Source organism: Micromys minutus, assembly GCF_963924665.1.
Source record: "Micromys minutus genome assembly, chromosome: 10".
In the NCBI taxonomy this organism is placed as follows: Eukaryota; Metazoa; Chordata; class Mammalia; order Rodentia; family Muridae; genus Micromys; species Micromys minutus.
This window is the reverse complement of record NC_137979.1, coordinates 34360926-34505104: the sequence shown is the minus strand read 5'-3', so window position 1 is coordinate 34505104 and position 144179 is coordinate 34360926. Positions and strand designations below refer to the sequence as shown.

The window sequence follows — 144179 nt, the reverse complement described above, 5'->3', positions numbered from 1 at the left end:
AATGGTCATGTTCATCATGACTATGAAACTGACTACATTATTAGTGTTAAGGAAATACCAAAATGGTTCCTACCATTGCTCAGCTACAGAACGTAGAATGGTGTCTCCCTTTCTATTTCCTTGCACCAAATAATCACTAGCAACCATATATATATTTCCATTAATAATTAACTTTTTCTCAAACAAGTCCCTGGTCACTATTACAAAAGCATAGAATAGTGCCTCCCCTTCTTTTTCCTTGCACCAAATAATCACTAACAACCATACATATATTTCCATTAATAATTAACTTCTTCTCAAACAAGTCCCTGGTCACTATTACAAAAGGTAGAGTACAGGAATGGGGTGGTAATATAATTAAGAAATTTAAGCAGAGCCAGCTGTGCTGCATAAAATTCTTAACCTGACCATTCAGTATTTTAACCACATTATTTTAAGGTTCTGAATACAAAATTGAGATGTAGTTTCAAATATAAACATGAAGTAAGTTTAAGACTCTCAATACCCTAAGAGGTTAAAGACCAAAATGTGGGGAATACCTTACTTATAACTGGACTTTGGCCAGGAATTCGGTATACTAGCTGGAAAAACTGTTTACAATCTGTTTGACTAATAGCAGGGATCAACATCATGTGGTTTGTTTTAAGTACAGAACAATGTGACCTTAAGTGGCATCAGAGAAACTACCAAAACTAAAACAAATAAGACAACTCTATTAGATGCCACCAAATCACATACTAGTTACCAAATTAAGACATACACACTTTGTCTTTTAACAGTCTTTCTTAATTAATTAATTCTGCTCAATTAATTTTTTAAAGATTTATTTATTTTATTTATGAGTACCCTATTGCTGTCTTCAGACACACCAGAAGAGGGCATTAGAGCTCATTACAGATGGTTGTGAGCCACCATGTGGTTGCTGGGATTTGAACTCAGGACCTCTGGAAGAGCAGTCAGTGCTCTTAACCACTGAGCCATCTCTCCAGCCCCTGCTCAATTAATTAATGGCTTTCAGAGATATATCAACATAACTATAGCTGATAAGCCCAGGTTGATCTTACCTAACAATTAAAAAGCCTTAACAATTTTTCAGTGAAACTTGCCTGGTCCCATCAAGTCCTATTTCTTAAGTTCTTGTTTTCAAATACTTGAATGATAAAGCTTTTGGTGACTCTAGAAAAGCATGATGCTTGTCTTCTCCGTCCCTAGAAAAGACTCCTTTCTATTCCAGCTCATACATCAGACCACTAAAATATTTATTTAGCATCTGAAATGAAGCTCACAGCCAGTTTTCAACTTTGTTTCAGAGGCCTCTAGTTAACACTCGTGAAGAATGGGCCAGTCTCCTTAACCTCTATCAAGGGTAAAAGATCAGGCTATTCATTCTATAAGTTGCTACTAAACTCAACCAGTTTCTACTTAGCATTCTAAGAGTGAAAACAGTGCCTGAATCATTCACTGCCTTCATTTTTCTGAGAGGAAATGAGTTCAAGGAAAAATTATGGATTGCCAATGATGCTATACAATTTAATTAGCTACAGATATCATTGAAGTCTTCTCATCAAAGAAAGAATTTAAATTACTCCCAAAAACATGAACATATCCACAGATAAAATGGATCGAGAAAGAAACCTTGTTCTATTTGGAACACTAGCTAAGAAGTCAGTGGAAACTGGCCTCTGCCCAGGCTGCTGATCACACTCCTGCCCACGAGCAACCAACATGAGAGTTGTGGCAACAATAAGGCATCCAAGACATTCTCAGGCAGTCATGCCACTGGCCACACAGCCTCTGCCTGACAGCCATGGACCTTGGGAATGGCTTGGCACCTACACATTGCCTCAGCATATCATCAGCTGAGTTTCCTGTAATAGCATTCATTGCATCATTGCCAAACTCAATGTCCTAATTCAACAACTGAACACTATGTTTCACAAAAAATTAAGTTAGACAAATGTCTCAAAGAGCAGTATGACTTCAAAGATTTAGCATGAAACTAGTCTTTCTCAATAGAGGACTCTGACATTCTGAGACTTATCCTTAGTTGTATGGGATGATATATTACATTACAAAAGTAGTCTTGGTAGTGGTGTTGAGACAGGGTCTCCCAATATAGCACTGTATGTCCTGAAACTCACTATGTAGATGAGGCTGGCCGCAAACTCACAGAGCTCTGCCTACTGGCCTTTGCCTCCCAGGTGCTGGGATTAAAGGCATGAGTACTACCACATTCAGACCTACTGCAAAACTTTTAGTAACTCTGTCCTCCAAATGTGATTGGTCTCAGCAGTTCACAACTTCCACACACTTCAAATGACTGATGGGAAGATGTCACCAGTCCTCACCTAAGGGTCAACCTAAGTTAGTCATAAAGCAGCAAAACATGTTTACATAGTCTTAATGTGTAGTCCCTGATGCTAATGCTTCCTTTTGACCCCAGGTTAGATATAATACTTTGTTCATTCACTCTAGAAAGCTAAATTATCAGAAACAGTTACAAAGGTTTAAAAAAAAAAAAAAAAGAAGAGAGAGGGAGGGAGGGAGGGAGGGAGGGAGGAAGGAAGGAAGGAAGGAAGGAAGGAAAGAAAGAAAGAAAAAGAAAGAAAGAAAGAAAAAGAAGAAAGGAGAGAAGAGAAAAGAAAGGTTGTAAGGTCAGGCAATCAGAGTAAAACAATTACAAAATTCAACTGGAACATCTGAGTTTCAATTCTCAACCTTAACCAAGTTATTTTCCCTCATCAGACATCAGCTTTCTTAACTACAAAAACAAAAGCATTTGGCTCATCAAGCAAGGTAGTCTGTGCCTATAATCCCAGTGATCAAGATGCTAAGCCAGGACAAACCCAAGATAAGTAAGCCTAAGGAATAAGAGATCCAGTACTTAAATATGGCACTAAAACTTTAGGTAAGGTATCTGCTTCATTCCGAGTCCCAGGAACCATGATATAAAACATAACTAAGTTGCTTTACTCTTCTCACTTCCACGTAGCTTAAATGAGTGTGATTATTAATATACACTAACTGCTTCATTTTTAGAAGCTATGATTCCAAGCCCCACAGATAACAAAGAATTACCAGAATGGAATTTTACTATAAATCAATATCTTCAGTATATAAAAAAGCCTAATTATTTTATGACCCATTAATAACAGACTATCAAGATAATAACAGTAGCAGCACCTACCCTAATTTGTGTTTATCTATGTTAGAACTACAGCATTTGCCCTCCATGTACATTAAAATTATCTGGATAATATTTTGTTTGTTTTATTGTATATTTCTATGTCTCTGTGTGTTCAAATTTCTAGGGATGAGGATAATTTCCTAAAGCTTACTCACGAAATATTTGATTCAAAATCTTTAAACCTAAGAACGGAAAAGCAAATGACTGAACTAGTTATCTGATCAACCATCAATCAAAGGGTGGGGCTTATACCAGTAACCAGCCGTCCATCAATGCTAGCCCTCCCAAGACCAGCATGGGCTGGGCTACATAGTGAGTTTGAGGCCAGCCTGAGTTACATGAGGCCCTGTCTAGAACAAAACAAAAAACATCACTTTAACATGAGTGAGGTGGCTCACACCTCTAATACCAGCACTAAGAAGGTGGAGTCAGGAGAATCAAGAATTCAGGAGTTTGAAGCGACATCAGATCCAGTTTCAAAAACAAAATGTCCACAGTCCCAGCTGTGTATAGTCCCAGCATTAAGGAAGCAAAAGCAGGAAGGTCTCAACAAGCTCCAGGTCAGCCTGTTCTATATACGAAGTTTCAGTCCAACTGGGAGTAATAAAACCTTGACTCAAAACAAAAACAGCAAAACCACATGGGATAAGAATGAAGGCCAGTGGTTAAGCGTTCACCTAGCATGTATAAGGCCCTGGGTTCAATTGCTAGCACTGATGTGGGAGGTGGGGGGGAATACAAACTTGGCCATGTCTGCAAAATTCCTATCAATCAATGAGAGTTAATATATCATTAATCAAAGTACTACAAAAGCTGAAATTCTTCAACCTAACTCTTTTTCACTGGGTCACATTGAAGGACCATGTATAAAGCATATATATAACAGGTATAAAAAATGGAAAAAATTGAGGAGAAAATGTAGGAAAAGATAATCCCCAAGCCTGAAAAGTACACCATTTCCTAGTCATAGAAGATGGGACAGGGAGGGTGACTGGGAGAGGAAGCACCTTCATGGAAGCGAGTGGAGTGGGAGGGGGGATGTGAGCAAGGTGGGGGATAACATCTAAAATGTAAATACAGAGAATATCCAATAACATAATAAAAAAATGGTCCAGGTGAATGGAGATAAAATTAATATAGTCTTATTCCTTTCAGAACATAAGCAGTGAAAATAACAAGACAGATCAAACACATTAACCATGAAGCAACTGTTCTCACCTCATGTGAAAGGCCAAACCATCCTGTAAGCCAGAGATCCCCAAATCAGAAAGTGTATCTGAGCTGACAGAGGCTGGTGACAAGGAGCCCTCCTTCTCTTCTAGGTCCAGCTTCACCAGGTTACTGATCTCATCTTCTGAGTTGTCTTCAGACACAGACCCAATTATGAATCGGGAGTGCTGGTTCAGCTCCAGAGTTTTGGCCAATGGAGATGGTTCATCCATTATTCTTTCAAAATAAGCTCTCAGAGCTATGGGGAAAATGAAGAGAAAAGCAGGCCATGAGGACACGCAAGACAGTAAGGCATGGACCACAAGTGGCTGGGAAAGAAATCTAAGTCTGAGAACTGGCTTCCTTAGCTATTCTTTTTTATTTTTATTTTTTTAAATGGGGTTTGTTTGTGTAACAGCCTTGACTGTCCAGGAACTCATTCTGTAGACCAGGCTTGCCTTAAACTCACAGAGAGCCACCTACCTTTGCCTCCTGAGTGCTCGGATTAAAGGCTGGCTTCCATATGGCTAGTCTATTCCAGTATGTTTGTTTCCTCCAAGGGAGGAAAAGAAGGTCACAGTAACTATGCTTACAAATGAAAAGTTTTAGAAATATTTCTCACACTCTATAAGCATTACCCATCTCTTCACTAATTCAGTGATCCTAAAGGGATAATTCTATCAATGGAATCCCTTTACAGTAAGCAAAAGCTCTTGTGAGACTGGTTCAGCTCCAGCATCGTAGGTAATGAATCCTGAGAGTTTAGCAAGAGTGGCAATTGCTTGATACTGGGTGGTTAAACTACATAATGATCACCTGGTTCCAAACACCATACTATAAAAAGCTATGAATTTTACTAAGCATACATATTTAAAGTAAGACAACAAACAAAAAAACATGTTTTTTATTCAAATGATTATTTAAAAAATCTACCCCCAAGTGTCTATTTTTGTTGTTCAATTCTGTACACAGAATTGGTAGAGAGTGAATCTACCACCAAATTTTAAATCCGTACTCAAAGTGGTTGATGTGCCATCTTAAACTCCATTTTTCTAGATATAGGAACTTACTAGACAAGATTAGCTATCATCAACAGCTAATGAATAAACTTAACCAAAGTTACCAGTCCAAAGTTCCATAACAAAAACAAAACAAAAACCCAAACACCAAGCTAAGTTAAAAGTATTTTTTTCCCTTCAAAATACTTATTGTAAAAACTTTAAATCATGGTATGGTGGCACATGCCTTTAATCTCAGCACCCAAGAGACAGAGGCAAGTGGATCTCTATGAGTTCCAGGACAGCCAGGACTATAAATCTATATGGCAACTCCGTACTAAACAATGTGTGGCTTAACCAATCATTTTAATTCAGAAAATGGTTCCCAATCCTAATTTTAAGGTATTCTAAGGTATGGTACTATTAGAAAACAATTTATTGATAATTTTATATGCTATAACCGACTATCAAATATAGATGTGTGTGGAGCAGTGTTTGACCATATCAGACAAGAAAACATCAATGTTTTGGTAGAGCATGTAATGGTTCTGGAAGGCAGGTGCTCTATCATTGGGCAATACCCTCTGTCCTCTTCTTCCTTTGTTTGTTTGTTTGTTTTGTTAGAGTCACACCAAATTGCTCAGGCTGACCTTGAACTTGCTCTGTGGACCAGGCTGGCTTTGAAAGGTGATCCACCTGACCAGCCTCCTCAGTTAAATGCTGGGATGGCAGTGAGTATGTTAAAATTACACACTCATTCTTTTGGTGTGATTTGTAAGTCAGAGTTTATCTGTTTAGAGACAGTATAATATTTTCAAATGCTAGAACAGTAAGGTTTCCAAAATGGAGCTGCTACTAGGAAATTTGTAGAGTGACTTCTTGGACCTACCTTAAATCAACTATTTCTGAAGCTCTAAACTGGAATATAATAATGTGCTTTCAAACAGACACAAAGCTTAAAAACTCCTGTGCTTCGAGAGAAAACAACAATAACAAACTACCAGGAACACAAAATGTACAGATGAAAAAAAATCTGTGAGCATTCTGGAACAGTGCTGAAGAATACGTATGCTAACTTCTATTTTTAAAAGTAGCATAAATAAATACAGAAGTGAGACAATGGTGAGGAAGAGGTCTAAAGGGAGGAGCAGAGGGAGCAAGACAGGATAACACGAGGGAAGGAAGACAAAATATCACTTTTTCTGCTAGGTAGAATATAGACTTAACCTTATCACTATGAGTATACATGAACATATGTGTGGCATGTAAATAGAAAATGAATATTAAGGTGAGGAAGGGGACCAGTAAGGGTGGGGAGAGGGGGCAGTGCAAGGGTGAATGAGAAAAGAACAAAACAAACACACTTAAAGTGGCACTTGCCTAGCATACAGGAGGCCCTATTTCAATACCCAGCAAGGGAAAAATTGTCTATATTTACTATACCCTTGTACTGCAATATTGTGTTTCCTTTTTTTTTCGTAAGTCTCCAAATTGTATGGAGTTCAGTCTAAAAGACAACTAAATCATTAGAAGAAAAAGGGAGTTAGGGAACAACAGAAAATGAAAAAGGGACAGTCCAAGACATTGGCCACTTTAAGACATAGTAAAAGATACAGCAACTAAAAAGAATAAAAAATAAAGGCTGGTCAAGTTTTTGGAGAGGCAAGGAAAAGACAGCGCCTCACAGCCAGGCTAACCCCAAATTTCTATATCAGAGGTTGACTTGCCTCTACCTCCCAAGAGCTGGGCTGACAGGAGTACACCTCCACACATGGCTTACAGCTGCTGCGTATACAAGGGAACTAAGACACACACATGTGTGCATTCTAACTTATAATCGAACTGAAATCTGATGGTCACAAAAATAAAATTCATGAGAAAGTAATGATTCTTGGAGATCGTGGAAGTAAATAAGGTCAGCGTTAGTAGAATGCAGTCCCTGGGCTCAGCACAGCCAGCTTCACTCTGTCCTCTCCTAGGGGCAGGTACCCAGGCGGCCTTTTCTAAGAGCTGCATAGACTGGAAGCAGCTGTGTCTAATGCCTGCCCAGCGGCAAGCACCTGTACAGAACACTGCTCCCCTGCCCAGGCATGCACGCCACCAGCAAGGGAGGTCATGCCTGGAAAATCACTGAGTAGCCATCCAGACACTCTAGAAGCTACCACAGCCTGTCCCATTTCCATTGATTCCAGTCCTAAATTAGAGAGAAGGTAGTGGGTCACCACCATTGTCATTGTCAGCCTCCTTGTTCACTTGGGTCACTCAATCTACGCCTGCCAATATTCTTTGTGGAAGACAACAGAAACTCACAGTTTAACATCTTAGCACATGAAAACTTTTATTACATTGTAAACATAAAAGAGTATTATTTGAAACTGACCTCTTAAAATTCTTATTGTCTCAGCAGATATCCGCCTCCAAAAAGAACTAAACAAAGAGAAAAACGAAGATTTGAAGGTTGTTTTATCTGTTTGTTTGGTTTGTTTTTAATCCCACTTTCTTCTCAATTCTAGTTCTACTCAATGTAGTACAAAAATAGTAAAATTGAAAATATTATGTTTTCTGGTGTTACTTAACTTCAAGCATAAAGTTCAGTAGTTTATTACATAATGATAAAAACAAAAACATTTCATAGTCAAAAACTTTACTATTTCTAAGCATACTAAACAATGATTCAACTTTATTTCATAGAATAGTTTTTCTGAAAAAAAACTATATTTGAAATAAATGCATTACAACACATTACTTTTAACATTTCATTAAAAATAAGGCAACAAAGAGAAAATAACTTCGTTTTTTTAGAACTCAGATTGAGTATGTTTACAAATGGTTATAAGCATTACAAAGACTAGAAGCCAGGGAGAGGCCAACATTCCCATTATCCTAAGTCCTTAAACTTTAAAGAGCCAAAAAAAGTATACTCTCAAATCCTAGGTTTGCCTGAAGACCTGAGTTTGATCCCTGGAACCACATGGTAGAAGGACTCCTGAAAGTTGACTCTCCTCCCCCTCTCTCCCTCTTCCTCTCTCTCCCTTTCACCTCCTTGCCGTGTGTCTGTGTCTCTCTGTCTTATCTCTGTCTCTCTGTCAAACACACACACAAACAGAGAGAGAGAGAGAGAGAGAGAGAGAGAGAGCTGGTGCCCATAACACAGATATTAGTACACTAAATAAATAAATGCATAAAAAAGTAAGAAATTTAGTTTTTGATTAAATGTATACGGTCACTCAGATATTGGCAGGAAAAGTACTAAGTAACTAAGTAAACCCACAAAGCTAAAAATCACAACAAAATCTCTAAAACATTTCACCTATGCACATGAAAGACCTAAGTGTGAAGAACTGCCTGATGTTCTGTTTTAGGAGCTTAGTTCATTCCATTTTCCTGAATCCGGTGAGGCCAGAGACCAACCTGATAAAAGGCTAAAAGTCTAGTTCTCCAGAAAGGGTTAGTTTCTAGACTGGAGAATGCCAACAAGAGTAAAAGGTACCCCCAACCACATTAAGATTGGATACATTAAATAAGCATATTAAGACCTCACAAGATCTTTTGTAGAATCTGAACAGCTGAAGCACTGGGGTGGGGTAGGGTGGATGTGTTAGTTCAGGGACCTTAAGCTACTAACACTGAAGTACCTAAGTTTCCCACCAGATTGTCCTTCAATGCAGCAAACAGTCAGACCCCACTCAAACAGTCACAACTCTCATCACCTCTTCCACCCTCCTTCTAAAATATAAGCAGGCAATTAAGAATTACTAGATGTCTGAAAAGGTATCCAAATGAAAGAGTCAAGAACAACACATAACCACAGATTATGACAAACAAAATATAACTATGGGGGTAAAATAAAAAGATAGAAGAGCTCAGTTCCTTTTCTGTGGTCACTCCCTCCAGTCACAAAACCCTAGACAATCCATGAAAAAATACTAGACCAATCTGAATTGAGGGAGAGCCTATAATATAAATGTTGACCAGGCTTCAAACTTGAAAGTCATTGGGAAAGGCTAAAAACCTTCACAAAGAAAGTACATAACCACCAAATGCAATGCAGTATCATGATAAACTCTGTGTGGGTAGGAGGGGTAAAATCTGAAAAATGTCTGCAGCAAACAATACTCTAGAATTTCTACTGCTTTGTGTGTGTGTGTGTGTGTGTGTGTGTGTGTGTGTGTGTGTGTGTGTGTTGGGGATGAACAACCCAGAGCTACCAAAGGCTGGGCAAATGTCCTGTCAGTAAGTACACCCAGTCTCCAATGTTAACTTCTTAGGTTTGAAAAAGGTACTGTGACCACGTGAGATGTTTGTACTGAGTGAAGCTTCGTCAAAAATGTGCAGAGCTCTCTGTAGAATATTTGCATCCAACTTTTAAGTCTAAAATTACTACCTAAACAAAGTCAAAATCTAAAGAGCTATTATTATTATTATTATTATTATTCTAAAACATCTAAAAGAAAAATATTACATATGCAAAACACAAATGGCATACATTTTAAACAAGAAATATACACGGTATATACTACAATATCTGGTTGTTACCCAGGCTGATCTCAATTTTGTGGCTCAAGTAAATAATCTCATATTTAAGTTTACATTAAAAAAATGAATATTATTTGTTACAGTGTATTCATTTATTAGTGCCCATAAATGAATGTGTGTGTGTGTGTGTGTGTGTGTGTGTGTGTGTGTGTTAAAGGACAACCTGAAGAAGACAGTTCCTCCTTTCCACTACTTGGATCCTGGGGCTGAAACTCAAGCCCTCAGGTTGGCCAACAAGTACCCTTACCCATTACTAAGCCATCTCACTGGCCCAGAAATAATTCTTAAAACTTAAAAATTGAAAATAAATAATAAGCAAATTTTTAAGTTAAAAAAAAAAGTCTGTGGATCACACCATTCCCCAACAAATATTTTTTAAATTTGAAGTTAAAAATATAATCTCAGCAATAAAAAGGCTTACTATAAAAAGATACAAAATACAACTACAGAGATATATTCATGAATCAGAAAATGTTAAGGACATAAACAATAAGAAAGAAAGTTAAAGAGCCTACTAAAAAGGTTCAATTATGAAAAACAGCTCCCATAAGAACAAAATCAAGGGCATATATATATATATATATATATATATATATACATACATACATACATACATACATATATATATATATATATATATATATATAGATACAAATTCAATTAAAAACTTCCCAGTATGAGAGGACATGTCTTTTAATTTAAGAAGGGCTGCTAATAAGCTGATGTGTAGTTCCATGGTGGAGCCCTTGCCTAGTATCCATGAAGCCTTGGGTTCAATCCCCAAATAGGAAAGAGAGAGAGACTGGGAGAAAGAGACAGAGAGAGACACCAAGACACACCACATAGCACCTATCACAAAAAAAAAAAAAAAAAAAAAAAAAAAAAACCACAAGAGAAAATTAAATAAAGTTCCAGAGAGGAAAAAAGTGTCTTCATACATATAACCAAGAATCAGAGTGCAGTTGGGCCAGGTGTGGCAGGCTTTTAATTTAGTTACTCATGAAGGTGAGGCAAGACAACATAAAATGTAAGGCCTTCTCTGAATTACAAATTTTAGATGGAAATATAAATCATATATTTTTATATTTATGTTAAATGAGGGGACATAATAAGTGACTGAACCAGAAAAATGTCCTAATTATTAGAAGAAATAGCAGAAGTATGTATGGGTTCTTCAGCTTAGTTTGAAATGACTCATTAAAAAAAAAATACACAACAGAGAGCAGCAAAGCAAATGTGACAAAATGTTAAATATCGATGAAGTCAAAGGAACACTGATATTTATTGCATTATTCTTTGTAAGCTGAAAATTTTTAAATAAAAAGTTAAAAAATATTTTCTTCCTATGTATTCTTTCCCAAGATGCCACTAAGGAATATTTCCCATGCAAATGAGGGAAACTAAACCAAGAGTGTGGAAGTTGTTGAGACATGAATTCTCCTGCAGCAGAAAAGACGGGAAAGAGAATCCCTAGGGTAATGGTGAAGAGGGAGGCCAGGATGACCCATTAAGTGCCAGATGCGGGAGGCAAGCAATTTAGGCCCAGGAATCCGAGCGAGATTATAGATAAAAATTAATGGACTATCTGGCTCATATCAGTGTCCTAAAAGAGTGAAAAAACTTGTGAAGAGTTAATACATAGTAAACTCACAGGAAGCTAACAACAAACCATTATTACTTCCAAAGAAATAATTGTACAAGATATGACTAAATCCTGTACAGAATTTACACATTCATAATATAAGCTTTCTGATAAAAAATAAGACTATGATCTGTCAATAGGCAATGCTTACTATTTGTGAGAAATCAAGATGCAACAAGGTAAGCATATTATTCACACAAAAAGACACATCACAAGTAGAAACCAAAGTAGGAAAAGAAGCAACTGACTCAGGTGAAGGACCATGAGCCTCAAATCCCACACAAGACAGGAGATTGCTGAACTCAAGGTCAGACAGAATGAATACCAAGCCAACTTGTAAAACGTCTCAAAGAACAAATAGTAAAATGTCTCTTAACTATTAGGCACAGATCTTTAATCCTGTTTCAAACAACAATAACAAATAAAAAGAGACAGGCAGACAGATAACAGACAGACAGCTAGCTGTGGGGAGAGAGAGTGCATGTTCCACAATCATAGGGACCAGAGTTGAGATCCCAACACTGTAACAAGCTGAGAGTCTCTGAAAACATCTACAACCACAGCTGGAAGGATTACTGGACAAGGATGACTTCCTGCCTAGATAAGCCCCAGGCTTGCTTCCAGACTACGTCACCTGGGCCTCAGGTTCAGGTATAGACCCTCCTATGGCATAAGCAAAGAATGATAGTAAACACCATACACCCTCTTCTGGTGTATTCATAAATGCATAAACAAATAAATATTTTTTAAAATACATTCATCTTTATTATTGTTCCCATGTCTTCAAGATCTGTTGAGCTACTATATTAGCATCGGAGAGCTAGAGCAAGAAAAATATTTACAGGATAAGGCAACATTCCTAATTCTTTTGGAGTTAAACCTCTCCCTAAAATTACATAGGAAGCTGTAAAGTGAAGATTAAGAACTGCCTGAGAATAAAACTCAGTGGTAGAGACATGAGGCTCGAAATTCAATCCTAGCACCAAAAACTAAAACTAAATAGTGTCCTAAAACTGAGTTGACCTATGAAACACTAGATCAGATGATGAAACACATATAAACTGCTAGTTTTAAGTGAAAAGAACCAATGAACCAATGAAAAAAATATCCCTGCCAAGCAATGGTGGCGCACACCTTTAGTCCCAGCACTTAGAAGACAGAGGCAGGAAGAGTTTGAAACCAGGCTGATCTACAGAGTTCCAGGACAGTCAGGGCTACACAGGAAACCCTGTATGGAAAAAAAAAATCCTATCAAGTTGAAAACTGGACCAGAAATTTCCTTAGATACTTTTTCGGGGGGAGGAGGGAGGGTTTAAAACAGGATTTCTTTGTGTACCCTTGGCTGCCCTAGAACTTGAGTCAAATTTAAGAGATTCACCAGCCTCTGCCTCCTGGGCACTGGGATTAAAGGTATGCACCATAAACTATTGGCTTACGTGAAAAGGGATCAAAGAAATTAAACAGCTTGTCTGCCAGACCAGAAGTATCAATAAATACTAAAGAAAAAAATACAAAAACCCCCAAGTATCCATCATCATGAACTAATCTGATATTACCTTTAATAAAATTAAAAACTACTTAATCAAGCTTCTACCTGCCTTACTATCCCCAGATATGTGTATATGCATGCACACATACATGTAAGCAATGACTAAATTTGAATGACTAACGACAGATTTCAAAGCTTCACTTTTGAGTTTCTGTCATAGGAGACTGGCCACAATTCATAAATGGGATCTTAAGAAAAAACATCCTCAAACCTAGCTATACTTTTCAAACTTAACAAGATCATTCAAAAAATTTCAAATATTTTCATGTCAAAGAAAATTACTTATACAATTTTCTGACTCTAAGATAACCTCTTCATAATTTACATACATATGGTCATGTGATTTCAGCCCCCAGTGTTATAAAATAGTAACTGTTTTTGCAGTTCTCAGGTAAGGAAGGGTCAGAATGCTGAAAGGATGGAATGAACTTAAGTCTCAACAACACTAGAAAACGGCATCAGCTGAGCACATCAACCTTTGGGTAGCATCATTAACATCCCCTTCTGGTTTCATTTTCTACTTCTTTTTAAAGAGAGGATTCTTCTTATGCAGCTCTTGACTCACCTGGAACCTGCTGTGTAGACTCATAGAAGTTCTCCTGTTTCTGCCTCCTGAGATTTGAGATTATAGACAAGGGCTACCACACCCAACAAAATCCCTTATTGTGAAACTCGTGTGTGTGTGTGTGTGTGTGTGTGTGTGTGTGTGTGTGTGAAACTTTTTACCTGTCTCCTTAACCATCCTAAAACCAGATGTTGTAATTGCAACCTAAATAAGTAACAAATTGGTAAGAGAACTTAATCATTAGAATACACTTGGTAAAGATTAATCAGCTATACTTGTAAGAGTGTATGCCAGATCAGATGCACTCTTCCAAGTAGGTGCAGCATCCTTCTAAGACTACTGTCAAGCGTTCTGTCTATATCATGTCAAATGAACCATTGCATTCAAGTAAAGCTGAGAATTATTGCAAACAAACATAAATTACTTTAAAAGGATCTTAATATATTACTTAAATCTGTCTTAAAAGGACGGATTAATGAGTCCTCAAAAATGATTAAGATTTACTTTTTAGCCAATGAGGCATCAGTGTTTATTCATAGGCCTATTGATTTAAATGTATGGAAATATGCTTGATACATGGCTTCTACAGCTATTAATCTTTAAGAACATGCTAAGGGTGGTGAGACTCAACTAGTAAACAGACTTCAAGTTCAAGCATGGGAACTTGAGTACAATCTACAGAGGAATGAGAGAACTCCCTAGAATTGTCTTCTGACCTTAGCCTGCTCCCTCCTGCACCCACACATACAAATGTTTTTTAAAAGTTAGAGAATGCCAGGTGGTGGTAGCCCACACCTTTAGTCCAGCACTCAGGAAACACAGGTAGGCAGATCTCTGAATTTGGGGCCAGCTTTATCTACAGAAAGGAAGTTCTAGGACAGCTAGCGCTACACGGAAAAACCCTGTCACACAACAAAACAAACAAAAAGTTAAGAGAATGATGAAATAACTTTTTTTTCTGAATTGCTTCAAAGAGTAGCCTAGCCTTTCCTAAGTAAAAACATTAAATTTAAGTGTATTGCACAATTTTAATTGTTGGATCCTCATCCAATAATTAAGGTATTGGCTACCTTAAAACCGAAAAAAAAAAACAAAAACAAACAAAAAAAAAAAAAACAAAAAAAAAAAAAACAAAAAAAAAAAAAAAAAAAAAAAAAACAGGGCTATCTAACTTTTTCTGACATTCCAAAATGATATATCTTGGGTTCTATTCACAGAAACCCAGGGACTCAAGTGGACTGGGGGCTAGGTATGTGGACATGCCTATTTTAAAGAAAGGTACAGTGGGGTTGAGGATGCTAAGTTGGTGATGTACCTGCCTGCTTAACATCCGAAAAGTTCTGGGTTCAATCCCCAGCATAAAAAGATATTAAGGACAAGGAGCTCAGCACATAAAGGCACTTGTCAGGAACCCATATGGTAGGAGAGAAAGGAGAGAACCAACTCTCATAAATTGTCTTCTGACTTTATGTAAGCTTGCATAAGAGTTCATGCTTACACACAAACACACACACACACACACACACACACACACACACACACACACACGTAAAAAACAAGAATGGTGGCACACACCTGTAATCCCAGAAGGTAGCTCAGCTGGTAAAGGGGACTGTTATTGAACTGATGATCTGCGTTTAATCCCCAAGGCTCACATGATATAAAAGAAAACAGATCTCAGACTGTCTTCTGACTTCCACATGGCAGGCATACTTATATTTCCCACAATAAATAAATAAATAAATAAATAAATAAAAGGTTTTTTTGTTTTCTTTTTTAATAGAAGTAAGGAAGATGACTCTTGGAGTAAAAGCGATTTATGGAGCCTAACATCCTGAGTTCAAACCCATTCCCAAAGGTCATCCTCAGACCTCTACACATGACCACACACACACACACAACCAAATAAATGTGTAAAGCAATAAAAAAGGAAAGGGTAAAGAAAAAGCTAGGTATAGAAGAGCACTATAATACCAGCACTTGGAAGGCAGAGACAGGCAGATTTCTAAGTTCAAGGCCAGCCTGGTTGGCAAAGTTCCAGGACAGCCAAGCTATAGACTACATGGAGAAACCATATCTCAGGATGGAAGGGGATGGGGAAAGAACAGAGCAGAGTATGTTGGCACAAGCCTACGATTCTTGAGACACTGAGATAGGAGAATTCCAAGTTCAAGGCTACATGTATGAAGACCCTCCAAACACTGGCTTCAGAACAGTTAAACCGGTCTGTGTGACAGGTAAAAACTTCCTACTTACTAGCTGAGAAGTGCTCTACGCCTGAACTTGTTCACAGCACTTTAGAGTTCTCCAAGGCTAGCTTTCACAATGACAATTCTTTGATATTACCTATTCATGGTCTGATGTATAAATTTATTATTTCCCAACTTCCCCTCCCATTTTGAAAACGACTTAATCTTTTCTTTGATGTATTTCTCTGGTAAGTCACAAGCAAAACCTCTACAACACTAAGTGCAGGCAGTTTCAGAAATTAGTATTTTACTGTTGACATCTTCCCAACCCACAGATTTTGCTAATGATCATTGGGGTCACATCAATACTCCTGTTAAGTATTTAGAAAGAAACTGAAGCCAAAGAAGTGGAAAGAAACATGCTACTTTGCAGCAAGTAAGCACCTACTACTTACACTGCTAAAAAACAAAACAAACGAACAAAAATCCTACTCTGTTAAACAACAACGCTTTCCCAAAAAGTGTTTGTCCAATAAACAAACAAAAGAAAAAAAAAATCCCAAGACAGATGTCAAGGGCACCCCTATTCACGAAGCAACAAATTAGGGGTTTCCTATCCCCAAGAGAGAAGAAACTATGTAACCAAGGAAAGCATACTTCCCAGCCTGAACTGTAGAATTAGAGGGGAAAATGAAACAGAAAAGTCAAGAGAGAATAACTTCTGAGAGTGAAGGCCAGGTTATTAGATTTATTCTGCAGTGGGAAGTTATTGAAACACTGTTTATGCAGACACGGATTCAGGAAATCCTAGAGCCTTTTGATTTGTCTTAAATCTCCTAACAAAACCATCTAAAATTATTTCCTCTGATCAGCTATACTCTTGAGTGCTTCTATAAGAACCCACAAGGCCTACGTGAAACTCCTGATTTTTAAAGCTTATTGGAAATGTCCACTTACCGGATTCCCAAATCCAAACTATATACATATCGGCCCAGATGTAGGCAGAATCTCCACTCACATTTTCCTCTGAAATCTTTAGCTTTCTATCACCTTCTCACGTCTTATCTCCAAAAGCTGCCCTAAATTAGCAAGGCGAACCCCAAAGGGAGAGTTAAGAACTGGTAAGCACGTTTTTACTACTTACGTCCCTCATAGAAACCCTCAAATCCTCGAGCAGGAACTGGCAAAGGGACAGCCTGCCTGGCCCGGGCTCTCCCCGCGATACAAAGGCACAGTGAGTGCCACAGCAGCCCGCGCCTCTGAGCCCAACACCTCTCTCGGCAAGAGAGGAACAAGACTTTCCGTGCAACCAGACCCAACCCTCAACACCCGCCTCCCACGTGGTCTTCTCCCTCTCGGAGCCCAGGATCCGACGCGAAGAATCGGACCCGCAAGTAGGCAGCAAGCACCGGGCAGACACACTGGTTCCACCCTAAGGGCCCTGAGCGGTACTCCTCCCAGGTTCCGGGGTCTCGGCCCGCAAGCCGCCGGACCCCAGAGCCCTCCACAGGAAGCTCGGGTAAAGGGACTTGGAGGCCGCGGAGCTGAGGAAAGGACTCGGCAGCCCGGCCCGGGGTCTGCATGGGATGGAGCCCCACCGCGTGCCGGCGGAGGCTGGGAGGCCGCCCCCTGCCGGCTGCCCCTCCACGGCCCGGGCCGCTCCGGATTGCGCTGCGGCCCTCGCCTCACCTCAGGCTGGCCGCACGCAGGGACCGACGGTTCCTGAGTCCCTGCGCCGAGGTGTGCTGGGCGGGAGGCGACGCCGGCGGCTCGGCGATGGCTGACAGGCGCTCGGCAGGCCGGCACAGCACCGGGGCCGAGGAGGGCGGGCCTTCGGCGGACTGCCCCGCCCCCGGCCCGCCCCCTCCCGGCCGCCCACCTCAGCCGCCCAGCCCCATTAGGTCCACGAGCGTCCGGGGTTACTCCAGGCCGTTCACCTCCGACCCCTCTCCGGGCAGCCGCGAGGTCTGGGCGCCAGGGGGAGGGGGCGAGGAGCGGGCTCGGGGAGGCGTCAACCAATGGGCGCGCGGCGCGGGGCGGGGCGACGTGAGGCGATGCCGATGGTCCGAGCGCCGCTCTGCCATTCGGGGCCGAGCGGTGCGAGGGCGGGCGGGTCTGGGACGTGGTGAGTGCCCCTTCTGCCTGGGCGGGCTTGGGGCCAGCCCAACGGCTCCACCTCCCGGCGGAGAGCGGAGTGGAAGCCGTGGTTCCGCTTGAAACTCCCTGCAAGGACCTGCTGGCGAGCGCGGGAAGGGAACCCAGGGGAGCCAGGAGGTGCGGTGCTGGCCCTAAATGAACCGTAGCATTGCTAATCCTGACACTCAAATGAGGTCCGTGCCATTCCTGTCCACTGCCTTCAGATTAGTGCAGGCTAGCCAGTTCAACTAATCCATCACCAGCCCTTTTGGTTAGCTCCCCAGCCTACCTCAAAAGGAGCTGCTGATGCTGGATCATGGAGTATTTCTGAAGAGAAGTGTTAGTACAGAAAGTTTGGTGGGTAAGGCAGGGTACAAAGGACAGCAATCTCGTGCATGCCCTCAATAGTAAGTGCCAGGGAGTTCTGACTTCTTCGATTGCTTTACATCCTTTACTAGGGTTGCTCCAATCCTTTTGAGGTGAAGTCAACAAATCTCTCTAGTTGTATCACTTCACAGCAAGATTTTCATGGCAGTGTGTATTGAAGATTAATGGTGATTGGAAGACTTCCCAACACAACACAACCGATGGGCATAGATGCCGTGGCCCCGAAGGGAAATCCTTTCGACAAGAATGGGGTGAATTCTAACCTATTGCAAGAATTCTGAGGAGCACCCAGAGTTCTTTTCCCAATCCTACACAAGCCAGTGATGAAAACCAGGAGAGGTGCAGAAGAGGACACTGGCCAGAAAGTAGTTCAGTGCCAAGGGCAAAAAGTGGAAAAGGTGGAAAGCCACACCCCAGGAAACACATTCTTGTATGGAAGCTACAACAGGAAGATATTAAGATTGGTCAACAAAAACAATGGGATCCCTCATTGCCATTAGGTGGCAGCTTCTCCAAGAATTTACCCACTAACTTTTGAAGTAATAAGGATTAGAAACAAATTGTGGGATTCACAGATTTTACAAAACAGTGACCTATATTTTAACGGTAACTGTGTCATTGGGATAAATGTCAGCTGAACAAAGGAAATTCAAAGCTTTTTTTAAAAAAAAAAAAAAAAGATAATTGAGCAAGACTTTCTGGTTTAACAAGACGTTCGACTTACTGACTAAGAATAATCGGGGAAGCTTTGCCTCTCCACAGTAGTGCTCTCTGACGCCAGCATGAAGAAGTGACCAAGTAAAAAGAATTAAAATCCTTTAGCTAAGTTCAGTCAGTCCTGACATTATGAATGACTGCTTCAAGTTTCTGAGCAATCAACCTTGTGAATAGTACAAGACTTTTTTACTTGTATTCTTTGTAAAATTAATAAAATATAATTTCATCAAAAAAAAAAGAATTAAAATCTTGAAGTTGCCTCTTACTCTTACCTTTTAAATGGTAAAGTCTCTATCCCTAGGATTCTTAATGGTGTTGCTGTTTGTCAGCTTTAGGAATACCACAATAATGGGCTTAATCTTAAAAACTTGACTGTGGAGTGTAACTATTTGCGTCACATGTGAATGACCCTGGGTTCCACCCTCAAATAGTCCTGCTCTCTGGAGGTCCAGTGAGTTGACTTAGCAGGTAAAGGAGTTTGCCACCAAGCCTGAGGACCTAAGTACTGTCCCAACCCACATGGTAAAAGGAGAAAAGTGAGCAAAGTTCACGTGTACACTGGGGTATGAAAATGTCCACACTCATACACATGCACAAAGAAATGTCAAAAAATAAAAATAAACTACTCAAGGTAAGGCATAATGAAAAAGCAGTAAGAGTACACTTACGTGGCAGAGGCAAGAAAATCAGGCCTTCAAGTTTGTACCTAGCCTGGCCTCAGGAGACTGAAGAAAGACACAAAACAAAAAGCTACAGAAAAGATAAACCAAGAATGTGTTAGGATAGCCCAAGACCAAGAATCTGCTATCAAATACTAAGACCCCCAAGCAGAGAACCGGCAAAGGGCTGTGTCTGTGAGACAGTAAATCCTGGAGCTGAAACCACTCCTGAGTGTTGTGCTGTTTAGAACAGGCCAAGACCTGCCCAACCTACTGTAGGCTTTGTAAAGCTGGTCTCCATGAGCCCTTGCCACACAAGTTGTGTGTCTGTAAGAGGTGGAGGAAGAAAGCCAAAGGGTGGAGAAAACATACTCTACAAGACTAACAGGTGGAAGAGATGAGGGGTGAGTACACATTCTAGAAGCTGGACTAGAGGTCTTTTCTGGGCTGAATTATATCCCCAAAATGCAATGCTCAAGTCCTAATCTACAGTACCTCAAGATACTGTGGAGGTGGGGTCCCTAAAGATATCATTAAATTAAAACATGGTTATTTAGAATAGACATGAGTAAAATGTGACTGTTGCAATCAAACAGATGGATGTTAAGATACAGATAGACAGACCCTTTGAAGACAGAGAAGATATTGCTAAGCCTAGAAGAAAAATTTCAGAATGAAATAAACACTGTTAACATTTTGATTATGGACTTCTAGCCTCTTTAAAAAAAAATGTGAAGAATTCTATATTGTTTCCATGGTGTGGTATTTTGTCTTGAGAGCTCTAAAAGAATACAAGGCTTCCAGGCTTTTTTTAAAGTTATGACTCTACATAAGAGAGATGGAGAGATAGCTCAGCAGCACTGACCACTCTTCCAGAAGACCTGGGTTCAAGTCCTAGTACACATGTGGGTGGCTCACATACTCTAATTCCAGTTCCAGGGAACACTAGATCCTCTAGACACTGAACATATCCAGTTCTGACACCCTCTTCTGGCCTCTTCAGGTACCAGGTACACATGTGGTACACAACAAACACACAAGGAAAACACTCATGCACATAAAAAATTATTTTTTAAAAAAAGATTGTCTAGGGGCTGGAAAGATGATGGCTTAGTGGTTAAGAGCACTGACTGCTCTTCCAAAGGTCCTGAGTTCAATTCCCAGCAACCACATGGTGGCTCACAACCATCTGTAATGGGATCTGATGCCCTCCTGTGTCTGAAGACAGCCAGGATGTAAATAATTCTTAAAAAAAAAAAAAAAAAAAAAAAAAAAGATTGTGTAAAGAAGCCAGCTCTTTCTGTAAATGGTCTGAGGTGACATGTGAAAACGGTTCACTACTCTCTTGACCCAGAAAACCCTCCAAAAGCATGCAAATCAAGAAGTTCAAATCATTGTTTTCACTTTAAGAAGGTGAAACTGTCCAGGCCATCAGGATATACATATTCCAAAAGCCATCAAATACCTGAAACATATCACTTTAAAGAAGCAATATGTGCCCTTCTAGCTGTATAATGGTCGAGTCGGTAGGTCATCCAGACCAAACAGTGGGACAGGAAAAAGAGTGTAGCTCAAAAAGATTGATTTTTTTGTTGTTGTTGTTGTACATGCTGAAAAATGCAGAGACTGTGAACTTAAGGGTTTAGATGTAGGTACTCTAGACTCTAGTCATACACAGGTGAACCAAGAGTCTACAATGAAGCAACAACTTTACAGAGCTCATGGCCAGATTACCCTACACATGACTCCCCTGGCACAATGCAACAAGCCTCACTGAGAAAGAACAAATTATTCCCCAGAAGAAACTGAAGAGACAAAAATTTATGACACAGGAATAAATTGAGCATGAATAAATGAAAGTTTATTTTAAGAAAAGGAAACTAAGCACAGTACATGCCTGTAATCTAAGCATACTGGAGGCTGAAACAGGAGGATTCAAGACAATCTTTGGTTATATAGCAGCCTTGAGACTAGCTAGACTACATGAAACAAAACTAGACTCCAAAACAAAACTATTAAAAATGAAGTTGTGTAGAGGTATCAGGGTGATCCTAAGCATCCTGGCTACATTTGTTGATCTCTTTGCTTATGTGAGAAAAGTCTGAGAGATCCTTGCCTCTACAATGATTACAATCTATTTGGGAAGACAAAAATAGCACTCCTTTTTGTTGTTGTTTTGTTTTGTTGTGTTTTTGTTACTGGGTTTCTCTGTGTCAAGCTGACTGTCCTAGAACTTGCTCTGTAGACCAGGATAATCTCAAACTCAGAGATCCCCCTACCTCTACCTCCTGAGTGCTGGGATTAAAGGCATGTGTCACCACTGCCTAGCTAAAACTAGCACTCCCAAACAGTATCTGTATCTCACCCCTTAGACAATATCCATGTACATTAGTAAAGGGCATGGGTGAGAGGGTAAATTCTTAAAAGTAGATAAAAACACATATATATCTAAATAGTATATTAGCATTTTCCATATAGTTCCATTTGGCAGTCATTTCTGCTTAAGATTAGAGCAGTATTTCTCAAGCCAGTATGGTCGACTGGCTGCCTGTACTAGGAACACTGGAGTGCTTGTTTAAAGTGTAGATTCCTGCTGCAGCAAGATGGCTCAACCTGTGAAAGTACTTGGCATGAATCATGATGACCTGGGTTTGATCCCCAGGTCCCACATGTTGGAAAATAGAATTAGAACAGCCTCCCACAAGTTATCTGACTTCCATATCAGCACCATGTCATGCTCATACCCACATGCACACACAAACAACACACATTTATGTATATATGTATGTATGTATGTATGTATGTATGTATGTATGTATTTTTTTTAAAAGAAAAGTATAGACTCTTTTAAAAAGGAAATCTGGCAATTGTTCACACTGAAGTTTGACAATACAAGTTTAGTATTTGGCATTATTGTTCCTATCTGCTGCTAGAGTGTCTTGCTGAACAGCAATGTCTCCAACACCTGCATTTCTAAGATAACAATCTTCATGTCAGGCTTGGGTTGAATTAAAGAAGGAAAGAGTGAGTACCTGGTTAAGCTCAGCAGTAAAGCACTTCCTAGCATGCAGGAGGCCCTGGGTTTAATCCCAGATCCACAAAAGGGAGGAGAAGGAAAGAAAATGCCTTAAAGGAAATGCAGCCTCAGGTAAAATTCCCAGCAATTAGCTGGGTATGGTTGGAAAAAATTGGTAATCCCAGCACTCTGGAGGCAGTAGCAGGGTCACAAGTTTGAAGGCAAGCTAATCTTCACAAAGGGTTTGAGTTCAGCCAGGGCTACATAGTGAGACCCTGAATAATATAAAACAAAATCAAAGTATTATTTTGGAGTGACCCCCAATATTCACAGTCTGATCTGGCTTCTAGCATTTGCCATAACTGTTCTTATACCTTTCCTCTGCTGTCAGATTTCTAATTCCTCTTTTAAAAAAACTTTTAGTCCTTGAAAGTTTTGGGGCTGGAGAGATGGCCCAGTGGTTAAGAGCACTGGCTGCTCTTCCTAAGGATCCAGGTTCAATTCCCAGCACCTACATAGCAGCTCACAACTGTCTGTAACTCCAGTTCCAGGGCTTCTGAGACACCCCCTCCAACACACACATATTCATACATGCAGGCAAAACACCAATGAACATAAAATAAAAATGAATTTGAAAAAAGAAAGTCTTATTTTCTCTTGGATGCTATCTCTTCCCCAACTTCCATTTCTATCTTTCCTATGCATCCTAGCAGCAGCATCCTAGCAGCACTAGGCACACTATTTTAATTCTTCTGTAATTTTGTAGGCACACTGAAGATAGCATCCTACAGTTTAATATAAGGCCAGGCATAGATACTAGTTACTGCTTTATTGATTGAAATAAAGATTAGCACTAAGCAGGCATGTCACAGGCCTTTAATGCCAGCCAGCACTTGGGAGGCAGTGGTAGGCAAATATCTGAATTTGGAGAGTTCCAGGACAGCCAGGGCTACACAGAGAAACCCTGTCTCAAAAAAAAAACAAAAAAAACAAAAAACAAAAACAAAAAAAAACTAAACAAAAGCAACAAAGAACCAAAAAAGAAGAAAGAAGGAAGAGGAAGAGAAGAAAGACAGGAAGGAAGGAAGAAGAAGAAAGAAAGACAGACAGGAAGGAAGGAAGAAGAAAGACAGATAGATTAGCACCGTACCTGAGAGGCCACTGTGCTCTTGATCTCTGCCTATCAGTCTTCACTTTGCCTTTGGGAGGCAAAGCCTCCAGTAAGCTACTTAGCAGCTCTATTGATAATCAGAATTCAAGAAATCCAGCCCCTTGCCAAAAACTGTGGCTCCAGTTGTAAAATAAAAGGCACAAAGGCCTTATCTAAACACCAATCCCTTTGCCCTGGTCAAGCATTCAGGTTTGTCCAGAGTTTAGAGTCTTTCGAACCTCACACCATAAGGTCAGAAAATCTCCTCAGGGAGGCCTCTTTATAAGACCAGTCCTGGTGTCGAAAGGCAAGGTTCCATTGCACAATGAAGGACAGTGTTTATACTGGAGACTGCCCACGGTGTTTTCACATGGACACCAGGGGTTCCACAGGCTATGTGGGTTTTCACATGGCATTTCAGCTCTCCCTGCCCCCTCTTTATCCAATCCCAAACACTTCCAGGTCCTACTTGTATTTTAGGCAGCCCTACATTAGTTTTTTCTTGCATGAGACTTGTACTCAGGGTATGGTGTGTGTGTGTGTGTGTGTGTGTGTGTGTGTGTGTGTGTTATAATGTGCATACATATACATGCATATATACCCATACCTCAAGATCAAACACCTGGAAAAATGTTAAAGACCTTTTACTTAAAGGCAGGAAAATAGGTTGATATATTTAATTGTTGCTTAGTCCTGGGATTCTGACCTTGTGTTACGCTGCCTTACAACCTACACACCTCATTCTCCTACACCATGAAAGGCTTCCTGGCTAATTATATCTCTCCCTGTCATTAATCCTGTTTAGATTTTACCGGTATCTCTATCACATCTATATCAGACTTGAGATTTTCCTGCTGCATGTCTAGGCATATGTCTTCCTCAAATACCCTCAACACCCCATTGCTGCTGTTGCATGTGAAGCACAGTGAATCATAAAAATGACATCATATTTGCAGCCTTTACTATCAAGAAACACTGATCCAATACTCAACTTCTTTTCATCCTTTTCATTCCTTCAGTCTTTCCCGACCCCCCCCCCCCAGCTCTGAGGTAGCCCAAATTCTTCATCCTCCTACTTCTTATACCTCTAGAGGAAAGACAAGCAAGTGCTAATCATGCCTGTCTTCTATTAGCTCTTAACCGGATCTCAGTGCCCCTGTCTTTAAAGAAAAACCACTTTTGATAAATAGCCTAGACGTACAGTAGAAAGCCAGCATCCTGTGCATCTGTGGACCTCCTGAGCCAATGCGACTGATTAGCTTAATGAACACAAAGGATGATAAGAATCAAAAGTAAATATAAGGGAAATGTAGCCTAAATCAATGAGTGAGGTGCCCATAAGCTCTTAAACAGAAGGTCAGTACAAACTAAGAAGAACTGGTTCTTGGGAAGCTAAACCAAAGATAAGAGAAGCTTTTTTTGTGCTATAGATTTTTTTGTAAAAGAAGACACAAAAAACAAAAACAAAACCAAAACAAAACAAAACAAAACAAAACAAAAAAAAAAAAAACAAAAAAAAAAAAACCCTTGAGCTCTTTAATCAGAGAGACCAGGCCTAAAATCCTGAGCCAGTCACTAATTAGCTTTGTCGCTAATTAAACTGTGAACAAGTGGCTCCTTTTCTGTGTCTGTTTCCTTGACTATACATACAATCAACTGTAGGGTGATATTTGGATGAAATAGTCAAAATGCAAAGCCCTAGTACAGAGATTGGAACACAGGAGGCACACAGAAAAGAGCACTTGCTCAGAACACCTTACCCTATGGATGCCCTATTGATTCAGGAGTTCCATGTTGCTAAACTCTATGGTATTAATTCAGAATAGCAGAGCATGTATAAAAATAACCCAGCAGCATTATAAATCCCTTACCTTTGCTTGGAAAGAAGGAGCAAATGTCCATGATCTAATAAGGTTTTAGGATCAACCAATGGGATCTTCAGGCTCATTTTATGTCCTACTGAGACAGTTCTTTGACCCTTCTGTCAAGAATATGAGACAGGGATCTGAGGAGACGGCTCAGTAGTTTAGAGCACTTGTTGCTCTTGCAGAGGATACAGTTTGATTCCTAATACCCAATGGTAGATCACCACTATCCATGATTCCAGTTCCAGGGATGTTTTCTTTTGACCTTTGAGGGCACCAAGCATGCATGCGGTTGGTGTGTGTGTGTGTGTGTGTGTGTGTGTGTGTGTGTGTGTATGCAGGCAAAATACTTGCGCATTAAATGAATAAATATAATAAAAACTTTAAAAGAATAGAACTATTATTGAAAACAACTTCTTAGAAAAATAATATTCTATAATAGTCAAGCTGAACATAACTTACAAAACCTTTAGCCCAGCTTCAGCCTTTTCATTTATACCCTGGGAACTCTTCAAATATGTTCCAGGAATATTACAACAATAAAGTGTTTAAACTGTGCTACATTCATACACTGGAATATTATAAAGCAGTAAGTACAAACAAAAAGTTGCTACATGAAATATTATGAATCAATTTTAAAATTAGTACTGAACCAAAAAAAGGAAAGAAAAAGAAAAGAAAGACTAGATAGAGACAGGTGTGGCGGTCCATGCCTTTAATCCCAGCTCTTAAGAGGAAGAAGCAAGTAGGGCCTCTGAGGCCACCCTGGTCTAAATAATGAGTTCCAGGATAGTCAGGGATGTGTAGAGAAACCCCTGACTAAAAACAACAACAACAACAACAACAACAACAACACTTTTTTAAACCTTATAAATAAACAAAAAGAGAATACTTAAGTTTCTAATTTAAAAAATAGGCAAGGCCAGGAGTGGTGAAAGGACCTTAATTCCAGGATGCAGAGGCAGGCAGACCTCTGTGAGTCTTGTCTGGAAGGCTGGACTTTATACCGAATTGCAAGACAGTTGGGACTACATAATGAGACCCACTCGAGAGAGAGGGAGAGGGAGAGAGATAAATGATAAATAAGAGGCAAAATCGGAATGAGTGAGAACAAATTCTTATGATTCATATGTATGAAGGTTGCCAGGATAAAGTGAAACCCATTGCTTTTTATTCCAACCTAAAATTATTAAAAAATTTTTTAATTTAAATATTTAATGTATGAATGCTCTGCTGCATATATATCTGCCTGCTTGAAGGGGGCATCATATCCCCCTATAGATGGTTGTGCACCAGCATGTGGTTGCTGAGAATTGAACTCATGACCTCTCGAAGAGCAGTCAGTGCTCTTAACAGCTGAGCCATCTCACCAGCCCCCAACCGATTTTTTTTTTAAATATAGAATAGAGTTTATTTAGGTCCTGGGGTAGTTAAGAGGGTAGTAGAGGCAGAGAGAGAAAGAGAGAGAGAGAGAGAGAGAGAGAGAGAAGAGAGGAAGTAGAGGAGTAGAGGCTGAGCATGAGCACATAGAGAGAGAGGGGGGAAGGGAAGGGGAAGAGGAGAGATAAGGGGGGAGAGACAAGAGAGCAAGAGAGAGAAAGCAAGAGACCAATCAAAAATTTTTAATAAATTATTTTTAAAACAGGCAGAACTCATCTGTGGCAATAAGAATCAGATAGTAGTTATTCCTAAACTGAGCATAGTAGATTATGTCAGCAACATCCCCCTTTCCCCAACAGACTGAAGTAAGACTATCACAAGTTTTGGGTTGACCTTGTCTTAAAAAATAAGTCATTTAAAGGACTGATGAGATGGCTCGGCAGGTTAAGGGGCATACTGCCAAGCTTGGCAACCTCAGTTCAATTCCCAGAATCCACATGGTAGAAGGACCGAAGCAGTGAAGGCACAAAGATGTTAAGGAACTTGCTTGAAATAATTCAAGAATTACTGGACCTCAGCTAGAACCTTTAAAGGCCTCCTGGCTTCTGGTTCTTCTTCCAGGCCCACTTTGACTGTTTATTCCTTCTATCCTACTCTCTTCCAGAGGTCACATCATCTCTACCACTAGATATTTGGGTTTCATTATAGGTTTGTATCTCTGTTCCACACATACTCAAACATTCATTTTGACTTCAGGGCATCCGTGAGTAGGTTTAGTCCCTAATAACGCATGCACACATGTGCGCACACACACACACACACACACACACACACACACACACACACACACACACACACACATACTCACTCACTCACTCACTCACACACACGAAGAGAAAAAGAAGACTGGTCCAAGAATTCAAAAAAGAAAATTGCAATTTCATCTTTGACCATACATGAGATTGCTTTGGGGGAAAAAAGGAGATTTTCCACCACCTATGACACAGAAGACTTCAGATCCATTCCTTCCATTGCTGCAAGGTGGCAGCACTGTCACATGGCAGCTACAGAGAATGTGTCAACACCATAGGGAGTAGAAAATCCGAATGATCAGGGTAAGGGAACAGTCAACAGAGATGTGAAACCTCAGGAAAGCTACGGAGCCTTTTAGTGGGCTCTCCTGCAGGAGAACCAAGCAACTGTGGCAGAGGAAGACAGCAGGCCCAGAGACTTGCTGCTGGCCTGAACGCCCAGCGCTTCCTTTACTCCTTCCCTGTTTTAGTCAACAAGTTGTTCTTCACAGATCTGCCTTCCATTAACGTTTCCCCACCAAGACTTTGATGCTTAGTTTGGCCAGATTTCAAGCAGTATTGATGTGTAAGAACACAGGGCGCAATCTATGTGTGATTTGATTACCATATCACAAAATCCCTTATGGAAAGTCCTTTGAACCAGCCCTTTATGAGATTATCAATCACATAAATCAAGAGTTCCAGCCTCCAGAACTTTCTCATACGTAGCTAAGTGCATGTTGGCTTCAATGAGGCATATTTACAGTTGATAGGAACACGGCGGAGACTCTGACATTGACACGTATCTAATTAGATCTTTTCTTCTTTATGATCTCACCTAGCTATGCCATAAAGAAGTCTTTAGAGTGGGGCCTAGAAGTACACACTTATAATCTCCAATCTTATGAGGCAGAAGCAAGAAGATCAGGAGTCAATGTCAGCCAGGTATAGAGAATGAACACCAAGAAAGTCTAAACTATATGGGAAGATCGCTTAAAAAATGTCTTTAGAGCATAATATTAATTATATACTCTTTGCTAACAGATACACTTGGGGGAGGATTTTAATAGCAGCAGCTACTGCCAACTGCAGACAGTATCCCTCATGCACCCAATCTAGCTTTCTCATAACCTCTTGACTCAACAGTCATAAGGAATTTGTTTTATCTATACCCATTCCATTTAGTCATGAGTGCGTAAATATGCACTATTCCATTTGTATGCCTATGCTCATGTAAACTTAAGGTCATAACTGTAAATGAATCTGAGACATCTTTTGGTTGAGCCTCAGTTTCTACAAGGGAAAAACTGAGATCCTAAGCAGCCAAGTCATTTCCCCGTGGTGACAAAATAGACTTGAACCAGAACTCATTTGTACCGAGTCTAGTGTTCTCCTTGGCATAAGGAACTGATTCATTCTGTTCTGCTATTTTTCTCACTCCTAAAACTTGTACACCTTAATAGGCATCTCTTCATTTCTTAGTGATAGTGTATATACCTCTGTGCCTCCATCAGAGAGAACACCTGTGAGTACGTGTCTAGCTGCAAGTATATATAAAGCATATCTTTAGGTGTTGATGCCCTTTCTGTTAGGGAAACCTCTAGATAATGACAGTTCTCATTGTTGGCATCATAGGTGAAGTCAGGGCAGGTTCCAAAGTCAATCATTAATAAGCAGGTTTGGTTCTTTCTCCAATCAGCTGTATTCCTGTGTCTTCAGGAAACAAGGTAAAATAGGGTAGAACCAGATAGTGAGAGTGAAACTTGGTTCCAGGACAGTAAGAGCAACAAGAGGCAAGGCTGTAAGGGGCTATGGCAGACTAACAGTAAGTGCTCGTGAGCTTAGGTTGGCATGGATACCATCTTAGTTTTCAGCCTAATGATTGCATCCTATGATTCCAACAAGAAAGGTAAGTACATATCTACCTGATTTGCTGGGACATCCAAAAGGAAGCCTAGAAAGCATTTGGAGTCTCTTCCATCAGATAGAGACAAGTTGTACTTTGCTGAAGTTATCCCATTCCTCCTGTCAGTAAGCCCAGGGAGACATCTATGTGTTCCATGAGACATTTTCAGGGAATGTAATGCCTTCTTTTTTCCTTGCTTACATGGATAACCATAAAAGCATGCTCAGACAGCTTTCATTGTAAGATGATATCACAGTTTTGCAATTAGCCTCACCTAGAGCTCTCAAATTCATGACCCCTCATAAGATGTCACCTTCATTTTTAAGGTGGCACACTCAAATAGTTTAAATGGAGATGTTAATGGGGGATCGCCGGGGAGCAGTGATACAGGGGTAGAACAGGACTGTTGGCTACTCTGGTCATCCTTGACTGACTTGAGGATTTGATTGTTCTGTGCAGAGGTTTCAAAGACAGCTTCAGGGTGCTAGGCAGGTGCCCCAGTCCTGGTAGTAAATGTTCATTTAAAATATGAATTTTTTTCCAGAGTTTCCTAAATATTTCTTTTCTAGAATTAGATAGCTAGAGGTTAAGGCAAAATAATGGAAGGTGTAGCGATGGCACATGTATGCAAATTAAGAACATTCACTTAATTCCAGCACTTAGAGATGGAGGCAGGAGGATTGCAATCAGAACAGAGCTAGTGTGCGCTATAGAGTGAAATAATTGTCGGGTTTTTTTGTTTTTGTTTTTGTTTTAGCAGTTAAAGCTGAAAGTGATAGAGAATGTTTCTTAAAAGAATTTTTTGTTAAATTTATTCATTTTATTTTATATGTGAATGTTTAGCCTGCATGTAGGTCTGTGTACCAAATATGTACCTGGTGCCTTTGGAGGGCGGGAAAGAGCACCAGATCCCCTGGAAATGGAGTTAAGAATAGTTGTGAACCAGCATGTGGGAGCTGGGAATCAAACTCTAGTTCTTTGCAAGACCAGTCAGTGCCCTTAACCACTGAGCCATTCCTCTAGAGGATGCTTTTAATGTCAGCACTGGGAAGACAAAGGCAGATAGCTCTCTGAATTTAAGACTAACCTAGTCCGAATAGCTAGTTCCAGGCCAGCCAGTGCTAGAATAGTGAGACCCTATCTCAGAAAAAGAAAACACTAACAACAACAAACAGAAAGAAAACTCCCACACCTTGTGAGTCATGTACAACAAAAGCACAAATAACTATGGTCACTGTCTATAAAGAGAAAGGACCCAGTAAATCCTGACCCATGTTTCCTTCCTAGACCTCAGACAGAGCAGCTGCCAAGTGGATCAGCTGCCCAGCTTCTTCCCAGAGGATGTGAGGAGCAACGAGGATTTGGTAATAAGAGGTAGGGAATGGAGATCTTTCTGGAAAACCACTCTGCCATCCCAGGGTTTTCTTTTTAACCTTTAAAAGATGCCTTATCTGTACTTCTTACTCCAGATCTCAAATGTGCTTTTTAAAAAACGATGTATTTATTTTAGGTAAATGAGTGCTCTGTCTGTAGTGTATACACCTGCATGACAGAAGAGGGCATTAGATCCTAGGATAGATGGTTATAAGCCACCATGTGGTTGCTGGGAATCGAACTCAAGTCCTCTGGAAGAGCAGTCAGTGCTCTTAACTGCTGAGCCATCTTTCCAGTGCTCCCAACTATGCTATTTTAAAGATACTTATCTCCTCAGGAGGATGTCTGGAAATGATTTTCCATATTAACCTAATGCATGCCTATATAAATCAGATAGAGATGAAGAAACAAAAAGAAATGCACTCAGCCCTCTCTGCATTTCTCTGTGCTAAACTCACCATAGCCACCCATCTCCATGGGACTCCTTGCAGGAAGAAAAGCAGGACTTACACAGTTAGTACCATAAACACAGGCAGAGGAGGAGGCAGGCCAAAGGAGGTCAAAGTGCAGCTGCCGAGTGGGTTATCTGGGCACTGTGTAGATTAAAAACCAACTTTCTTTTTCTGTTTAGTTCCTCCAGAAATTCACACAGATAACAAAGGGACCCCGTTCATCCAAAATCAGACTATAGCAACCCTGCAGTGCCTTGGCTCTGGGAGGAGAGTGACAGTCCACCTTGTATATTCAGAGAGAAGGCCAAAGGTCAAGTACATTCTGAAGAATCTGCCAGCCATTACTGATCTTCCTAGAAACAGCACTGCTTCCCCAAGCTGTCACCTCAAGCCCACATCCCAGTTTCAGAATGGAGCTCTTCTAACAGGTAAAGTGAGATCAGAGAGCCGATAGAGGTAGGTTGGCACTGACATTCAGCTGACATCCTTGGTGGTCAGTGTTTATTCAGCAGCAGCCAAAGCCACAATGAAATGTACTGTTCTCCCCTTGAGGGGAAAAAAAATGATGTCCTCTCTGAGAACCAGTTTTCTAATTCCTTTAACGAGAATTTGAAATTATAATTACATGTTTATCTATTATTTATAGTGTGTGTGTGTGTGTGTGTGTGCGCTCATGTGTATGCATGCACTCAAACACACATGTGTGGGCATGGACATGTATGGTGGTTAGAGGACAGCTGAGGACACTTTGGGAATCAGACCAAGCTTAGGTCTCCAGGCTTGGTGGCAAGTGCCTTTATCCAAAATCCAACTCATTGGCTCCAGGCACCACTTTAAGCTCTAGTCTCCTGTGATATTCATAAGGTCTAATTTTTTTTTGTTATAAAAGTTCTTACTAAATATCCCTGGCTGGCCTAGAACTGCTAATATAGACCAGGCTAGCCTCAAATTTACAGCTGTGATATCCATAAGATCTAAGTTTTTTGATAGAGGATCTTACTATATATCCCTGGCTAGCCTAGTACTGCTAATGTAGACCAGGCTAGCCTCAAATTTACAGCAATCCATTTGCTTCTGCCTTTTGAATGGTAGGATTAAAAGTAAATGCCACCATGCTGGTGGGTGGGTCTTCTTTTAACAATAGTTTGTGGGCCAGGTAAGGGGTACATGCCTTGAATTCCAGCATTCGGGAGACAGAGGCAGGCAGATCTCTGTGAATCTGGGGCAAGCCATGTGTACCTAGTGAGTTTCAGGACAGCTAGAGCTATCAACAAAAAAATTTTAAAAACATGTATTTTGTAAATTTTGTTTATTTTTAGTACACACAGTAAAAGTTACAAACAGAACATATTTATAATAAAAAGCAATTCCCCCTCCTACTCCTGTCTTTCAGCCCTCTAGTCCTCTCCTTTGGGATAGAAGAAACTACTTTACTGTATTTTCTTCCAAAGACAGCACATATAGGTGTGTATACACTTTCTCCCCCCACGCCCGTTTTTGGAGACAAAGTCTCATATAGTCCAGGATGTCCTCTAACTTGCTATGTACCAGGGCTAGCCTTGACCTCCTAATACTCCTCCCTCTACTTCCAAAGTGCTGGAATGCCAGGCATGAGACACCAACCACCACAGCTCCTATGCGTGTGTGAATAGCACAGGCAGAGCCACATGGTGCATCCTGTTCTGCACCTGCTTTTCCCACATGCATGGATTTGTCCCATGTCCATATCCACTAATGTGACTCATGTGTAGTTGGGTTGCAGCTCTTGAGTCCAAGGCCTTGAACATGCTAAGCGCAAGTTGTTTCTGAGAGCATTATGTCAGCAGCCCTGCCTCATTCCTCTGAATGGTGTTCTACTACATTGCAGTTTATCCCCTCTTCACCAGCGATGGGAATTTTGGTTCTTTCTATTCTCTTGCTAACACATTCCTCTTATGCATCTGCTATTTATTGAGAAAGTGAATCCCAAGAAGCAGAGCCACAGTGTGATTGGCTCCTTCAGCCCACAGGGGTGGCCCTGCTTCACACTCCTACTTACACCTTGAGAAACTGTGTGTTCCCCAACACAGCCATTCTCTGTCTCAACTTCTGCTGTCCTCTTCTTTTACACATTCTGTCAAGGAGTTTCAGACCAGTGTATTAGCATAGAAAGTTCTCCCCTAGACTCTTCTGCTGTACTGTTGGGAAAGTGACAGCACTTAGAGAACCCGGGGCCAGAGGGGAGGATGAGGGGTGAGGGGTGAGGGGTAGGAAGGAACACAAGCAGAATGATGGAGAAATAAACTTTTGAAACCTAGACTAGAGATTGAGAAATAACCGGGCAGCCATTTTCTCAGGATATGGCCCAAGAGCTGTAAATTGTTTATCCTTACACGAGTGTTTCATTCACTTTATTATCCTTAAAAAAACAAAACAAACAAACAAAAGCAATCTGTCACTAAAAGCCAGGCATGGTGGAACACACCTGTAATCCCATCACACAACATACCAAGTTTGAAGCCAGCTTCAGCCATACAAAATCCTGTTTCAAAAAAAAAAGACCAATTAACTAATTAATTAAACTCTACCACTGATAATGACAGATTCGAGGGCTCCTAAGATTCAAAACTCAGTGTCAATTCATTTGGACCTTTTCCCCTCTTACCCTGATATCCTGCTCTACCTGATCACAGTACTGGCCTTAAGTCATTTTCCAGACTGCACTTCTCTGAGTGATACCATATCATTCTATGTAATGTGGGACCTGAGGTAATTAAGGACATTAGCTGTTAGACATTCTGAACCAGGAAAACTAGGGTTTAAATGAGAGGAAAGATGCCAAAGACCAGCCTGCCCTATTGAAAACATTTGCCTAGGGGTGTTTGAGCTCCTTCCAGGAGGAAGAGTCTTCCTCCTTCTCCCGGATGCTCACTCAAGGAAGATCCAGAATCTGAGCCAGTACCATACACTATTTGAGGTGTGTAAACAGACTACATGGATGTATGTAGGTTAGTTTGGTCCTAATCACTGTTCAACATTCACTTCTATGAAACCATAGTGACAAATCCCAAACAACCATCCTATAAATGAACTTTTAAATCAAACTGTTTCTCTAAGTCTAAAGAGGCCTATTCTGAATTTAAATCACATTAAATCACCAAGATGTGATAGATCTCAAATAGGTTAGAAATAAAAACTAGGTAAATGAATGGTCAGACTTAGAAGGATACAAAAGAGATGTACTCTGAAGTTGCCACACTGGATGACGTCAGTCTGCAGAGGAAGATGTTTAAAGTACATTCAGATGACATCAATGAAAATATACTCAAAGTAAAGTAAAAATTTGGAATTGTAAGGATGAAAACTTTGAACAACACAGATGGTCACTGCAACACATGGACCGAACATAAAATGCTGAGAAGAAACCTAAGACAGAAGCTGAGGCTATAGCCCTGTTGATAGAGTGAACCCTTCTAAGCTAAGTTGGTTTATGTCAGTGTCTTCTCACAGTAACATAAAAGGAACTGAGCCAAGCACTTCCAGTATAGTTCCTATTTCCTGTTCCTACTGTTCAGATTTTATATTTAGAAGCTTTCCAGTTACCCATCAGGTTTCAGATTTCATAGAGATCTATCTGGGTTTCTTTTCTTTTCTTTCTTTCTTTCTTTCTTTTTTTTTTTTTTTTGCAGTGTTGGGGGAGTGTGTGTCCAAGACAAGGTTTCTCTGTATAGGCCTGGCTGTCCTGGAATTTACTCTGTAGACCAAACTGGCCTTGAACTCAGAGATCTGCCTGCCTCTATCTCTCAAGTGCTAGGAGGCCTGTTTTTACTAGGATACATCAAACACCCTGTCTGATTTTGTTTTGTCTTTTTGAAACTGGCTCTCATGTATCCCAACTCACTATATGGCTGAGCATTAAGTCTGAACTCCTGTTTCGCCAGCCTCCACCTTCTAATTGCTGAGATCACAAGTGTGCACCACCACACATGCTTGCTTTATCCATTTGAGAAATATTTCCACTTTGTTGAAATGGTCTCACTGTGTAGCCTCGGCCAGCCTGGAACTCACTTTGTCGACCAAGCTGGCCTCAAATTCAAAGATTCACTTGTCTGCCTCCAAGTGCCGAATGTGCAAATATTTTCTTCTTGTGTGACTTTCTCAGTTTTTGTAGAGACAAGGTTGTTCTCTGTGTAGCCCTGGATGTCCTAGAACTCACTCTATGGACCAGGCTAGCCTCAGACTCAGAGATCCACCTGCCTCTGCCCCACAAGTGGTAGGATTAAAGGTGTTTGCCACAACTGCCCATGGGAAATAAACTATATTTTCAAACATGTTCTACCTTGATGCTCAGTTACGTCATAAATAAGATCTGAAAGACACAAACTGCCAACGTGGATGGACATTAATTCAGTAATAATACTACGCCGCCAAATGAGACCAATTTGGTGGAGTGTTGTTATCCCTCTGGCTACATGCAGAGAGCTCTTTTGTTTAGACAATCCCTAGGCTTTCCCTCATCTTTCAGACCCAGTTTACCAGCCTGCAAACCATTTCCCTACTTGCTTTCTCATCTTTGTTTCTGATTTTCACAACACTCCTGAGAAAGAGATGCAACGATTCTTTTTTACTACAGTCATATAACAAACAGGGAAACCTAAACTCAGAAATCAGGTAACTTGCCCAAAGTGAGTCTTGTTTATCTTCAAACATACACGTTGCTACTTAAGAGAACAGACTGCAGTGGGGCCGTGGTGGCACACGTCTTTGATCCCAGCACTTGGGAGGCAGAGGCAGAGGCAGAGGCAGAGGCAGAGGCAGAGGCAGAGAGATCTTTGAGTTCTAGAACAGCCTGGTGCTCTTCAGGGGATGGTGCTTAGAGGCACTCAAGATGGTCCAGTGTCTGACATACCGTCGTAGGCCTTCCTACAATACAGCCTCTAACAAAACAAGGCTGTCTCGAACCCCTGGCAATAGGATTGTTTACCTTTCCACCAAGAAGGTTGGGAAAGCACCTAAATCCACATGTGGCATGTGCCCGGGCAGACTGCGAGGGGTTCGTGCTGTGAGACCCAAAGTCTTTATGAGATTGTCTAAGACAAAGAAGCACGTCAGCAGGGCCTATGGAGGTTCCATGTGTGCCAAGTGTGTCCGTGACAGGATCAAGCAAGCTTTCCTTATTGAGGAGCAGAAAATTGTTGTGAAAGTGTTAAAGGCATAAGCACAGAGTCAGAAAGCAAAATAAATATGCAGCTTTTTTAAGTAATAAAAATCAAGACTTGATCTACAAAAAAAAAAAAAAAAAAAAGAACAGCCTGGTTTAAAGAGCAAGTTCTAGGATAGCCAGGGCTACAAAGAGAAACGTGTCTCAAAGGGGGGAAATGCTAAAGGCAAGCAATGACAAGAAACCATGTGAAATGGAATAAGGGCCCACCGGATGACTTGGAGGTAAAGGCGTTTGCTGCCCAATGATGCAAACCAGACAACCTGAGTTCTAATAATAGGGATTGCATAAAGGTAAAAGGAGAGAACCCCCTTCACAAAGCTGTCCTCTGATCTCCACATAGACACCTTGGTATGCACCACCCCCAGAAAATAGTGAAATTTAAAATGGAATAGAAGACTCGGTTTGGTCACATCCCTATAACCTCAGTAGTTGGGAACCCAAGGTAAGGGTCTCACTTTCTCACTTCGATTTTTAGGCCAGTTTTGGGTTCACAGGGAATTCAATGCTAGTCCGAACGCTATGGTCACAACCTGTCTTAAATAAGAAGGAGTGAGGATTTGGAGAGGATCTGAACTAGATTCGGGTCTGAATTTGGTTAGGTCCACTCTATAAACAGGTCCGGTTCATTGCAGACCATGGCCAGAATGTACCTGCTCTTCCTCACTTCTATCCCTAGTATGAATCCTCCCATCTGCTGTCTCCAAAATCTGCCGCCACCACCAGGTAATGCCTCTCTCTACCCTTGTCCCTTATCCCGCGATGGTCCATGTCTAACACAGTAGTCCAGTGAGTGGTCAATTGAAATGAAGCTTCTCTGGGCATGGTGGCTCACACCTGTAATCCTAGTGCCTAATGGGTTGAAGCAGGAGGATGATGTGAGTTGAAGGCCTGTCTGGGTGACAGAGTGGGACCTGTCTCAATAATAATAACAAAATTCTCCTCCTCACAAAAAGGTACTCTTTAGATCAAAACTTTGCAACAGAACTTTATGTCCAAAGCCTTAACTTGGCAGCGAAGCCTGGAACCCTGTTTCCTCTCCACCCACCTCCTCCCTTCTCCTCTGCGCTAGTTGTTGGCTGTGCTACCGATTCCCTACAACTGTCACATGTCAGACACACTCTGCCTTGGGGACTTTATTTCCACTGTCCCCTCCCTCTGCCTAAACTACTTTCCTCAAGTCTTGAATCAGTTCTAACCTCAGAGAGGCTTGGCCTATGCAGCAGGTTGCCCAACTACTGTTTATGAATATTACTCAGACTACTTCATCTTGCAGAGCTTGGGGTTTTGTTGTTGTAGTTGGTTTTGGTTTTTAAAGATCTATTTTCACTTTATGTGTGTCTGCCTACATGTATGTAGGTGTGTGTGTGTGTTTGTATGTATGTATGTGCATCACATGTACAAATATATGGATGTCAGGGGAAGCTGGGAGAAGGTTGGGGCTGAAGTTATAGGCAGTTTTGAGTGACCTGATGTGGTGCTGGGAACCAAACTCAGGTCCTCTGCATTAGCAGAAAGTGCTTTTAACCACCAAGCCATCTCTCCCATCCCTAAATTTGATGTTTAAGACAAGAGTCTCACACAATGTAGGTCAGACTGGCTAGGAAATCATGAGTTAGCTCAGGATAGTCTTGGACTACTGATAATCCTGCCTCAGCCTCACCAGTGCTGGGATTACAGGTATGAGTTATCACAACTAGCTTCTTGTTCTAGTGTATGGTTGTTTGCTTTTTTGTTTTGGTGTTTTGAAGACAGCATCTCTCTGTGTGGCTCTAGTTGTCCTGGAACTCACTATGTAAACCAAGCTGGCTGGGATCAAAAGGTGTGTGCCATTATGCCCAGCCCCTGTTTTAATTTTTTCAAGTAGCACTTATCCCAATAAACAATGACTTTGTGTTTTGTATTTTGAAAGTAATCATGATCTGTGACTGGCTTGGTACTCACTATGTAGTCCATGCTGGCCTTGAACTCAGGTTATCTTCCTACCACGACCTCTTCAGGTCCATATGCATATGCACTACACCCAGCCATAAAATGTTCAATAGTCACAGTTGTCTCTGCTTCTGCCCTGACCTATTGGTTCTCTTGCTACTATAAACGCAAGTGATATAAAATATGGAGGCAGTGCCTGGCACACAAGAAGACACTGTTTTTTAATATTAAACGGGTGAGAGTGAGGGGAACAGGAAGCTGGGTGCCTGTCCAGCTTCAGCTCCTCCCGCTTTCCTCACTGCTTTCTCGAGCAGTTGATGGGGCTCTGCTGAACAGACCTGCAGCAGCCACTCAGGCAAATGCATTTCACGTTCTTGCCTGGACTTTGGAACCACCTCTATTAATGAAGGAGACTCTCAGTAATGTTACACCCTCCACCTTTATTATTATGACTGCAAGAATGATAGGTGAGCAAGATATGAACCATATCTTCCATCCTAGTCAAAGCCCTCCAGAAGATTAATTCATATCTCTTTTTAGTATCTCTGGTCTCATTTATTCTTGGCATTATTCTGTGCCTGCTCCTAAAACCTATAAACTATAAACAGAGGTCAACGGGTCCACAGTTAGACGTGCTGTTTGAAGTGAGTAGAGCTAGGGTTTTATCAGATGAAACCAATGTAGGATGGTGCTGGCCTACAGCTGCCCATCTGGTGCCTCATTTTGTTTTAAAGCCTTTTTACCAGGGATCTCGCAGTGCACAGTGTACCGGATGAAGGACAGATCTGCTTCATCAGAGGCACTGATCATCGCTACCACCTCCACAACGCCTAGAAGTAAAGGAAAGGAAACTACAAGCACTGGGGCTTTCCCCGTCCCTTTAACACAAGGTACACACTGAGTACGGGTAAAGCGTGAATGGGAAGAAAAAGGCATTTTAGCTCCAATATTACTCTAGGTCTTCTGAGAATTTCCTGGAAGTTGAAAAGTTATTTAATTTTTTAAAATTGATTTGCCAAGAGACGGTGGTGGTGGGTTGCATGCCTGTAATCCCAGCACTCAGAAGACAGAGGCAGGTGATGAGTTCAAAGCCAGCTTGGTCTACAGAGTGAGTTGTGGGACATACAGGGCTACACAGAGAAACCCTGTTTCAAAATGTTTTGAGGGCTGGAGAGATGGCTCATTGGTTAAGAGGACTGACTGCTCTTCCAGAGGTCCTGAGTTCAAATCCTAGCAACCACATGGTGGCTCACAACCATCTGTAATGGGATCTGATGCCCTCTTCTGCTGTGTCTGAAGACAGATACAGTGTACTCATATATAATAAATAAATAAATCATTAAGAATTGCTCTATGTTATAATACTTTCATGCACATGGTATACATACTCACATAGGCACACACACGTAAATACAAATAAAATAATAAATCCTTTTAAAAATGATAATTCATGAAGATGAACTCACCAGTAGCCAGATTTGGAGACAGAGTAAATCCAACTGGTACATACCAGCCACTTGCAATATAGATATTTCAATATTAAGCAATCATTAACAGAGCTGATGCCAACCAACTACATGTTTTCATCTTTGCTCTATATTTATTCATTTGTTTGTTTATTATTTATTTATATGAGTGCACTGTAACTGTCTTCAGACACATCAGAAGAGGGCATCAGATGTCATTACAGATGGTTGTGAGCCACCATGTGGTTGCTGGGATTTGAACTCAGGACCTCTGGAAGACCAGTCAGTGTTTTAACCACTGAGCCATCTCTCCAGCCCCATCTTTACTCTTTTTTTTTTTTTTTTTTTTAATAGACCTTCCTAAATTGGCCAAGACTCAAATTCTATAAGATTCAAGTCTGGGTTACATCCCTGATTCATACCAATAAAACAGTAAATATGAGATTAGTAATAACAGAACTGATATGAGCCTTCTGCTCTGGATCTGAATTATGATTCAGAAGCAATAATAATTCATCTTTGTTCCTCCTACACCTTCCAAAAACCAAGACAGGTAAGGTGATGTTTAGTTTTGCTTCTTTTTGGGACAGGGTCACACTATATATCCCTGGCTACCCCGGCACTTATTAAATAAACCAGGCTAGCCTTGGACTTAGAGACCTGCCTGCCTCTGCCTCCTGAGTGCTAGGATGAAAGGTTTATGTCACCAGGACTGAAACAAGGGCAATTTTTATGCATTTTTATTTATTTTTCTTTTCTCAGTACTAAAGAGGGGAAGACATAATTTTTAAAAATATTTTTTAATATACAGTGATATTTTGCCTATATGTGTCTCTGTGTGAGGGTGCCAGATCCCCTGGGACTGGAGTTACAGACAGCTGTCATGTGGGCACTGGGAACCAACCTCAGGTCCTCTGAAAAAGAAGTCTGTGCTCCTGACCACTGAGCCAGCTCTCCAACCCTGTGATTCTTTTTTTAAAAATATTATTTAGTGTATGCGTACACTGTATCTGTCTTCAGACACACCAGAAGAGGGCATCAGATCTCATTACAGATGGTTGTGAATCACCAAGTGGTGGCTGGGAATTGAACTCAGGACCTCTGGAAGAGCAGTCAGTGCTCCTAACCGCTGAGCCATCTCTCCAGACCGATTTTTTTTTTTTTTTTTAATATTGGGATCTTCAAGAGGACTGACTAGGAACAATGGGTTAAGCACTCCTTGTGCACCTAAGTCTTTTCTTCCCAAGAAAAGTGCAAAAATCAGCCATGCATGACTATGGAAAATCCCAAATCTTAGGGAAGGTGGCTTATTCATAAGAGAGGCGAGAGAAGAGCCTGTGATGCCATCCACCTGAATGAGCCCCAAGCAGAAATTCAGTCTCCATCTCTGAGTAAGGTTGTCTCTGATTAGTCTATGAGCAAAGAGAAGTTCAAGCCAAGGTGAGCCTTGCACATGTTCTCTCTCCTTTTCTTCCTTCCCTCTTTCCTTCCAGACATGTCCATAAAGAGGAGGCAGAAATGGAGTATTGTAGTGAAAGCTCTGATTGCTGCTACTTTGCTGCTCAGTGGGGCTGCCATTATAGTGTTTGTCATCTTTGAAGTCCCATGCCCGGTAAGCTTGCTGATGTGTGCTGATGAACCTGGTCTCAGACCTCATCAGTGAAGGCAGCCTTCTGTTGGAAAGGCAGCATAGCATATGGAAAGCAAACACTAGCTGCGTGGCTTTGACTTCTCCATTCGCTAGTTGCCTTATCTGTAAAATAGAGCTCCTGGTGTTTACCTTGCCTGTGGCCGTGGAAGGTAATTGGATTCCATCCCATATGAGAGGCACTGGGCACATACAAGGGGTGCTACCTCCATAACCCCCACAGGGTTTCTCTGTGTAGCCCTCAGCTATCCTGGAACTCACTCTGTAGACCAGGCTGGTTAGACCTACCTGCCTCTATCTCCCCAAAGGCATGCACCCAGATGCTGCCACCCCACCCCGGCTTGAGGGTGCTCTCTCTCTTTTAATATTTATTTTTGTTTTGTATGCATTGGTGCTTTGCCTGCATGTGTATCTGTGTAAAGGTGTTAGAATTCCTGGAGATGGAGTTTCAGATAGCTGTTAGCATGCAGTTACTTGGAAACTGAACTCAGGACCTTGGGAAGAACAGCCAATGTTCTTAACTACTGAGCCATCTCTCCAGCCTTAAGGTGTTCTCTTAATGTGAGCTCCTTCTCTCCACTCTCTAGAATCTTCCTTAGAGATGAGGATTTTTCTACAATCCTAGAACTCGGGAGGCAGAGAACAGACCAGGAATTCTAGGCCAGCCTTGCCCATATTGCAAATTTGATGTCAGCCAGGTTACCTGAGGGGGGGGAGGGGGAGAGGGGTAAGAAATAAAGTACCATTTTCTTGACATGAGATTTGGAAGATAATCAAATGTGTATCAGCCACTGACATGATAACCTGTCATGCTCTCTTCAGAGTCACTGCCTACGAGCCAGACGGCTGTGCCAGTGCCAGTGGTTATGGAGAAGGGAAAGGAAGGAAGACCAGCAGCCTGGGACAACTGAGTCCCAGATGGACTCTCAGCCTGAGAAGGAAAGTATTCTCTGTATAGTTTATGCCAAAACAATGTTTACCTGTAAGTAGTAGGATGTGGGGAAGTGTTTCAGTTATAAATCGGATGTGATGAATTATTCTTTGATAAAATACTGGCCAGATGTGGTGGCATACACTTCTTTAATCCTAACACTCAGGAGGCAGAGGCAGAGGCAGGCAGATCTCTATGAGTTTAGGCCAGCCTGGTATACATAGTGAATTCAGGGTAGCAAAAAAAAAAAAAAAAAAAAAAAAAAAAAAAAAAAAAAAAAGCACTTTGGAGGTAGATAAAGAATCAATAGTTCAAGGCCAGCTCTAGCTTTATCTTTATAGGGAGTTTGAGGCTATCCTGGGCTACAGGAGATACCATTTAAACAAAAACAAAGGAAGAAGAAGAAAGAGGATGAAAAGGAAGAGGTGGAGAAGTAAGAAGAGGAGGAAGAGGAAGAGGAGAAGAAGAAGAGAGACAAAGACAGCGAATTGTGGAAAAGGGAGGAAAGGGGGAAGCTGGAGAGAGAGAACATGCTAATTTCTGGGACGATATAAACTGAATAAGAATGTCTAGTGTCTAAAATGGGTCCAGAAATCTTCATTATTCTTGCTATTATTCAGATGGGTTCTCACTATGTTACCCAGGCTGGTCTTATTTTATTTTATTTTATGTTTCAAATCATCCACTCGCCTCAGCTTTCCAAGAAGCATGAAGCAGGCTTATGCTATGGAGCTCATCTTAGTCTTAACATTTTAACAAGCTCCCTAAAAAGGATCAAGAGATGACTCAGAAGTGAAGAGCAGTTCTTAGCCCCAACATTGGGCAGCCCAGGACTACCTTGGAACTCCAGGTCCATGGGTTACAATGCCCTCTTCTAGCCTCCTTGGGTACAAATATGATGTACACACAAACAAGCAGCCAACTACACATAAAAATAAAATTTAAAAACAAGTTCTGTAAGCAGAGGTGGGCTTATGGTGGAACTAATAATACTTTAGGTCTCAGGACCCTGAACAAGGTTTGCACCCAATGTGAGTTTTACATTTCTTTTTTGTTTGTTTTTTTGTTTGTTTGTTTGTTTGGTTGGTTGGTTGGTTTTGTTTGGTTCTTTTCAAGACAGATTTTCTCTGTGTAGCCCTTGCTGTCCTGGAACTCACAGACCAGGCTGGCCTCAAACTCAAGAGATCCACCTGCCTTTGCCTCCTGAGTGCTGACATTAAAGGCATGCACCACCATCACCCTGTTAAGTTTTACATTTCCTTAGGAAGGTTTCCCCTAATTGTAAGATCTTTAGCATTAAAACACATGTTCAAACTGGGTAAGTCTCATATCCTGAGATGTTTATGATCCACTGCACTGCAACTCTGTTCAGTGACTTGGCAAAGCCACTTTAGTTTTCCTTACCTGGGTTTCCTACAGGATTATAAACCGTGCCTTTTGTTGTTCGACCTGACACCACAGGTTGACTCACTGAGCTGCTTTAAATGCAGACTCCCAAGCTAGGTGTAGACTTAGCTTTGGAATAGTAGAAAGTGATAAATAGGATGTTTCCCTAAGAAACATGCAGACTCTCACTAAGGTAAAAAGACAAGGCTTCCACTGGACCTAGCACAAAGCCTCAGTCTGGGCATCACAGTAAGACTATCTCAAAAACAAAGAAACAAAACCAGGCATCAAACAGAAGCCACTCCCCCACACTAAACTAAACAAGTTGTCCATTTTTGTAGAATTATAGCACTGAGAATTGTTTTCAAAGATGTTGTGGTAAAGGTGTTTTGATCCCCAGTATCACATACAGATAGACATGCACACGCACACAGATACACATGCACACACACACACACACACTCACACACACAGATACACACGCACAAACATACACACATGCTTACACACATATACACACACACTTACACACAGATACACATGCACACATACATACACACACATACATACACACACACACACAAACACACACCTGCATAGACCAGCATGGCACAGGTGCTGCTATTCTTTTCAAGTTGTACCAACTGCACAGAACAGTGACAAACACAGCACAACACCCCATTCCTCAGCCTAGCAACAGGCTTTTTCTTGTCTCGGTATTCAAACGTGAACTCATTGTCCCCCTGGGGCTAGGTGAGAATTTTCTAATCTTATGAGCATGGGTGTTTTGCCTGATGTATGTATGATATACACCATGTTTATTCCTGGTGCCTATGGAGGCCAGAAAGAGGAGTAAGATTCACTCAAAACTTCAACCAGTCCCCAGAGGTGTGGTAGCACACACCCATATTCTCAGCAGGATGGAGGCAGGAGGACCAAGAGTTTGAGGCATTCTCCTCTACATAGTGAGGTAGCTTGATATACAAGAGATCCTGCCTCAAACATAAACATTGACTCAGACCCCAGATCTCTGTCTCAATCCGTACCTCTTTAAAACATAATGAGATCTTTTGGGTTGGATTCAAAAAGTGAAGTAGAACTTCTATGTGGTTGGGATCCAAAGTAGCTAGATGTGCCGGGCCTTTTCCATTCGAGGAAACGTGGTCAGGACGGGGCGAAGATGAGCACCCAGCTAGTGATTTACAGGCTCTTGGCTCATGAGCAGTGTTCACATAGTCTCAGAACAACTGTTGGCAGCAAAGAGAGTACTTGATTTGTGCAGGGGGGTTTTCTTCTCAGCCATCCCTTACTGATTCAGGCCATTCACGCCTTTATTCATGTGTGCCTCCCTCCTCTAGGTTGGACACGATGTTCCTAACTCTTCAGCCTCAGAACAAACAACAGTCATCACTGTAATCTACCAGACATACTTCTGAGATCTGCTTCACCTGACTTTGGATGCAAGTGCTGTCTTCTGCACCACTGTCTCCTCACTGCAATTCCATACGGATGACGCTTGACGCTCTCACACTCATCTTCACGGGGACGTTATCATCAGATGGTGTGCCGGCCAGCAAAGGACAAGCATGGGTTGAGCAGAGCTACCTTCACGCCACTGCAGCCGACACAGCCATATGCTTCCGAGATTTACTCTCCACACTCATAAATGGGTTACCTTCCCATCTCAGCAAATGAAGATAAAGTCCTTGCCTCCGAGTGTTACGAATGGACCTCACTGCTTTCTTGGATAAAAGATGAACACAGCCTCCAAAGGCCTGGAGCTGACAGTGTGGCACACATCCCAGCTCCACTTAGCTCTCCTTATGCTCACTGGCGGTCATCTACCTTTCACAAGGGGGACCTGCTCTCCCACGACTTATGACTTGTGATTTAGCCTTTGTCACTTCACATTGTCATCAACAACCTGGTAAAGGGAACCCAGCCTTAGGCATCCCAAGGCCCTTCTTCATAAATCATTCCTAAAGGGTTTCAGAACAGAACAGCAGAAATATAGCTTCAAATGAAATCTGAAGGTTCAGAATTCCTAAAGTAGATTTGATATTTTACTTTTTTTTTTTTTTTTTTTTTTGGTGCTTTGATTTGGACCAAGGTTCTCACACTGAAAGCCTACAACTGAGCTATATACTAAACCCCTTTTTGTAAAAGTACCTTTTATTTTGAGACAGGGCGTCACTGGGTTCCGAGGACCTAGAACTCTCTGGCTGCCTTGAACTTCACTACCTTGCTTCAGCTTCCAAGCGGGGCTGGCAGTACACGTGTGCACCGTCAGGGCTGGGCCTTATTTAATTTTTCATTTTTTAAGACAAGATTTTATGACGTAGCTCAGGCTGGTCTCCAACTTTGCTGTGTAGCTGAGGGTCACCTTGGACTCCTGACCTTCCCACCCCCTGGCTATCATTCTTTCCCCAATGAGCTGCACATGGTTTTGGGAAGGACTCTGGAACAAAATGATTGTTGAACCCTCCCACAGGGGCAGAGCTATGAACACCATCTGTTAATTAAGAGTTCAGTGAGAGCTAGGCAGTGGTGGCTCATGCCTTTAATTCAAGCACTCAGGAGGCAGATCTCTGAGTTCATGGCCAGCCTGGTCTACAGAGTGAGTTCCAGGACAGCCAGAGCTACACAGAGAAACCCTGTCTCAAAAAATAAAACAAAAACATAGAGCTCAGTGGAAAACAAAGCCAGGGAACTGAAGCAGTGGACAGGGTTGTCCTGCTTCTTTCTCTGTGATTGTGAAACTGTTCCAGTTGCCAAATGTTCCACCCCATCTCTCTCTCTCTCTCTCTCTCTCTCTCTCTCTCTCTCTCTCAGGATAACCTTCATCTCATGATCCTCCTGTCCCCCACTGCTCATGCACCTGGATTACAGGCATGTGTCCCCAGGCCTGGCAAGTGATTCTGTTTTTTAGTTCTCTAGAAGAAGCCATACATAAAGTCTAACCTTCCTCCTTCCACGTTAAGTACTGTACTGTTCCCAAAAGAATTCTCGAAAGTGTACTCATTATGCAGGGGAACAGGCTGAGCCAGGAGGAAAGGACAGATTCAGGGCAATGCTTAGTCAAAGTTTCCCAGAAGAGCAGAAGAACCTCTCAAACTCCACAGAACATACTTTCAGCACGCAGTAGACAGGGACAGAAGACCGTGTGTGGCCTCAGATATGAGTGGATCATGTGAACCCTACTCATGACTCAAAACATCACCTCACATTTATTCTGATACCTGCTACTTTGCTTGACCCTATACTTGAGAGAGAAAAAAGGACTGCTCTTTCCCAGGTCTAGGAGGGGAGGTTACTAAAAAGACTATTTGATTCTAGGATTAATGCCAGCATTCATCCCTTCCCTCACCAACAGAATGTTCCATAACCCGGAACATGAGATTTCCTAGAAGATGAGAATCATGCTGGGTCTGTGTTCATTGGTTCTGCTCTTCTGTGAGACTGAAACTCGGTAACACCTGTACTGACTTTCTTCGTGGAATTTGACACGGTCCAAACTGTGCATTCTGTTTGGGGACAGTTCTCTTGGCAAGAGCAAGAATCTTCCGAGCATTTCCCCTCTCCCTAATCAGCGAACAGCTTTGAATCCCTCCCCCAGTGCAGGGAGGATTTGGAAACTAGGAGCTGAGAAGAGCAGAGGAGAAAGGGGCACTCCTGGGTGGACTTTGCAATGTGGACTTCAGTCTGCAGATTGCCCCAGAGTCACACACAAATGCCCCTGTCATCATTCTAGACACACTCTTATAACACATTCAACACCGCTGCCAGTGAGCCCTCTGCAAAGCACCAAATTCCTGCTGCAAGTGATTTCTCATTAAAGATTCATATTTTGTTTTTCTGATGACTGAAGTGCATTCACATTATCAAAGTTTGCAGCAAATACTGGAGAATGTACAGGAATAGAAGAAAAGAAGTTGCATTAATCTCTCTTTCCCACAGGTAACCAGTAACACTGATACTTCTTTTACGGGCATTACAAATATATGTGCATATGATAAGAGACCTATGTTGCACAGCATAACACTCTTTATACTGCTTTTAACCTGATGCCCCTTTTCCCACTAATACATTAGCACTGTATTTCCAATTGACACACTGATTACCTTGTGTGTATTTTCAGTTTCAAAGGGAGCTAGAAGCCTTTCTGAAGGGCTGGTATGACCCCGAGACCTTTTATTTTGTTTTGCATTGCTAGATAAGGTTTTGTACAGTCCAGCTACATGTGGTTCACAATGTGGTTGAGGGTGATCTTGAACTTCTGATTTCGATCTCTCTAGCTCCTAAGATAGGGTTGCAAGTCTGCACAGCCCACCTGGCTAATACAGTACTTTTTTTTTTGCCCTCTCACTCAGTAGCCCAGGCTACTTTGAACTTGCTATGTAGGACTGACGGTCCTCTCCCCTCAGCTTCCCAAGTGCTGAATACTACAGGTGTGAACCTCCTGCTCAGCTTCCCAATACTTTTCAGTAGGTCCAGAGATTAAGGCAGACAGTTGCTTAGTGTAAACAAGACAAGTTGAAAAAAAAAAAAATCCTCTACCTTTGAACTTTTGAAGCTATTGCCTAAGGACAGTGAGTTAATGGCTGTATTTGTGGGCGATTGGAAGGAATGCTTCAAAGCCAGGCACTATGGCTCAGAAATGATCCTAGCACTAGACTGCCATGAATTCTTTCCAGCCAGCATGACTACAATGTGAGTTCTCTGCCAACCTTGACTACATAGTGAGACCATGTCTCAAAAGACAGTTCCTTTCAGAGAAGGCAATAGAATGCAAATAACCAGAAAGCAGAAGTAGAGGCTAGTTTAGAGAAAAAGGAGGTAAGGAGAAGGTAAAATTCAAATATGAGACAAGCATATGAGAACGTCATATTGAAACCCATTTTTTAGTATGCTGTGATGGTTTGAATATGATGGGCCCAGGGAGTGGCACTATTAACTGGTATAGTCCTGTTGGAGTAGGTATGGCCTCATTAGAGTAGGTGTGTCACTGTGGGAGTAGCTTTAAGACCCTCATCCTAGCTGCCTGGAAGCCAGTATTCTGCTAGCAGCCTTCAGATGAAGATGTAGATAGAACTCTCAGCTCTGCCTACACCATGCCTGTCTGGATGCTGCCATACTCCTTGCCTTGATGAAAATGGACTGAACCTCCGAAGCTGTAAGTCAGCTCCAGTTAAATATTGTCCTTCTCAGAGTCGCCTTGGTCATGGTGTCTGTTCACAGCAGTAAAACCCTAACTAAGACACTAAGCAAAATAGAAAATAAAAAGTGCTACAAGAATGTTTTTTCCTTAAAATGTATTATTTTTGTTAAATATAAATGTAAAATATCAAAATATAAAGGCTAGAGAGGAACTTCCAGAGAAACTGAGTTTGGGTCTTAGCACCCACACCAGGCAGCTCATAACCACCTGTAACTCTTGTTCCAAGGGACCTGATGCCCTCTTCTGGCTTCCAAAGGTACCCACATGCATATGTCATTCATTCAAACAAACCCACACCCACATACACATAAATGAGAATTTAAAAAAATGAATCTAAAATATTGTAGACACAAAATATGCAGCAAATGATAAATAAAATTTATTTATTGTGCATCTGTGCTTTGTCTTCATGTATGAACATGCATTATATACATCTGGTGCCTGTGGTTGTGGGCTGACACGAGGGGCTGAGAACTGAATATGGGTCCTTCACAAGAGCAACACATGCTCTTCAGTGCGGTGTCACCTCTCCAGTCTCCATTTATTGTATGTATGTGAGTACACTGTCACTGTCTTCAGACACACTGCCTTCAGAAAAGGGCATCAGATCCCAATACAGATGATTGTGAGCCACCATGTGGTTGCTGGGAACTGAACTCAGGACCTCTGGAAAAGTAGTCAGTGCTCTTAACCACTGAGCCATCTCTCCAGCTCTCTATTTCTTAATTTTTAAGCCATGACTTACTGAACCAAAACTGACCAAGCTGGTTGTGGTAGCATATTCTTGTAATGCCCCTACTCAGGCAACTGAGGCAGGAGACTTGCCATGAGTTTGAAGCCAACCTGGGCTACATAATGAGTATAAGACTAGCCTGTGCTAGATAGAGCATACTAATGTAGCATTCTGAATATCTGGAATTGCTGAGCAAACATTAACATTTTTCCTTTCCTGCACCCCAAAGTCATGCAGGGGTAGCCTTAGGGGCAGCAGTAGCCCTAACCACTCATTACCCCCACTTCTCATTTTGGCTGCTCTTTAAATGCTTCCCAACAGATTCTGACCTAAAGTGTTTTCCCAGCATTTAGATTCAGCTATTTTCCAAGAACAGTTCCTTAGGACAAGGAGCCATAAACCCTTTACTTATTGACATATTTGCCTAGGACAGGTTAAGAGGCTATGTTCCCCCTCCCTCCCACTCTCAGAATTCCATTCCCAAGTTCATACAACAGCCTCCAGACTGTCTTGAGGACTATTTCTCTACCAAGTGTACTTCCTGGTTCTTGTCCTTAGAAATATGTAGCACCCCTATGAACTTGTGTAACTTTATATATTGCTTTGTACTAACAAAGTATCATGTTTGTTGTAAACACTCAAATTATGTGTGGATGTCCCATCATTGAATGGACAGTTAAGGGTGGTATAGCTCTGCTTTTATTCCCAGCAAAGGAGAAGGCTCCCAGGGCCTTGCATATACCATACAAGTGCTCCACATCCCGAGTCCTTTTCTGTTTTCACTTTGTGAGACATAGCCTAACTTGCCTAGGCTGGCTTTCAACTTGTGATCTTCCTGAGTTGCTGAGATTATAAAACTGTGGCACCAAGCCTGACTCCTTTTGTATGAAAGAATCAGGTAATCTTCATTTTCACATCAAGGCTGCTACTGGATTTTTTTTTTTAAGATTTAGTTTTTTAAATTATGTATGTGCACATGTGGGAACAGTGCCCAGAGGACAGAGGCCTCTGGTGTTCCTGGAGTTGGAGTAACAGAACTGCCAAACATGGATGCTGAGAACCGAATTCAAGTCCTCTGCACAAGTAGTACCCCTTATCTGCCGAGCCCTCTCGAAACCAGCTCGGACACCTAACAGGTCCTCCCGGAGCTGGAGCGAGGACTGAAAGAAAAGAGACAAGTTAAAGTTACAGCATGACTTCGGCCAGACTTGAGGCCTAAGCTTAATGGCCGAAGCAAAGCTTGATTTAATTCGTCCCTTATTAAATCATTTTAATTACATGCAAAAAGGTAACAACGGTTCTGAGACAGGGATCAAGCAAGATAACAACCAAAGATCCTGTAAGCATCTAATTGGAGGTCAGGTGAAAAGGTCAGAGACAAAATATGCTGAAATCCACCCTTCCCTGAGCTGCATTCCTAAGGATACTGCCTGGAGCTATAAATACAAATGTACTTCCCTATGCCACATTCTAAAAGGCCTGCCCCAACTTCAGATGTAGATGTACTTCCTTACAGCCTTATTCTTTAGAGCCCTACCTCAAGCTACAGATGCCAATGTGCTTGATACTACTAGCCCTTACAGGGCGTAGCACAAAAACCAGATTCCTGCCTTGGTCAGCCCCAAGGTGTCCTGGGATAATATTAATATTAATATAATATTAATATTGCTCCACCATCAACTGTTCAGAGGTAATGAAGAGTAAAAAGTTGTCAAAGGACACTGATTCCTTGCCCCAGGGCCCTCGCCTCTGCAGGTAATTGCTCCCTGAACTTTCTTGAGATTTGAGTTCCCAAAATTACCGCAGAAGGTCCGGATGACCTCTGTGGAATGTTTCAACGCCCTAGGTGTGCCCCGGGTGTAGTGATAAAAAATGTATGATTCTTCCCCTTTGAATTTCCTCATTGTCCCCTTTGAATTTCCTCATCCCCCCCCCACCCCCCCCTTCTTCCCCCTCTTTTGTGGTTTTTGCCTTTATAAGCCTGTTACAAGTTCAGGCCGGGGGTCGAACTCCTCTACCCCTGCGTGGTGTATGAGTTTCGACCCCAGCATGCTGGCCTGAGATCTCACTCTGTTTCACTTTCAATAAACTTCCTCGTGCGATTGCAGCAAGTCTGGTCTCGGTGCCTCGCTGGGTGTGTGCCTCTCCTGAGATTTGAGTGAGGGTCTCCCTTCGGGGGTCTTTCAGTGCCAAAAATGCTCTCCACAAACAGTTACTACTATTATTACTAATACAACAACTACTACTACTATTGCCACTGCTACTATTACTAATACTACAACTGCTACTACTACTTCTGTTACTACTACTATTACTATGGCTACTACTATTTTTACTGCTACTACAACTGCTACTACTACTGCTATTATTACTGCTGCTACTAGAATTACAACAGCTACTATTATAATTATTAATACTATAACTGCTGTTACTACTATTACTACTGCTACTACTACTATTACTATTACTACTGCTACTACTTTGAAGCTTTCAAAAAGAGTCTCTCTATGTAGCTATGGCTAGCCTGAAACTATCATTATGTAGACAAGGCTGGCCTTGAGTTTATAGAGATCCACCTGCTTCTGTCTCTCAAGTGCTGGAATTACATGCATGTACCACCCCACCCAACAAATTCATCTCCCAATTCACATTCATTTGTTGTTAGTTTTAATGTGTGAACACACGTTCACATGTGTGCCCGTGTGTGGAGATGGAAGGACAATCTTGGATGTCATCCTTAGGAATACTAGAGACATGAAATTCTCATCAGCCTGGAGCTTACTAATGGCCAGGCTGGTGGGGGAGTCCCAGAGAACCTGCTGTCTCTATGTCCCCAGGATGAGATGACAAGCTTACACTACCACGACATTTCTTTGCGTGAATGCTGGGGATCAAACTCAGATTCTCATGCCTGCAATGTGCTTTACAGACTAAGTGACCCCTGCCAAGATCTTGCTGAGGATAACCTTGAACTCCCCAGCTTCTGGCCTCTGAGTGCTGAGATTATGGGTGTGCCCACCTAATTTCCATACTAAAGACTGAAGCAGAGCCATGTGGTCATTCTACCAACTAAGCTTCAATCCCAACTCTGGTTTTGTTTTTTGCGTCTGTCTGTCTGTCTGTCTGTCTGTCTGTCTTGTAGGACAGTCTTTCTTGCCCAGAGTATCTGAAATCATATATACAGCCCAGCCTGGACATAATTGCTATTTTCGCCTCAGCCTCCCAAGTGCTGTGATTAAAGGCAAGAGTTAATAAAATACTTTTATAGACTTTTCTCTCAGATTTGTGTATCTCGTTACTTCTCTCTCCTTCTAGTATGTATTAAAAAGATTTATTTGTACCACTTTTTATTTGTGTGTGTGTGTGTGTGTGTGTGTGTGTGTGTGTGTGTGTATAGCCAGGAATGGGTGGTTGTCAGAATCTGAACTCTGGTCCTTTGAAAAAGCAGAGCCATTGTCTCCCTAAGCCCTCTTCCTATATATTTTTTTAAGACATTATGTTAGTTTGTAATAGGATCTCATTCTGTTACATGCTAGCTCAGGCTAGCACCAAACTAAGTGGACTAAGTAGTATAGGCCAGGCTAGAATTTGTAGCAATCTTTCTGCTTCTGTTTCCCAAGTGCTGAGATTTTCAACATTTTTTTTTCTTTTCCTTATCCAAAATTTTGACCTGAATTTTTTTTAATTTTTTAATTTATATGAGTACACTGTATCTGTCTTCAGACACACCAAAAGAGGGCATCAGATCTCATTACAGATGGTTGTGAGCCACCATGTGGTTGCTGGGATTTGAACTCAGGACCTCTGGAAGAGTAGTCAGTGCTCTTAACCACTGAGCCATCTCTCCAGCCCCCTTGACATGAATTTTAAGAAAGTGCAACCTCACTGTGAACTGGAATTTTAGGTCAAATAAACGTGATCTCCCCAGAACATTCCTTCATTTGGTGCCAGTTAGCAACAAGTGCTCTTTGGGACCTAAGTGAGGAACTCCTGTGAATTTGTGCCACCCAGTGGCTAAAGTAGTAACTGCATCCTGAAAAGCACAGGGTGGTCATGAATAAATGCAACACAGGGAAGTCCCTACAGAGGTGAGGTCTCTATTACTGCCCAGTGGAAAAATACTTCCTAACAGCCAATGATTGCTCTACTTTAAGTCTCATTTTCTAGGTGACTTAAAGTAGAATGGAAAAGGATATATTCAGAGGGCTAGAGCCTTGGTCTCTGCAGGATCACATGGTGCTGTGAAGACTTTTCAAGGATCTTACTCAAGTCACTCCTCCTCCCTAATATGCTGGAAATGAAGACTACATAGTGTGGGGTACAGGGTGCTTCTTTACCTCTAGAAGAATCAAACTCCCTGCTGAGCAGACACTGAGATAGAGGATCCATGAGCCAGACGTATGGAAACATCAGTAGTTTCTTGTAGGATGACTATTTTTGAGTATGTCTGTGTTTAGGGCTATGTCAGGAAACAGTCATGGGTTTTTAGGATTCATAGGTTCAGTTTTGCTAGATTGAAAAAGACTCTCCAGGCCAAGGGTGGTGTGAAGCCCTTTAATCTCAGCACTCAGGAGGCAGAGGCAGGTGTGAGTTTCAGGACTATACTGTAAGTCCCTGTCTCCAAAACAAAACACTACAAACGAATAAGCAAAAGGAGTCTCACTGTGTGGACTAGGCTGGTCTTGCCTCTACCTTCTGAGTGCTGGAATATAAAGTGTCACCATGCCTGGACCTCTTCCTCCTCCTCCTCTGTATATATACATTACTTTGCCTGTGAGATGCTCAGGGTTTAAATGCCTGCCACCAACCTAAGTCCCTCCTTCTTTAGGACTTACATGGTAGAATAACTTATAAGTTATTCTCTAAACTCCACAAGCACATGGCAGGCTCCTCACCCCTGCACAAATAAAACCGTTAAATATAATATTTTTAGAATTGTTTATTATATGTATGTGAGTACACTGTAGCTGTCTTCAGACACACCAGAAGAGGGCATCGGATTCCACTACAGATGGTTGTGAGCCACCATGTGGTTGCTGGGAATTGAACTCAGGACCTTGGCAAGAGCAGCCAGTGCTCTTAACCACTGAGCCATCTCTCCAGCCCTTGAGACAAAGTCTTAATTAGCCTATGCTAGTCTCCAAATAATTATAGCCAAGGATGGTCTAGAAGTTTTGATTCTCCTGCCTCCACTCCCAGAGTGGAAGTTTAATTTCATCCTCAGTTATATAACCATTAGAAACCAGTATGGGCTACATGAGACTCTCTCAAAAAAAATTTTTTTTAATAACTGTCAGGATTTGAGGTTCTAATAGCCCCACCTGGTTTCAAGTACTTGTTTCACGTTGCCTTCTATGGCTGGACTTAAAATGCTCTTAATGCTTAGCCTAAAAAGTTCTATACAATGAGACATATTTCAGAAACCTCCCAATTTGTTTTTTATTTATTTTTGAGATAAGGTCTTACTATGTAGTCCTGGCTATTCAGGGTAGTCTTGAATTTGCACAGATTCACTTACCTCTGTCTCCCAAGTGTTGAGATTAAAGTCATGTGCTTTTATTATATTTTTTATTATTTTATCTATCTATTTATTTATTTACTTTGAGACAGGACCTCTCTATGTAGTCGTGGCTGTTCTGGAACTCAGAGAGCCACCTGCCTCTGCCTCCCAAGTGCTGGGATTAAAGGCTACACTCCTGATGAGCTTTTCTGTTCAGTTAACATGTAATAACTGTACACATTTGTGTGTGGGGTTAATGTGATGTTTCAATACATGAATAGAATATAGAGTGAGGCAATGCGGGTAATAATCACTTTCATCACCTTACCCTCACCTTGGGAGCATTAAAAACCCTCTTTTAGTTAGCTGTTTTGAAATGTTTATTAAACTGTTTACTACAGCCACAGTGCTGCAGAAAACCAGAACTTCTTCCCCAAACCAGAACAAAACAATGTGTCCATACTCCAAACCCATCCTTTTCCTATCCTTCCTCTCCCCTACCCTTCCAAGCTTCTGTAGCCTCACTTCCCTTCTCCATCTCTGTGGGTTTTTCTTTTTCTTTTTTTAGCTTCCATTCACTAGTGGAAGGATTGTGAAGGGCTCTACTCTCCAACCCTATTCTCTCTCTCTCTAGCCCAGGCTATTCTCAAACTCATGATGTAGCTAAGTCTGGCCTTGAGCTCCTCACCTTCTACTTTCACCTCCTAAGTGCTGGGACTGCAGTTGAGCACCTCCACATTTGGCCCTATTTAATTCTTTTTGTAAAATTATATCTATCTATTTATTTAATCACATGTGTCTTCAGATACCCATGTGAGTGCCATAGTCCGAGAACAAACTGGAGGAGTCAGTTCTCTCCTTCCACCATGTGGGTCCCAGGAATCAGATTCAGGTCATCAGGCTTGACTGGAAGCACCTTGACCCACCGAGCAATCTGGTTAGCCCTATTCAATTCCTCATGTCAGAACACAAGAAAAAAAAACAAAACAAAACAAAATCAAGTTATCAAGTTCTAGGACCGGTTTTGGTCTTGCTGTGAACTGAAACCAGCCAATTCTCCTAGTCTGAGAGATTCTGCTATTCTAGATTTCTATGAAGACACCGCCGTGTTGAAATAAACACAAAGTGCAGCAATGTCCACACCTCAAGCGTATGTCCATTTAAAAAGCAAAGGAGGACAAACTGTTATAATTCAAGCTATTTGGTAAGCACGGGCATGAGGTTCACTCGGACCCAGAGTTCCAGGCCACCAGAGAACAACATGATAAGATGCTAACGAGATAAGGCACCTCTGTCCAGACTGTCTGAGTACAGGGAAGACGAACTTTGGCAAAACACTCTGTACTGTGCCACAGCCATGGAATAGTCAGAGACGTCTCTCTGGAAGTCTCTCCTGGCTGCACCGTTGCCTCTGTCCCCCAGGAGCTCGCTCCCACTCTACAGAATGATGCTGGTTTTCATCTATTCTTCCGGGAAATCCTTTCGTTTCAACAGGTTGCTTCTTCCTGGTGGGTTGATTTTAAGCTTTTATATCTGTAGATACTAATTACTAACATTGGTTGCATACTATATAAAAATAAAGGGCTTTGCCCGCTCTGAGGTAAGGTCAGGGAAACAAGCAGGTTGATGGGAACCACAGCAGCCCCTGCATCTGTTGCCCGATACCTTCCCCAGTCATCTTTTCTACAAAGCTCTCGACATCACAAAGTGCAAGTCTGACAGCATTGCCTTTCAGCAGAAGATTACTCAGAGACTCTCGTTCACACACTAGTTCAACACAACTTAGTCAGGTGTTGTAGCAAGCACTTGTCATGCCAGCCCTTGAGAGGTTTAGGCCAGCCTGGAGTATGTGAAAAGGTCTAAAGAGAGAGAAAAAAAAAAGCCCTAAGCCTCATCAGGTTTTCTTGCCATTCATGCTTGTTATAGCTTTCTTGCTGAGATTAGTGGTGTGTACCACTCTACACCGCCCCCCCTTTCTTTGAGACAGGATCCCTCTATGTAGTCCCAGCTGTCCTGGAGCTCATTTTGTAGACCAGGCTGGCCTTGAATTCATAAAGATCTACCTGCCTCTGCCACTTAGTGCCCCCCATGCCACACTAATAATTGTTTCTTCCTTTGGTGGGAGGCAGTATAAGACAGGGTCACTCTCTGTAGCTCTGAATGTTCTGGAAGTCATTATGTAGACCAGGTTATCCTCAACTTACAGAGATATGTCTACCTCTGCCTTCCATGTGCTGGGACAGCCAGGACTACACAGAGAACACCAAACTCCAAAGTTTCTCTATGGATACATTCTAAATATACTTCAGATTTCTCAGAGCCATTCTACATCCTAAACTAATTTTTACAAAGCAGTGCTCAGCATGTGGCCAAGAAGCTTGACTCTCCACTGTGCTGGTGGTGGCTTATGTTCTCAGTGCATCAGTCTCTGCACCATTGGTATGGATGTAATACCACCCCTGAAGGGGTTTCCTAGGACTAAAGTGAATACACACACACACACACACACACACACACACACACACTCACACAACACCACCACCATATAAACAGAGCCTTAAACAAAAGCTATTTTGGTAGTTTGCTATGTCATTTTGAAGAGTATGTTTGTAAGTACAAGATTAAATAGTAGAGTTACAGAGAAAAAAGTTCTTGACGTGATTATAGATTCCAGAAAATTAATAAAATGAACAGAGACACAGTGAAAAAAATGTGTTGGCGGTGTGAAAATACCCAATTACAGTCATTTATATAAGCAGGTTAACATTTAAAAGCTAATTATCCTGCAGCACCATAGCAATTACACGTATCATTAAATATGCATCGGGTTAACCTTTTTCTGAGTTCCTTCCGGCTGGTTACAGTAGTAAAGTGTTGAGCTCAGAGAACAGTCCTCAGCTAATTGGTCCTGATACACAAGTTCGCTCACTACTCACCTCCACAAAATGGGACAGACCCTGAATTTGTCTCCACTTGAGCCCAATGTATTCATCTTAGTGCGACTAACTATATTTGTCCCATGACCTGTGAGGTAACAGACTCTCGACTTCATGTTGAGCAGTGACAAACTCTGTTTATTTGCTCCTGGTTCTCAAAATCTATTGGTCCCTAGAAAATAGAAGTCACTGATTCAAATAACATAAATATTCTTGTGCTTGGTGCTACACTACAAAATCTATAACAACTTTATTTTTTAATATTTTAAATCCTGTGTATGAATGTGTGCACACATGTACAGTGGCCAGAGAGGGCAGCAAGTACAGATAGTTGTGTATAAGTAGAAGCTCAGACCCAACCCTAAGTACTCTGGAAGAATAGGCAGAGTTCTCTCTCCAGCCCCAGACTCCTGGTCTTACATAGTGCTGGGTTAGAATGGGGCAAAATTAAGAGCTTTGTGTATACCAGGCAAGGACTGTACTGAGTTTCATCCTCACCCTAAGACTCTTTGAATTAGGTATTGCCACTTTATATATAAGGAAGGAAAAGCCACAGAAAGTTAAAAACTGAGATTCTTCTTCTGACTGTTTTTGTTTGTTTGTTTGTTTGTTTTTGTTTTTGTTTTTTTTGTTTTTTTTTTTTTTTTTGAGACAGGTTCTCACCCTACTGCCTAGGCTCACTCAGAACTAGGATTACCATGGTCAGCCACCATGCCCAGCCTTAACTTGGTTAAATTATTTTTAACAGGTGCGTGTGCACTCATGCTATATAATACATCTGGAAGTCAGAGGACAGCTCACGGGAACTGGTTCTTCTTCTACACTGTGAGTTCCAAAGCAGTCGGTGCCTTTATCTGCAGAACCATCTTGCTGGCCAGACTTACTTTCAGTTTTTACTTTGAAGTTGTCATGTATGTGGGCAGCACGTGTCATAGTACATATGGGGGTTAAGAGACAACTTTTAGGAGCCGATTCTCTTCTTCCACCATGGGGTTCGGAGATCAAATTCAGAAACCAGTCTTACACAGCAAGTACTTTTACCATGGGGTTATCTTACCAGCTCTTCTGAACTTGGACAAGTTCTTAGCAGTGGTAATAGGCAGACAGACAGTATTCAAATTCAGGAAAGTATCAACGTCTGTTGTCTCAAAATTATATTAAAAAACCGGGCATAGTGGCACATTCCTTTAATCTCAGAACTTGGGAGGCAAAAGAAGATAGAGCTCTGTGAGGTCCAGGCTAGCCTGGTTAACAAAGCTAGTTCCAGGATACCTTAAAGAACAAATAAGGCTGGAGAGATGGCTCAGTGGTTAAGAGCACTGACTGCTCCTCCAGAGGTCCTGAGTTCAATTCCCAGCAACCACATGATGGTTCACAGCCATCTGTAATGAGATCTGATGCCCTCTTCTGGTGTGTCTGAAGACATCGACAGTGTACTCAGATACATGAATTAAATAAATCTTAAACATTTTTCTTTAAATAAATAAATAAAATTTTTAATTATATTAAACCAGGCCAACTTCCTTATAGATGCTTCAAATATCCACTGTGCATTTATTCACTGCTTGCTAAAAGTACAGATTATCATTAAATGATGACAAATATTTGGGGAGCCTGTCTTGACAGTCAGCAGGTGGAGGCCCTGCGTATCAGGCTGAAAGGTAGGCATATTTAGTTTTTCTGAATTTCAGATCTTGGAACACTAGACCCAACTTTTTAGAATCTATGCAAAGCCTGGCTGAGTCATGAAGCAGCTATCCTGTACTTTGTTAGGAATTTTATGTACAGGAGTTCTCTATCTGCATGTACACCTGCACACCAGAAGAGGACATCCAATCCCATTACAGATGATTGTGAGCCATCATGTGGTTGCTAGGAACTGAACTCAGGATGCCTCTATATACCAAGTACTAAAACTACAAGTAGGTGCCACTAGGCTACACAATCCTCCTGCCTCTGTGTCCCAGGTTCTGAGAGTACAAGCACATGCTGCTGTGTCTGATTACAGACCCTCTTTTACTTCTGGCTGTGTTACCTTGATGACTTGGGCAAGCAAACTTGTAAAGTGGGATACAGCAAGACCCAGACCCTTTATCAGCATCTGCCCCCTCTTCACCCTTGTCATCTTTAGAGCTTATCTTCCTGATGTATAAACCTACCAGGCAGGCCATCATATGGGAACAGAGACCCTTCTCGACAGCTGGTTGAGGTAGGGGTAGACCAAGTCATATAAAATGTGTAGGAACATTCTTCGAAGAAAGATTTAATTCCCTAACCCTTATTTCTCAACTTGTGTTCTTTAGACTTAGAGGCCAAACGTGACTGCATTTGGTCAGTAAAGAGAGGCACCTCGTTGAAAACAACGCACCTCAATGCTGTCCCGGTCACAAGATTGGATGGAAGGGGCTGTCTCTGGATGGCAGCATGCATGCTTGCTCCTGCTCTCTAACCCTTCACACTGAGATGGCCACAGAGAGGACCATAGCAGGGGGAGAGAGGAGGCAAGCAATTCTCTGAATGTGCAGTGGCAGGCCTGCAGGCTCCAGTTAGGGTTTCTGTGAAAGACACCCAGTGTAGAAGCAACCAGCTGTGTCCTTCCTGAGGCTCGGGCCGTTTGTGAGCCAGGCTGTTCTTCCCTCTGTAGATTCCATCACAGAGCCCAGCGATGAGCTAAGTGGTTTGATGCAGGACTTTTTAAATATTTATTTATTTTAGTTATATGAGTATACTGTTGCTATCTTCAGACACACCAGAAGAGGAATAAGATTCAATTAGAGATGGTTGCGAGCCACCATGTAGTTGCTGGGATTAGAACTCAGGACCTCTGTAAGAGCAGTCAGTGCTCTTAACCACTGAACCATCTCTCCAGCCCCCCTCCACTTACTTTTATTGACAGGGTATCTTTCAGTGAAAAGAAGGGAGAAAGGCACAGCTGGACTTGAAGACTTGCTATTTTTTTAAAACGTATTTATTTTTATTTTATTGGCGTTTGACCTGTATTTATGTCTGTATAGGCAATAGAGTTACAAACAGTTGTGAGCTGCCAGGTGGCTTCTGGAAATTGAACCTGGGTCCACTGGAAGTACAACCAACACTCTTAATTGCTAAGTCATTTCTCCAGCCCCGAGACTTGCTTTTTAAAACATATACTTGCATGCCCACAGCCATCTCAGCCGGGATATATAGAAACTTGTATGAAAGCTAGCTTATGGCATCTTTCAACATTTAGGGTATAGAAAGTAAGAGATGTAAGTAGGAGGGCTCACGACTAGGAGCTCAGGCTGGGGCAGCAAGGCCATCCAATTGAGGCTATCCTAAGCTACATAGTGGGTTCCAGACCATATAACAAAACTCTGTCTCACTAAAAGAAGGAAAACTATGGAGACATAACAGTGTATTATTTTCACTGGAAGGAGGCTCAGAACATACACTTTTGACCCTAACAACATCTCCATGGATGAGAAGGAACCAATGCAGTCAAGTTACAGAGCCTGATATCAGGAAACAATTTTCCTTGTTAGGCTCCTAGTTTAAAAATTGACTCTTCACTCAAGTTTTAAAAACGGCAGTCAGGAGTTAGGACAACAGCTCAGCAGTTAAGAGCACTGGCTCTTCCAGAGGACCTGGGTTCAATTCCCAGAACTCTATGGTAACTTCCAACTGTCTGTATCTCAAGTTCCAAGAGATTTAGCACCCTCACACAGACAAACATACAAACAAAACACTAATGCATATCAAATAGTACACACATTTAATCCCAGACTCAGGAAACAGAGACAGGCAGATCTCTGTGAGTTCAAGGCCAGCCTGGTTTATGAAGTGAGTTCTAAGATAGCCAGGACTGTTACACAGAGAAACCTGTTTTAAAAAACAAAACCAAACAAAAAGTGGTTGGTACATATATACAATTACTTTGTGTCTTTCATTTCTAGATTTCACTATAGAGATGGTGAGTAGGGAATAAAGGCACATCTTTGTTCTGAAGTCAACTATAGGGTATACTAGGCACTCAGAGTTTTGAAGGGTCAGAAGAAGGGTCCTGGAGAAGTGATGCCCAGGGTGAAGAAAAGCCCTTGCTTGACAAGGAAGCCAGGAGGTAAGGGTGCATATGGGAACAGGAGGTCTTTCCATGTGGCTGAGGAATGGACTTCAAGGAAATGGACAGAGAGGTCAGCCACGGGCTATGTGCAGTTCAGGGACAATGTTATTGCCTTGCATTCGATCCAAAGCAACAAAACATACCCTCCCCCACCCCACCCCCGAAAAAAAAAAAAAAAGTAAAAGCAAGATAGATCTTGAAGGGCCTTTCTTCTACAAGGGATGATGTATAGATTTATTGTACAAAAAACAGTTTAGTAAATCAAGGTAATATTAATACTTCAGTAACAATGACAAAAACAAACCAGGAACTGCCTGGCTTATTCAGGAATTATGATTATTTTTGTAAGTCTTGTTCATCCAATAAAAGTATTCAGATACTTGTCTTTTTTTTCTGATAACTTATTTTTATTTTATGTGCATTGGTGTCTTGCCTGCATATATGTCTTTGTGAGGATATCAGATCTTGGAGTTACAGACTCTTATGGGCTACCACATGAGTGCTGGGAATTAACCTGGGTCCTCTGGAAGAGCAGTTGGTGTTCTGAGCCACTGACCTATCTCTCCAGCCCCAGAGTATATGCCTTTTTTTATTTTAATTTTACTCTGTTTTATTTCATTTTGAATTTTTAGCCAGGCAGTGGTGGTACACACCTTTAATTCCAGTGCTTGGGAGGCAGAGGCAGGCAGATCTCTATAAGTTCGAGGCCAGCTCTGTGAGTTCAAGGCCAGCCTGGTCTATATAGACAGCCAGGGCTGTTACACAGAGAGACCCTCCATAAAAATAAATAAATAAATAAATAAAATTTACATTTATTTTACATATATAAGTACCTTGCCTGTGTGTGCATGTATCATTTGCAGGCCTGGTGCCCATGGAGGTCAGAAGGCACTGGATCCCTCAAAACTGGACTTACAGGTTATTGTGAGCTACCATCTGGCAAACCTAAGTCCTCCGTAAGAACAGTCAGTGCTCTTAACCACTGAGCCATGTCTCCAGCCCCTAGGACTTCTTTTTTAATCTCACACATACTCCCCAGTCCCCAGTAACTTTATCTATGCCTTTTGCCTTTTTCCATTTCTGTGTCATGAGACAGGAACTCCCTATGTAACACTTGACTGGCCTGGAAGCTGTGATACAAGCCAAACTGGCCTCGACTTGCAGCAATCCTCTTGCCACTGACTCCTGAGCACCGGGATTCAAGGTGTGTTCCACTCTATGTGGCCATAACTTTGTCTCTATTCATTTCACCAGTATCTGCTGGTCCTACCTTTCTGGGTGCTGAAGTTACAAAGAGAAAGGGTGGTCTGTTCTCAAGCTGGGGAAAACACAAAGAGACAATTATACTCGGTACACAATTTGAGCTCTGAGCTCTCCACTAAGCAGCAGAATCCTATTGTGATTTCCAGTCAGTACACAAAACACAGATCCCAAACAACACTTGGCTTCTAAGTCTGCACTCTCCCCTTTTCTTCTGATGGTCCTGCCACATCACTAACACTACTCTGCTTAGGGAAGAATGGAGAAAAGCACTGACTGTAACTGTCATTCTTCCTTTCACTGCTGTGCACACATGCACGTATGTTTTGTTCGTGTGTGGTGTGTGTGTGTGTGTGTGTGTGTGTGTGTGTGTGTGTGTGTGTGTATGAGATTTGACCATATGTGCTTCTATATATGGAAAGCAAAGGTTGATGCTGGATGTCTTGCTCAACTACTCTCCACCTTGTTTTTTGAGGCTGGGTTTCTCCTGAACCTCATCACGTTGGCTAGGCTGGCTGACCAATGAGCTCCAGGGATGTGCCTGTCTCACCTCTTCTCCCCAGTGCTGGGATTATTAGTGAGTGCAACAGTGGTGTAGTGATCTGAACTCAGGACCACATGTACTCCATTGGCTGAGGCATCTCCCCAGCCCCTGCATTATATATATATATATATATATATATATATATATATATATATATATATTTGAGACAGTTATCTCTCAAGAAACCTGAAGCTCATTGATTTAGCTAGACTGACTGACCAGCATGTCCCAGGGATCCTCTGGTCTCCTTCCCAGTGCTGGGGCTACAGGCATGTACCACCTTGACTAGGGCACTGAGGTTCAAACTCAAAACACTTCACAGACTGAGCCATCCCACCAGACCCTGCAGACTTTAATTCTTATTGCATTAATTTTTAAGTTAACATAATGGATTTCATTATCTGGGTCACTGTCACACCTATGTCATCATACTTTGTTGGATCCCCTTGGATACATTTTAATTAATTTAATTTTCATCCCTCTTGGACATTTTAATTCATCCAGTTTTTGAGTCAGGGTTGTATGCACCAGACTGGGCTGGAATTTTCTGTGTTGCCCAAGCTGGCCTCCTGTGTGCTGGGATTACAGGCATGAGCCACTATGCTGTTCTTACATACATTGATTTCTACTCTTTATGGGATTCTGTCACATCCCAGTGAAATCCAAAATTCCAGCCAAAGTTTAGCAAGTGATATGTGATCTGGGTCCTGGCTGTTTTTTCATCAAATCTCTAATCAGATCTGTTCCAGTCAGTCACTCTGACCTTCTTGCTTCTCCATGCCAATCAAACCCATGCACCAGGGGCCACTGTACCTGCTGTTTCTCATTGATGGTTCTCTCTAGAAATCCACGAAGTTTCTGTTGATCATTAAGTAATTACATTTCTGCTTGTGTGTTATGTCTGCCAAGAGGCCTTTCTTCCCTATCCTGACTAAAAGAAAATCTCTCTATCACTGTTATCTCTGGATCCTGATTTATTTTCCATAAAACCACAACATGAGGCCTCTTTTAATATTTACTACTTACATATTCATATGCAACACACTTATCTCTGATTGTTTACATATAACACATGAACCTTTCGTGCAAGAGAATATGCTTTGCTCACTACAAACTTTCAGCACCCAGGGAAGTGGCTGCTCATTGTGTTTTTGTCAATGAATGGATCTGGAGATTCAGAAAATGTGAAGTACCCTATAACATTAAGTGTTTACTTGGTGGGGGTGACTTTCATATGTGAATTTTTAATGTTTTTTCCTTTTCTAGTCTTTTTTATTTTTTCAGACATATCTCTCACTCTGTAGCCCAGATTGATCTCAAACTCAAGGCAGTTGTCCTGCACTCTCCCAAGTGTGAGATCACACATGTAAGTCACTACACCCAGCTGCAAGTGTTTTATTTTAACAATGGATTTATATTACCTGTGTCCCAAAAAACTAATCAAGATGCCACACGGGCTGATAGCATATAAACGAATTCCCACAGAAATTGGACAGACCTATAAAACAGATTTTTAAATAGATATACAACATAGTAGTTAAGATCAGCCATGGTTGGAATCTCTTCCCCAACACTTGGTAGCACTGTGATCCTAAATTTCTTCAGCTGGACCATAAGGAACAGTGACTCGCTCAGAAAGTTGGCCCTTACGTGTAACCGGCTTTGTACAATGCCTGTGGCATGCAGTAAGGAGGGACTCCACAAATGGAAGTTCTTATAAGAATCTATACTAGTAGTAATAAGAGATGTTGGGACATACCTAGCCCTCAAGAGTGACATCAGTGTGGACCACCACATCATCATTGCGCTTCCATGTGGGCCTCTGAAGCCCAGAGAGGGGATGGTCTTTCCAGAGAAGGCAATTTCGACGTCCCAGAAGCATCAGAATAAAAAGGACCCTCTTCACCCCTCAAGCCATTCAGTCTGGGTAATCCATGAGTGGCACGGAGCGGCCCGGGCTCGCCATCTTCCAGCCCAGTGCCTGGCAGCCTCAGTTTCCTCGCTTGCAACAGAACTGGAATGGGACTGTTAAGAGAAAATTCAGTCTGAACCAGCCGAGACCGCCTTAGCGCATTCCACCGGGACGCCAGTGGCGACAGGGAAAGTGACCCCAAGTCAGACTTCAGGACCCACCGACTTGCAGCCAGGTACCACACTCCCCCATCCTGGGGCGGCGCCACCGGGACCCGCCCGCCGTCCGGCTGGAGGAGGCGGGACGGACTCGGCGTGCTCGTGACTGAGTGGCACAGGGCCGCGCACGTGATTCGGGGCCGCGCGCGCACGCCGTGGCGCGCACGCAGAGAGAGTGCACAGCGCGCGCAGCGGCGGGCTCTTCTGCGCCGAGGTGCGGGACGTGGCGAGGTGAGGCGTGGGGCCGAGCGGCGGGAGCGAAGGCACGCGAGGTCGCGAGGTGCGGGCTGGCTCGGCGGGGCCACGTGGCGGGGGAGGTGGGTGCGGCCCGGCGAGCTCCTCCCCCTCCCCCCACGCGGCTGGCGGTGCGGCTCCTTGGTGTTCCCGGCTGGGCGGTGGAGCGCGGCCCCGGCCCACCTGAGCCGCCGAACTCCCACGTGGGTCTCGGCGAGCCAGTGTTTAGTACCGTTTTGGAGCCGAGGCCCCGATACAGTGACTTGCCCAAGAGCATGCAGCTCTAAGGATGCTGTCTGCACAACTGCCAAGCTCGCGACTCCCCTGTGCTCTTGGGGTCCTGCCCCTCCGTCCCTTCCTCCCTCCCTCTAGTAATTTATTTCAATGTAACCCGTCTCTCAAGGATGTTAGTGTCACTGCGTGGTCTTTTAAGGAAGGAGAGGAAGGATTTTGCTTTCCGAAGCATTGTGCTTTGCTACGGGAAGTGTTTTTGTCAGAATGTATTGTAGTGTCTTTGACGGTCTAAGGGTCTATCGATAGGGCCCGTAAAACATGGTGCAAATACTCAAGTCTTTAGCGCTTCTTTTCTCGTGGAAAAAACAGCCCGTGTCAGGAGATTGTTAGGATTCCAAGATAGAGTCCACATACAGTGATTCCAGTCAGTACCTGGCATAAGGATGTTGGGTATTGTTTTATTCCTGGGTATATAATACACCTTTGTTGAATTCATTCATTCGTTTGTTTTTTTAGGCAACCTCATGTATCTTGGGCCAACCTTGAACTTAATGTAGCCAAGAATTTCCTTGAACTCCTGATTCTCCTGCCTGTACCTCTGGAATACTGGGTTTACTTGATTATAGGATGTTGGAGTTTGAATGTAAAGCATCCTTCCTGCTAAAACACCCTACAGTTGAGCTACTGAGCCCACAACATTCTTCTTCAAAGACCCAGTTTTCTTGGAACTATACAAAGGAAAAACTCACCCCTACCCAAAGGAGTCAAAAAATTGGCCCTCAGCCTTATTATCTAAGCACTGCATACACATCATTCCCCAAGCTAAAAATGGTCTTGTAGAAGACCAACATTTATTTGTCCAAATTGCTATGTGCTTTGTTTTGGTTTGGGTGGTTTGTTTGTTTGTTTGTTTTCCAAGACAGGGTTTCTCTGCATAACCTCCCTGCCTGTCCTGGAACTCACTCTGTAGATTAGGCAGCCTGTGATTCCTGAGTGCTGGGATCAAAGGTGTGTACCACCACTGCCCAGCTTGTTTTGGGTTTTGGGTTTTAGGCAGTCCAATATAGCCAGGGCTGATGTTGAAGTCCTCCTATTTCTCCTGTTTTGATGAGTAAATTACTGATTGGTATATGTTGGGTAAGATTCCTTAGTTTCCAGTTTCCATAAATTCATTTTTAAATTTAACAAATTCAAATTTATTTTTGATACAGAGTTTCACTCACTGTGTAGCCCTGGCTGGCTCAGAACTCTTTGTGTAGACCAGACTGGTCTTGAACTCACAGAGACCTATTTTCTTCTGCTTCCTGGGTGCTAGGATTGAAGGTGCATACCACTCTACCAGCAAGTTCCAGATTTTGTAAGGAGGGTATACTTTAAATTCTGTCAGTGAAATCAACCTTGGGATGGTTTTCTGATCTGTTTGGGTCTTCTCTTTGTTCCTAGGGGATCGTTGGATCATTCATCTTTGGCAACTTCTGAAGTCTTGAACAAGCTCTCCATCAAGAAAGATCAAACCGCAGTCTCTCAGCTAGAGGATGGACCGATTGGGTTCCTTTAGCAGTAAGTATAGTGGGACAAGTCTCCAGTGACGATAAATAGCCAATGAAAGGTTGATCAGGGAGGCGACACCTTTGAAGTTGGATGATAATGCCTGAAGGAATTAGAAATATCACTTAAAGCAGGCAATACCTGTCTGTTGTTTGCCTACTGAATGCAACACAGCTTCATCACTGTAGAATAAAGCCGGCTGACTAGCCACCATGATTGATCTGTAAAATAAACATGCTATTTTCAGTCCAGGCTCTCCTGTAGATTGGGTGGCCTGGAACTGGCTTGGTAGCTAAGGATGGCCTTGAACTACTTATTCATCAAGGAAGTGCTGGGCTTTCAGACTTGTACCGTCATTGGATTTCAAAGAAGTAGAAGTCACAAAATTGGACAGTGCACATACACACATGCACAGTCACAAAGTAGATGTTCATTAGTAAGAACCAGAAGTGTGTTTTTAGGTTTCATTTCCCATCGTCGTTTTCTCAAAGACACTGTACATTTTACCTCCGTACATTCAGAAAGTTAGAATCCTTGACACGTCCGGTTCTACATTTTCATTTTACTAATGTTCCAGGTGTAAACTGGTAGTACTCCCACATCTTTTCTCTGTGTAACTTAGTTGGCTGTCATGGAACTCTTTGTAGATCAGGCTAGCCTGTGCTTGGTAATGAGTCTGCCTCTGCCTCCTGAGTCTGGGATTAAAGGCTGGTGCCATCCGTCCCTGCTGTTCAACTTTTGTAAGCGCTTTAGTCCTAGTGCTCAGGAGGCAGAGGCTAGGTGATCTTTGTGAGTTCAAGGCCAGCATGATCCACATAAAGAGTTTCAGACAAACCTGGGTTACATAATGAGAGCCTGCCTAAAAAGCAAACAAACAAAAAACCGACAAATAATGATGATTTGTAGTTTTGTTTATTTATTCCTAAATTCTCCTCCAAATGAACTGTATTATTTTGCATTTCTACCTGTCCTGTTACCCATAGTCCTGCTGCAAAGGTTCATTGTCAAGCTTTGAATTTTTTTTTTCATCTGTAGTGAGAAGTTACATTTTAGTGTAGTTTTCACTTTTATTTCTTCTTATAAGCAAAGGTAAACAATTTCCCCATGCTTAAGACCATTTTTATTTCTCTACTTTCTTCCCAACTGTTTTATTTTTTGTGTTTTTAAGATTGATTGATTGGTTTTATACATGAGTATATTTTTGATGTCTTTAGACACATCAAGAGAGGGCATCAGATCCCTCTTATTGCTTACAGATGCCACCCTGTGGTTGCTGGAAATTAAACTCAGAACCTCTGGAAGAGCAGCCAGTGCTCTTAACCATTGAGCTGTCTCTCCAGCCCTATTTTATTTGTTCTTGAGGTGAATTCTCACTGTTGCTGAGACTGGTTTCAAATTCAGATTCTTAAATGAGTCTCTTAGCCTCTTCTTCCCAGTACTTGGGACTGTAGGAATGCACCACTCCCTGTTCCTGGCTTTGTTTTGTTCTATTTGGCTTTTTTGAGACAGTGTCTTATGTCTTATTATATAGCCCTGGCTGACATGGAGCTTAATGTGTAGCTTAGGCAGGTCTTGAAGTCACAGAAATCCTTCCTCAGCCTCCCTAGAATTTACAAGTGTGGTCCACAGCAACCATGTGGTTTTTCCGTTTTATGTTTTCCTTTGATGGTATGACTCAAACTTGGGGCCTCAGGAATATCTTTATATAATAAGAATTTCAGTTGCTAGAGAGATGTGGTTAAGATCACTGGCTGCTCTTCCAGAGGGCCTTAGTTCAACCACCATTACCTATTGGCTCACAATTATTTGTAACTGCAGTCCCAGGGGGTCTGACAGCTCTTGGTCTCCACAAGCACTGCATGTCCATGTGATGCAACACAGGACGCACACACATAAAAGAGCAAAAATTTAAAAAAGAAGAAACCCAACCTCTTTCTCTCACGAGTTTGCAAATACTTTCTTCCAATTTACTTGGTTTTTCAACTATGTTTATAATGTTTTTGTTTTGTAAAGATTTATTAATATGTCTGTGTGTTTGTCCCTGTGAGTTTATTTGTACTGCATGTTTACAGGCACCCATGAAGGCCATAAAAGGATTTGGGATCACCTAAAACTGGAATTATAGATTTGTGGATACTGGGAACCGAACCCAGGTCTCCTATAAGAGCAGTAAACATTCTTTAAGCACTGAGCCATACTTTCAGCCCTGTTTATAGTGGGTTTGCTTTTAAGATTTACTTTTATTTTATTTTTTTAGAAATTTTTATTATTTCATGTGTATAAGTGTTTTGCCTTCTCATAAGTCTGCCGCACGTGCATACTTGGTGCCTTTAGAGACCAAAAGAGGGAGTCACAGATGGTGTGAGCTACCGTATGGATGTTGGGAATTAGACCCTGGTCCTCTGGTAGAACAGCCACTAATGTTAACTGCTGAGCTATTTCTTCAGCCTCAAAGATTTAATATTTGAGAGAGAGAGAGAGAGAGAGAGAGAGAGAGAGAGAGAGAGAGAGAGAGAGAGAGAGAGAGAGGAGGGGGAGAAGGGGGAGAGAGAGTGTTGGTGTGTGTGTGTGTGTGTGTGTGTGTGCGCGCGCGCGCGCGTGTGTGCGCGTGCGTGTACACATACATGTGAGTACAGGTATCCGATGAAGACAAAAGAAAGTGTCAAGATCTCATGGAACTTAGGGTATAGGCTATTGTAGGAGCCAAACTTTAGTCTTCAGAGGAGTATATGCACTGAACCTCTGAGCCTTCTCTCCAGCCCACTTACAGTATTCCTATTGATTTAACCACATTTTTTGTTTATATGTGTTTTGATATGTACATAGGAGTGTAGGTATGGAGGCCAGGCAGAGGTGTCAGATCCCCTGCAGTGGTTGGGAGTTATACACCATGAGTATTCTATAGAGCATTCATGCCCACACATATTCACAAAGTGGATAAATAAATGCAATCAAAATAAATAAACTCTCAAAACCCTTGATCAATTCTCTGTGCACTCAATAATTCTAGTTTTAGAAAAATACATGGAGAGAGAAATGTAAAATGTTGTGTGTGTGTGTTTTAAGATTTATTTATCTATCTCATGTATGTGAGTACATGGTCACTGTCTTTAGACACACCAGAAGAGGTTGTCAGATTCCCATTACAGATGGTTGTGAGCCACCATGTGATTGCTGGGATTTGAACTCAGGACCTCTAGAAGAGCAGTCAGTGCTCTTAATCACTGAACCATCTCTCTAGCTCCGTGTGTGTGTGTGTGTGTGTGTGTGTGTGTGTGTGTGTGTGTGTGTGTGTGTATGTATGTATGTATGTATGTATGTGTATGTATGTATATATATAGTAAAATAGCAAGTGTATCAATATGTTTTTAAGACATTATTACTGCTAGATTGATGGCACATACTTGTAATCCCAACACATGGGAGGCTGGGGCAGAAGGATTGCCTCCAGTTCAAGGAATAGACTGAGTTAGAGAATTAAACCTTGTCATAAAGCAGTGGAGGTAGAAGTATAGAGGACAGGACATTAAAGCTGCAGGAGACATACATGATGACCTTAGCAGTCAGCTGCTTAGACCTGGTGGTGGAATCATGGGATGAATCAGGCTGCTAGTGACTAAGAGATGTTACAAGTCTCAGTAACCCCTGGTCAAGTTCTGAACAAAACAGAATACCACCTCCTCTTGTGTACAGTTGTATTAAAGTATTCAAATATATTAAAATGTTGTTAAGACAGAGTCCAACTAAGTAGCTCTGGCTGGTGTGGATCTCATAAAAATCTACCCACTTATCTCCTGAATGCTGGGATTAAAGATATTCACCACCACACCCTGCAGTCAAAAATATTTCCATTGGGTACTGTTACAAACCCTGCTTCACTGGTGCATACAAGGTCCTGGCTCAGATCACCAACACTATCAAAACCAAACATTTTTTAACGTGTAATATAGAAATAGGTTCTAGGGAATGCAATTGTGAGCTTTGTCTTGCTATCTAGCTGAATATTTAATGAAATAATTAAAAGTTGCTAAGAACTTGGATCTTTTTCGTATGTTTGTTTTGCTGTGCAGGAAGGAATATCTTGAGTATTTAGCATCAACAGTCCCAGTTCCTTTCTGCGAATAGTTCTTAGCACATCCTACTCATTGTAGCAGCAAAAATCCGCCGCCTTGGATTTTCAAAATGTCTTCCTAGGGAGTGGCTCAGAACCATGAGGTTAGTTCATTGATGAAGTGAACTGTTAAAAAAGGATAGAAATGGGTCAGCACCAGGGCTCAAGCCTGAGGACCTGAGTTCAATTCCTATGCACCACAATCTGGAAGGAGAAAACGCGCGCGCACACACACAAATAAACAATACAATAAAATGTAATACAAAAAAATTAGAGAAGATCTATTGTGAAATATGGAACCACTTGAGCCTAGGAGTTCAGGGCCATTTTGACAACATAAAGCCTGTTTCTTAAAAATAAAAATAAAAGTACTGACAAAAATGTATTGTATAATTTTATGCAAAAATGCTTAAAATCTGTACATTTATCTTTGTTTTGTAAAATAAAGTTGTAAAATTTAAAAAAAAATAAAATAAAAATAAAACAAAGAGTTTAGGGTATGATGATTTGGTAAAGGTTGGCATCTGGGGCTGGAGAGATGGCATGTCCCTTAAGGTGTTCTGTTCTTGTAGGGAGCAAGCTGTCAGGTGGTCTGTAACTCCCGCTCCAGAGGACCTGACACCCTCTTCTGGCCTCCATTGGGACCTGTACTCAAATGCATGTGTCACACACAGACATAAAAGTTTTTTAAAAATTGATATCTAGCACTTAATTTTTTTTTTTTATCAGAAGTGGTAGATGGTCAATGCCTGTAATCCCTTCACTTTGGAGGTAGAAGTGGGCAGGTGAGGAGTTGAAGGTTGTAGTTGGAGACTAGCCTGGGCTACATGTGACTCTGTCTCAAAAACAGCAAAAGGAATAAGCTTCAGGCAGGGCGTTTCTTTAACCTGTCAGCTTTCTTCATGACTTCAGGTATCTGTTAGAGCAGAGGAAAGTGCTGTTGAGTTACAGAAGATGATAGCACACAGTACGTTTCTTCATCCCCTTCCAAGGCCTTTGTCCCACATTCCCTGGGCAATCACAGGAAACAATAGGTTGCTCTGACTTCAGAGAGGCAGGATTTAGGGCAACCTGGAACAAAGGTATCTTCAGTCTTAGGGCTTTGGAGAATTTATTGTACCCTTTGCCTTCATGGTTCAGAACAAAAGCAGGCCTGCTTGCAGCGGTTTGACTTTTCCTTGGTATCTCACAGCTAGACACAGAGCTTAAATCCCAAATTGGAATTCCTCCAACTTGTTAAGAAAAAAAGTGGAACTTGCAGAGAAGTTGAAAGACCTGGGTAGTGACTGCCTGTGTGCTGCTGCTGAGGTGGGACAATCGTTGGCCTGGTTTCTTTTCCCTGTGGCAAAATGGGCTCTGTAAAACTTTAATAAAACTTCTAGTTATAAGTTGCTCTTCTGTGGGGCCATCACTGCCTAGCGCTTGAAGCAGTGGGTCTGGAGGTGGGAACACTCTGCTGTAATGGCTCTTGTTTTTATGTGTGCAGTAAACTCAGCCCACTTCCACGTGTTTGTCAACGCAGTTGGTCTTCAGCCATTCATAGTTTTAAACTTATGTTTGTTTTCTGTATGTTCCAGATGATCCGTCTGATAAGCCTCCTTGCAGAGGCTGTTCCTCCTACCTCATGGAACCTTACATTAAGTGTGCTGAATGTGGGCCTCCTCCTTTCTTCCTGTGTTTGCAGGTAATTCCCTGAGGAGAGGGTGTCTCTCCTGGTTTGTTTTGTGGATGCAGTAACTTAGAGTAGCTTGGCAGCTTAGGACCACCCTGCATGATTTCTCTCTTCCTACGGATAGTCTTCCCTGCAGACTTTACCGGGGAGGTTGGGAACAGACAGGTGAGACAGACAGCTGTTCCACAGAGCCACTCAGTTTAACCACCTTCTCCAGTAAACTGGAAGATTTCAATCACAGGAGTCAGAGCTAGCAGGTTGTTTCTTTTGACCTCACTGTTTAACTTGTTAGAGTTGTTTTTGTATAGATGACAAGGGAACAAAGTGTTTTGTGGCCTATATTAGGAGTACTACTGGGTAGGTGTGTCAGGTATTGCTTTGAGTACCTCACTTGAGTCAGCCCTAAATCATCACTGCAGCGCTGAGAAGTAAGTAAATAACTCCATTTTACAGACGAAACTCAGGCAAAGTCTAAGTAATTTGCTTGTTGGGGTTATTGGGTCTTAGCCAGTCTAAGACACTTGATTATAAGAAGCATTCCAGACATAGCAGAGATGCTCAGTGGGTAAATATCTGCTGTGCAAGCGTGGGGACCTGAGTTTGAATTCCCAGCATCTGTGTAAAACCCGGCCATGGTAGCATTTGCCTGAAGCCCCATGCTGGGGAGGGTGTAGAGTAGGTAGGGGAAGCTTGAGGGTTTGTTAGCCAGCCAGACTAGCTGAATGACAAACTCCAGGTTCAGTGAGAGACCCTGTCTCAAAAAGTAAAGCAGAGAGTGATAGAGGAATATTCCCAGTAGTGGCCTTTGTGAGGATGTGCATAGTTGAGTGCACCTACAACACATGTGCACACACACAACTTTCAGTTTTAGATCTATTACAATGTAACAAAAGTGATTCTCTTCAGTTATAAGAATCCCAGAACTCAGAGGCAGATACAGGCAGATCTCTGAGTTCAAGGCTAGCTTGCTGTACAGAGAGCCAGGACAGCCAAGGCTACACAGACATATTCTGTCTAGAAAAACCAAAAATTTTTTAAAAATTAAAAAGATTATATACTGGGCATGGGACTTTGGGAGAATGGACAAGAGGAGGGAAGATGAAGCCAGCCTGGACTACATAGCAAAATTCTTTCCAGTAGACCAAAAACAAGAAAAAAAAACCCAAAACAATGGCCTTAAGACTGGAGAGATGGCTCAGAGGTTAAGAGCATTGACTGCTCTTCCAGAGGTCCTGAGTTCAGTTCCCAACAACCACATGGTAGCTCACAACCATCTGTAATGAGACCTGATGCCCTCTTCTGGTGTGTCTGAAGACAGCTACAGTGTACTTATATATAATAAATAAATCTTAAAATGACAACGACAAAAAAGACTGCAGTATGTCCATCAGGTTGCTAGTGGCAGTAGAGGCCTGTAATTTCAGAACTTGGAAAGTGGAGACCAGAAGAGGATTTCAAGGCCAGACTAGACTACTTGAAGTATATGAGTTCTTGCCTCAAATAAGACAAAAAAAAAAAAAAAAAAAAAAAAAAAAACAGAGCATCTTCAAACCATCTTTTGTCTTATTTTTTAGTTTGTTTATTTTTTTCTTGTCTCAAGTTTATTTGTAAAAACAGCACAGGACACTGGTCATCTGAAGTAGTGTGTAGGTGGGTGTCACAGCAGTCCATCTGTCTTCACGCTGGCAGGGGCCTTTTCTTTGGAGCCTTCACAGGGAACTCGGCATATTTGGAAGTCTGAGCTTGAGCTTTGGCCTCTGTCTTGGTTTGAACCTTGGGCTTTGGTTGGCGGAGCCTATGGCCCTTGGCCATGTAGCTTCGAATCCTCTTCCCAAGCTTGGGGTGAGTGATGAAAGCCAGATGTCTGAGTTTGCTGCTGGGGCCCTTGGGTAGCTTGGGCTTGATGGCCTTAGGCCCTTACTGCCTTTGTATTATTGGCCTGTACCTTCTTCAGGCCTTTCTTGTTGTGCTTCTTGGCAAAGCCCATGTTCCCCAGAAACTTGGGTCCACAGCTTTAAGAAATTGGTATCTTTGTGACCATGGTTTCTTGATGCCATTTCTGTGCCATTTTCGGGACTGGTGTATGTGGCGTGGTTCTTGGACTTGGCCATGTCTGCAGGGGAACTTGTGGCTCCTGCAGCACCTGGGACTAGAAGAAAAAGAGCTACTTTTGGTGTTTTAAGACAGGGTCTCTACAGAGCCCTAGCTGTCCTGGAACTCACTGTGTATGCAGACCAGTCTGGCCTCAAACTTGCAAAGATCTTCCTGCTTCTGCCTCCCAAGTGTTGGGATTAAAGGCATAGACTACTATGCCTGGCTTTTTTCATTTTTAAGACTTATTTGTTTGTTTGTGTGTTTAATGTATGTAAGTTCAATGTAGCATCTGATTCCATTACAGATGGTTGTGAGCCACCATGTAGTTGCGGGAATTGAATTCCCTTTGAAAGGGCAGTCAAATGCTGTTAACTGCTGAGCCCCCTTATTTTTATTTTTATAGGCATGGTCTCTTGTAGCCTAGCACACCTAAAACTGGCTGTGTAGCTGAGTGAGGATGACCTTTGATTCTTGATTCTTCTAGCTTTACCTTCCAAGTTGAATCTGGTGCTGTGTGTGCTTAGTAAGCTCTCTACCAACTGAGCCTTGTCCCCAGCCCTAAAAATACTTTTTAAAAGTAGCTTTTAGTAATTTAACTTTTTTTTTTCCACAGTGTTTCACTAGAGGATTTGAGTACAAGAAACATCAGAGTGATCATACTTACGAAATAATGGTAATGATGACATTGATGGAAACTTTGATTCCTTTTTCAAGTATTTAGACTGAGAACTAAGTTTCTGTCTCCATGTATCTCTATCTTTTTCTCTTCTAAATTTGATAATTATTTAATAGCTGTTTTAGTTCTTTGTAACCTATTAAAATATTTAAATATAAAAATGGCTGGAGAGATGGATTAGCAGTTAAGAACACTGGTTGTTCTTCCAGACGACCTGGGTTCAATTCCCAACACCCACATGGTAGCTCACATCTCTCTGTTACTCCAGTTCCAGAGGATCTGATACCCTTATACAGACACACAGGCAAAATACCAACACATATAAAGTTAAAAAAAAAAAGCCCACTATAATAAATAAGCAAGCAAGCCTGTTATAATAAGTAAGCAAATAAATAAAAACAGTAGCTTAACATAGCTGGGTGATGTGGCTTCTGTCTGTAATCCCAGCATTTAAGAGGGTTGCCATGAGTTCAAGGCGAGTAAGGGAAGTAGTGTGAGAAGACACTGTGTGGTGGTTTATGTGAGAATGGCCCCAGGCATTTGAGTACCTCCTCTCCATTTGGTAGCTATTTGGGAAGTAACTTCTGTTGCTGGGATGAAACAGCATGGCCAAGGCAGCTTATACAAGGAAGGGTTTATTTGGGGTTCTAGTTTCAGAGGGATCAGAGTCCACCCATCATTTTGGGGAACAGGCCTGGCACAGCAGTAGCAGCTGAGACTCATATCCTGGGCCACAAATGGGAAGCAGAGAGATGGGAATGACAGGAGACTTTTGAAACCTTATGCCTACCTCCAAGTGACAAACCTCTTCCAACAAAAGCCATGCCTCTTATTCCTTGACAAACAGCAACCAAATAGGGGTCAAGAATTCAGGTGTCTGAGATTTAAGGGACTCATTTTTATTTAAACTACCATACCCTGTCTCAAAAACCAACAAATAATAGGACTGGAAGGATGGCCTGTCAGTTTTGAGCACCAGCTATTCTTGAGGACTGAAATTCAGTTCCCAGCACTGATTCGGGACAACACAGTTCCCTATACTGCAGCTCTAGGGAAACCTGAAACCCACTTCTGGACTCCATAGACACCTCACTTGTGCACAGAAGTGTGTGTACACATGCACGAATATACACCATCGTTAAAAATAAAATAAATCTTTTTTAAAAGTCAGAGAAGATAAGAAAAAGAATTTGAAGAGACAAACTGGTCAATAGACCAGAAAAGACTTGACTGATTTGAGTAATGGCATTGCCACCTTTAAAGAAAGAGTGCTGTCACTCTTACAGCCCTGGCCAGTTGGATAAGCCAACGAGAATAATCAGGTGTGCTTGACAGACCTATGTACTTCGTTAAATTGGTTACGTATGTGGACTGGAGAGATGGCTCAGCTGTTAAGAGCACTGGTTGCTTTTCTAGAGGTCCTGAGTTCAAGTTCCAGCCACATGGTGGCTCACAACCATCTGTAATGAGATCTGATGCCCTCTTTTGGCACACAGGCGTAATATGCAGATAGAGCACTCATACATTAATGTTTAAAAAAAGGAAAAAAAATTGTTTTGTTTGAATCCTGGGGAATCTAGCCGAGTGGCAGAGCCCCGCCCTAGTGTGCACCAGATTTTGGATTTGACTTCTGGCACTTCAGGCGAATTCTGTTTTCAGAGCACTTAAAGCAACTAAAATAAGTATTCGTCAGACCCTGGTATAATTTTTCTATTAGTAGTAATTTCATAGTATAGGTTAATCATTCAACACTGTATTAGTTTTCTACAGTTGCTGTTATAAATTATGAAAAACTAAGTGGCTTAAGACAGCACATATTTATTCTTGCACAATTCTGCAGGTCAGCAGAGCAGTGGGCTTACTGGTTTGTGGCAGGTCTTGAGAGGCTGAAAGAGAGGTGTTTGGCCAACCTGGGCTTTTATCTTGACTCCTGGGGGAGAATTATTTTTGGCTTATTCGGGTCATTGGCAGAATTGACTGAGACTGAAGGATTGGTGCCTCTGTTTCTTTACAGGCTAGCTGGCTGTTGGCCAGAGTTTGTTCTTGGTGTTTAGAGGCTGCCCTGACTCCTGGCCCCCTTTTACCATCTCCAGAGCCACTGACACTGGGAGTCCTTGAGGCCTGCTGATGAAGTGCTTGAGCCTTTGACCTACTGTTTTATCCCGCTTACTCTCACTCTTCTGCCTTCCTTTTGGCTGCATGTATGTGTGTGCACCACATGGTGCCTGGTGCTCTTGGAGGTCAGAAGATAATGTCGAGCCCTCTGGATAGTTGTGAACCACGATAATACGATTCTGGGAATCAAACCCAGGTCCTCTGGAAGATAGCCAGAGTGGTATTCATTTATGGTGCTTATTTATTTAATGTAAGTGCACTGTAGCTGTCTTTAGACACACCAGAAGAGGGCATCAGATCCCATTATAGATGGTTGTGAGCCACCATGTGGTTACTGGGAATTGAACTCAGGACCTCTGGAAGAACAGTCAGCATTCTTACCCACTGAGCCATCTCTCCAGCCCCCAGTATAGTGTTCTTAACTACTAAACCATTTCTCCAGCTCCTCTCTCATACTTTTAAGGACTTGAATTATTTCATTGGGCTCACCTAAGATAAACCAGACTTGTTTCTCTACTGTGCTAGTTGGTAGTAATTTTAATTCCATCTGCAGAGTGTTTAATTTTAAATGATTTTACCTGCAGTACCTAGTGCTTGGTTAAAGAACAGACAGAACTTTTAGAAGAAAAATATGTGTAGAATTCTGCCTACTGTGTAATTCACAGCACATTTATGTGTGTTTTATAAAAGATTAGAAAGAAGCTGGACATGGTAGTGTATGTCTTTAATCCCAGCGCTTAGGAGCCTGGTTTATATATTGAGCTCTTAAGCTAGAGTCCTAGGTTCCATCCTCACATAAAACCAAACAATACATAGAAAGGACCTGGGAGTACTTAGGAAATTAAGCCAGAATGATCAGTAGTCAAAGGTCTTTCTCATTTTCTACATGGGAAACTAGAGGCTAGCTAGGGCTACAGAAGACCTTGTTTTAAAAGCAAAGTAAAACACAATAATTCAGAAAGAAAAGTGACATGAATTTGACCATTTGTTGGCTCCTGCTAGTGTACCTGTGCTTTTAATACTGGGAGTCATGTTCTGGACTTTAATGAATTAGTCAACAAAAAAACAACTTAAGAGTTTCCGTAACACTTTCCAGTCTCTCCTTTCAAAAAAACTGTTTATTTTTATTTCTTTTTAAATTATGTGCCAGTGTGTATGCTTGCGTGTGGGCATGTGCATGTGAGTTCAGGTGCCAGCTGAGGCTGGAGACGTCTGACCATTTGGAGCTAAAGTTGTGAGGCACTTGAAGTGGGTTCTGGGAACCAAACTCAGGTCCTCTGGAAGTGCTCCTAATCCCTGAGTCATTTCTCCAGCCTGCAGTCTCTTTTTAATTTTTAAGGGTCTCATGTAGCTCAGGCTGACCTCAAACTTGTTATGTAGCCAAAGATGGCCTTGAATCCTGGATCTTCCTACCTCTACCTCCAAGGGTTTACTTACTCTTAAATCTTATATTCATTAATTGGAACACTAACCTGGAACGTTTCCACTTTTGCCAGTTGCACATGAAGGGTTGGAAAAATACTGTTCGTTTCACCAAAGTCACTATATCTTCAGAAAATTGATTCACCTTTTCAAATCCACATAAGAACCTCTAGACTCAAATTTTGTTATTTATTTTTATGGTGCAGGGTTTGGATCATATGCTACTGCTGAGCTACGTCTCCAAATTTATTCATTTGGAATGGTAAAATAACCCCTTATGAGATAATTATGTAGTTGGGTAGTTTGTAGTCATGGCCAGCCACTGGAGGAAAGCTGACTGTGAGCTCTCCTTAGCTATTCCGGGTGCCACGTCTTCCACACAATGCTAAAAACAGCTTCACTTTAGCCAAGTCCACTTGGTTCTTATTACATCATCCTTTCTCACATGTTCACTACCCATACAAATACCTTTCATCTGAACTTAGGGGCACCTCTGGTGACTTCTGATACTCTCTAGCTTTTATTCACCGATCTTCGCTATTCCAACAGATCTTTCCTTCTGTAGAAGTGATGACCAGCTTTTGGCTTTCTACTCTCCAAGCCTCTAAGTCTCGATTCTTGGCAGCATGAAGCATCTGGTAGCTTTAAATGGTTTCAGTGCCTTTCTCATCTCACAACGCTGCATTCTCTGGAGTTACTCATTCTGTGGTGGGTGGTGCATTAATAGATTTCTGAATTCTGTAGCTATTTTTGTCTTATAACTCTTAGGACATTGAGCAAGAGATGGCAGCTCCTCAACCACACCCTTTATAACAGTAATTCTTAACTCTATTACCAGGAGCTTCACAGAACTAGATTTCTAGGTCCCATTGTTAGAGATTCAGACCCAAGTTTGGGTCAAGGGTCTGAACCTGAAGGAGGAGGAGGAGGAGGAAGACGACAACAAAGATGAAGAAGATGCCTACACACACACACACACTTTTAAGTTCAGTGTTATTCAGAGAAGCCTTTTTTTCCTTCTATAATGTGGAAAATTTGTATTAGAATATAAGTTGGTAAGAGGTAATCAGTGTTCTAAAATGACAGGCCTTTTGCTAATGTGTGACTTTTCATGCTTAACATATCTTTATGGTGCTTGCCAGGTTGAATGTAGTTGGTATGACGTTAATCTATTCGTGGACTCTGAAATTTCTCTCAGATCTCATACATAATAAGCTCATATGATAGACTTAGATCAAAGTGTGTTGCTCATTAGTACTGTGACTTAACTAATAGGACAGATTTTATCAATAGAAGCTACGACAAGTTGTATTGCCTATGTAATTGGAAAAGCTCTTATATTATTTTTTTGTTTTACTTTTATCATAAAAATTTCAGACATACATGAAAGCGAATAGTGCTTAGTTCTGCTTAGTTCTTTATTTTATAGTTGCAATCTGAAAACTTTGTGGCTTAAACTAGAAACTGCTTTTTTACCTCTTGCAATTGCTGTGGCTCAGGAACTCAGATGAGGCCCAGAGCAGCTGGTCCTCAGTTCTGCAATCCTCGGCTTGTGAGTCCCAAGTGCCTTTTCATAGTCCTCTGGCACCTCATTACGAGGGCTTCATTTTACTCTTCCTGATTGACAGTCAGCCCAGTACCTGATGGTCTGCGTTGTCTCCAGGCCACTGCCCTTCATGAAGCCTCTCCACGCAGTCCCCACCACTACCACAGCTTGTTTACTTGGTGGCTTAATATAAAAAGAGAAGCTACTAAGCTTTAAGTCACTGGCCCAGCCATGTTCAGTGAGGAAACTGGGTTTATCAGAAGGAACATTGGAACCAGCTATCTCATAGAGTAATTTTCACTCTTCTGTCACCAGCTTTTGTTTTCTAAGATTTATTTTTTTATGTTATATGTATGGGTATTTTGCATGTGTGTCTGTGCACAGAGGCCAGAGGGCATGGGGTTTTCTGGAACTGGAGTTGCAGTGGTTGTGAACTGCCATGTGCATGCTGGAACTCAAACCTGGGCCAGTGCTTACCACTGAGCCATCTGTCCATCTCTTGAGTAATACCAGTCCTCTTACATGTTCTTCGGTCACTTTGCATTACTAAGCAATATCCATCTCCTTTTTATGGACCCCTTGCACTTTGCCAGATAGGGAGCTCTTATGAGTAAAACTGTTATAAGCATTTTTCGATATTGCTTTCTGTATTGATATATTTTCATTCTTCCTGAGTAAATAACCCAGGTAGAATGAGTAGAATGTATTGTTGAACTTTCAAAGAAATGACTAGAACATCTTTCCACATGGTTGTTTATGTTACACTTGTTGATTGTTTTACATACTCGCTAACATTTGGCGTTATCATCTTATATGTTTTGGTGGGTATTACATAGTGTTTTGTTTACCATTTTCTGAGACAGTCTCACTATGAAACCCAGGATGGCCTCAAACTCATAGTGATCCTCTTGCCTCAGTCTTCAAGTGCTAAGATTATAGGCATGCACTGCTGTACACACCACCTTTGATTTGTTTGTTCTTTTTTAATTTTTATTTTTAATTGTGTTTATGTACATGTGTGTCCACAGAGGCTAGAGTTATCAGATACCCCTAGAGTTGGGATTACAGTACTTGAGAGCTTCCCAACGTGGATGATAGAAACCGACCTCCGGACCTCTGCAATAGCACTAGAATGTTTTAAACTGAGTCATTTCTCAGCCCCTGATCTCTTCTTGAGTTAAAAACTTTATTATTGATTTATTTTCCAGGTGGAGTCCCTCTGTATCCTTGGCTACCCTAGATTGGTGCACTGGCTTAGACTGTGTTCTATCCTGAAGCCTCTGCTTTCTAATTGCTGGGATCACAGGCATTTGCTGCCATACCCACTTGATATTATTCTGTTTGCTTGTTTGAGAAAAGGTCTGTCTCCCTTACTATATAGCTCTGCCTGGCCAGGATCTTTCTGTGTAAACTGTCCTCTGACTTATGGCAAGCATCCTGTCTTTGCTTTCTTAGTTCTGGAATTATAGCTGTGTGCCTCACTCTCAGCCAGTTTGTTGAGATACACATAAAGTCCACACATCTTCATTCTTCCTCTTGCTTGCCTTTTGTATACCTTTTCTATGTAGTTCTTTTTTCTCTTGTTTTTTGAGACAGGATCTCTCTTTGTAGCCTTGGCTGTATGTATAGTCCTGGCTTCCTCTCTAGACCAGGCTGACCTAGAATTTACAGAGATCCACCTGCCTCTGCCCCACAAGTGCTAGAATTGAAGATGTGTACCACCGTGCCTGACTTTTTTTTTTTTTTTAAATGTAGACACACCAGAAGAGGGCATCAGATCACATTGTAGATGGTTGAGAGCCACCATGTGGTTTTTTGGGAATTGAACTCGGGACCTTTGGAAGAGTAGTCGGTGCTAAGTGTGTGTGTGTGTGTGTGTGTGTGTGTGTGTGTGTGTGTGTGTGTGTGTGTGCGCGCGCGAGAGCGCGAGCTTGTGCACATGTGAATCAGGTGCCTGTGGAGGCTAAAGGTGTTAGATCTCCTTGAGCTGGAATTACACATAGTTCTTAGCTACCTGACATAGGTGCTAGAAATCAAAGTCTGGTTCTCTAGAAGAGCAGTGTGCACTCCTGACTGATGAACCAATAAATATTATTACCCATAATGACTATGTAACACATCCCGAAACATTTATTCTTTTCAGAAAAAAAAAATTAAGTGTAGCTATGTTTTACTGGAGAATGTCCTAGCTGATAGATGCAGGGAGGGAAGAAGTAGAAAATAATAATGCATCTTAGGGAAAATAATGTATCTGATGATGACAGTCTTTGTGTGGAGGGGCATGGTGTACGTTCACACATGTGCATAGTGGTATACATATATGTGTGCACCTATGTATAAAGGCCAGAACTTGAGATCAGGTGTCTCCCTGCAAGACTTTCCCCCTTTGTCTTTGAGACAGAGTATCTCACAGAACCTGAAGCCAATGATCCTGCTCCTTCTCATTGGGATTACAGATGTGCACTGCCACACGTGGTACCATCTTTGTAAACCATGTACTATCTATAGTTGGAACTCCTGCATGCCATTCTTATCCTGTTCCTAACCAAATCTGTTTTTCTCCTTAGACCTCAGACTTCCCTGTTCTTGATCCCAGCTGGACAGCTCAAGAAGAAATGGCACTTTTAGAAGCTGTAATGGACTGTGGCTTTGGAAATTGGTAAGAATTTAGTACTGAGTGTTTCTATTCATAAAAGGAGAGAGCTTAGAAACCAAAAAGCTGCGCGGCTTCCCTGGTGACCAAGGACTTAGAAACAAGTTCTCATCCATGTAACATGTCTTCTGGCCTGAAACAGCCCGGAGCATACAGTGCTTAGTTTCACATCCGAGCAGTTCTCAGAGATTACTTTGGTTACATCAATTCCAAGATTGTTCTTCCTGAGTTGTGGAGAAGTATAGGTTACTAATTACTGCTCCCTTCTAGTTTTATAAATCGTTTTCTGGACAATAGGCTCTAGATTCATTTCAGTGAATCAAACTTGAGGAGGATAGTCATAGCTAGCCTGAGGTTGAAATTTCACAGCTTTCTTAACCAAGTTCTGTCTTTAGCTTTCAAACCACCTTACTTGAACTTGATATTAAACGGGATTTAATATTATTGCCCTAGGATGCAACACTACTTTTAAAATTTAAATGTGTGTGTCGGGGCTTAGGGTGGGTTTGCTTACCTGTGTGTGTTAGCTAGAGATTGATACCAAATGCCTTCCTCTCGTTTGCCCTTCTTCAGGTTTGGTTTTTGTTTGTTTGGTTGGTTTTTGTTTTTGAGACAGTGTCTCACCGAATCTGGAGGTTGTGGTTTCAGCCTGTTTGGGCTGGCCTACAAATCCCCAGTATCTACCTATATCTGTCTCCAAAGCCAGGAGTTCAGATGCAGACCACATGCCTGGCTTTTATATGCATGATGGATGTAAACTCGCTCCCAGATTTTGCATTTTAGGAACACTCGTGCTGCTGATAATTTTGTTTTATGCAGACAGCAGAGATGTTAAAAATATTTTCTCATGAAGCATCTGAAGCCTGGGGACTTAAAATCTTTCTCGTTTGATGTAACTTCTTGGTGAAGGACCCTCTGCTGGATCTTCCCTGATTGCTAGCACTCATCCTCCTTTCTGGTGTTATTAGGTGTGCCACCCTAATGGTCAAGAGAAGAACCAGAGTTCAGCTCATATGTTGTTTCCATTCATTCTTTTAGCACGTACGCATCCTAAAACTATGCTGTGGAGAATACAAAAGATGGTAAAAACTGGTCACTGGTGAATGGCTTACTAATCAGTCATCTTTGCCTAAGGTTTAATTTTTCTCTGAAGTGAGCTAGTCTTCCTCATCTTCTTTCCCTCTTAGCAAAGACTAGGAAAGTCTGTTACTGATTGGGGAAGGTAGCTCAGTATTAGAGCTTTTGCTTAGTATGTGTGAGGTGCTGGGTTCAGTCCCCCTAACCGCACCAAAGAATCCAGTTGCTTCTTCATCCAGTGTGGATAACGCTCTGTGCTGGGTGGTAAGAGAACAGGAGTGTAGGTTCTTGCCCTCGTGTAGCCTGTTTGCCTAGTAAGGGAATCAAATTCTCTACAGTTGACTGACATACACAGTAGCATAGTCATGTCTTAGGGGAAGGATTGTGTATGAGTGAGCTTGAGGGGGGACTAAACATTCACCTCTGCCTCTGCATCACCTGGGGTAGGGAGAAGTTAGAAGCCTCGGTATATTTTGGATTTGTCTTTTTTAGCAAGTTAAATTTTCTCTTTGGGTCTCTCTCTCTCTCTGTCTCTCTCTCTCTCTCTTATCCTGTGAAATTGAAATAAGAATATACTACAAGGCTAACACCAAGGGATCTCAGATCCTGGCTGAATGTTTGAGCTCAGTACCATGCACATTCATAGAAACTCTAGTGAAGAAATATATGCCCGTGACACTTGTTTTGTATCACATCAAAGATAGAATTAGATTTATGTACATTTTTAGACAGGGTCTGAGTGTAGCCCTGCCTGGTTGGCCTCAGATGTAAGAGATCCACATGACTGCCCTCCAAGTGCTGGGATTTAGGGTGTGTATCATCATGCCTTGCTTGTCTATTTTGCATGTTCCAGATGCTTTCTGTTGGCATTGATGATCTCTTAAGATTTTTAAATATTTGTTTATTTACATATTTATTAAATTTATGTGCATGTGTGTGTATCTATATGAACGCTTGTCACTGGTGTTCACATGCCAAGGAGGTCAGAAAAGGGAGCTATAGGCAGTCATTTATGAGCCACCGAAAGAAATACTGAAATTGCTGAGCCGGCTCTCCTGCTGTCTTAGGGTTGTACTCCATGGCCAAGGCAACTCTTAAAAAGACAACATTAAATTGGAACTGGCTTATAGGTTCAGAGATTCAGTCCATTATCTACGTGGAAGCATGGCAGTATTCAGGCAGGCATGGCAAAGAGAATTGCTAAGAGTTCTACCTCTTCATCTGAAGGCTGCTGGAAGACTGGCTCTCACATGGTTAGGAGGAGGGTTTCATTGCCCACCCCAACAGTGGCACACTTCCTCCAACAAGGCCACATGTCCCAGTGGTGCTACTCTCTAGGCCAAGCATATTCAAACCACCACACCCTTAAAAATGTTTGTTAACTCACCTTTTTATTATTTATGTACATGAGCACATGCACATGAAGGTCAAAGGACAACTTGCAAGAATCACTTCTCTCCACCTTTTGGAGTGTGGACTTTTTTCTTTTAGAAAGTTCTGTGTAGTTCTGGCTGTTCTGGAACTTGGTATATAGACCAGGCTGGCCTTGATTTCAAACATCTCTAGCCTCCACCTCCCAGGTTCTAAGGTTAAAGGATAAGCTACCACACCGGCTCTCTTTTTTTCAAAAACATTGTCTTACTCTATATAACCCTGGCTGATCTGGAACCCTAGTGGATCATGCTGGCTTCAAACTCATAGAGCATGCCTGCTACTACCTCCTTAGTGTTGATATTATAGGTCACCATGTCTGGCTCCAAGGTGACTTTCTATTTATAGCCATTCTTTCTCTGACCTACCTCAGGGAAATAGATAGATGATGGTGATGATTATGATTGAAACAGGGTTTCAAGTATCCATCTCAGGCGGCCTTTGAACTCAATATGTAGCCAGTGATCACCTTGAATTCCTGGCCCTTCTGCCTCTGCCTCCTGAGTGATGGGATTATAGGTGTGTACCTCCATGCCTGGGCTTCATGTATTCTAAGCAGAAGCACTTAACCAACTGAGTTACCTACCCAGCCCAGAAATGTATGACTATTTACAGTCATCTTCTTTCCAGTGGGAAGGAAAGGTTCTTTTACTGCTTCTCTATCCCAAAGTAGTAGAATTGGGGACATCTGTGGTATATCTGTCTCACTGGTTTGCTGGCATCTACGTAAGGTATCAAATTACTGATATTGTGTTGATTTGACTACAAATGTGGAATGAACAAACCAAGTTTTCAGTGGTATGTGTAAGTAAGAAAGCTCCTCTCTTTCTACATTTTCCTAGGCAGGATGTGGCTAATCAAATGTGCACCAAAACCAAGGAGGAGTGTGAGAAGCACTACATGAAGCATTTCATCAATAACCCTCTGTTTGCATCCACCCTGTTAAACCTGAAGCAAGCTGAGGCAGCCAAAACTGCCGACACGGCCATTCCATTTCACTGTGAGTACCTGCCTATTTGGGTAAGAGGTAATCAGTCCATCTGTGGGCTGTCCATAGCCAATAGAAAGAGATTTGATCTTTCTATCGTTGAGCTGTAGCCTCCTCTGCATCTCTTGAAATATGTTAGTTAACATTAATGATTGCTTCTGTAAGGTTATACATCTGTCTGGGCTGTAACTTGTTAAAAAGCCTAATCATTCATTTGGATCATTGATAATCAGATGCAGGACTTGCTTACCAGGATTCAGTATTGCCTCTGTGTTAAGTCCAAGAAGTCCTTTTTCTTTGAATTCACTTGGTTAGGGCAGTGAAAGCAACCTTTTTAAATCTTAGGTGCCTTGGAGATCACTAGGTCTTTTAATATAGGGTAACCAAAACCTGATGAGTTAACAAACTACTGTCTTCCATGAATGGCCCAGAGCACAAGTAGCATACATAAATGCTTTCTCACTGGCCTCCCTTTCCTCACTTCTCAGAAACAACGTCGTAGCTGACTCCTCGGAGGTTGCAATACCTCCTGTGTGTGTAGTGCTTGGATATTAGCTCCAGTCCATGAGGTCATGCTTGTTCCTAACAGCAACCCAGTGAAATAAATATAACAGATGCTTTTGTGTTACACAGAGCTAGGACACTAAGACTTTTTAAAGGTTGAACAATTTGTACCAGGTTGTAAAACTGGTTGTTTATTTGGACAGGCTGGTCTCAGATTCAGAGATCGGCCTGTCTCTGCCTCCCATGTGTTGGTGGTGGTGTTTTATTTTTGTGCTGAAAGAGTTTTTCAAACTCATAGAACTGTTGGCTGGCACTGGGACACAGTTTGATTGACTTCCAAATCCAGGATGTTTGACTACTCAGGTCGATGAGATTTGTACATTGGTATTGGTGCTAAGGATCAAAGAAACGGAAGCTGACGGGATATTGGGTTCTACAACAATACTAAAGGATCTGTGTATTTGTTTTCTTTTACTTTTTATTCATTTTGGGAAAACAAAAATCAGAAGACCAGGCTACAAGATGGCTCAGCAGGTAAAGGTACCTGCAACTAAGCCTGATAACCTAAACTCAATCCCTGGGACCCTTCACATGCACACCATTGCATATGCCTGCCCACACAAATACATGCATCAGATGTTGTCGATAGAGGATTCCTTCAGGCTTTGTTTCCTTCATCAGAAAATCAACTGGGATAGGTGGGCATGGTGGCACATGACTGTAAAGTAACCCCATGATGGCCACTTGGGAAGCTGCGGCATGGGGATTGTGAGTTTGGGAGTAGTGTAGGATATGTAATGAATTTGAAATACTCTGTCTCAGCACAAATAAAAACAATACAAGTGGCAGATCTCTGAATTCAAGGCCAGTCTGTCCTCCAAGTGAGTTCCAGGGTTGCATAGAGAGACCCTGTCCCAAAAAGAAAAAACAAAAAACAGCAAAAAGAAGCTATATATATATATTCATAATTACCATTTCATTCTTTATAAATCTTCTACATTTATTCTTGTGGATCCTTTTTCTCAAAGAAATGTATTTTACCCCACACCTGTAACTTCGTACTCCTCAGGCTGGGCAAGAGAGTTTGAGGCCACCCTCAGCTTCACAGTGATATCCTGCCTGTGTATACTTTGGCCTTGAACTCAACTGTGTGACTAAGTGTGGCCTTGATCTCCCAATCCTGCTTTTGCCTCTTAGATGCTATTCTAGGATTGCAGGTATACCCTCAGAGATTCTGGGGCTTTGCTTGTTTGTTTTTAAATCCAAAATATGAAGACATTTATTTGACATTTTCATGTTAGTGTTTTAATGAAGAAAAACTCATTGTTTGTTCCAGCTGCAGATGACCCTCCCCGGCCTGCCTTTGATTCATTGCTGTCTCGGGACATGGCAGGGTACATGCCAGCTCGGGCAGATTTCATTGAGGTAACAAACACTTGCTTTTAGCATACAATAAGGGGAAAGTGCTAAGGTTATTATCTCTCACTGAAGGAAGATTAGGATTTCAGGGCTGTGGAGTGATATTTGCTTGTCTCCCCCCCCCCCCCCCCCGCCCCACCCCCGGCTGTGAGTACTCTTACCTTTTAGCAGTGACAGTTCTGAGAACCAACCTCTTAGGGTACAGTGGTGTTGCTCCCACCAACTTCATCGGTGTGAAATGTCTGTAGTTGTCGTTCCACAGTGAGGGGGTTTTCAAAGGTTTGCTGTTTCAAGGTTGACAAGCCAAGGACCGGGTTACATTTTAAGCTTTTATGATTATAAAGTTCCTATTGCAACCAGACTTTGGTGTTATTGTTCAAAAGTAGCACACAAACATTTGAGTTTTAGATAGGCCTGGGCTGTACTGTGAAAGACATCCTCAAAAGAAGTAAAAGGTATTACAGATAGAATATAAACAACAAATAGATACAACTGTCTTTCAATACAAGTTTATTTCCCAAGCCAAGGGCTGGGTAGTGGGTTTATATACATGTGTTCATTAAAACTATGATCCTTACTTAGCCGTGAAATTAAAAAAAATATATATGAAAGTGGTCACGAGTTCAAACTTGGCTATCTGAAGTCATCTGTAGTGCTCTTGGAGTTAGGGGTGTTAAACCAGAGCCCAGCCTGCCATATCCAGGGTGTTTTGTTCACAGCAGTGGGAGTGCATACCTACCCCAGAGTCACTCTTTCCCAGACTGTCTCTGCATAGAGTGTAAGTCATATTAGTACTAACCAGATCCCTCAAAGGTGGTAAAAGGAAAATGAATTTATGCAGAGTGCTTGAAGGTCTAATCAAAGATTCTCTTTGGAATGAACAGATTACAAAACATTTTTAAACAATGGGTTTGGCTTTATTTCTAGTATCGTGGTATCCCAGCCCTTTTTTCCTATTGCTTTCCCTTAGACCAGTATCTGCCTTTTATCCGATTCAGTGCTTAGCAAATGTTTTCTCTTTGCATCTGAAGCATGGCTGTTGTAAAGGAGTTATTCAAAACTGATGGGTTCGGTGTTCTCCTCTAACAGGAGTTTGACAATTACGCAGAATGGGACTTAAGAGACATTGATTTTGTTGAAGACGACTCGGACATCTTACATGGTAACATTTATTTTATCAGAGGCTTATTGAATACAAGTATTGATGACACTGTGCTGGATGCTGGGATATAAGGATTAATAAAACGTTGCCTGCCCTTACAAATTCAGGACTTAGTGGTTGGGTAGTGACATGGCTCAGTGATAGGGTGTGCCCTGGGCCCAGGGCTGGATTCAGGCACTACAGAAAACCAAAATCTAATGGTTAGGTTGCTGAATTTACCTTCTTGCCAAGCTTTGGCCTGTCTGATTCCTGATGATAGTAAGAATATTGATCACATAATAGAACTTGGGAACCATCCAGTCCCTTGGGCTGGAAGCCCACATTGGGGTAGTTGATTAAGTGGCCCTTGCCTCCTTAGGGAAATAGTACACAGACCTTGGATTTCAGCTGTAACTGCAGATACTGTTCACCAGCATTTGTTCACACATAGTTAGGAAATGGTCAAGAGTGTACTTTAGACCAAAATTGGGAGTTATTTCTCAAGATTTTAAATTATATTATTATTACTTAGATATACCTTTGTTTTCACTTGTGTGTGTGTGTGTGTGTGTGTGTATGTGTGTGTGTGTGTGTGTGTGTGTGTGTGTATACACATATCTGGAAGTCATATAGCAACCTTGAGAGCCACTCTTCAGGTGCTGTCCTATCTTTTTCTTGAGATAGTCTCTCACTCTGGCCAGAACTTACCAAGTAGACTAGATATGCAGGGAGCCCTGGGAATATGGTTATCTCCATCTCCCCAGGAATTACAAGTATGTACCATCAAACCTGGCTGATGAGTTTTATTGACTGAACTGCTTCCACAGCTCCTCTTCCCATCTTCCAAATGGAGACAGTGTCTTACATAGCCTAGGGTCCCAAACTTGCCTTATAGCCTGGGATGGTTTTGAACTCCTGATTCTATGTCTAGCTCCTGGATGCTACATTTACTGGGATACATCACTTTCCTCCACATTGGAGACTAAGTGCTATGAACTGTATGGTAACACAAACAAATACGAGTATTTAGAGAGTATTTCAGAAGCTCTGGAAATGAAGGGAGTGTCTTCCTGGCAGCACACCAGGTGTACCTTGTTTATGGCTCTGCCTCTTGCAGTAGCTTTTCTGGCAGCATAACCGTGGCTGACACATGTTGCCCCCAGCAATCTCTCAGAAAAACAAGGAGTCCAGGAGCCCAAAGACTCAGAAAGGAACTTTTAAGCATACCTGGCACACAGCGGGGCACAAGTTGGTGGGAATCAGGACATTGATTCAAGCTTGGGCTTGCTTCTGAGTCATGGTGGAATCCTGGGCAAGTCCTTGGAGTCCTGTTTCTTTATGTCCATATTAATAAAGTGACACCGGTTAATCAGGGTGTACATGTGTCCAGTGATGATGGTGTGCAATGTAGATTGGTGTTATTATTTCATACCATTGTACTTCTAATACGACTGCACATTAGCAACATTCCATTTAGGCTCCCTCACTCATAATACTGAAAGGAAGTTGGGCTGATGTCAACAAGCTCTTTCTTTGTGTCACCCAAAGATTTGTGTTGATTCATGGAATTTATCTAATAAAGTCAGCTTCGTGGTCTATTAAAGAGGCATGAGTACAATAGAATGATAGTTAACTGCATTCCAAGTATACCAGCAGGTTCCTAAAATGGGCCCAGGAAACGCATGTTCTGTATAACAATATCTGAGGAAAATAAGGAAGTTCTGAAGTCTCATAAGTGGTACTGTCTCCTACCTTGTTGAAATAAGCTATTACTGGTTCAGAAAGAAACAAGAGGACTCAATAAGTCTCTGGTCTTGTGATATTGTGAGATTTCCAGGCAGGTACTTAGTGAGCGCACTCACCTCCTTTCATCTATGAAAAAAAATCTCTCTAACCCCTTTCTTAAATGTCCCAGGGTCCTGAGCCTATGGGTGGATCATCTTTCTGGTTCTTGTTCCATAACCCAGGGAAGCTGGAGGCACCAGGTACTGTGTGCTGAATCAGGGTTTGCAGTGCTGAATCAGGGTTACATGCTAGCATAATTTGTGCTCCCTCTGACTGGCTGGTCTCAGGTTAACTCTGTAGCCAAGGCTGGCCTGGAGTCCTGTGTGTCTGTCTTATTTTCAGGCACTGATACTCATTCATGTGCCACCATGCCAAACTTCATGCCATCTCTGTGTGAGAACTCAACTGCTCTGCCAGCAGTGGACCCTTTTATTCTCCACTCCACGGTGTATGTTTTTTACTTATATTCCCAGTTTTTAGATCTTTAACCATATACCAGAGGTCCAGCTGAACTTTCTGCATTCACTTGGTACTGTCTCTCATTTTATAAAAATCCAGTTGTATATGCTTACCTGGTTAGATAGAAGTGCTATAATACTACTACTAATAGCTAAGACATATTTCATTTACTGTTTGCCAGGTGCCATTTTAAGTCCTTCACATGTATGATTTTCCCCCCATTGGGACAGGGTCTTGCTCTGTAACCCAAGCTATTCTCAAACTCGATTTTTCTGCTTTAGTCTACTGTCTCACAGGTATGTACCACTTCACCTAGCTCTGTGAAGTCATCTGATACAGAACCCTATGAGTTGACGGAGAAACTGGAACAGTCAAGTAATCACCTGATATTTATATATATATATACAGACATACATACATACAGGCAGCAAGTAGTAGAACCATTCCCACAGTCTGTTCTTAGCATTGTACAATACTATCAAGGTTTTTTTTGAAGGGGGTGGGTAGTGGGAAGTATTAAATATGAATCCTACACCACCGCTGGCAGGGCACTGGAGGGCAGGCTGGACTATTCTCAGCCCGGCAGACTCTGACTCATAGCTCTCAAATCTCTGCACCTGGTTTGCTAAGTTCCCTTGGCAGGTCACTGCCATACCAACCTTAGGTTTCCAAATTCCCAGGGCCTTTTGGGGTACACTTCTTGCAAACCCATGCTTTGCTGCCGTTCTTTTCTCTCTGGAACCCAGTTGAGTCACCATGAGAAGGAAAACAACACACAAACTTAGTTTAGACTCAACAGTTGCTGGATGCAGCAACTAGCATCCTAATTTGTAAGGCATTCTAAGGTTCAGGCTCTGCCACCTGAACTGGGAGCTTCCCCTGCCTACATTTTGTGTCTATCGTCTTTCCTGTCCAAAAGAAAGTATCTGCCCTGCCTCTCCTTTTCCTCTCTCTGACCTGGAAGTCCTGTCTACTCCTCGCCCAGTGATTGGTCCCTGAAATTTTCATTTATTAGGGGAAGGCTCTGCCACATTGGGTAATGTTTATTTAATTATATGTGTGTGCATGTGTGTATGTCATGGCACTGATGGCAATCAGAGGACAACTTGTAGGAGTTGGTTCTTTTTTTCACCAATGGTTGTTTCAGGGATCAAAGTCAGATTGTCTGGTTTGGTGGTATGTGTCTTTATGTACTGAATCATCTCAGTGGCCCCCTTTTTGTTTGTTTTGTTTTGAGTTGGGGTTTTATACTGTAGAGCAGGCTAGCTTCAAACTTACAGCTGTTCTTCCGTGGTGACCTTCCGAGTGCGGGGCTTAGAGGCGAGAGACAATGTACCTATGACATCCAGTCTTCACATCCTTTATATTTTTGTTGCTGTTTTTTTCCTTGGCTCACATTTTTAGTCTTATGTAGCTGCACCACATGGAGAGGTGAGAAAAGATAATAATTTCTTTTTACATTCAAAGAAATATGAAAAGTTAAGTAATTTGCCTCTGGCTTCCTAATAACTGACCTTAATCATTAGGTTACATTGTCTTCATTTGTAGTGTTATTTTTGTGCATCTTGGCCAAAAGTTTGCAGAGGCAAATAGTTTTCTATATATCCCTGGCTGTCCTGGAATTCGCTCTGTAGACCAGGCTGGCCTTGAACTAGAGAGATCTACTTGCCTTTGCTTTCCAAGTGCTTGCATTAAAGGTGTGTACCGCCATGCCTGGCCCTGTTTATTTATTTTTAACTGTTTATATGTATATGTGTGCATGAGAAGGCCAGAGGAAGGTGTCCAGTGTCTTCCTTTATCACCATTAGTCAGGGTTCTCTAGAGTCATAGAATTTATGGATTGTCTGCAGTCCAACTAACCCAACAGTGGGCAGCTGTGAATGGGAAGTCCAAGAGTCTAGTGGTTGCTCAGTCCCACAGGCTAGTTGTTTCAGCTGGTCTTCTGTATCAGCTGGACTCCTGAGGAAGTAGGTTTCAACAGCTGTGCTGGCAAGTGCAAGCTGGTAAAGAAGAGTGTCTTCCTTATTCCAATATCCATATACTGGCCTCCAGCAGCAGGTGTGGCTCAGATTAAAGGTGGGTACCACACCTGGATCTGGAACCTGTTTTGTCCCAGGTTGTCCTTGAACTCAGAGATCTGCTTGCCTCAGTCTCCTGGGATTAAAGGCCTATACTGTCTTGCCTGGGCCTAAGCTTTTCATGAACACTATGCCTTAAGATCTCCATGTCATGATCTTGGTCAGAAGCCTGAGTCTTCCAGCCTCAAGATCAGGATCACAGGTGTGCCTTCCATTTCTGGATTGTAGTTCTTTCCAGATGTAGTGAAGTTGACAACCAGGAATAGCCATCACAACTATCCATATTTTTTGAGACAGCATTTATCACTGAACTTAAAACTCCCCGTTCTGGCTAGGCTGCCTGGTCAGCAAGCTCCCAGGGTCTGTCTATCTCTAGTCCTCCAGCTGTGGTTGCAGACACGTGCAGCTGTGCCCAGCCTTTTAAACATTTGAACTCAGGTCTTTTGCTTTTGTAGCAATTACTCATACCCACTGAGCCATCTCCTTAACCTTGCTTTTTTTTTTTTTTTTTTTTTTTTTTTTTGTTGTTTTGTTTTGTTTTTGTTTTTTAAGATTTATTTATTTGCCAGGTGAGGGGGTACATTTAATCCATTTTACACTCATTTTATAGAAATAAGAACGCAGAAGGCAGAAACAGGAGGATCTCTGAGTTTGGGGTCAGTCTGGTCTATGTGTAGTCCAGGACACCCAGGACTATATGGAGATCTTATCTCAAAAGCCACCATAAAGAGCTCTCCCTTTATATTTTAAAATTATGTTTGTGTGTGTGCACAGCTATGTCCACATGAGTGCAAGCGCCTACAAAGGCTAGAGATCATCACTTTCCCCAGAGCTTGAGTTCTAGGAACTAAACCACAACCCTCTGCAAGTGCTCTTGACTACTGAACCATCTCTATAGTCTCAGACTCCAGTTGGAAATAACCTTGAACCTGACCCTCCTACCTCTACCTCCCAATGTTGGGATTACAGGTTTGACTCAGATACTTTTGCTTCTTGTGATTACCTGTTTGTGTCCCTGCATTAAGGATTTTGATTGGCCTCTGCAGTTAAGTCCTCTCTCTCAGTTGACTTTCTTGCCAAGCAAGCAGTAAGTGCCTTCTGTCAAGAAAACAGAAACATGCTGCTAGCTATTTTGAACAATGTTAGAAATACATTGCAGTGGGAAGGAGCTGCCTCTGTCTTCTGCCCACTTCTTAAAATATTTTAAGGCCAGCCATTTGGAAACTATCAGTCCCCAGTGTAATCACAGGGCAACTGTTCTTCCCCCAGAGCTGAGATTTCAGGACCTTGTGTCAGTGGGTAGGTTCTGAATGGTTCTGTTCAGTGCTCTCTGGCCAGTTTGTCTGGCAACTCGTGCAGGTCCTCAGAGGTTTTACAGAGCCTGCCTTCTTCCTACCCTGCTGTGCACCTCCCTGGGTTGTTATCCTGTTAAGATTTTACAGACTTTGCTGCTGAGTGTGCTTTATAAGAAAGGGGGTCATTTCCAATACTACTTCTTCTCTGGGAGAATTCCAGCTCTTCTACCGTTTTGACTGTTTCTTCCCATGTTGCCTGGAGCCAGTGGCACTGAAATGATCAGGCAGCAGAACCAGTGGTTAGCAGTATTTATTTATAGATTATTTTTGTAGTACCATCTCAAGGTTACTTCTGTTTTAATTTAGTCATTCCTACACAAGTCTCGGGAAACAACAAAGTAAAATTAGCATTTTACAAAATTACAGCAATGTCTTTATCAAACTTATCTCTAATTTGCACTGTTGAGTTAGCTCTCCAAGATACTTCTCTTATATAGAATAGATAGTGAAGGATTTAAAGGACCAAAGAGTGGGTATTTCCACTAGGATGACTTTTGTTCTTCAGTTCAGAATTGTTTCTTCTCAGTCCTTCCGTTCTCATAAGAAATTTCATTATAAATTTTGTACGTGGTCACACTATATGTCAGACTTGTTCTCTTCTGCTTTCCACAGCCTGCCCACCAACTGGTTAAATAAAGGCAGGGTGTGGATTTTCCTGTGGCGTCAGAATTGTCTCAAATCAAGAAATGCTTCATTCTTAAGTTTGTAATGGAGAGTGTGGTGGCACATTCCCTCTTCCCAGCACTGAGTTCAGGGACAACTTTCCAGGCCAGACAAGGTTGCATAGTAAGATTGTCTGTAAAAAGGAGGTAGGTAGGAAGGAAGGAAAAAGAGGAAAAAATGATGTTTGTTACCTAAACGATTTGATGATCTATCTCCTTAAATCTATTGGGGGGTGGTGTTTGCAGGTTTTCGCACAGCTACCCTGAACCCTAATACTTCTAAGTTAGAAATCCATGTGTTACCACTGTGCCCAGCTAAAATATATTACCTTGACCCCAGCCTTCCAGGATTGTACAGGGCTCTAGACTTTTCTTTGCCTTCATACCAAAAAAAAAACCCTGATTTTTATGCATCATTATATTGCAAGGGTCCATGATTCACTGAAGAATGATGCCCCAGACTCAAATAGTGTGAAAAGCAAAAATGGTTTTATTCTGCAGAAGTCCTTCATGCTAGGGTCTACCATTTACCAAGGTGGAGACGCCCCAGTGAGCTGGAAGGCCCAATTTAAAGTACATTAGAGGAATTATTTCGAGGGGTAGGTGACCTTTATCTTAATTGGTTGGCTTTATATCTAGGGACATTCCAGAACCATTGTTGGGGATGGGGGGCACTAGAAACTGTTATTGACCCATTGCCCTTGCTTCAAGTCAGGTGTTAGGGCAGCTTCTGATTGGCTGTCTGAGGCCTAGGGTTTTTACCTATACTTACCCAGTTCTTGGAAACAGAGGTCTAGGCCTAGTCTAGAAGTACAGTTTGAAGCTTGTCATGGAGTCAGCCTGTCTCAATATTCTGTTCTCTTACTTCATCAGTCCTATTTGTTTTTCTTCAATCACATAGTTTGATTTGAGTACAAATGTGGGCTTTAAACTGTTCTGTGGAAGGACCTTTGAGGCTGTTGCTGGGAAAGGTTGCTGGGCCTATAGTAGGAAACTCAGCTAGGTGAGATCTAACTTACTGTGCCGAATAAGATTTTGATTGAAAACAGTGTTTAAGATTAATAGAACATGACTCATTGCTGTCCTGGGCTAATCTTGAACATGGACATCTGTATAAAGGGTGAAGATGAGATTGCATTGCTTTTGAATTATCAGCATTTCAGGGGCTCTGAATACTAATTTGGAATGAAGCTTGCTTGTTGGAAGATAAATGAGTATTCCCAGGCAGAGTCAAATTCATTGCTAGAAAGACTGGTGGGTTTTTGGTTTTCTTTATTTATATATATATATATCACTTGACACTTGGATTGTGCACTTTGGTTTTCAAGACGTGGCAGGTTGTTTTGCTATGCTGAGAATCTTACTTCCTTGAATGTACTCAGTAATGAGAAAACACAAATACCATACTACATTTACACAAAGCTTAAAGACATAATAATTCTAGAGTGTGTTGAAGTCATTAAATTACAGTGCTTTCAGACTCTCATGAAGAGTGGTTATTAAGCAGTGTGGTGCTAAGTTATATGCTTCTGGGGTTTCTTCTAGAATTGTTAACAATTAGTCTTCACTTTTTAACCCTGGAGGTCTTCTAATTATAAACTGCCTGTGCAGTTTTTTTAATTAATCATTTTATTCATTTACATTTCAAATGTTATTCCCCTTCAACCAATCTTCCTTGTGTTTTTTTTTTAACTTTTAAGTTATTTATTAATAAACTATTAAGGATAGGACTAACAGAGACAGTAATGCCACTGACAGATAGCCAGCAGGTGGAAGGTTCATTGTTTTTTAGCCAGGGTTTCTCTTTGTACACTGGCTGTCCTTGAACTTGCTCTGTAGACCAGACTGGCCTTAAACTCAGAGATCCCCTTGCCTCTGTCTCCCGATTTCAGGAATTAGAAGTGTGCCTCACCTCCCCAAGTTCATTGTTTTCCTAACAGCTCTGCACCCGTTCACCTGCATAGTGTAGTGGGTCCACGGGAAACTAATAGGAGACATAGTGTGCCATGTAGGGCTTGAGCTTCCACAAGTGCTGGAGTGTGGCAGGAGGGCTAGAAGCGAGGGAACTACACCAACAAGCAGTACTGTAAAATAATCCTCACTCCCACTGCAGTTGGAGAAGGCAGGGAGCACAGTCAGTGTGACCATGTTCTTCTATGAGAAGGCATCTGGATGACAAGGAGCAAGATGTCTGGGATTAGGCAGAAAGTGATAGCTGGCTATGTAAAAAGAGGTGAAAAGAGGTTCCAGGTTGGTTCCTGTCTTAGACAACTAACTGTATTGTGATGCTGTTAACCAAGATAAGAGTTTCTAGAAGATGGGAAAGAGGCAGAAATGTGTAAGTGCTATGGACACCATGTGAGTAGTGATGTCCAACGGGATGTAAAGCTTAGAGTGATTGTGAGGGGTTTATAGTCTGGTGGAATTTAGAACCCGGAAGCTGAAGAGCTTGTAGAAATGAGGTGACGAGTGAAAGCGGGGCAGGAACCTTAGGAACTTTGAAGGTGGAAAGAATGTGGTGGGGAAGGAAAGACAGTTGCATTGATTCCAGCTCTCCCTCTTGTTCATCTTGACACCAAAGCTAGAAGGTTTGGGGCATGAGCAAGCAAGGCATGGCTTTGCAGCAGTTAAGCGGCTTGATGCATCTTTCCATTCTGAGTACAGAACTCGGCAGCTGAAAATGCTGTTTGAGCAGCGTGCCAGCGCTGTCCATCAGGGCTGTCCAGCCGTCGTCTCCTGAACTGAACCTGTGCCATTGCAGCAGTAGCACTGTCTGGTCTGGGTTTGGTCGCTCTGCTACTAAAATAATAACAATATGATGGAGAAACTTAGTGTGTTCGGATACTTTTTATAGAAAAGTGATGGTTTGGTTAAGCCAGGTGTGGTAACATATATTTATAATCCCAGCTCTCAGGGGCAGAAGCAGAAGGATAGCTGTGAGTTCAAAGCCAATATGGCAAAACTCTGGGTCAACACTCTCCCTTAAAAATAATTGTTTGGAAGGGAATTCTTTGTCTTACCTTTTATGTTTATTATTTATATGTACATTTGTATTTATAGCTCTGAAGATGGCTGTGGTGGATATCTATCATTCCAGGTTAAAAGAGAGGCAAAGACGGAAAAAGTAAGTGTGGAGAAGCCATGTTTTCTCTCACCTCTGGACTGTTGATTGCACGTTGTCCATAGGGAACACTCTACTTGGGGCTTGACATGTGACCTTGTACTCACCGCCTTGGGTTGTGGTACGTGGAATAGGGTTTGTCTGTGTAGCTCTGGATTTCCTGGAACTGATCTGTAGACCAGTCTCAAACTCAGATCTACTTGCCTCTGCCTCAAGTGATAGGCTTGAAGGTGTGCACAACTGCCCAGCTTTGATCCATAAGTGTTTTAAAAACTGGGCAGTTTTACTGTTCTTCCCTTTCCAGCAGACCAGAAATAGACACTCAAGGACAGGAAGTCTAGCTCAGCAGTAGTGGAAGACAGACATTACATCAAGATATACATTAAGACATAAAAATTATGATATATTGACCAGTGTTGTATTACAGTGGCTAGCAATTTAGAAAGGTATTCAGAGTGTGTGACTGTGCAGGTGTGTGCCATGTACGCACACATGTTTGTTGTTATGATAGTACTGATTTCTAGATTCAGTTGTATCTGCAATAAAAAGGAGATGTCACTGAGAGAGACTTGAAGGACCACAATTTCATCTGTAGTGATGCTTTCTCCAGCATGTCTGGAACAGCTTTTATGGGCACTGCAGAAGCTCACAGCTGCTCCTTGAGAAGCCTCAGTGCTATTCACAAACATCTCTGGTACACATCAGAGGTTCTGGATGTGTAACCCAGTGAGGTTTATTAAATTTGCTTTGTGTAGCACTCATAATTACAGAGTAACAAATACAAGTAGAACTTGGTTGTTGAGAGTTGCTGTTAAGTCTTACATTCATGATGTTCTTCCATTTAAACATGGTCAGTCTATATTTCAAGTGGCTTCAAAGTATGTAAATGCATGCTTATAAATGCTTAATATGTAATCATGTGTCCTTGCTTAGATCTTGGCTAGCATTTCACTTACATGACTGCTCTTAATTATCATTTCTACAAGTTGTGTAGATTATCATATTGACAGATTCCTTTTCCATCTTGATACACACATGTTTCTCAGCATTTGTCAGTAGTAACAGAGTCATCTGTGAGAGTCCTCTATGTCCCAAGAGGGACAGGATGGTGTCTCCATTTGGAGCAGTGGTTCTCAACCTTCCTAATGCTATGACCCTTTAACACATTTCCATAAAATTATTTTGTTGCTACTTCATAACTGTAATTTTGCTACTGTTCTGAATCTTAATGTAGATATTGATAGGCAAGATACCTTATATGTGACCCCCTCAAAGGGGGCCATGACACACTGGCTAAAAACTACTGATTAGAGGGTAATTCAGAAGTATATGGAGACTAACTTCTCTGGACCCTAATATTCTACCTCATAGAAGACACAAATGTGAAACTTTAAAAAAAATTTTTTTTTTACTTTATTTATTTTATTTGAAGCAGGGTTTTTTTCTTTGTAACCCTGGTTGTCCTGAAACTGGCTTTGCAAACCAGACTGTCCTCGAATTCAGACATTCACTTGCCTCTGCCTCCTGAGTGCTGATATTAAAGCTGTGTGCCACCACTCCCCAACCTGAAACTTAGTTTCAATACATAGGTGATTGTGTTTTTTTATTCTAGGATTATAAGAGATCACGGATTAGTCAACCTTAGAAAGTTCCGACGTGAGTATGGGCTGATCCTTTTATTCTAAATGCTTCTAACATTGTTGAGTACCTTCCGGTCATTGTGGAGTATTCATAATCCACCTTGCATGCTAGCTAGCATCACTGAGGAAGAGTTAAAGGTTCTGATGCAGGACTGATACTGTCAGTCACTAGTAAAGAGTATCTAGCATATTGAAGGAGATGCTGATTCCTTGCACAGAAACCAAAAGCAAAACAAAACCAAAAGATTGGAGGTAGGTCTGATCCAGAGTGACAGTAAAGAGTCATTCATTTATAGTCAACAACATTGCCTAAGGATTAATTGTTATAGTAATTACAGCATAAATATTAATGGATCATTTTCTAGACAGTGGGGTTTCAAAACGATGTGTTAATCATAATCTTGGTCTTTAGGTTATAAAAACATTTTTGTAGAGCTGGAGAGATGGTCACCAATTAAGAGCACTTGCTGCTCTTGCATAGGAGGATTGGGGTTTGGGTCCCAACACCCACACACTCACCTGGTGGCTCATCACCATCTATTTCTTATTTGAGTTCCACGGTATTTGATGCCCTTTTTTTACCTCTGTGAGCACACATACATACATGCAGGCACAGCACACATGCAATTTTTTTTTTTTTTGGGGGGAGAAAAATCAGTAGAGGGTTTGGTTGAGTCTCACAATTGGAAGAGTGCCTGCCTCAGTGCAGCATAAATCAGCTGGTCACCCAGGGATTTTCCAGACGAAATATTCTTTGGTTGCTTGGTTGGTTTTTTTGCGACAAGATTTGGCTGATTACTCTGGCTAGCCTCCTGCCTCTACCTCGAGTGCTGGGCTTACAGGCTGATGTCCCTCTGCCTAGTTGGGTGGTTTCTTACATTTTTACTTTCCTTGTTTTCCTGCAGTAATCTGTATCTGAAATTTTGGCCAGTATTGTTTGATAACACAGGTTCTGCCTTTTTAATTCCCTTTCTCTTGTGACAGCAGTGCCCAGTCTTGTGCCTGGTCCCATGCTAATTAGAAGTCATAAAGAGGGACATCAGTAGTACTTAGTAGTAGAGACAGTCTCCATGATAACATTCTTTCGTGAGGAGCTGTGATGCTATAATTATGATTAATGACTGTGTTCTCGGCTGTTCTGTTTGCATGCTGTCATGTGCACCTTAGTCATGTGAGGTTAGGAAAATGTCCTTGCGTTTCACTTCCTGTTTTAAAAAGTAATGCCACAGATTTGGAGGTTCTTACATTCTCTGACATGTTGTTTCAATTCTTCAGTGATGGAACGGCGGTATCCCAAGGAGGTCCAAGACCTTTATGAAACAATGAGGAGGTTTGCGAGGATTGTGGGGCCAGTGGAGCACGACAAGTTCATTGAAAGCCATGCCTGTAGGTGTTCGGAACTCATGGGGGTGTGAGATTTAAAAGCCAGGGGGATTGGGGTTTGCTGGCCAACATCTAGCTCCAGGCTTACTGAGAGACTGTTTCAGAGGGATAAGGTAGAAAATGATGTTACAAGACAACCATAAAGTCTTCCTCTGGCCTCTGCTTGTGTGCACCACACAGAGGCACACACACACCTACATTCAAGAGAGAAAAAACTTCAGTAACTTACAAGTTAGAAGAGGGTTTTTGTTTAGGGGGATTTTTTTGTTTTGTTTCTTTTTTGGTGTCTTTTGTTTTTGTCTTTGTTTTAAAACAGTATCTTGCTATGTATGTAACCTAAAGCATTCTGAGTAGTCCAAGCTTAGCTCTACTTAAAATCCTCCTGCCTTAACCGTCCTAAAACTGCAATACAGGTGTGTGCCACCATGTGTAGCACTTTTTACTTCTTATAGGATGTGTCAATTATCTTGAGAAGCAGAGGGAACATGATGTGTCTGTGTGGCCAGCCTCAGTGGTGTCAGCATAGTAGCCGTCCAGTGTCATTTGACTGCCCAAGCCCTTCTGTTTTGACCATTAGCTGGATATTCTGAAGCTAGTTCCAAATACTGTATTTGTTTTGCCTATAAATATTTTAGTATTAAAACTAGTTTAAGTCATGGGAACAGGGTTGTTGAATTGTGGAAATGGCACTTCCATCTTCCCCTGGCCTTTCTCTAATGTTCCTAAGAGCATTCATCCCAGCTATAATTGGACCTTCCACCATAAAAAAAATTGAAGTCCTTAAGCGGAGAGGCCTCATTTCTATACTCTGCTCATGAGAGCTGTATATTTATTTGGCTCCTTGCAAGGACCAGCTTTGACATGGAGAGGGGTTTTGACAGAAGAGGTGTCTGGGAGTGGCAAAGACAAATGACTCAAAGTCAAATTGTGGATCCAAGCTGATGGCCTGTGTTTTCCTTCTCTCTGTGTTCTCTAGAGATTTCTCTGTCTATATTCTGTGTGCTTGCTATTCTAAGAGATCTCTCTGTCCATGTCCTGCATGGGTGCGTGCGAGTGTGTGTCTCTGTGTGTGTGTGTCTGTCTGTGTCTGTCTGTCTGTCTGTCTGTCCTCTTTTTATTTTAAAGAATTTCCTGGATGGCTCATCTCTAGCATAACACAGGTTCAGTGTTAATTTTACATATTAATCTAGTCATTTACTCCAGGTTTTCCTTTTGATTATCTTATGAATCAGCATCCCATGACCAGTGTTCTTAAGAGACAACAAGCATACATTTTTTCTTAACATTGCAAAAGAATTCAGAGATCTGTCTTTTTATGCACAGATTATAAAATACTTGGGTGGGACACTGCTCTGCAATTACTCTTTACCACACCTGGGCCCATCTTTGTTCTATCTCAGACTGACCTTGAACTCTAGAATCTGCCTGTCTTTGTGTCTTTCTGACAAGCTGGCTCATAGAGTAGCTACCTTTGTTCCTTTAGATTCATGAAGCCCCTCGTAATTCATATTGCATCCTTATGTTTTGCATAGTATTTAGAGTTTTTTTCCATAACCTTAAGGGCTGTCCTGAGGTCCCAAAATTTACCATTTTGTAGAGACAGCCACATTCTCAATTCCTGGACTTGTCCTGTTTCTAATTCTCATGAAGTCATTATCATAACAGGTAAGGCATTCCAAAACAAGCCGTACACCCACAGCAGCATTTATACTCATGGAAGCTCACACTGGGGCCCTGTCCCAGCAGCAGGGACTGTGTCACTCTGTCCCCACCAGGCATACACCAGGCTCAGCATCCCCTGGAAGCTCACACTGGGGCCCTGTCCCAGCGGCAGGAACCATGTCACTCTGTCCCCACCAGGTCCACACCTTTAGTTCTAAGAAGTTTTAGTTGTGTTGTTTTGATTTCCTAGAAACGTCTTTTGCCATTACTTTCATTGTGCAAATATTTCTTAGGAAGTATCTCAGGCATTTGTCTGAGCCAGATTGATTGTCCTGGGGGAAACACCTTCCTTGGTTGTCAGTGTTTGTATGGTTGGTATCGAGTGACTATTCTTTCCTTCCTGTCCTAGTTTATATCGTTCCTAGCATATGTGTCACTACAGAGAACCACACCCATGGATGGCTTTTCCTTCATCCCATGTTTGAAAAGCACCCAGGTTGGAATGTTCTATCACAAAATAACCCAGCAGTGTAGTGTGGGCTGTGTGCTCAGTAGCAGTTTGTGGTTTATGGAATATGCAGTGCTCTTTGGTCCCTATAGGAAAAGGCTAAAAAGAAAGCATGGCTTGAGTAAAGCTTTGTCCTTCTGGTGCAGCAGAGCCTCATCGAAAGGCAGAGACTGAGTAGAAATGCTTGCACAGTAGGAGGTGGAAAGAAACTTTTAGACAGGGTTTTTCTGTGTAGCCTTGACTATCTTTGAACTCACTGTGTAGAACTCACAGATACCGGCCTGCATCTACCTCCAGAGGAATGGTAGGATTAAAAGTGTATACCACCACCACCACCTAAAATATTAATTGAGCTACTTTTCTCACATTTATAGGTGTCTCCTAAAGTCCCAGTTGTTACCCCAGGAGATGACATTTAGAGGACAGCTGGAGTAGGCTCTTCTCAACTCTTGGGGGAATTTTCTTCTTCCTTTGTGTTTTTGTTTTGTTTTGTTTTGTTTTGTTGTTTTTGAGACAGGGTCTCACTATGTAGCTCTGGCTATCCCGGAACTCACTGTATGGGTTAGGTTACCCTGGAAATAACAGAGATCTACATGTCTCTGCCTCCCAAGTGAGTTCCAGGATAGCCAGGGCTACACTGTTTCAGAAAACAAAAGAGAAAGGGGGCGGGGCTCCTAAGATGACTTCACACAGCCTGCACATATGACAGAATCACAAATCACACCTAACCGTTCCCTGGCATTGCTTTGTTTGTCCAATTTTTCTCCTTTGTTCTCCTGGGTAAACAGTGGAATTTGAACTCCGAAAGGAAATCAAGAGACTCCAAGAATATAGGACAGCAGGCATTACCAGTTTTTGTAGTAAGTATGTTTCTACTACCTTCGAATCAAAGTGCCCGTGACTTGCAAATACAAGAGGGGACCTCTTTTTTTTTATAATTTTATTTATTTACTTATTTACTTATTATAAGTACTCTGTAGCTGTCTTCAGACACACCAGAAGAGGGCATCAAATCTCATGACAGATGGTTGTGAACCACCATGTGGTTGCTGGGATTTGAACTCAGGACCTCTGGAAGAGCAGTCTGGAAGTGCTCTTAGCTGCTGAGCCATCTCTCCAGCCCCAAGAGGGGACCTCTTAAGTTTGAAAACTCAACAAACTAACAGACGTTCATATGAGTTTTTAAATTTCCTAGTCAAGTTTCATCTGTTTAGTTCCTATAAACATCAGGTTATCAGGATAAAAATGAAGTTGTGGCACACAGCAAAAAGAAGCACTGCTTTCGAGGTGAGAGTCTGCTTTGACTCTTTAAAAAAGCCTTAGCTTGGGATAGTAGGCCATGTTTTCATTCCAAACTTGGAAGGCAGGTGCTGCGTTTGAGGCCAGCCCGATCTGTTTAGTATATTCTGTAGAGTGAGACCCTGTCAACACAGGAAAGTGAGGTAGGATAGCGTATGTGATTCATATGTTTAACCTCAGCCTTTTAAAACTTACTCATGTACAGCCTCATCATTTTTATTTACCAGGCTTCTACTGGAATATGGTGCTTAAATCTAGTTTACTGAAGGTGCTGGTCATAATTGTATTAGTAGCAGTAAATATCTAACATTTATTTAACGTGTACCAGTTCCATGGGGTACATTTCACCTTCAAGTCATTGGCTATTGTGATAAGCTTATGGGGTGTTGTCACTTCAAATTAATGAAAAAATTAAAGTTTAAAGAGATTATCAAGATAGTTAATAGAAAAGACAGGTCATAAGAAAGGCTGTGCCTAGGCAGCATAGGGCTAGGGTTGGGGAGCTAGTCAGTCTCTTAGAATTACTGAAAGCCACTGGAATGTTTGATGTATAGAAGACACTGAGTAACTATAGCTGAGCAGGATGCATATGTGGACTCTGATGACTCAGCTTGCTTGCCTGGTGCTGGTCTCTGTGCCTGTGGGAAACAGGGAGGCTGTAGTACAAAGGGCTTTATTGTCATTGTATTGGAATTGGTTTTGATGGAAGAATATATGCACTCATGTGCCCTTAGCACTGTATAGCTGATGTATAGCTTAGTTGTATAGAACTGTCATAGGACACTAAATCCCTGGGTGAGATGAAAACAGTAAAACTAATAATCTCCAAAGGCAAGAATATGAGTGGCATTTATTTGTACCTTTGGGCATTTTCTTTCAAAAATGTCAACTTTCAAGGGAATAAAAATTTGCAGTGTAAAGAAAGGGAGATCCTGATGCATGCACTTGGAAAAGGCCAGTGCTGGCTAAGCCCAGTTAGAGCCCTTCAGCTCTGTTGTGCTGCCTTGCAGTCATGTGTCCTCTACCCTAGGTGCCAGGACGTACGATCACCTGAAGAAGACTCGCGAGGAGGAGCGCCTTAAGCGCACTATGCTCTCAGAAGTTCTCCAGTACATCCAGGACAGCAGTGCGTGCCAGCAGTGGCTCCGCCGGCAGGCTGACATGTGCGCAGTTAGGCAGGGCTGGAGGAAGCGCTCCTTCTGGCATGCTTTGGCCTTCTCATATATTTGTGGACATTGTTGTGGGTACTCTGGATAGAAGAGTAGTAAGAATTTTTATTAATCCATCTACAAACTATATAGAACTGGCAGGCTTAAGAAACAAAACGCCATATGCAATTCTCTATTTTTTTTTTTTTTTGTTCTTATTTTTAAAATTAGTGAATTTATAGTTGGCTGTGGTAGTACACAGTAATGTTCTATCTCAACCCACTCCTACCCATATCTCTCCCCACTTAATGTGATTTTTGTTGTTATTGTTGTTGTTGTTAAAATTTTCCTTCCCTGTGAATGCTTTTAGTGATGTCCCTGTTAAGAGCCCTTAGCAAAGGAGAAGTTTTTCTTGTTGGAATACATTTTCTTTCCTGTACAGCGAAATGTCCTGTAAAAGATATGCAGTCTCTAGCTTTTCTTGGGTGCTCTTCCTGATAAATACACCCAGTCCGTGAGGGGTTTTAATTACCTTCTCTGATCCAGCCTGTGATGGCATCTGTCTTTAATCCCCACACTTGGGAGGGGGAGGGAAGGGTGTCTCTGCATTCCAGGCCAGCCAGGGCTACACAGAAAAACCCTGTCTCAAAACAGCAACAAAATCCTCTGATATGCCTAAATTTGAATTCCCTTTCTTTTAGTGATTCTGGGCTGAGTCCTTCTGTTCTGATGGCTTCCAACTCAGGTATGATTTCTCACACTAATATGAGCAGTTTTGTGGGTTGTGTTTTGTTTTGTTTCTTTTTCATCACTGGAGGTTGAGCCTAGGACTCTCATACTGCACTATCCCCCAACCCAGAGCATGTGTGGACGAGGACAGCTACATTTCAAAGGGCTACAGGGACACAGCTACCCTCCTTTTGTGGAGCATGGTTCTTAGGTGGAGTGGCCATGGTCAACCGTTGCCACAGTTTGGATACCAGCGTGCTTTCAGACTGCTGTCAGAGCTGAGCTCAGGAAGATGTTACTTTTGACTGTGTCTGCAGTCAGGACTGGAACCATGTCTGTTGCAGAGTTGCAGTAGGCTTGGGAGGTGCTACATGAAGAGCTTCGGTCACTTGCCAGAAAACCAACAATTTCTTCTAAGTTAGAGACTTAGGGAATTTCTATGTCTGAGCTTTACCCCTTTTGAGTTTGCTCTAACTTGACAGAGCAAAACTAGTAGTTCTTGGTGACTGTTGTCTTGGACTACATACTTGGGAAGATACTAGTTATGAAGTTCCTCAGCCAAAACTGTGGTTCTAATCACCACTCACCCAAGCCCCATATGTCAGCGTTTCTCCTAATCTGAATATCCAGACCACTTCACCATCAGACCCACAGTGGTCTACTGTCACCCAGTTGCCAGTTCACCATTCTCTGTAACACAACCCTTTGTCTGATGAAACTCACCTGTAAAGCCAGCATTGGGAAACTGAAGAGGATGGAAAGTTTGGGTCTAACCTGGGCTACATAGTGAGCCCTTGTCTCAAAGAAAACAAAATCTTCATGTTTGCAGGATCTAATAGTGCACAGATGCAGACACTCAGTAGACAATTGTTTTCCTTTGTTTCAAGTAACTTTTTGTTTAAAAATATATTTTATGTGTATGTGCCTGAGTTGTGTGTGTGTGTGTGTGTGTGTGTGTGTGTGTGTGTGTGTGTGTGTGTGTATACATATGTACCACATGTGCCTACAGAGGCCATCCAGTCTTCTGGAATTGGAGTTACAGACAGTTGTGAGCTCCCTAATTGAGTGCTGGAAACTAAACCTGTTTCTTTGCAAAAAAAAAAAAAAAAAAAAAAAAAAAAAAAATTAAAAAATAAAAAGCAGCATTTTAAAAATTTAATATTTGCTAATTAAATTGAGTACACAGTTTTTTTTGTTTTTTAAACTCAGCACTCACCAATTCCTCCTAAGTCGGTGTTAGCCTGCATGTCTTCCCCTTGTGTCAGTCAGTGTTCAGATTCCTGGCTTCCTTTATGCTCTGAATTGCTCTTCAGGCAGCAAAGACTGGGAGCCCAGCATCTATAGACTGTAGCCTAGCCTTGGGAGATTTTCGAGGTAGTACAAGATTTTATGTCCATTTCTGAGCATTCAGGGTAAGCCCTTAGCCCTTTTGATGTCCCTGAGAATCAGGTTTTCTAGAACAAATGAAGCGGTCCCTTCCTTCTGCCCCATCCCAGTGCCAGTCTTCACAAAACTTACATCCATCCATCCCACCTGAGCAATCATCCTCAGCCTATATTCAGAATCAAACCAGGAGCAGGTGATGGCTCAGAAGGGAAAGATGCTTGCTCTGCAACCTGGCAACCTGATAAGGCTAGGAGGGAATTGGCACCACACAGCTGTTCTCTACCTTCATATCTGGCCTGTGTACCACACACACATGATCATCTAATACAGTTTTAAAAAATGCTCATATGTTAATCTTTATATATTGGTCTGGCCTGGCTGCCTCCTGGTTGGGTTTCTTTCTCAGACATGAAGTTGATGTTGGTCTCTGCTTTACCATATAGCAAATATAGCTCTTGGCTTGCTCCAGTGTAGGTTTTTAAGTTAAACATAATTCCTTTTCAAAGAAAAATAAAGAACAACAAAGTGACTTTGGTGACTCTTCCTTTGATCTGAGGGTATATAGTACTTGCTTAATTACCATGTGTGCCTTGTCCTGCTGGAGATTGGTGACAAGAGAGAATATCTCTTGAAGGATTCCTATCTCCATTTATTCAACTGTCAAGACAGATAGAATATAACCTTTCTATACAGGATGAACATTTGGTTCCAGAATTTAGAGGAACCTGTTTGAGAGAAACAGACCACTAATGACTGTAGTATGCTGATCAGTCAGCATAGGTGTGCATGATTGTATCTATATTTTGATAGAGCAAAGAGCACATGGATTGTTATTTTTACTTCAAATGAATGTTACAGTGACTGTATTAGTTACTTTTCTATTGCTATAAGACCCCCTTGACTAAGGCAACTTATCAATGAAAGGCTTTATTTGGGATACGGCTGCAAAGAGTTCACCATCCAGGGCAGCAGGAACAGCTGAAGGCTGTCATTTTGACCTGCAGTCAGGAGGCAGAGCACACACTGGGAATGACAGGAGGCTTTTGAAACCGTGAAGCACACTACCTCCCCCCAGTGACATATCTGTTAAGACCACACCTTAATCTTTCCCAAACTGTTCCACCAGGGACCAGGCATTCAAATATCAGCCTGTTGGGGCTGGTCTCATTCAGACCACTACAGTGACTGAGGAACTAGCTAAACTAGCTTCAAGGAGTGGGTCAAGCTTTCTGGTTTACACTTGAACAGTTCTACCTCTGTGAAATTCTTGTCCTTCTGAATCTGTGTCCATAGGAAGACGAAGTGCACCACCATTGAACCTCACGGGCCTCCCTGGTACAGAGAAACTCAATGAAAAAGAAAAGGAGGTAATAAAAGGAAGGGGAACTGGGGGAAAGAAAAGAGGGGCTGACTGATTCACAGTTCTCACTAAATCCATTACAGTGTCAAACCTATTTTTCTGCACTTGTCTAACATGCACAGCTCTTGTCTGAGAAGTCTGGGAGCTAAAGAGCTAACCTTGGCAAACACCAGAAAACTACTTTCATTTTGCAGCTGCCCTTCCCGTTTCAGAGAGAAGTTCATGCAACAGTGTCAATTAAATAATAACAGTAGCTGTCAATTATTGAAAGTTAATGTAAGCCAAACTTTTTGTAGACTTAAAGTAGCTTTTACATGAAAGTAGGACTTTCCTATTTAAATGGTTGCTTTGAGAAGTTCTGCATTTATTCTAGCAATGTAACCATCACTTAAAATGTTTTTGTAATTGTCTCCACAGTATGCTTATAAGGATAGTGAAAATAATTCAGTGTCATTAGGTTTGTATCTGAGACAGGGTCTCACCATGTAACACTGACTGATATAAATCCCTATGGAGTACTGCAGGCCACAAATTCAACAGAGATCTGCCTACCTCTCAGGTGCACTCAAACACACCAACACACCAACAACACATTAATTAATTTTTATTTTTGAGTTTCTTTAGCAAAGTAATCAGAAAATTGTCCCTGTATTGCTTTTTTCGGTTTCTAACACTTAAATCTGCACAAGTATGAAATATACCTTTTAATTTTAGCATTAGATAGCCTGAGACAGGAAGAGATTTTAAGGTCAGCCAAGGCCTCATCTCAAAATAAAAATCTACTTGGGTGGTACCTCAATCCTAGCCCTTGGAGGCAGAGGCAGGAAGACCAGGAGTTCAAGCTAACCCACAACTCCGAGCTATCTCAGGAGTTCAGAGGCAGCATGCCCTACCAGAGAACCTGTCTCAAAAAACCAAACCAACAAACAAAAAACATAAAAGGAGAGGAGCTAGTCTCTTGCTCCATTGCAGTTCCTAGTGTCTGTCTCCCCACATGTTGGTCCATAGCATCTGTTTATTTAAGAAGTCATGATGCAGGGACCTTTGCTAGTCTTATTCTACCCATCAGAAATAATAAACATTTTGGGGAGGTAGAAAGAAGTATGTGCTGAAGAAAGAGACACCATTTTTTTCAGAGAGAGAGAGAGAGTTTTGAATGGTCTGGCATTCCAAGCACATTTTACTGCTTACCCATATGATGGTGACTCAGAATGCTCCTTGCTGAGTAGTGGCAGGTGAACTGAACTAAACCTATTTTCTGTAAAGGTGGCCTCCTCCCCATGGTAGGAGATGGTAAAAGCATAGGCTAGTCTGGTAATACTCTCCATGAGTTCTACCCTCTGGAATCCAGTCACTTGCAGTGCCACCACCCCTCAGTTCCCTGATGTGCTTTATGTCATTTCCCTGAATAGTGTCAGAACAGTGCTAGGCGTTCATCCCAGGCATTTAGCACTCAACTCATGGGCAAGGCTGGCAGCTCCTTGGGAACTAGACCCTTGATCCAGCCTTCGCTTGCTGAAGGCTCTCCTGGCATCGCATCCTGCCTCCTTCTTCCTGAGTGTGTCTCCATAGAAGAGAGGAAGTGGAATGTGGTCCAGCTACTCAACAGCTCTCATAAATAGTTGGAGGTTGATGTCACTTTTTTTCAAATGCATTTCGAGTGTGTGAGGAGGAAGGGAGGGCGTGCGTGGAGGTCAGAAGACATGTGAAGAGGTTGGTTTTCTCATTTCGGGGTTTATAGACCTGCTGGATTAAATTGTGAGAATGATAGGTGTTAATTTTATTAAATTTGTCCTGTCTTACAGCTCTGTCAGGTGGTGAGGTTGGTACCTGGAGCCTATCTGGAATATAAGTCTGCTCTATTGAATGAGTGTCACAAGCAAGGAGGCTTGAGACTGGCACAAGCAAGAGCACTCATCAAGATAGACGTGAACAAAACCCGGAAAATCTATGACTTCCTCATCCGAGAAGGGTACATCACGAAAGCCTGAGTCTTGGCAGTGCAAGCCAGAACTATGGACCATGACTAGCCAAAGGACAGTGTGCACATTCTGGAGACTTGTGTTTGATTTGGATTCTTACTGTGAGAGGAAGGAAAGACGCTGGGAGTCTTAAATGCGATAGCCTCTTTCTTCTCTGCCCTCTGTAAAGTCCTCCTGTTGGGAGTATGGTGCTGCAGAGTGTGTGCTCACTACGTTAGTATAAACACCAGGAGATATTCATTCCTACAACCTCTTGTAAGTCAAACAAGAGCTACAGAACTTCATGACTCTGGTGGGAATAGAAGGAAACCAAGCTGCAGCATTTCATCCCAGGAGGCCAGTTCGGATCCACACACTGGGAGTGAAGGTTGTCACCTGCCTTCCCGTCCTGCAGGCAGATTTTAAGTGAAGGGTTTAGAGTGCAGGAAACCCTTTTCTTCCAAGGATTTTTTTCTTTCTTTTTTTTTTTTTTTTTTATGCTGACATCTTAGTTTATAAGATGAAGAGGTGGAACTCTCCCCCATGATGGTCTGTCTGAAACTTCATTTTAACTGTAATGTCTGGCTTTGTACTTTGCAGTCTGGCTGTCTGATGTGCAGCCGACTCTTGAGGAGGTGGCACCGGATATAAAATGTCTCTGTTATTTTTAGAATTAATGGATTAAAATGTTTTGCTATTTAATTTGTGGGTGTGTCAGATATTCTGGTAACTTAAGCACAACTTGGGTTGTTGGATGTCCGCCTCAACACGCTGCTCTGTCTCTGCTTACACGTGTGTCTCGTGTCCTGGTCTCACCTTTTTACCCTGGGTTGCCCAGGATACCAGGCCCAGGAGGATGGAGATGATGCAACGAACCCAGCTCTGCTTCAGTTCAGTGGTGAAGGGCTAGCCTGCAATAAAAGCTGCTTTTCAAACACAAGTAAAGCCGCTTCCTGTGAGACTCACCGGCTGTGGGATGAGCAGCTTTGCCACATCTGAAATGTGCTTCTGGAGCCAAACACACAGTCATGGTTATCTCGAGTCTGCTGCTGTAAGCAAAGTTGCAGGTAGGTATAACTTACTCTGCACAAAACGCCCAGGAGCTAATTCTTTCACTCAGCATTCACACATCTAGAGAGGATGTGCTTTGTCAGAAGTACATAATCAGACTGGTAACTGATAGATATGTGTACGAAACTTGCTAATGGATATCCAGAGACTGAGAAAATGGTGCACATTTGACAGTTCATGGGGCAGGGGCTTGGCATACCTAGAAGTTAGAGGCCAGCTCTTTGTGTCAGTTCTTTTTTTCCACCATGGGCTCTGAAAATGTCAGGCTGGTGTAGCAGGCACTTCCACTCACTGAGCATCCTGGCAAGAAAAGAGCAACTTCCTTTCCTTAAAAAGGACATTTTGTCTTATTATTGGGTTATTGTTTGTTTAGATTTTGTTTCTTTTTCTTTTGTTTTGAAAGAGAAGTTGGGTGAGCAGGATGGGGGAGGGGGACGAGAGTTGGAGGAGGAGAAATAAGATCAAAATATATAAGAAAATTTTAAAGACAACCTGTGGAAATGGTTTTCTTTCTTTAGTAGTTATTTCTTCTTAGAAAATGCGTTTTATCACCGCCATCAACTCTGGTTGGTTATAAACAGATTCCATTCCGCTGTGAAAGGTAATCACTGTTCTGAGACTTGGGATACAGTAGACTCCAGTGTTTGGTGGCATTTGTCCTGGTGTGAAGAGTTTTAATCTTGATTAAGGAAAGCTTTCTGACAGGAGGGCTTTTGAGGCCGAGATGAAAGGAGGGGGGGTGGCAGATGGAAGTGGGGAACTGTTCTAGACAGGAGGATGGGGTGTAGGCAGCAGTGGAAGGGAGGGAACCGGCCAAGAGATCTGGCTAGGATGCGGGGCAGCTGTAACCTCCCAGGTGGGAGGCTGGCAGGACAGACTGAAACCTGAGGAGCAGCTGCTTGCTGGAGAGTGCTGGGATTAGTAGACAGTGGCAGAAGATAAGGCTGTCATTGCAGATCTCTAGACTTAGAAAGCAGGGTTACTGAGCCCAACTTTCTAAAAGTTCAGGCCTTGTGTTTTGAAATTTCTCCAAAATTTACTTATTTTGAGTAAGAAGTTGTCTGCTTGGGTTTTTTTTTTTTGTTTGTTTGTTTGTTTTTGTTTTTTGTTTTTTGTTTTGTTTTGGGGTTGGTTTGGGTTGATGATTTGGTTTTTTGTTTTGTTTTTTGGGTTTGTTTGTTTGTTTGTTTGTTTTCTTTTTCTCATTTTGAGACATGGTCTCACTCTGTAGCCCAAGCTGGTCTCAGATTTATCATCCTTTTGTCAGCCTCTCAGGTGCTGGGATTGTGGCTGTGTGCATCTCTGCCCATGCTTAGTGACGACTTTTCCCGAAGGAGCTAGAAGTTGAACAGGCCTTGTTCTTGCCTGGCTAGTGCTGCACTTCCAGTCAAGGGGTTCCTGGACGGGGCTCACTGGATCACTATATTTTGCATTTTAGAAAAGTACTTACTGATTTTGATATGGCTGTCCCAAATTCCATCTGTGTTCTTAACACCTAGACTAGGCTACCTAGTGCCAGCAGGAGGCCTTTCATTAACGCTGCATGCTTCTCTGCATTCACACAGGGTTGACTGGAAGCCCACTACACTGTGCTTGCTCCTGTCCCTGATCAGTTCAGAATTTCAACCCCCCTGCTTCTGCCTCCCAAGTATTGGGATCGCAGCTGTGATCCACTGCACCTGCTCATCCATCTGTTCTCAAGGATGCTTTTGAGAATACCTTCAAGATATACTATGTTGTTCACAAAATACACAAAACCCAATCCTGCAATTTATGGTGTATGGCATTTTATGTTTGAATTGCTAATCTGTCCCTGTTTTGCCTCTGCCTCCTGAGCACTGGATTACAGGTGTCACTGCGTGCATCCTGTTCTTTACTGTTTTTCCACATTCCCCAATGGAATTCTGTGCTCGAATGACTGACTATCCTGACTGCTCTGATCCTACTTTAGCTAAGATCCTGTTTAGTTTCCTTAAGATTTCACAGGGCCGGTGGGACTCAAAGGGTTGTTATCCCACTAAAAAGAAACCTTTTAATTTAGCTAGGCCACAGGCATTGTACCGAACTGGTTCTTTGGGGGTGATCTGGTAGAGGCTGTCTATCTGTGGTAGTCATTCCAGTCAGGCACATAGATATTTGAAGGAAAGGATGAATGTTTTGCATCTGACATTAAAACATTAAAATCCCTTCTTCACAATCCTTTCTTTTCAAGACAGGGTTTCTCTGTATAGCCCTTGCTGTTCTCAAACTCAGAGATCTGCTGGGATCAAAAGTAGCAGCACCACCAGCAGGCCATATATGATGAGTTTCTTGTTACACAAGTATCTTGTTACTAGGTTTCTCTTCCTGTTGAGAACAGGAAGGAAATAGAGCGAAGAATACACTTATTCCTAAAAGTTTGAAAAGCCAGTACCCCCCTCCCCCAAAATCCAACAGATGTAGCCTTGAAGGTCACTTGTACTGGACTTATATTTGAAAACCCTGTGGTTGATCTTTGCCAGCCCACATTGTCCTGTGTCCTTTAGGGCCACACAATTGATTCTGATGCACTTTGTACTTAGAGTACAGGTGGTAGATTTCTTTGGCATAAGCCTCAATTGTTAAGCTGAATTAATTCTTTACCATGTAAACCTTTTCAGTTTGTATTTAGTCAGGATCTCCTGTGGTCTGAGGACTTGACAAAATTTCTAGTGACTTTCTAATATGCTTCTGTCCATAGTTAACAGAGGGAACAAAATCAGCATCTTAAGAAGTGTGGGAAGAACCTGCCATAAGACTGGAAATGTAGCTCAGTTGGTGAAATGTATGCCTAGTATGCATGAATTTCCTAGGTTCAGGTCCCAGCACAGCATAACTGGGGTGGCAGTGCATACCTGTAATTTCCAGATTCAGGAGGGGGAGATGGGATCAGAAGTTTAAGGTCAATCTTGAGCCTACATATGGTGTTAAGGGCCAGCCTGAGCTACACAAAACCCAAAATCTCCAAAAAGAAAATCGAACACATGAAGATAGGGAAATGACTCATCATTTGATAAAGCATTTACCTGGCACAAGGACTGACCTGAGTTTGGATCTCCAGCCTTCACATCAAATGATAGGAACAGCAACATGAGCCTGTATCCCAGGGGCTTGCTGGCCAGTAGACAACCAAATGCATGGGCTCCAGTCTCATTGAGGAAACTGTTTCAGAAAAACAAGGTGGACAGTGGTTGGGGAAGACACTCTGGTCTCTGAGTGCTCCTGTGTATACGTGAACATGTACACACACTTAAGCCAACCCTTTCTTAGAACGCTGAACTGCCATCGTCATTATCAGGCTGACAGCCAAGTTCCAGCTCTTGACACACCTAATGTTTCTCTTTGGAGGATTGTGTTGAGTGCATTCTCCCTCTGGTTTTGAGTTATCAGTTCTCTCAGTGAACACCAGAAAACTATTATGTGCTTCCTTCCCATCTCCACCCTTCATTTACAAAGTTCCTTTAAAGCAACAACAAAAAGCATTTTAAGAAATAAAGATGAGTTGTTGGCAGTAGAAGTTAACGTTTAAGTACTACCTGTGCAGAAACTCTCTAAGAAGTCTGTTTTTGTTGTCTCTTTGTAATAATATTAGAAAGTTGTCAGAGTGAAATGAGAAATTTCCAGTCTAATCATCAGCTCCCTCCCCCCAAAAAACCTATCAAAAGGAGTTGAAAGGTACAGAAAGGCCTTGATAAGCCGAGCTCCAGGGTACAAAGGGCCTCGGTGAGCAAACTGACTCAAAGGTTTGACAGCAAGATGGGGTAGACAGTATGGCATCATGAGGATCTGCTGTTAAAGCTGGAGAGGCAGGGGCTAGCATCTCCGCCTGTTTCTACTTTTGTCCCTGTCACCAGCCTCGTCTTAACCAAAGCAAGCTGTAGCAAATAGAATCAATCTGTCAGACCCAGGGGTCATTTATCTGCCATCCAGCCACAGCTAAGCAATGTCAGCTTCACCTGGCTTCCCACCCCATCAAGATCTTTGCCGGGTTCTGGTCATGCAAAGCTGTAGATTCGGGCTACCTGCCAGCTCTCAAGTCAAGGTATGGGTTTTAACTTCATGAACCAAAGCAAAAACAGCTTTTCAAAGTCTCCCAGGAGCGCCTCCGCCCCCAACAACTGCAGAGAAGAAGGCGTTTGTGGGAGAGAAGGGTAGCTATAGACGTCATTGCATCATCCAGATCCCAGCTGTGACCTGGCTCAGAGTTTTCCAGTTAAAAATAACCGTGCTTAGACTTGAGAAGAAAAAAAAAAGTAAACTGTTGCATCTCCATGGAAACCGGTGGGGGTGAAGCATTGGATTTCCAGAACATGTAACAAGATGGAGTGGATGAAGAGGCCAGAGAAGTAGAAGCCCTGTGATGAAAGGTGATACCCCTAATTAGCATCCAGGATGTAGTCAGACAAGACCTCAGGGCTTTGCAAGAAGGATCTGTTTACAAGCAAGTATGCATCTTGGGCCTGTTGAAGTCTACTGGAGTCAGCCTTCCTGTAAGAGATTTGCAGGAGGGATAGTAGGTGCTGTGGTACCATCCCAGGATCTCTGCTGCCCTGTCACTCAAAGACCTTCATTTTCATATTCAGCAGCTTGAGATGACACAGATCGAATTTCATAACCAAAGGGGAGTCTCCAGACTTCAGAGCTGACGTGGTGTACATTTGTTTCTCTTTAGCAGGACCAGGTTTTTCCTCTTCTGGTGTTTTAGAAAATTATGTAAAGCACCATTAATTATCTTAGATGTCTTTAAAGGGGTGTCTCCTGTGGGGCATGGTGGTGCACACCTTTGCTCCCCAGGACAAGGGAGCCAGAGGCAGGTCAAAGGTCAGTCTGCTCTACATAACAAGTTCCAGGACAGCCAGGGGTACATAGTGAGATCTCCCCACACAAAAAAAGAATAGATGTCTCTTTCCATCTCTGGAACTGTCTCCACTGTAGGTGTCTGCTCTTTGGGGTAACTATCTTAGTTTTTCATTCCTCTTTTTAAAAATAACTTACAGATCTAGCTTTATTTATTTTATTATTCTGCACAAATAAATGTTGTACTTGCATGCATGTATGTGCTCTGTGTGCCTGCTGCCAGTGAAGGTCAGAAGAAGGTATCAGATCTGGAACTGGAATTATGGATGGTTGTGAGCCACCATTTGGGTTCTGGGAACTGAACCAGAGTCCTCTGCAAGAACAATGTGTGCTCTTAGCCATTGATCCATTCTTCCACCCCAGCTCTGGTGTTTAAATAGAGAATTTATAAAGCAAAGTCTAAGAGGAGGAATATTGTGTACTATTGGCTTTTGGCAAGTGTTTCTTTATTAGGTACATTGGAAAGATTTGCACAGTAATCTCTGCTCACTATTGTTTCTTTTGAGGTGTATTGAGCCTCAAATTTGCAATGCTGAGCCTGACCTGGAGTTCTTGATCCTCCTGTCCCTGCCTCTCAAGTGCTAAGATGGCCAGCCTTTGCTACCATCCTTAGTTCTCTTGTTCCTTGTTTAGTAACCTTAGACCAGATTCTTCACTTTCCAAGTCTGAAGCCTGGCTGGGTTTGGCAAAGAACAATTTGGACAAAGCATGTAAGATCGCTGGTGTCTTCCCTTCCCACGGAACCTTTGACAGTTTTGCTGTAGCCAAGCAAGAATCAGAGTAGGGAATGTGTATGGCATAATTCAGATCCTGTTAGAATCACTCAGGGTCACACAGAGGTGCACTAAGATTCAAAAGATACAGAACAGATACTAAAGCAGATGTGAATTTGCCAAGGGTGCTGTTTATTTTGGAATCCTGCATCATCACCAAAGCTCTAGCAGTGAGTTAAGGCCAGAGAGTAGCGACAGACTTAACATTACCCAGTTATTCTAGGCATGTTGTAATGTCTCTCATACTTTGAGTACCTCAAGAAGCTTGAGAGTTATACAGCGACGAACAGCAGGACTGAAACTAAAACCACAACAAATCTCAAATCAGAAAAGGCACAGTGATCCCGTGGCCCAATGAGAAGTCATTAGCCTGGGGAGCTGGGCTCAAGCCCTAGATTCATACAGAGACTCATTTGCTTGGTGTGGTGGGTGGCACATGCCTTTTAACCCAGCACTTGGGAGACAGAGGCAGGAGGATCTCTGAATTCCAGACTAGCCAGAGCTACATACTGAGACCATATCTCTAGAAAAAAAACAAAGAGTGGGGCTGGAGAGATGGCTCAGAGTTCAATTCCCAGCATCCACAAGTCAGTTCACCTGTCTGTACCTCCAGGTCCAGGAATCTGACACCCTCACACAAACTTACAAAACACCAATGCACACAAAATAAAGATTAATTAGAAAAAAGAAGAAAAAGAGAGGAAAAGCATCCCCAAAATCAAACTTTGTACACTGAGAGCCCTGATCACTCCTGTTCTGTCTCAAGGATGACCTCAAAACTGGACTAAATTGTCAACCAGAGGGTGGGAGATAAATAGAAGATGCAAGCATCTTTCTTTTTAAATTAAAAGTGTGTGTGTGTGTGTGTGTGTGTGTGTGTGTGTTTGGGTGCCTGAGAAGGTCAGGAGAAGGTACTAAAAAAAAAAAAAAAGTGTCTTCTCACATTGATGCCAGACACTGCTATCTTCAGCTACATATGCAACCAGATTAATAGGTCTCTCAAAGTGCACACAAGGGTTGGTGTTTTACTCCATGGGAGTTTTGGAGGGTTTGGTTGGTTGATAATGTTGTTATCTTCCCATGAGGTTGCAACTGCTGAGCCATCTCTCCAGCCCTGCAAACATTCTTAGGAGACACTTGGAAACCAGCATAAAGAGCAGTCACTGCCCAACCGACTAAGAGCATTCTGGGGCGAAGAAGACATCAGCATGGAATCAGAGTGTAAGTCTTCAGCCTCTGCTCTCTGTGTCTAACCAGGTCTCCCTCTGAAGACACTGAGCTGCTCCAAGGTACCACCTAAGTGGTTGTGACCAGGAGGACCCAAACCTCGGCTGGGCACCTACAACCTGTACTTTTGTAACTGTTGGCTCCTAAAGTAACTGAAGTCAATAAACACATATTTATAGTCTAGAAGGTGCTAATCCATTTGCTACATGTAACTATTTAAATTTGAAGTGACCCAGGCTTTGTGGAACAGGCCATATATCCTGGCACTGGGAAGGCAGAGGCAGGTGGATCTCTGTGAGTTTGAGGATTGTATCCAGGCCTACACAATAAAATCCTGTCCAAAAATAAAAAAGAGTAGTTCTTTTGGGGCTGGTGAGAAGGCAGTTAAGAGCATTTTTCAAGGGATCCTAGGTTAAACACTCAGCAACCATATGGTGCCTCACAAAGACCTGTAACTACAGTTCTAGAAGACCGGCTGCCCATTTCTAGGCCCTCTGTGGGCACTGGGCACCCACATGGTGACAGACATACAGGTAAACAAAACACCCATACAGATTAAATGAATACATTTGAAGTTGCCAGACTGGGGGATATATAATTCAATTGGTACAGTGCTTGCTGGTCACACACAAGATATTATAAATAAGTAAATTTGAATCAACTAAAAAGGACTAACATTAGAAAATGAATTCCTTGGTCACACAGGCAGTTTATCAAGGGCTTAGCAGCCAGCAGAGGCTCTTGGGGTTCCTGCATTCTACAGAAAAGATATTTGAGCCATCCTTTCTACTTAACCTAGATCATTAGCACACACCACACAGAGAAGGGTCTCTATTCACAAGAGCTTGCCTCTCCCCTCTTAGGTTAGGGTGTGACTGGAAGGCTTATATTTCATAGTGTACAGAAGATGTCTTGTTCCTTGTCACCACCTAGAGCTTACTCATGTGCAAGTAATAATGTAAGCAGAAATGAACCAAACAACCAAAAGTAGCTGGCATCTAAGGAAGGTGACTGTTGTTGAGTCACGAAATGACTGAAGGACCTGTGAACCCTTCCTTTCACATGGGTCCCACATCAGCTATCCTCTGTGTCAAATATTTACATTAGGGTTTAAAACAGTAGCAACAAAAATAGCATTATGGTCTAGGGAGGCACTATAACATGATGGGCTGAATTAAAGGGTGGCAGTACTGGGGAGGCTGAGAAGCATTTTAGAGGGACATGCAGAAATGAAAGCCGCATTCAGTCACTTCCAGTAGAGATATTGCTATTTTTACACCAGTGTGTCAAAAGCAGGCCATGAGGCAAACTGCTGGAATAATATAGTACCAGGAAGGTATCTTCCCCAAGCCCGCTGAACTCGGTGCTTTAGCATGATCTTAGTCTACTTTTGTTCTTACATTAAAAGGTTAATTCTGCCTAATTTTAAAGCGCAGATGCTTTTTATGGCATCAAATCTCTTCAGTCTAGGCCATTTTCGCTCTCCCTGGATTATCACTAAAGTGCCTTTGGTGTTATATTTTCATCTGGGAAACCGACAAAACTTCTGGGTATTCCAGCACCCACAAAAAGACTCTGCATCCGGTTGGCCGATGGGGATTAAAAAAGAAAGTAAATAAAACGAAAACCTCCAGGTTTTACTTGAAGATGTTAGAAGCTATTAAGTAACCCCGCGTGCTCCTCCTCTGTCCCCTCCCCCAAATCCAAGAATACTAGCTTGACTTCAGCAGTTCTGATGTCAGCGATTTGCTACCATGAGGGCATGGCTTGGGTGAGCACAGGACCAAGCGCCAAGTCAGGACTCCTGGAGTCTGACTCACTGCAGAGGCTGGAGGATGTCGTTCTTTACCTCCCCCCACCCCATCGCCCCTCAGTTCTGCTGGAGAAGGGGACAGCAGGGTGGCGCTAAAGAAAGTCAGTTTGCATTCATTCATTTCAGGTGAGAAGACCTAAAGAGAGGAGAAAGAGGGAGAGAAAAAAAGAGACAGGAAGAGAGAGACACCCTCCAGAGTTGAGAGCAAATAAATCTCAAGGGAACCACAAATCAGTCGAGTGGTACCAAGGAGTGTGGGTAGATACTGTCAACAAGTCATTGGTTTAAGGGTCTTTAAGTCCTTTGGAGTTTCCCCAGTTCCTGGAACTGCCCTCACCTGTCAATCAAAATCCTCCCAGCAGTTGATGAAAGAATTCGTTAGGTCGTGGTGGTGTATGCCTTCAATCCCACCACTAAGGAAATAGAGGCAGAAGCAGGCGGATCTCTGAGTTCATGGCCAACCTGGTCTACTTAGTGAGTGAGGCCTTGTCTCAACAAACAAGAAAAAAAAAGTGCTTTCGCCTTTGGGTCCGCACCTGGGGCTGTCTCGCCGGGAGGAGGAGGCGGGGGTGGCTGAGAGGTGTTGATTAGTCACTGACTGCTCACACCTCTTCCCGCAGTTGCCTCTCTGCGTTTGGACAGATCCTTCGGACGCTAGCTCAGAAGCTGGGCCGGAGGACAACGCCGCAGCCAGGAGCGGGGGTCTGCGAGTGCGCCCAGGTGAGTAGGAACCGGGGCCGGGAAGACCCGCCGGCGCTGCAGCGCGCACGCGCGGCGCCCGGAACCTACGCGCGTCCCCGCCGCGGGCCCGCGCTCGGAAGAGGGCGGCGGCGCGCAGGGAGCGGGAGGCGCGGGAGGCCGGCGGGCAGAAGCCGCGATCCGCGCAGCAGCACGGACCCGAGAGCCGCCGCCGCCGCCGGGACGCTCGGTACGGGATGAGGGGGAACGTCAGAGGGGCTCGGGCCCGCGCGACACTCGGTCCGGCAAACTTTGTGCGGGTGCCCGGCGACCTCGGGGCGCGGGGCGGGAGAGGCTGGAATCCCCGAACCCAAGCTGGCAGACGTCAGCATGCACCCGGCGACCGGCTTCGCCAGCCCCTGGAAACACTTGGCTTTCTGCGATGCCAAGTACTCAACTTGAGCGTCTCTCGGTGTTAGATCGTTGTGCACGGTGCTCACATATGACTCTTATTTTTCCTAAGTATCCTTCTTCTGGAGCGAAGTTGAATTGTGCTGGGCTTGGGGTAGGGGAGGGAGCCGAGTGGTGTAGCTGCTTTAGGATTGTATAACTACCTTGTATTGAAGTGGAGGTTGCCCGTGGCATTGGCTAATGTTATGGTAATTGGGCATCTTAGAGGCATGAGAAGGCGGGGTGGTTTACCAGTAGTCTCCCGGGCTAATAGCTAATAATACTAAAAACAACACCTCGTACTTTCCACACAGGAGAACTCCACAGCATTTGGTTTATGTTCTCTGGTTAGCTTTCAGCGGAGTTTCTAAGAGGCGGGTGCAGAGCTGTGTTTTCCCTTTTGTAGATGTAAAAAAAAAAAAAAAAGGCAAGGATTCAGATTCTTAACTGACTTTAATGAAAATGCGGACCAAGAGTTTTAACGCAGTTTCCTGCAATTCTTGCTCCAAAGTTCAAACTTTGAAGTTTAATGGAATGCCAGAACATCCTCCCTGAGGGCAATGAAAGGTCGGAGAGGCCAAGGGTCAGTGGTCTGCAGCTGTAGGCCTCAGCTACAATGCTGGATCCCTCGGACATGATGCAAGATGCGACTCTTTGGGTGCTGTATGCATTCTTTGCAAAGTTTTGTGTGTGTGTGTGTGTGTGTGTTTAGGGCTGCAATTTGCTGTTGTCTTTTGTGGACTCATAAAGGGCACTTAGTCTCGGTTTCCTTGAGAAAGAGAAGAATGAGGCACCCCCAAAATGAGGCACCACCTCTTCCTTGCCAGAGACACCTTAAGAATTCACATGAGGTCAGAGGAGGGCCGAGAAATCCCGGGAGGAGGGAGGAAGGAGCCCTGCACAGGCGGCTTGACACGTGGGCCCCACTCCTGCCTCCAGCTCTGACTCACCTTCTGACGCTTGGGGGAGGAGAATGGCTGCTTGGTATTTTTGGCTTTCCCCCATAAAACGGGAGACAGTTGGCTTCCTTCGAGTCTTCTCAGCATCCTTTTCGAGCCAGCGCAGCGCAACTGAGCTTAGTTCTCCTCTCGGAAACCTTTGATACTGGCTGACTGCAGGTATGCATTCTGTGAGTTCCCTTATCTGCATACAGATTTACTGCTAGAGGTTCTAAGTCTGGGAAATCCTTCAAGACTTTGGGATTAAAATTAGGGTTAAGAGAGAGTTTGTAATTAGTATGCCTTTGCATAAGGAATTTCTTTCTTTTTTAACAAGATAGATTAAAAATATTTTCCCAGCATCACAAAGGCTTGGCTCATTCCGTATGAAAAATGAGAACTTTACAGATCAGGTGATTGTCTTCCTTCAGTCTTCTAAAGAATGGCTATGTGTCTTTTTGTTGGTTTGTATCTTGAGACTCTTCCCAGCATTTTAATAGATGTGTATTTGCATAAATGATTTGTTAACAAAATCATTTTAAAGGTTACTAGTCTGGTTTATAGCAATTTGGTTTCTGTCTAGAACAGGTAGCATGCTTTTTTAAGTACAGCAGACTGTGAGATTATGTCAACTCTGACAGCACCTTTGTATTTTTCTGAGCAACAGGCAAAATGATCCTCGAAAACAACTTGAAAACAATTGAATCATTATGATGCTTGGTTTTACTCCCAGGTGCAAAATGGAAACTTTCCAGTTGATGCATAAACACGCAGGCACAACCAACAGCTCAGATTGTCTTTGCTCAGAGAAGACGCAAGAGGGAGTGGAAGGCAGGGAGAGTTGCTAAAGCAACCGATGGCCTGGGTATAAACTTACAGAGCTGGCATTTAAGGTGGTAGCTTCATTATTTATGATAGCTTCGCTGGAGCGACACAGCAGAAAAGAGAGCGTTAATGGAGGAGGGTGTCACGCTCAAATCAACAATGACAGGAAAAGGGCTCGTCTGGCGGTTCATATCAGCAGTGCATAACTCTGGATAGCAAGCGTCTATTAAGTAGTTTTGCTGTTCTAAAGGCATTGGGCTGAGTGCCGAGGTAAAAGGCAAATGAGGGTCGTGACCTTAGCTGCTGTTGAATTTATACCCAGCTGAGTGATGGTGACATTCAGAGAGTAGATGCCCTTCCTGGGAGCAGAGAGTGTTTTTGATAGTCGATGACATGTTTAGTTTTTTAAATGTGGGTTTTCAAGATAAAGAATAAACCGAATAGGTAACTTGATGTGTTACTTTGGAGAAAGATGTAAGGGTAACCACAGCTAAGAAGTGGACGCCAACCACGTTTCTGTGCCCTCCCCCCACTACTTTTTTTAGGACAGCCAATTACTGCACGGACTTTAATGGAAATGATGTCCTTTGTCTATGGTTTTTACCTCCTAATCACAAACCTCTAAACAGCACAGGTGTCCATGCCCCTTTCACCTGTGTGCAGCATTCTTTTAGGTCTAACTTGTTTGTTCCTGGATGTCCTGGAACTTGCTCTGTGGACCAGGCTGGCCTCAAACTCACAGATCTGCCTGCCTCTGCCTCCAGCTGCTGGGATTATAGGCATTTGCCACAACACCAGGCTTAGAGTTTTCTTTTCATTGGCATTATACACATACACATATAATAAACAATATGTGAACATTTAAATAATTGGGTAAGTTCATATACTATTACAGTATTTGATTTTTTTAAAAAATATTTATTTATTTTATGTATGTGGGTACACTGTATCTGTCTTCGGACACACCAGAAGAGGGCATCAGATCTCATTCCAGATGGTTGTGAGCCACCATGTGGTTGCTGGGAATTGAACTCAGGACCTCTGGAAGAGCAGCCGGTGCTCTTAACCACTGAGCCATCTCTCCAGCCCAGTGTTTGAATTTTTAATTCATATTTTATGTGTATGGGGTTTTCAGATGCATTTTTGTCTTTGTACTATGTCTGTGCCTGGTGTTCAGGGAGGCCTGAAGAAGGTGTCAGATCCCTAGAGTTAAGAACAGTTGTAAGCTGCCACATGGAGGCTGGGAATTGAACCTAGGACTTTTGAAATAGCAGCCAGTGTTCTTGGCCACTGAGCCATCTCTCCAGCCCCTGCACTGTGATTTTTAAAGATTCATCTATATTGTCCTCTGAGATTGTAGTTGGTTCATTTTGGGGTAAAAAATGTCAAATGTTGATGAATATTCCGAGTTGTTTGTAGCCTTGGGCAATTATGAATAGTTCTGGGTCAGGAGTGATGCTCTTTCTAAAGAGGGTGTCTCAATTTACATTCCTCCAGTGGTGTCCACCTTGAAGTCTTAGGTCACTGAGTTGCCGTTTAACCACAGCAGCTTGGATGTTTAAGTGAATATGTGTCGTGTCATGGGGTCAGGGGTTAGTCTGATTCCTGTTGTATAATGCACTGACATATTTGTGTGAGTGGTTGTTCTGTCTGCATGTATGTTTGTACACCACATACCTGCAAAGGGCAGAAGGTATTTGATCCTCTGGAGCAGAAGTTAGATAGTTGTGAGCCATCAGGTGGGTACTGGTTATTGAACCAGGGTTCTCTAGAAGAGCAGCTAGTATTCTTAACTACTGATCCATCTCTCCAACTCCACTGTGTTTCTGTTTACTCATGTTAAGTTTTGTGGTTTGAGCCAGGTAGGTCTCATACCTTTAATCCCAACAATTGGAAGGCAGAGGCCAACCAGGTCTATAGAGTGAGTTCCAGGACAGCCAAAAATACAGTTTCTGTCCTGAAAACAAAACAAAACAAAAACAAAAACAAAAAACAGTCCAGGCTGTGGTGGCTGTCATTTGCCTTTTATCATACTGGTGTCAGAGGCAGAAAGATCTTTTGAGTTTGAGGCCAGACTGGTCTACAGAGCAAGGTCCCAGACAGCCAGAGGGCTATACAACCTGTCTTGACAAAACTAGACAAAAAGTTCTATGGTTTGGGTTGACATACAACAGAAACAGTTTTCCCACTGTACTTAGTTGAAAAATACTTAACAGACTCTTTATTGATTTTATTTGACAGTTTATAGTTACAGAAAATTTACCTATGCAAAATGAGGTTCTAAAGATAGAAGTTTTTAAAGGCCTTGGGTGACTCCTAATCCTGGTGAATGCTTGCTTTGTGTCCAGCCCTAAAGTATGTGAGGTGGGTGTAAATTCAGACCCAACTTTGGTAAAGAACCCTAAGGACAAGGATGGACACATGTGTGTGTCCCTATGAGGCACAGAACACAGCTGCACACGGTGCCTGTGCTACAGGAATAGATGACATAGAATTGTCAAAGTAAGCTTTTCCCTCACCCTTCATGCAAATAAAAGGAGAGGCAATCTAGAGGATATTTCATACAGAAATGTACCTCCTTCCCAGCACACTCTTAGCTAGGCTTTTTTGTATTTGGGTTTGCTGGCTAGATTTAAAGTTAGGGATGTAGGTGGGGTGAGGAAGGAGATGAAGTCATCGCAAGACATTGACTCAGTTCCAGTCTGTATTGAGTGCCTGTTGTATTCTCTCTGTCCTGAGAAAATAGGTTCTGAGACCCTTTGAGGATGACGAGAGTTCAGAGCATATAGAAGCCATGGGTCCTTTCTATTTTTTCTGGAAGGCAGCTTAGAAAATGCTACAGTGCTTTGCTTTCTGCTTTTACTTATGCCACAAATACTTTTTAAAATTTATTGACATTGATTTTAATTGCATTCATGTTTTGCCTGCACATATATGTCTAGGTGATCTTGGATTTACAAACACTTGCGAGCTGCCATGTGGGTGAAGGGATTTGAATCCAGCTCCCTTGGAAGAGTATTCAGTGCCCCTAATGGCTGAGCCATCTCTCCAGCTCCCACAAATACTTTTTTTGCTTGTAAAATTATTTTGTTGGTTTGTTTCAGGTCAGGCTTTCAAGAAAAGATAGCCCCAAGAGTAGGGTTAAAAAGCATTGTCCGGAGAGAAAGCTCACTGGTGTGCTTGGATAACTCCTTGACCTTGGAGCTGCTGCCAGTCACTTGGCAATGACCAGCTCACCTGGGTTCGTCAGTGATGACTCTGACCAGAGAGCATTTCCTGTCCAGTTTATCAGCTGTTAACTCCTCCCCTCTTGTGGTCTCTGGAGGAGGAAAGGGCCCAGCCAGGTACCTGATGGATGGCCTATGGCAGTTTTTTAAATTGTTTCTTTTCTTTTGAGATTACATCATTGAAGTTTTCTTTTTTTCCATGAAGAATCCAGCCAGGTGTGGTGTCCCATTCCTGTATTTCTGCCACTTGGATGGTGGAAGATCCAAAGTTCCTCAAGGTTGGCCTGGGATCAGGAGACCCTGTCTCAGAAAACAAAAAGCTCTATAAAGTCTTCTCTTCCTCCTTTACTGAAACAAATGTCTGCTAGGTATTCCACTGATTCCCTTTGATCACTTTATTATTGTCGTGTGTGTGTGTGTGTGTGTGTGTGTGTGTGTGTGTGTGTGTGTGCGTGCGTGTGCGTGCGTGCGCGGTGCACTCCCATATGTCTCACAACAGTATGTAGCCCCAGTTCCAGGTAATATGATTCCCTCTTCTGACCTCCTCACATACCAGTTACACACATACCAGATGCATGAAGGTGTAGACAAAACACCCCACACATAAAACCATTTCTAAAAATTAAGACAGAAAAATGGAAATTAGTTTGTCAACTAATTCTCTTTCAATTAATTTGGCATAAATTCCACACATACACACCCCCTCACACACAAACTGTCAGGTATCTGACAAATACCTTTCGGGGAGAAGGGTCCAGCTTGCTGTTGGAGTTCTTAGGATTCTGGTCTGGTCCAATTGCACATCAAAGGGTAAGCTGACCAAGGAGCGATTGCTAACTCTGAAGGGTCTTCCTGTGTACTTAACTCTAATGTATGAACCCCTCTGTCTTCCTTAAAGTAATACTGTGGCTTTTCCAGGACCAAGATCTTGGGACCATACCTTCATTTTTCTGGTCCTGCCTCTCAGGGGACAGTCACTTTTCAAAATAGCTCAGCCTTTCTCACTGGACCTCTTGGGAGTTTTTAAAGTGGTTGGTTGGCTGTAGTTGGGCCAAGTGACATCAGTACTCAGCTAGTGACAGGAGGTCCTGGTCCCAGAGGCTAGAAAAGCCTGTGCATCTCCTTCGCCTTGATTGCTCATCTGGGAACCCTGGCAGAGTGATGGTGAGCCTCCTCGCCCTCTGCAGGTCCAGGGGGAAAAGCTCTCCTGAGGCAGAGTGAGCAAGTGGTACCTCCCACACTAGAGTATGGACATTGCTTGACTGGCCTCTTGTGACTTGCAGGATTCAGCAGCAGCTGTAGCTGTTGGGTAAGCGCCTGAAAGTCTGGCAACTTTGTGGAGCATTAGGACACCCAGGAAGTAGGAAGGGGCAGTAACAAGGTATCAGGAAGCTGGAAATGAGGCTCTTGAAAGGCTGTAATGGGGACTGGCAAGATGGGCCAGCAGATAAAGGTGTGTGTGCTGCCAAGGCTGACAGCCTGTTTGATCCCAGGGCCCTAAGTAGTGGAAAGAGAACTAGCTTCCAAGTGGACACCCAGATACGTGTATAATACACAAATTAAAATGTAATTAAAAAAATAAGGCAATAATGACAGCATACCTTAAATGGATTAGAAAAAGAAGCATTTTAGTCTGGCCAGTGGGACTTCATAGGCCGTGAGTTTGGGTGTGCTCACCCGAGGCTTGGTTTTCACTGTGGCTGGGTTGAAGATGTGGGGCTTGTCACAGGGTAATTAGGTCACTGGGGCATCACAGTCAGATTAGGGATTGGTGCTATTTTAGAGTGGGCTCCAAAGAGGGAACTCGTCCTAGACAGTCAGCCTGTCCTGTTCCTGGTCTCTGGCTTTGTTGCATCTTTCCATATCTCCCACCTTGATGCCATCCCGTCCTCTGTGATGCAGATAGAGGGAGGGGGTAAAGAGGAAGCTGAGCATCTGGACTTTCAACCCAAAACCATTGAGCTACTTAAAACCCATGCAGGAGGGGGATTGAGATAAGACCTAAAGCTTCCTCCTGCGTTCTACCCTGAGATATATCCAGTCCTGTTCTGTCCACACACCCGTCTCCTGTGTTTATGATAGCAGTAGAAAATGTACTATTTCTCCTTAAGGAACAACAGAGTTCTCGGCACTGCTACAGTATCTGTTGTTTGCCGTCCTCATTTGAGTCTCTTAATGTTTGGCTCTTTCCATTATCCGGTTGTTTTTAGTGTGTGCCATGCATCATTTCTTCATGATGATCAAATGTGTGTCATGTATCATTTCTTCATGATGATCAAATTCTGACATTCCAAAATTTTTATTTTAGAATGAGGTCTAATGTAGCCCAGGCTGCCCTCAAATTCACTGTGTAGTCCAGGCCTTCAACTGTTCCTGCTTTACCTCCCAAATGCTATGATTATACATATGGCCACCACTCTGTGCTTCCTAGAGAGAGCATGTACCTTTAAGGATCTCTTCATAGATTCCTGTAGACCAAGAACCCAGACAGATCTGGTGTAGTAGGGATAATGTGTTTGCTTCATAATTGCTTGGTCCTCAGTCAGGTGACACAGGGCCTGGGGCTCATGCTCAGGTGTGTTAGATATGTAGTCATCGGTAAGCTGGGACTCCCCAGGGCTGTTGGTTGGGCCGCCCATATATAGCCTGATATGGCTGTTGGTCTAGTTTAGTCATAGCACCTGACTCCTAAGCCTATCCCAGAAGAGTTGGTTAAAACCTCACCTTGGAAGCTTCATCTTTGTTAAATTCATTTTGCTTTGTTAGTTTTGTTTTGTTTTTTTTGGTTGAGGCCTTCACAAACCTGGGTTTCCAGGGACATCAGCCCCACCCTGGGAGAATATCACATCGTTTTTTTTTTTTTTTTTAAAGATGTTTTTCTTTTTTTAAGATTTATTTATTATATGTAAGTACATTGTAACTGTCTTCAGACACACCAGAAGAGGGCATCAGATCCCATTACAGATGGTTGTGATCCCATGTGGTTGCTGGGAATTGAACTCAGGACCTCTGGAAGAGGAGTCAGTGCTCTTAACCACGGAGCCATCTCTCCAGCCTCACATTGTATGTTAAAGGATTCAATAAACACTGCTAGGTGAGAGTCACACTTAAAGCTTAAATTCTAGCTCAGGCACAGTGGTGTATGTCAGTTCCAGCAGTTGGGAGGGGGAGGCAAGAGGACCACAGGTTCAAAGCCATCATAGGCAACAATAGATCTTGTCTTGAGTTAAAAAAAGATAAAGCTGTATTCCTGGCAGCTAGGGGAAACCGAGGCAGAGTTGCAGTTTCAAGAATTGTCCTGACTGCAAAGTGAGGAGCTCAAGGTCAGCATGAACAGCTTAGAGTACATCTCAGATAAACAAAGGGCTGAGAAATTAGCTCAGTGGTAGAGTGCTTGCACGTGTGCTGTTCGATTCCCAGGACTCCCAAAAGAAAAATAAATAATTCCAGGTTACCCCATAATTACCTAGTATGATGGTTATTCCTGGTTGTCACCTTGATTAAATCTGGAATGAACTACAATCTAGAAATGGAAGGCTCACCGAAGGCTCACCTGTGACCCAGATCTTGAGGCTGGAAAATAGGTTTCTGACCCAGATCTTGGCATGAAGATTGAGGCATAGGGACCATGAAAAGCTTAGGCCCAGGTTAGACAGTACATGCCTTTAATACCAGGAGATCTGAGTTCAAGGTCAGCCGGGACAAAGTAAGTTTCAGATCCAGGCATGGTGGTATATACCTTTAATCTGGGCCACATCTTCTGCTGGAGGACTGTATATGGACAATGGAAGAAGGAAGACTCAGTCTTCAGCTGCTTGCACTTACCTGCCAGTCCATCTGTTGGAACCTACGTCTACAGAAAACCAGCTTAAACAATTAGTTTCATGGGTCTGAGCAACTACTAGCTTCTTGGACTTCCTATTTACAACTGCCCATTGTTGGGTTTATTGGATTACAGCATGTACGTCATTACAATAAATTCCCTTAATATATACATTCCATAAGTTCTGTGACTTTGGAGAACCCTGACTAACACCCAGGTTACCCATGGTACCTGAATGAATGCACCGTTGTTCCGTTGTTCATTGTACATAGTTCCTTGCAGTCTTTTCTCCTTGCTCATTTTATCCCAGAAAGGAAGTTCAATCGATTGATCATATAGAACCAGTTTTTGCTTTTTGAATCGGTCTCACTCTTTAGCCCATGCTGGCCTGGAACTCTGCAGTCTCCCTGGCATAGTCTCCTGAGTCCTGGGATTACAGGAATGAGATGCTATGCCTGGCCTGGAGCCAAACATTTGTATATCACTATCTGCTTTTAAACATTTTACTTTATTTTTATTTTATGTGCACTAGTTTTGTCCACATGTATGTCTGTGTAAGGTTGTTGGATCCCTTGGAACTGGAGTTGCAGACAGTTGTTAACTGCCATGTGGTTGCTGGTAATTGAACCTGAGCCCTCTTCTGGAAAAGCGGCCAGTGCTCTTAGCCTCGGAGCATCTTTCCAGCCCCTATTTTGGCTTTTTACCTCCTGTAGTGGCCATCTCTTCCCCTAAGATGATGTGTTCTGTTGCATTTGGCTAGTATCATTCACTGGATTTAGCAGTCCATAGGGCCAGGGGATGATCAGCTGCTCTGAGGCACACTGTACGAGGCAATTGCTTGCAGCTGTGTCTTGCTCAGGGATTGTGCCGCTGAGCTGGGGGGAGCTGTGTGAAGTGTTCTGCTTATTCTGGGTTTGGTTTTCTGAGATGATATCTCACTATGTGGTCAAGTTCCTCAGTGTTCACTAGCCTAGGCTGGCCTCGAACCCACAGCAATCTTCTGCCTTAGCTTCCCACACCCTGGGATTACAGGTGTCTTTAGTTTCATCTGTACTGTGTGTATTTTCCTCATCCAAAACCACTGTTGTATCATTTCATTTTTCTGGTAGCAAAAGCAAAATGGCCCCCTCCGCACTGCAGACTGTCAAGGTGTCAAACCCAATCTGCTCACTTTACAATTAAGCAACCCAAGAGTATATTTTATTTCATTTTTATTTCAACACGAATATTATATTGTGTTAGAATTTATTAATGTCTGTCAAGTGGTTCCTTAATGAGAGATTATTGAAAGTGTTATGATTTTTAGTTTGAGTTTATGCTGAGTGTGATGGCCTACCCTACACTTGTAACCTAAGCACTTGGGAGGTGGACATAAGATGGTCATAAGTTCCAGGTCAACCTCTGCTACAAAGTGGGCTAAAGGCTAACCTGGGCTACTTGATCTTGTTTCAAAAACAAAGTGACTGTCAACTTTTCAGGTGTGGCATTTGTGATTAAGTAGTGAAGATAAATAAGAAAAGTAGTCTTTATCACAGGGTAGGCTAAAATGCTCTGCACTTTTAAACTCTAGTTTTAAAGAACTAGATAGATGCTTAGCAAAGAGATGGATGAAACGTGACTGCATAGCTTTTTGAGTATAAAAAAGTTTAGGGGCTGGAGAGGTGGCTCAGGGTTAAGTGCCTTTTGCTTTTGCAGAGGTCATACCTGCAGTTCCCAGCCTCACAGCCACCTGTACCCATCCAGGGGGATCTGATGCCCTCTTCTGGCCTCTGTGAGCACTTATCAACCATACAGACAAATCACATATATAAACATATTTTTTCCTTGCTCTGGCATGTGCTTTGACCATAAAGCTAGGAACATTTCATTTTTTATTTACATTAAGTTTACATTTTAATGAATTTTAATTAATTACATTTCGCCTTTCCCTTTCATCCAGCCCCTCCTGTGTTCCATCCCCACTCTCATTGCTAGCCTCTTTTATTGCTACACAAATATGGACTGATATATACATACCACGTGCTGAGTCCATTTTTGTTTGGCACTTACAAGGCTTCAGGGCTGAAGACTTTGTACTGGACTACCTACTGAGAAGAGATTAATTCCTTCTCTGAAGTCACTACCTTCCTGAAGGTTTTTGTCTGGGGGTGGGGCTGGCCCTGTGGAAAGACTCCCCCTTCCTCGTTAGCATGCCTATTGATGCTGTCATTGTTCAGGTAGTGTTTGTTTATGCAGCCATTTCTAAGAGGTGTGACACAGCAGACTTCCATGTATCCACTGGGGCTGGGCCCTCTACAACCCACTGATCTCTGTACTGTGCCCTGTTGTGGTTTTTTGCATTGGTCTCCATTCACTGTCAGTGAGGGGAGGTAGCCACACTTACTGTTGGTCCAAGGGTAGATTTAGAAGGTAGGAATGCTGGCCTAGCAGAAGGCAGTAATAGATTCTTTTCTAAGGATCATGACCTCACTAGCCCTGAGAAGCTGGCGAAGTTTCCAGTACCAGGCATGACTTTCCTCTGTTGAGTGAGCTTTAAGTCCAATTAGACAGCTGTTGGTTGCTACCAACATGTGAGCGCCATTACTGTGCCTTTGCCTTACAGTGCTGCTCCTTGCTGTGGTTTATTGTCGTAGCTGGGCAGGACTGATAACAGTTCCCTGCACTTAGCAGCAGCAGTGTGGAAGCCAGACTGCAGGAAGGAGGCTCCCAGGTTAGATGTAGCTCAATATCTGAGCCCTGTGTTCTGTGTGGTGTCTTCAGCAACAGGGGCTTAACTTCAACCTCTGAGAGCCATCAACGGCAACAGCAAGAGGCTATATGTATTTTTCTGAGTCATTTGGACACTGACCAACAGTTTAAAAGATTTGTGATTGGTACTGGTTTTGTAGTTTATGGTTCTTGTGGGGAACTTTATCAGCTCAAGAGACATAGTTTCAACTGTGTTTGTTGTGTATCAAGTATTCCTGCCCGCCCCCCATTTCTCAGATAGAGCCCCCTCAATGTCTTTTCATTCTCTTCTTCATGAGCACCCATCTCCTATAATTCCCTTTCAGTGTCCCCTACAACCCCCATGGTCTTAGCTAGGAATATTTTTGACCACTTTGCTGTCCTCTAGTCCTCCTGCACCTCTGGCCACTTGGTCACTTTCTGCATTTCGACAGGAGAAAAGATAAATACATATAGGACTTTACATCTTTAACTGCTAAGTCTACTGGCTTGCCAGCATCACAGAGGAAAAGCAGCTCTGGTGAGTGTGACACTCTGAATGCTCTGAACAGGCCAGGACTTCCAGCCATTCTCAGCCACCTTGGCACTGATCCGGGTGTGGATTGCCAGTGTGTAACCACAGGACAAATCTTACGTGCCCAATGCAATGGCAGCTGTTGCCAGATGATACAAGATGACAGCCCCCATGAGACTCTGACACTAAACTTTGTTACTAGTGCTTGATACTTTGTTATCCAGAGGCCAGCGCCTCAGTAGATCACCCTGTCCAGAACTTGCTGCCATCCTTCCATGGCTGCCCCTGAGTTTTGCATTATAGGCAGGCTTGTGCCTGGCATTTCTGATATCTTATACTTGATTTTTGCTTTGAGTCAGTGTCTTATGTAGAGCAGGCTGGTCTTGAACTTAGACATCCGTCTGCCTCTGCCTCCAAGTGCTGGAATCAAAGGTGTAAGCCAAACACACCTGGTTTTAGAAACCCCCAGAGCACCGCTTCCAACCTTCTGTGTTTCGTCTGCTTCTCTGCCTTTGGTGTCTCATTTTTCCCTTGGTCAGGAACCATGTTTCCCTCCAGGAAGAAAATACAACTGCACAGCATGCTGGGAAGGCTAATGTGGACATGATGGTGTGTGCAGCAGTGGAGGGGCTGCTTACTCAGCCCTGGGCAGTCTTTGATCATGTGCACACACAGGCCACACTCTTAGACTTCTTCCTCCCAGCACACATCTTAGCACCAGCTAAGTCAACTCTGTATGCTTATGATGTAATTCCTATGGGCTCTTATATTCTTTACAGTCGGGTCCTGCCATTAGAACTGGGTCAAACTAGGCTGCTTATGCCCAACCCATGGACAGCAACTTGATGGTGTCCCCCTGCAGTAAGGAAGGTTCTGTGCCCTAGAGTGCTGGCTGTGGCAGTCCTTTGTTCTCACTAGGTGACAAGCAGAAGTTTGGGCTCAGGTTTGTCTGTCACTATTTAAAGGGGTCTGTCCTGGTTGCTGCTGCCAGGACACCATGACAGTGCGGACACAGCTCCCCACACAGCCTCACAGTGCAGAGCTACAGGCTGCATTTTTTTTTTTTTTTTTTTTTTGAGCTTTTCTGGCTTTATTTCTCTTCTTCAAGTTGCAATCCCCTCACCCTACCCAAACTTGTATTTTTCAGTCTGTCAGGGGCAAAAGGAGCCTGTGCAGTGCCTGTCCTCCGAGTATTCGCTGGCAGAAGGTGTTTTTCTAAACCTTGTAGCCAGCTTTGGCATTTGGAGCAGGTTTGCTGGCCCAGGACCAAGCGGTGGCAGCAGGAACAGCATCGTGTCTGCCTTGCTTGGATTCGGCCTGGAGGACGCACAATCTGTCCCCTTTGTCCACACTGAGCACAGGAGTGGTAACAGGCAAAGCTGGGGCTCCAGTCTGCCTTTGCACAGGCTGGTGGCCTCCTGGATGGCAGGGTTATTTGGGAGAGCACAGGCTGTGCTCCTAACTATGCAGTGAGGTAGCCACGTAGGAATTTGAGTAGAGAGTCCTCAGCAATTTTGAGTTTTGCATTTATTACCACTGTGACTTTGTCCTTCAAAATTAAGAGGCTTCTGCCAAGGGAAGGCGACAAGCTGCTGACCAGCACACCTTTAATGTCCAACACACATCTCCTTACATCCTTAGCTCTGTCTTCTCACACTGCTTGCACCTGTATTCCTCTGTGGACCCATCATGGGCCAGCTCTCCGATTTGGAGGGGTAGGGCAGTACTCAGAGCACTTCAGCCTTGGTGCAGGGTGCAGTATGTGAGGGGTTGTTCCTGGGTGGTACCCACAGCATCGACTGCTTCAGCCATTTTGACTGACCCTGACCAACATCAGCAGAACCTAGAGATTTCAAGTTCTCCAATCCTGCTCCAGAACCACAGAAAGTGAGGCCCAATGGTCTTGAGTCCTAACATACCTAACATACCTCCCAGAGGATTCTGATAGGAAACTCACTACGTTGCAGCAGAACTAAACCTGGATTTGGGTATCGTATAAGGTCCCATGTATCCTAGGCTGACCCTGGACTTGCTGTATAGCTGAGGATGATCTTCAGCCTCCACCTCCCAGGTGCTGGGATTACAGGCATGAGCCACTTATGTGTAGGATTGTTTGACTGGATGAATGAATGGATGCATATATGCATGCACACACTGTGTGCAACTGCCCATGGTGGCCAGAGGAGGGCATCATATTCCTCTACAACTGGAGCTCCAGAGGTTAGTGAGCTGTCTTGTGGGTGCTGGAATTGCACCCCTATACCCTGCAAGCTCTGACCCGCTGAGCTGCCTGTCTCTATGGTGGTGGTATTTCACATTTATTTGTTGGGTGGGGCACACCACATCTCATGTCAGGTCTGTCCTCCCTTTTGTGGGCTCTGGGAATGGAATTCGGGTCCTCAGGCTCAGTGGAAAGTACCTTTGCCTGCTAAGCCATCTTATCAGCCCCAGAATTGTGTTTTTACATTTGCTGGGCTGGATCAGGGGAGTCACATTCTAGGCAAACACTCCCACATGAAAGTAAACCCCAGCCCTAATCTTTCTTTTAAACTGTTTTACTCTATTCTTTCTGTTGGTTTGCTGTGGGGACAAGGACACTGTGTAGCTCAGGCTGTATTTGAGTTTCATATTCTGTCCTCTCCTCCCAGTGCCTGTGTTATGGATTTGCCTCGTCGAACCAGCTTTCTAAACTGCCTCAAAGTCTTAAACCTACAGGTCATGTAGCCATCTTTACTCCTTGGTGTTTAACTAAGGGAGGGCATTTGTTCACACAAAGGTCTGCCTCTGAACATCAGTAATGGCTTTACTCACAATGACCTTAAGTTAGAAACAATCCACTATCAGTTGGTGAGCGGATTAATCACATGTTGTATTTACACTTCGGAGCACTATTCAGCAATAAAAAGAGTTATGCCCAGGATCATTAATCTTGGTGCTATGATCAAAGAAGCCAGATACCTCCAGGTTTGTAGGACAGATGGCTTCAAAGCTAAGTGTGCATGTAATTCCAGCACTCAGGAGACTGAGGCAGGAGGGTTAAGAGTTAGAGGCCAGCCTAGGCTACATAGGTGGTTCAGGCTAGCTAGTAGTTAGCCAAGGCTGTATAGTAAGATTCTGTCTCAAAAATAAACCTTAAAAATGGGGGGTGTATGGCAAAGAAGAATGTGTTATAAAGGAACATGATACTGAATGGGAGGCCTGGGTGTCTTATTTTGAGGTCCTGTGTCTGGCATATTTGTGTTTAAAACTATCACACTACGTAGTTGTCTTACGGTTTTTATTCCTGCACAAAACATCATGACCAAAAAGCAAGTTAGGGAGGAAAGGATTTTATTCAGCTTATACTTCCATATCACTGTTCATCACCAGAGGAAGTCAGGACTGGAACTCAAGCAGGTCAGGAAGCAGCAGCTGATACAGAGGCCATGGAGGGATGTCACTTACTGGCTTGCTCCCCCTGGCTTGCTTAGCCTGCTTTCTTATAGAACCCAGGACTACCAGCCCAGAGATGGCATCACCTACAATGGGCCGGGCCCTCCCCTCTTGATCACTAGTTGAGAAAATGCTTACAGCTGAGGCTCCTTTCTCTGTGATAACTCCAGCTTGTGTCAAGTTGACATGAAACCAGCCAGTATAGAAGTTTTCAGTTTACATGTTATTTACATGCAAGCAAAGCTGTAACTGAAGGTGTGATGTGTGATGTTTATCTGGGTGACAGTGGAAGGGAAGCCCTTTCAGGAGATGGTCAGGCGACATGATGAACAAAGGCTATAAAACAGGGAAGAGGATGAGAATCAACTTTGAGCTTGCTCTCCTCAACAGCTGGGTCACCTGGTAGCATTGTTGGTGGTGGCCCTGTCATGTGAGGAGCCGTCCTGGTGCCATGTCTGAAGACAATGCTCCTAACCCCACACCAAGCTACCTTGAGCTCCTCTACTCCAGATCACAGGTCATCACATCCACCGTCTCTTGCTTTACTGTTCTTCCTGCAGTGACTTCAGGTGACAGCAGCTGCTAAGAAGAGGCTGTGGTTCAGCCTTACATCTTATAGGTCTCTGTAATGCTTCCAATGTAGTGTCATCCTTAAATTACCTTTGTTTTCCTCCTTGCCAAAGATGTACCTGGTGCTTGCAGACTATGGCCTTATGTTTTGGAGACCTAGTTGGTATTTTCTACTGGCATATTCTTTAGGTCATGCTAGAAATGTTCAGAAGATTCACCCCAAATTTGATTTAGCAGCAGGAACCCATGAGGAATGGCATGGGGCTTTCTGACTGGCTACATCCTTGCCTCTTTGTCTTTCTACAGATCTGATTTGTATTCACTGTAACCAGCACTGCTCCCAAGACCTTCAGGATCCAGACTAAGGGCACCAGCTCACTGGAAATTCTTAGCACGTGAGTAGCCATTTTATTGCCACTATGCAACCTGGGATGTCCTCCATAGGTCTGAGCACTCTGGTTTCCTGTGACATCAGACAGATATTACACAAGTGTCAGGATGCACAAATTATGAAACAAGTTGGTTTGGCAGTAAGAGATTGGAATGTCTGAAATCTCAGGAAACCAGTAATTACAATAATTCCTTTTCCTTCTTGACATTTGGCCTGGGACTCATCCTCTGACTATGACTTGCTACCATGCCCATCTCAATAATTTCCTCTCCTGTGGTTATAAATATACACCAGTATTTTATAGTAAACACTTTACTAATAAGATCATGATTTAAGATACTGAACTAATTAATGTTCATTCCAGCACATCCCTGAACCCAGCAGAGTTCACTTGGGAGCTTAGAATTGGCAGAGGAGGATAAGGTTACCACTCACTGTATCCAGGGTCAGCTCAGATTAAGGCACCAAGGTTGCCAAGCCTGATGACCTGAGTTCAGTCCCTGAAACCCATATGGCAGAAGGAAAGAACTCCTATGATTTGTCCTCTCACCCTCACCCTCCTATGCCCTCGTGCATAGTTTTAAACAGTGAGGAGCACACACAGCGTGGTTTCCTTTTGCTGGTGTCCAGTTTAGTACGGTCATCCAGTAAAGGCCGTTTCCTTAGCTACCTTGCCTGATGTGACATCACTCCATACCTTCACAAGATCTCACTGCTTAGAGTCAGGTTTAGGGAAACACAGGAGTGAGAAGCATGTAGTACTGTGTGGCTCTGTGGAGTACAACGCTTTGGATTTCTGGGCAGGGATTATAACTTAGTGCCAGTAGACTTGTGCAGCCAGTGTGAGTCTGGGTTTGCTCCCAACCCTGAAAGATTGAGGAACGCCCCTTCTTTCAGCAGGATTCTGCCAGATGGCTCTTCAGGAACCAGTCAGGCATGTTTTCTGTCTTTTAACTTTTTCTAAAAATAGGATGACTACTTTCACTGAAGGGATTTTTAAAAAAATGCTTAGTTTCATATTGATTTTACATTTTGGCATTGCAGGCTACATCTCCTAATGGGTCAATAGAAAATGATTTATATACTTCCTGCAAAGCAGGCACTCTGTCTTACTTCCTGATTCTTTCCCTTCCCTGCCCCTCCCCCGAAGCCCTGGAGGGGGTGGCTGTGGCAGATGAGTAATGTATAAAGTTCTGACAGTTACCTGTATCTTGCAGGGAGGCGGCAGCAGTTTTGGGTTCTGTGGTGGAGGACGAACTCCACTGCTCTCTGGTCTTGCCCCCTGATGATGATAGTGTGACCACTGACGTCTTCATGAGCTCCAGAGGTCACAGCACACTCCCACGGACTCTCATGGCCCCTCGGATGATTTCCGAGGGAGACATAGGAGGCATTGCTCAGATCACCTCCTCTCTCTTCTTGGGCAGAGCCAGCGTGGCCTCCAACCGGCACCTCCTCCAGGCCCGAGGCATCACCTGTGTCGTCAATGCTACCATCGAGATCCCCAACTTCAACTGGCCCCAGTTTGAATATGTTAAAGTGCCTCTGGCTGACATTCCTCATGCCCCCATTAGACTGTACTTTGACACTGTGGCTGACAAGATCCACAGTGTGAGCAAGAAGCACGGGGCTACCTTGGTGCATTGTGCTGCAGGTGTGAGCCGCTCGGCCACCCTCTGTATTGCCTACCTGATGAAATTCCACAATTTGTGCCTGTTGGAGGCATACAACTGGGTGAAAGCCCGGAGGCCTGTCATCAGGCCCAACCTGGGCTTCTGGAGGCAGCTGATAGACTACGAGAGCCAGCTCTTTGGGAAGTCTTCGGTTAAGATGGTACAGACACCCTATGGCATCATTCCAGATGTTTATGAGAAGGAGTCCCGACACTTGATGCCTTATTGGGGGATTTAGTGTTGCCACAGCTGGCATCCACAGCCCCTCAAAGTACCAGCATCTGCCACACACCATCTGTTCCCCTCTTCCTCTCTCTGGTTCTCCCGAGAGTGTTTCTACACTGGGTGTTCGGGTTTAAGAGGTGCAGAGGGGAAATATGTTGCTAGTGACGTTTTTTAAAAACTAGCATTTTGAAATAGTGAGCGTGAAAATCTTTAACTGGCCTTTAATCATTTGTAACAACGGGGACAGTGTAGGACACTGTTCTTGCTTTCTTTCTGGCTCCTGCCCTTTTGGAGCCTTAGCAGGTGCAGGAGGAGCTCATTGCAAACATCAGTTTTGGCCCTGATTAACCCTCTAGAGACCAGCTTTGCCGAGGGCTATAGGCTGGACAGACATTTAGGGAAGATCAAGGCCAGCTCAGTCCCTACAGGATTAGTGTGATCCTTTTCCTCTGTTATTTGATTCTATTAAGTTCACCATTGTTGTTTAGTTGATAAGTGGTTATGATAAAATATGTTGCTAAGACCCTCTTGAAATCAGTGTGCCCTGGGATCACATTAGCATTATTTTTAATAAACTTGCTTAACATAAGCCCTTTACTAATCATTTCAGGTATGTGTGTGCTCATGTGTGTCAGTGAAAGAAAGGTGTTCTCTGGTCACTGTTCAACTGTGGTTCTTAGGACCATCATGGTCACTACTTAAAACAGAAACCCCAACAGAATCAGATCAGTAGCATTTCACGTCCTTGCAGGTGGGCAGAAATCAGTATCATCTGAATGTGGGAAAAACCTGGAGTCCAACCTGCAGCCCCTGACCAGTAAGATTCTAGGAGAGCTGTCATGTGGCCCCACATAG

At 42.6% G+C, this 144179-nt stretch overlaps 5 protein-coding genes across 13 annotated transcripts in view; 4 read left to right on the top strand and 1 right to left on the bottom strand.

Annotated features, from left to right (window-relative positions):
• Positions 1–17671, bottom strand: part of ACACA (acetyl-CoA carboxylase alpha) — a 202888-nt gene extending 185217 nt beyond the window's left edge. Inside the window, exons 1-3 of one of the 5 annotated variants that reach the window (XM_080923502.1) lie at positions 17565–17671; positions 7775–7821; positions 4406–4655 (exon numbers count right to left, since the gene is read on the bottom strand). In XM_080923502.1, coding sequence (XP_080779628.1) covers positions 4406–4629 — 224 coding nt within the window. In that variant the 5' untranslated portion in view covers positions 4630–4655; positions 7775–7821; positions 17565–17671. Of the gene's footprint in view, positions 1–4405; positions 4656–7774; positions 7822–16832; positions 16882–17019; positions 17146–17564 lie in introns of those variants that run through there. The other 4 variants (XM_080923501.1, XM_080923498.1, XM_080923499.1 and 1 more) reach the window with 4 other exon arrangements.
• Positions 17672–29827: 12156 nt separating this feature from the next.
• LOC308425377 (uncharacterized protein C17orf78 homolog) lies at positions 29828–45707 on the top strand (the record flags this gene model as incomplete). Its single annotated transcript, XM_080922651.1, has 7 exons — positions 29828–29885; positions 31170–31256; positions 31888–32136; positions 39575–39730; positions 41800–41918; positions 42777–42893; positions 45630–45707. The coding sequence occupies 7 exons, from the start codon at positions 29828–29830 to the stop codon at positions 45705–45707; spliced, it is 864 nt and encodes a 287-aa protein (XP_080778777.1).
• On the top strand, positions 36576–36905 carry LOC308425378 (large ribosomal subunit protein eL34-like; the record flags this gene model as incomplete). The annotated part of the gene is made up of 1 exon (XM_080922652.1): positions 36576–36905. The coding sequence occupies one exon, from the start codon at positions 36576–36578 to the stop codon at positions 36903–36905; it is 330 nt and encodes a 109-aa protein (XP_080778778.1).
• A 21155-nt stretch (positions 45708–66862) lies between the features above and the next one.
• TADA2A (transcriptional adaptor 2A) lies at positions 66863–114725 on the top strand. Of its 2 annotated transcripts, XM_080923070.1 has the most exons (16): positions 66863–66922; positions 68603–68719; positions 74396–74502; positions 77198–77257; positions 84911–85002; positions 88347–88504; positions 90333–90421; positions 91505–91577; positions 100956–101019; positions 102629–102672; positions 103932–104042; positions 106998–107069; positions 108539–108671; positions 109358–109401; positions 112065–112138; positions 113937–114725. In XM_080923070.1, exons 2-16 carry the CDS (start codon positions 68695–68697, stop codon positions 114120–114122), a joined length of 1332 nt encoding a protein of 443 aa, XP_080779196.1. In that variant the 5' UTR covers positions 66863–66922; positions 68603–68694; the 3' UTR covers positions 114123–114725. The 2 variants fall into 2 exon arrangements, with proteins under 2 accessions (XP_080779196.1, XP_080779197.1); XM_080923071.1 differs by lacking the exons at positions 103932–104042; positions 106998–107069.
• A 9161-nt stretch (positions 114726–123886) lies between these two features.
• On the top strand, positions 123887–143870 carry DUSP14 (dual specificity phosphatase 14). 4 transcript variants are annotated; one of them, XM_080923073.1, is made up of 4 exons: positions 123887–123977; positions 124472–124571; positions 141342–141430; positions 142644–143870. In XM_080923073.1, the coding sequence occupies exon 4, from the start codon at positions 142741–142743 to the stop codon at positions 143335–143337; it is 597 nt and encodes a 198-aa protein (XP_080779199.1). In that variant the 5' UTR covers positions 123887–123977; positions 124472–124571; positions 141342–141430; positions 142644–142740; the 3' UTR covers positions 143338–143870. The 4 variants fall into 4 exon arrangements, with proteins under 4 accessions (XP_080779199.1, XP_080779200.1, XP_080779198.1 ...); XM_080923074.1 differs by lacking the exon at positions 123887–123977 and having other exon boundaries at positions 124394–124571; XM_080923072.1 differs by lacking the exons at positions 123887–123977; positions 124472–124571 and adding an exon at positions 124681–124779.
• Positions 143871–144179: the final 309 nt, after the last annotated feature.

Bases quoted from the DNA above. Each gene is read 5' to 3' on its own strand.
- TADA2A (XM_080923070.1), top strand. From the start codon at position 68,695: ATGGACCGATTGGGTTCCTTTAGCA. The intron at 74,503-77,197 runs GTAATTCCCTGA...TTTTTTCCACAG, and splicing joins CTTTCTTCCTGTGTTTGCAG to TGTTTCACTAGAGGATTTGA. The intron at 101,020-102,628 runs GTAAGTGTGGAG...TTTTTATTCTAG, and splicing joins GAGAGGCAAAGACGGAAAAA to GATTATAAGAGATCACGGAT.
- DUSP14 (XM_080923073.1), top strand. From the start codon at position 142,741: ATGAGCTCCAGAGGTCACAGCACACTCCCACGGACTCTCATGGCCCCT.